The sequence below is a fragment of the Staurois parvus genome, unplaced genomic scaffold (genome assembly GCF_062004578.1).
Source record: "Staurois parvus isolate SC_StPar_1 unplaced genomic scaffold, SC_StPar_1.0 ptg000918l, whole genome shotgun sequence".
Taxonomy (NCBI): Eukaryota; Metazoa; Chordata; class Amphibia; order Anura; family Ranidae; genus Staurois; species Staurois parvus.
This window is the reverse complement of record NW_028318714.1, coordinates 424,490-568,668: the sequence shown is the minus strand read 5'-3', so window position 1 is coordinate 568,668 and position 144,179 is coordinate 424,490. Positions and strand designations below refer to the sequence as shown.

The 144,179-nt window shown below is 44.7% G+C and overlaps 1 protein-coding gene across 1 annotated transcript; it reads left to right on the top strand.

Moving 5' to 3' along the window:
• Positions 1-77,031: 77,031 nt before the first annotated feature.
• On the top strand, positions 77,032-133,127 carry LOC149442055 (myosin-4-like). Its single transcript, XM_089656576.1, has 39 exons — positions 77,032-77,272; positions 78,589-78,732; positions 79,920-80,076; positions 81,663-81,690; positions 86,620-86,737; positions 90,343-90,435; positions 91,452-91,515; positions 91,616-91,714; positions 93,059-93,162; positions 95,540-95,678; positions 100,234-100,352; positions 100,430-100,579; positions 100,666-100,836; positions 101,866-102,175; positions 104,601-104,668; positions 104,762-104,849; positions 106,136-106,253; positions 106,866-106,989; positions 108,635-108,771; positions 110,275-110,530; positions 111,253-111,495; positions 112,092-112,268; positions 117,881-118,026; positions 118,293-118,383; positions 119,446-119,835; positions 120,417-120,543; positions 120,992-121,110; positions 121,206-121,402; positions 121,524-121,707; positions 121,842-122,007; positions 122,111-122,235; positions 122,562-122,870; positions 123,095-123,298; positions 124,953-125,078; positions 125,418-125,588; positions 129,359-129,463; positions 131,634-131,729; positions 131,827-131,961; positions 133,016-133,127. The coding sequence occupies exons 1-39, from the start codon at positions 77,069-77,071 to the stop codon at positions 133,034-133,036; spliced, it is 5,823 nt and encodes a 1,940-aa protein (XP_089512702.1). The 5' UTR covers positions 77,032-77,068; the 3' UTR covers positions 133,037-133,127.
• The last annotated feature ends 11,052 nt before the right edge of the window (positions 133,128-144,179 follow it).

The window sequence follows — 144,179 nt, the reverse complement described above, 5'->3', positions numbered from 1 at the left end:
ACTGTTGCACCCATTTGGTTCACACTTGTGCATGAACGAGAGCGTGCGTGCGTTTTTGCACATTTTTAGTGTGTTCCCATACATCTCATGTACAGCAGTCCATTCACTTTAATGCAAGAGGAACAGAAAAGTCATCCGTGACTTGTCCAAAAATGCGGCGCCATGTGATATGCCATGCACAAAAACGCATGCGTTTGCAGATGCATGGGGGGGGGTCATTAACAGTGAATGCTAATTGGCAGAGTATTTTTGCGCATGCTGGAAAAGTGCGCAATTTTGCGTAGTAGTGTGATCCTAGCCCAACTCTGTTTTAGGTGGTGTGAATGAGCCCCTCCTGGTGGGGGGGATGGTTGTCGACAGTCACAAGTGTCAGGGAACTGCCCGCAGCAATATCGCAGAGCAAAGCTGACGCGGAGCGCCCCCTGGATAACGCCAGTGCGCTGACTATACAGCGATCTCCATGCATTCCTGGCTGCGTGTTCTCACATTCTGCATCCCGGCCAATATGATCTCATTCCATTGCAGAGAAGAATTTGGCGCTCCCCAGAGCCAGGCCTGTCCGCCTTGTAACACATTTTCCCATGTAGAGGCTGCGCTGGGCTGACGTGTTCACTGAGCGCAGCCAAACTCTCCCCTCAATCATCCCGCCGCTTCACCCTCCAAATCTGCTGCTCGTCTGTCACCCGCCAGCCGCCGGCGAGAACGCCCCAATCACAGGCCAATTTGTAGCTGTCAATCGATCATTTTTTTTCTTTTTTTATATATATATATTTAGGGTGGAGGTTCGTAATTAGCAATTCAATTAGTAAAGGTGTGCCAGAGTCTCCATTACACCTGCGGCTCCACTTCTGGGTGTGAACACGAGTGAAAATCTCCCATTTCCTATACGTTCATGGTCACTGGAAATCAGCACGTGCCGCTAAGGCTGCATTCACACTCATGCGACTTTAAAATCAAGCGATTTTCATTGTGACTTTACAGTGTGACTTAATGCGATTTTGGATGAGTGCAACTTTGGTTTTGCTCAAGGATGGTTTTTTGTGCTGTACAAAGTCGCACACAAGTCACATGCATAACATTCAGGTACAACTTTGGAAAGTTTACAATGAAGTCTATGGCCCTCAAGTCAGGTATGGAGACTTTAGAGTGCGACTTGATACGACTTTGGATGAGCGCGACTTTGGCTTTGCTCAAGGATGATTTTCTGTGCTGTACAAAGTCGCATGCAAGTCACATGCACAGGGGCGGACTGACCATTTGGAAACTCGGGCACTGCCCGAGGGCCCGGGGTCAGTAGGGGGCCCCATGAGATGCCCCTGGTACCTTTTTCATAGGCTTTTTTTGAGTTTGGGCAAGGACACAGGGGCCCCATGATCCCCTATTGCCCAGGGGCCCCATGAGTTGTCAGTCCGCCCCTGCACATGCACAACATTCAGGTGCGACTTTGAAATATTTACATTGAAGTCTATGGCCCTCAAGTCAGGTATGGCAACTTTAGAGTGCGACGTGATGCGACTTTGGATGAGCGCAACTTTGGCTTTGCTCAAGGATGATTTTTTGTGCTGTACAAAGTCGCATGCAAGTCACATGCACAACATTCAAGTGCGACTTTGGAACATTTACATTGAAGTCTATGGCCCTCAAGTCAGGTATGGCGACTTTAGAGTGCGACTTGATGCGACTTTGGATGAGCGTGACTTTGGCTTTGCTCAAGGATGATTTTTTGTGCTGTACAAAAAGTCACATGCAAGTCACATGCATAACTTTCAAGTGTGACTTTGGAATGTTTACATTGAAGTCTACGGCCCTCACCTCAAGTATGGCGACTTTACACCCACACCGCACCCAAAACATGCGGGACACTTTTTTGGTTCCGCACTAGAATCGGATCTAATAGGTATTCACACATCCGATTCTGCACATCGCACAGCCTTTTGCGGATTGCTTTCGGGGTGTTGTTACATAACATACACACCCGCCGCGGTCCGCATGAACGGGGTGCGATTCTGCTGCGGTGTGGAATTCACTGCAAATTCCACACCGCATCAGTGTGAATCCGGGCTCAGCGTCATAACGTGCGATTTGCTGCAGCGTGATTTATAAAGTTGTTCTTGCACAACTTTTTCTGCAGTTTATTGCGATTTCACATACATAGAATAGAATGCAAATCGCACAAAATTGTCAAAAATCTTCACAAGTCACAGTAAAGTGTTCAGCAATGGCGGGGTGCGACCGGGGAGAACAGATCCATGCCGCAGCACAATGGTGATGGGTGTAAAGAAGTGCTCAGGATTGTCATCTGCTGAAGGCTGAGTACTCAGCGACTCCTCCGAATGTCGCACACATAGAGGGTGGAGAGGTATAGAACACAGACACATTTCCATCTCCCAGTCGCTAACCCATGATTGGATCATTAGTGTATCATGTGTTTATTATTCCCTCGTCATGTGAGGGCTGCACATGTCATACAGCATGCGGGGGGACAGGCTGCCGGGAAAATCACCGAACGGCATCTGTACTGGAGGAGAACCAATCCAACACTGGGAGTCCCGTCCTGGATGCCGGGTGTAATTCTCAGTATCTGTTCCTATTCTGTATGTTTGGACTCTTCACAGTCCCACTTCTCCTGTCCTGGATGCCGGGTGTAATTCTCGGTATCTGTTCCTATTCTGTATGTATGAACTCTTCACAGTCCCACTTCTCCTGTCCTAGATGCCGGGTGTAATGCTCAGTACCCATCCTTATTCTGTATGCAAGGGCGGACTGACAACTCATGGGGCCCCCGGGCAATAGGGGATCATGGGGCCCCTGTGTCCTTGCCCAAACTTAAAAAAGCCTATGAAAAAGGTACCAGGGGCATCTCATGGGGCCCTCAGGCTGTGCCCGAGTTTCCAAATGGTCAGTCCGCCCCTGTTCTGTATGTATGGACTCTGCACAGCCCCACTTCTCCTGTCCTGGATGCCGGGTGTAATTCTCGGTATCTACAAATGGTCACATAAATAGGAGGTCTCGGACTCAAACCAGAATTGTCAAGGAATCAAAGCAGCCAAAGCACAATGGGCGTCCTCAGTGCGGATCTCTCAGGGTAGATAGTCATTTCCAGCCATCGGTACAATGACATCACAGCCAATCCAAGTCCTTGTTGAATATTAACGAGTACAAGGACCCCCCCTCCCCCTCCTCCACCATTAAATAATGATTAAACACAAGTGTAATTAATACAATTTCACTTTCCAGCAGAAACGTCTCATCAGAAATGATCCTCCGGCTGTTTTATCCTCATAGATGGTGAAGGGAGCTTTGATCAGAAGATCACAGAGGAGACAGCGAATCCTGCGACACAGAGAGCGCATCATGTGACACATTACGGCCGTACGAGAAAAGTGCGACTGAGAGGTCATGTGATCTCAAACAACACCTTCTATTGTCATGTCTGTACTGACTGAATTTAAATGATGATTAATCCAAGGATGGTGGGAACCCCTCATAATGGGCACAGCGGGTGTACAGACCCGGGAACTCAGCACAGGGATGGTGGGAACCCCTCATAATGGACACAGCGGGTGTACAGACCCGGGAACTCAGCACAGGGATGGTGGGAACCCCTCATAATGGACACAGCAGGTGTACAGACCCAGGAACTCAGCACAGGGATGGTGGGAACCCCTCATAATGGGCACAGCGGGTATACAGACTGGAGAACTCAGCACAGGGATGGTGGGAACCCCTCATAATGGGCACAGCAGGTGTACAGACAGGAGGACTCAGCACAGGGATGGTGGGAACCCCTCATAATAGACACGGCGGGTGTACAGACCCGGGAACTCAGCTCAGGGATGATGGGAACTCCTCATAATGGACACAGTGAGTATACAGACCCAGGAACTCAGCACAGGGATTGTGAGAGGCCCTCATAATGGACCCAGCGGGTGTACAGACCCAGGTACTTAGCACAGGGATGGTGGGAACCCCTCATAATGGACACAGTGAGTATACAGACCCGGGAACTCGGCACAGGGATTGTGAGAGGCCCTCATAATGGACACAGCGGGTGTACAGACCCAGGTACTCAGCACAGGGATGGTGGGAACCCCTCATAATGGGCACAGCGGGTGTGCAGACCCAGGTACTTAGCACAGGGATGGTGGGAACCCCTCATAATGGGCACAGCAGGGGTACAGACCCGGGAACTCAGCACAGGGATGGTGGGAACCCCTCATAATGGGCACAGAGGGTGTACAGACCCAGGTACTCAGCACAGGGATGGTGGGAACCTCTCATATTGGGCACAGCGGGAGTACAGCCCCAGGTACTCAGCACAGGGATGGTGGAAACCCCTCATATTGGGCACAGCGGGTTAGAATTGTTGCTATAGCAGTTTGCAGCATCACCAGACGTCTTCCAATATGCCGGGACGAGGCGTGAGAAGATACGCAGACATTTGCTGACTTCTGAGAGCAATAATAAATCTCCATCTCTCCATGTGATTCGCCTTCCATATAAATCACACTTAGCAGCCGTCCGCCGCGCCAGATATTTCTACCGTCTGGGGACAACGTAGATGGCGTTCAGGAGGGTCACACAGAGTTCTGTGCGGAGACATCCGATGCGTATTCTCTCCGCAAAAAGGAATGGCGTTTCCTGCTGTCCGGTGGGAGCGAGGACGACCATGACGGTTCAGCAGATTTATCCTCACACAGGACGGTTATGTGATGACACCAATACATCAAAAAAACAAAATAATATCCAAAATAAAAATAAACAAAATAAAATAATAAAATGTCCAGAAAAATAGATAGTCCAATAGCAGACTATTATTTATATTATCTATTTTTCTGGACATTATTTTGGACATTTTAGTATTTTACTTTATTTTGTGATTTTATTTTGGATATTATTTTGGTTTTTTGATTTATGTATTAACTTTGGATTTTTCTATATGGGGGTTTGAGTATTATGCAGGCCATAGACGGGTCGAAAATCGTCCAAAAAAAAAAAAAAAAAAAAATCGGCTGATTTTCGGATCGTTAATGGGTTAACTGGTCGGCTGTTTTTTCGGGGTTTTGGCACCCCGAGAAGTTGGAAAAAAATCCCGGCAATGATGGGCAAATCAGCCGATCGTTTTACTGATAAAAAAAAAAAAGAGGAAGAGGAGGAGGAAGAGGAAAAGTATTGCGGTTGCAACAATGTATCTATTTGTATTTGGATAAAAACATCTGTATCAGAAATGGATACAAATGGATACATTGTTGCAACCGCAAGACTTTTTCATGTCAAATATAATAGCGGAGCTCTCTGCAAAGGACAGAAGTAATTAAATGCCGGCTGTAGACGGGACGAAAATCAGCCGATTTTTTTACCGTTGGTGGTAACGTCAGCCTATTGAACGACCGATTTTTTTTTTTTTTTTTTAAAAACGGCCGATTTTCAACCCGTCTATGGCCTGCGTTAGTGAAAGAAAAGATTTATTATTATTTGCTTTCAAGGGTGAAAGTGTTACTTTTCTTTCGGGGTGATTATAGTAGGTAATATATTGTGTGAGGGTAGATTTTGCTGAGTGATCATATATTATGTGACTACACCGCTCCATTGATTTCCACTCCCACCATCGCTTCAAAACGTGGAAAGAGAATCTACCAAACCGAATTTAATGCCCCGTACACAGAAAATAGTACAAAAATGTTCGTACGAGGACCAATCGTCCGATAATCGGATCGTTAGTACACAGCATTTGAGAGCCGCTCACGACAATTCGTACGACAATATCTGAAGGGACAAGTGCAAAAAAGTTTCTCGTATGATACCAGATTGTATGATTTTTGTTTAATCAGCACAGTCTATCCATCCATTCAGTCATATCCGACCCTTGGCGATTGCAACGTTTTCCACTAATTCTCTTAGCAATTATTATACAGGGTAGGTTGCCAGGTCTTTCCCCAACCCCCACCATGCAGGAGATCCCACATGGCCAGGGATGAAAGTAGGACAATTTACATGGGAGCCAATCAACCTACCAGCATGTCTTTGGAGTGTGGGAGGAAACTGGAGCATCCAGAGGAAACCCACACAGGCAGAACATACAAACTCCATGCAGGAGGCGCCATGGTCAGGAATCTAACCCATCACCCAATTACTGCAAGGCAGATGTGCTAACCACTGAGCCACCACTGTGCCACCCAATTTATTTATTTATTTCAGGTACTTATAGAGCGCCGTCAATTTAGGGGTGGAGTCACTTTTGTTGCCAGTGGTTTAGACATTAATGAATGTGTGTTGAGTTATTTTGAGGGGACAACAAATTTACATGTTATACAAGCTGTACACTGACTACGTCACATTGTAGCAACGTGTCATTTCTTCAGTGTTGTCACATGAAAAGAGAGAATCAAATATTTACAAAAATGTGAGGGGTGGACTCACTTCTGGGAGATACTAATATATATATATACACACACACACACACACACTGTTCAGCATAAATGAGTACACCCCAACAGATTTTTAATAACTTGTTTACTTTCCTTTCAGAATGAACATTTTCTATGGGACACAATACTACAAAATCCTCCCACAAATGCGGGCCAGTGATTGCAAACAAGATTTGTTAATTTGCACACACAAAAAATTATGTTTCCTAACAAATTAATTCAAGACCGTGATGCAAAATTCATTCCTAATTAATTATTTCTAATTCATTAAAGGAATCCAACTACAGGTGAGTCTAATTATTCAATAAACAGCTGTCCAGCAGACAGGTGATTATAAAAGGGCGCTACTTAAAGAAAACCCCTCCCATTTCATGCCGGCATCACATGGAAGAGAAATGTCACAAGGCCTTAGAGAGAGAATAATTTACAAGAAAAGTGAAGGTTAGAAGAAGACCAGCAAAGCTTCACTTATCAATCACAATACTGAAGCAAAAGTGATACACAAATTTAACAAAGATGGAACTGCAACCATCTCACAGAGACATCCAGGCCATCCACGGAGGTTAACGCCTCGACAGGAACGTCTTCTGATGAGAAGGGTTGAAGAAAATCACCATGCAAGTTCACTGCAGTTAACGAAAAAGTAGAAAGACAAACTGGGGTGATTGTTTCCAAGTGACACAATATGGCGTACACTGCACAGGAATGGCATGCATGGGTGTTGTCCACGAAGGAAGCCTCTCCTAAAGCTCATACATAAACAATCCCACCTAGAATTTGCCAGGGCCCATGCTGAAATAGAAGACTACGGGGACTCTGTACTCTGGAGTGATGAGACCAAGATAAATGTTTTGGAATTGATGGCTTCACAATTGTATGGCGTCACAAAGGTGAGGAGTACAAAGAAAAATGCATGGTACCTACTGTGAAACATGGTGGTGGCAGTGTCCATCTGTGGGGCTGCATGAGTGCTGCTGGTGTCAGGGAGCTGCATTTCATGGATGGTATCATGAATTCACAGATGTACTGCTCTATACTGAAAGGGAAGATGCTACCATCACTCCGTGCCCTCGCACTTTTCCAACATGATAAATGATCCAAAACACACATCTAAGGCCACTGTTGCATTTCTGAAGAAGAACCGGGTGAAAATGATTCAATGGCCAAGTATGTCTCCTGATCTGAACCCAATCCAACACCTATGGGGAATTCTGAAGAGACAAGTTGAGCATCACTCTCCATCCAGCATCCAGGCTGTAAAAGAGGTCGTTCTTGAAGAATGGAAAAAGATCGATGTTGCAATATGTTACCAACTTGTTCATTCCATGCCTAGAAGACTTGGTGCCGTCCTTACAAATCATGGAGGTCATACATAATACTAGATGGAGGAGTTCTTGTTGTGGGGTGGATTCATTTTTGCATCATCTAATTTGAGTAAAACTGAAGATTTTGTCATCCAAGTTATATTATTAACCTTACTGTCATGTAATGAGCCGAACAAATGTTCCATAAAACTCAGTTTTGTCAAAATTTTGGAAATTGTTGTGTTCATTGAGATATTGATTCAAATCTTACTTTTCAAAAGGGGTGTACTCATTTATGCTGAACACTGTATATACTGTATACACACACATAGGATTTAAAGGACATAACCACCCCAAAGCAGGGGTGGATTGACCGTTTGGAAACTCGGGCACTGCCCGAGGGCCCGGGGTCAGTAGGGGGCCCCATGAGATGCCCCTGGTACCTTTTTCATAGGCTTTGAGTTTGGGCAAGGACACAGGGGCCCCATGATCCCCTATTGCCCGGGGGCCCCATGAGTTGTCAGTCCGCCTCTGCCCCAAAGACATAATTAACATCCCACTAGCAGTTCACGCACAATTATCTATAAAAAGGCGGAGCTTTCCCTGCGTCCGGTGTAAATGGCGCTCATTTTTTTGGATTGAATTTCTCTCCTCATCGTGTTCTTACAAACAGCAAGCACCAAAGCAGAGGATGAGGGAATGTTACATAAAGGTGATTCACTGCTTATGAAATAAAACAACATGAGCGATGAGTCAAAGATCCCCTTCGTTCTCCAGAACCGCCGTATACAATCCAAAGAACTTCACCGAGATCAGATCATCGCTAGTTATTTAAAGCTGATTTAACCTGCTTATATTTTCCTTTCCTTTGTCCCCCTCATCAATATGCCAATAAAACTTTTAAAATTCAGTTTTCATTATATAGCCTTTTTTAGACTCTGAAATATCATCACTGGGTCTCCGTGCTTCCCTATGCAATGCAGGCAGATCATGGCTGGTTGAAAGGGGCCGTCAGGGGGCTGTACCTAGCTGCCTGAAAACACCACAGCACCTTTTCTTTCCATTATATACAAAGGTCCCTTTCGGCCATTAAGTGCTGTTTATGTGAGAAGCCTATATCTTTCAACACATGGTAGTATCTGGCTTGTAAAGGCTCGTTTTTAGGTTGGGGGGTAGAAAAACCTTATGGTTAAGCCATGATTTTACCGCCCCTGAACCGCTACTCCCTTTAGCTGCAGAGGTAGCGGCCGGGACAGTAAATATACTGCGATCAGGATACTGTGCTTTGTGACCATAGCCGGTATTAAACCCCCCTGTCGCGTTCAGTGCATGCAGGGTCCGCCGAATGCAACTCATTCAAGTGAATGGGGCTGCTCTGCAAGCTCACCAAAAGGAGCAGGATTCAAAGGGGTTAAAGCAATATAAGGCCCCCTCTCCACCTGTAAAATCCTGTCTGAAGAGCAATCTGAATGCAGATCACTCTTCAGAGAGTGAAGCACATGTGAACAAGCCCTAAGTGACCTGACTTCGCATGTGCGCTAGGCCAGAAAATGTAAAAACTGAAGAGCCAGTAACCTCAAGAAAAAACTGGCAACTTCGGCCAAAATCTGGTAAATTCCCTGGTCTGCCCACGCCTCATATATATATATATATATATATATATATATATTTTTTTTTTTTTTTTTTTTTTTTTTTTTAATTATGTATTTACTACTTTTTTTAATTTAACAAATTTAGATTAAAAATAAAATATATATATATATATATATATATATATATATATATATATATATATTTACACACACACACACACATATATATATATATATATATATATATATATATATATATAAAAAATATTATTTACTTTTTTAATGAACTAACTTAGATTTAAAATAAATATTATATATTTACACACTACGTGTATGTATATATTTAATTTTATTCATTTTAAATTCGTTAATTAAAAGAAGTAAATTATATATATATATATACATATTCATTATTTATTTACTTTTATTAATTTAACTAATTTAGATTAAAATAAAAAAATTATATATATATAAATAAACTTTAATTTAGATTAAAAATAAATAAATTTATATATATATATATATATATATATATATATATATATATATATATATATATATATATATAATATTTATTTATTTGTAATCTAAATTAGTTATAGTTATTATATATATAATTTTTTTTTTAAATCCAACTTAGTTAAATTAAAAAATTAACTAGTTTAGATTTAAAATAAACAATATATATATATATATATATATATATATATATATATATATAAAATATTTAATTTTATTTATTTGTTTATTTATTTTAAATCTAAATTAGTTAATTTAAAAAAAGTAAATAAATAATAACTATATGGGCCTCTGAGAGCTGCCAGTCCAATCTTAGGGAATCTGTCTGTCGGTGTGCATGGAGGACGGCGAAGGCCTCTGCACTGTATGACCCAATGGGGCCTCTCAATAAAAAATTAAGAGACAGCGAACGAGTTATAATTAACCATATAAAGTTTTTTTTTCCCTGCCGATCTAATGTGGGCGGGTTTGTCCTCCATCATCTCTGAGGATTTATAGGACAATAAATACAATTTATTATCCATGGCGGCTGCGTCCTGTACATTGCAATTAATAGTCGTCACACTTGACACCTGCTGCCGGGTTATGACTCTGTCACTGGCTATAAACTTCACCAATAAAGTGTCATTTAGCTGGAAAGGTGAGTGTTTTATATGGTGGGGGGGAGTTTTGTCAATGACAGGGCGTTGAATAATGCATTAATCTTCTGACATCTGGGGTGAACTCTGCCCTAATAAAAGACAGGTATTTTTAGGCTTTTATTCTGAAGCAGATTGTTCAAGATGTTAATTGCTTTAATTGTTGTATATTTATATTGCTGATGCTGAGTAATCAGCAGTAAAAAAAAATCAGTCGTTTTGTTTTCTGTATGTATATCGCATTTGCCAGAAAGACATCCAATGGGATGGCACAAATCAGACATTACATATTATATAATGTTTAATAATATACCCAAACAGATCTACAGGGCACAATTCTGCAATCTAGATCCACGGCGCCTCCAAATGTCCAACTTCCAGCATGGCTCTATGGATATTTCCTGTATCAACGGAAGGCCGTGGGAGGTAAGAGCTGAAACAGTGTCCTGTATCAGGTGACGATGTGACAATGCTGGCAGAGATGGGCCCGCCTGACCCACAGACTCTCCCTGGTGCCCATTGTTGTCACACAGCTGTGCTGGGACACATCACCGGGCACAATGCCCCAATTCATCTCTGCCATCCTTCTCGCTATTCCCCATTATAATACACAATTACACAGCAACGCTACAGTGCAGGGAAGCATCCTGTCACCAGACCGGACCCAACAATAGGATGTTCTGAGAGACTGCACTCCAATCCACCAGAGAGAGGGAATGGGGGAGAGACAGGGAGAGGAGAAGAGAGTGGGAAGTAAAAGGGGAGAGAGAGAGATGTAGAAAGGTTAGAGGAGACAGAGAGAAGGAGTTTAGGGAAGGAGAGGAGGTGGGGAAAAGAGAGAAGAAATTAGAGGGAAGAGAGATAAGGAGGGAGGGATGGAGAAAAAGAGAAAAAAGTAGAGAAGTGAGGGAGAGAGAGAAGGAAAAGAAGAGAGGAGGAGAGACAGAGATGGAGAAAGAGAAGGAGATTAGAGAGAGAGAAGAGAGAGAAAAGAGGATAAAGAGAATAAAGAGGAAACAGAAAGAAAAGAAAAAGGGAAAGGAGGGATGAGGCGAGGAGAGAGGAGGCGAGGAGAGAGAGAGAAAAGAAAAAAAGGGAAAGGAGAGATGAGGAGAGAATTGAGAACAGAAAAAGAGGGGAGCGAGAATAGAGAGGAGTGAGAAAAGAGCAGGAGGAGAGAGAAGAGAGAGGGAGGAGAGAGAAGAGAGAGAGGGGAGCAAGAATAGAGAGAGGAGTGAGAGGAAAGAGGGGATTAAGAGAGAATATCGAAAGAGAAGAGAGAGTGGAGCGTGAGAGAGAAGAGAGCGAGCGAGAGTGGAGCGTGAGAGAGAAGAGAGCGAGCGAGAGCGGAGCGTGAGAGAGAAGAGAGCGAGCGAGAGTGGAGCGTGAGAGAGAAGAGAGAGAGAGAAAAGCAAGAGAGGAGCGAGAGGAGAGAGAGAGAGAAAAGCAAGAGAGGAGCGAGAGGAGAGAGAGAGAGAAAAGCAAGAGAGAAGCGAGAGGAGAGAGAGAGAGAAAAGCAAGAGAGGAGCGAGAGAAGAGAGAGAGAAAAGCAAGAGAGGAGCGAGTGAAGAGAGAGAGAGGAGCGAGAGAAGAGAGAGAGAGAGGCGAGAGAGAGGAGCGAGAGAAGCGAGAGAGAGAGAGAGAAGAGAGAGGAGCAAGAGAAAGAGAATGAGAGAGAGAATGAGAGAGAGAGAGAGAGAAAGAGAGAGATAATGAGAGAGAGAGAGAGAGTAGAGAGATGAGCGAGAGAGAGAGAGAGAGAGGAGGCGAGGAGAGAGGAGGTGAGGAGAGAGAGAGAAGAAAAAAAGGGAAAAGGAGAGATGGGGAGAGGATTGAGAACAGAAAGAGAGGGGAACAAGAAGAGGGAGAGGAGCAAGAAGAGAGAGAGGAGCGAGAAGAGAGAGGGAGGAGCGAGAAGAGAGAGGGGAGCGAGAATAGAGAGAGGAGTGAGAAGAAAGAGGGGAGTAAGAGAGAGGATCGAAAGAGAAGAGAGAGGAGCATAAGAGAGAAGAGAGCGAATGAGAGAGGAGCGAGACAAGAGAGAGGAGCGAGACAAGAGAGAGAGAGAATAGAGAGAGGAATGAGAGAGAGGAGGCGAGGAGAGAGAGAGAAAAGAAAAAAAAGGGAAAGGAGAGATGAGGAGAGGATTTAGAACAGAAAGAGAGGGGAGTGAGAAGAGAGAGAGGAGCGAGAAGAGAGAGGAGAGAGAGGAGCGAGAAGAGAGAGGGAGGAGAGAGAATATAGAGGGGAGTGAGAATAGAGAAAGGAGTGAGAAGAAAGAGGGGAGAAAGAGAAAGAGAAGAGAGAGAGGAACGTGAGAGAGAAGAGAGCGAGAGGAATGTGAGAGAGAAGAGAGCGAGAGGAACGTGAGAGAGGAGCAAGAGTGGAGCGAGAGAAGAGAGAGTGGAGCGAGAGAAGAGAGAGAGGAGCGAGAGAAGAGAGAGAGGAGCGAGAGAAGAGAAGAGAGAGAGGAGCGAGAGAAGAGAGAGAGGAGCGAGAGAAGAGAGAGAGGAGCGAGAGAAGAGAAGAGAAGAGAGAGAGGAGCAAGAGAAGAGAAGAGAGAGAGAGGAGCGAGACAAGAGAGAGGAGTGAGACAAGAGAGAGGAGCGAGAAGAGAGAGAGGAGCGAGAAGAGAGAGAGGAGCGAGAAGAGAGAGGGAGGAGAGAGAATAGAGAGGGGAGCGAGAATAGAGAGAGGAGTGAGAAGAAAGAGGGGAGTAAGAGAGAGGATCGAAAGAGAAGAGAGAGAGGAGAGCGAGTGAGAGCAAGAAAAGAGAGAGAGAAGCAATAGAGAGAGGAGCGAGAAAAGAGAGAGAAGCAAAACAGAGATAAGATAGAGGAGTGAGAGAGAGGAGCGAGAAAAGAGAGAGAAGCAAAACAGAGATAAGATAGAGGAGTGAGAGAGAGGAGCGAGAAAAGAGAGAGAGAGAAGCAAAACAGAGATGAGAGAGAGAAGGGAGAGGAGCGAGAGAGAGGAGCTAGAGAGAGGAGCAAGAGAGAAGAGAGAGGAGCGAGAAAGAAGAGAGAGGAGCGAGAGAGAGGACAATTTATATATATACACACACACAAGATATATGGCTATCACATCTGCAGCGTGCACAGTCTCATCAGAACCAAGTCCACAATACAAAACACGGAAAGTTATTTGCCTGTTTTGTGGACTTGGATTCCTTGTCACACGCAGACTTTTTTCTCAAACTACTAGAGTGGAACAGAAGGGAAAACATATGAAGTCATTGAGGCTCATATACCGAGGACAGCTTCAGTGTAAAGGTGAATGGGAAAAGAAGAGATTGCTTCCGGCAGGCTGCGGAGTTATAAAGGGCTGCAACCAAAGTCCAATTCTATTCAACATCTACATCAATAAACTGGCTGCAGCTCTAGAGTCCTCCTCAGCATCAGGACTAATGTTACACAACACCAAGGTGAACTTCCTCTTGTATGCAGAGGACCTCTTATTACTGTCACCAATGTCACCAAGAGAGGCCTACAAGACAGCCTGGAAGCATGACAAGGCCTTGACCCACCAACCCAAAGAAAAGAGGAATTGTGATTGTTAGATAAAGACTAAAACAAATCAAGAGTTCTTCTTTAGATTTACCAGCTGGACTCTTGGTGAATCTAACAGCTACACATACCTCAGCCTAGAAATCAACCAATCAGGAAGTTTCAAGACAGCCATAAAGACCCTGAAAGACAAGTCATGTAGAACCTTCTATGCCATCAGGAGACAGCTGTACCACCATAGAATTTAAGCCAGACTGTAAGAGTCTGGCTTAAAATCTTTGCCAGAGTCATCATCCCAATACTTGTTTATGACAGTGACCAACGCAACCCAACAGAAATAATCCATCTGGAATTCTGCAAGTGCCTCCTCCAAGCCCATTGGAGCACCTCCAACAGTGCTTGCAGGGCTGAGCTGGGCAGTTTGCTTTTACTACTTGCAGTACACAAAATGTCATGTTGGGAGCACCTACAAAAAGCAGCCCCAACATATACCACCATAAAGCCCACTGACCAATGATGGCCAAGCTAAACTGAGGCCTGTATCTACTCACCAGTACCTTGTCCATCCAAAATACCCAAAAGAGTAGCCTAAAGAAATCTCAAATAAAAGACAATGAACAAATAAAAACAAAATATATCACACACTACAAACTGGCCCCATACCTGGAGATGCTTCAGGACCCCAAAGACAGACAGACCCTGAGCCTGTCCATACTAAGTTCCCACAACCTGGAAATCAAATCAGGGTGGCAAAAACAGACCTACAAGCCCAAAGAAGACTGTGCCAGCGGTATGACCAGGGGGCCCTGGAGGATGAGGCCTACTTCTTGCTATGATATCCCAAGCACTTAACAGTGAGGGACATTCACTTCCACAGACTCTCTTCTTTCATCCTGGACTTTACATCTAAAGAAGTGGAGAGGAAACTCATCATTCTGCTGGAAGAAGTGGTAACAACAGTGAAATAGCTGCATGGAATGTTACAGCATGTCAAAGACCGAGAAGGACAAGAGAAATCATGGACTTATACTCCCTCCTCCATCTGCCTTTATTTTATCCCTTAACCTGATAATTCTCCTGGACTCCCTTCATGTTATCCCCTGATAAAGTGTTAAAATGTGTTCCTTCCACTTCCCCCCCACCCCCAATACAACCCATAATAAAACTTTCATTGCTTTGGCAATGCTAAAATGTATTTGGTTCTGCAAATATGTATTTGAATTTGATATATTGGGGTGAGATGAAGAGAGATGGGGAGAAATAGAAACAGTGGGCGGAGAGAGAGAGAAAAGAAAAGAGAAGAAAGTTCGGGGAGGTTGTGGAAGTGGGTGAAGAGACTTCGTATGATTCAGCATTTCCCAGCTGTGGAATATCTGCAGTTTATTTCACAATTTTGTTCTGCAATAGAGAGACTCAACGAGGGAGTTGTGACAGCACTCTGACATCTGTACATGTCTTCTACATATATTTTACATATCTTCTACAGGTCCATCTATAGATGCCTTCTGCATGTCTTCTACCATCCTTCTACATGTATTCTACCATCCTTCTACGGACCATTGACTTCCCTTCTACAGACCTTCGACATGTCTTCTACTGTCCTTCTACATATCTACTACCATCCTTCTACAGGCTTTCGACATGTCTTCTACTGTCCTTCATATCTACTACCATCCTTCTACAAGCCTTCGACGTGTCTTCTACTGTCCTTCTACATATCTGCTACCATCCTTCTACAGGCTTTCGACATGTCTTCTACTGTCCTTCATATCTACTACCAACCTTCTACAAATCGATATGTCTTCTACTATCCTTCAACATATCTACTACCATTCTTCTACAAGCCTTCGACATGTCTTCTACTATCCTTCAACATATCTACTACCATTCTTCTACAAGCCTTCGACATGTCTTCTACTATCCTTCAACATATCTACTACCATTCTTCTACAAGCCTTCGACATGTCTTCTACTATCCTTCTACATATCTACTACCATCATTCTACAAGTCTTCGACAGGTCTTCTACTGTCCTTCTACATATCTACTACCATCCTTCTACATGCCTTCGATGTGTCTTCTACATATCTACTGCCATCCTTCTACAAGACTTCTGCATGTCTCCTACTGTCCTTCTATATGTTTTCTACCGTCCTACATTTCTTCTACAGACCTTCTAAATATTATCTCATGGTGGCATTTTAAAAAAAGGGAAAACCTGAATTCAGGCACCATCTAGAGCAGGTTTTTTATCTGGGGTATCCAGTCCCCTTGGGGGTACAAGACCAAATCAAATGATACTAGACTGAATCTCTAAATAATTAAAAAGAAAAGATTCATCATTACTGAAACTGAAATCAAAGTGCCGAAACAGACTTGATGTGTCGGGTGACATGAAAGTAACATTGTCAATGTCTAGACCTCCATCCCATGTTCTGATTGCACAAAAACAGCAAACATCTCCCTAGTTTTATCTAGTGGTTTATTTTTGATTTGCAGTTTGTATAAATAAATATGGTACAATCATTTAGGTTTTCTTCCAGCTGCTTGTCTTCTCATCTGTATGTCAATAAAACCAAGCTATGGACGCCTTGTGGGACAATCTTAGTCCCTAATAGGACTGGTGGGGATGATAATGACGGTCTAGTGAAGGGGGTATGGGAGACATATTGGGCATCCTTTGGGTGGGTCAATCATTGTATAAAAATGAAGAACTCCTAATATAAAGCATTATGCTAAGATCGTGTTGAGGACTTTATACAGATACATCATAGTTTCATTTTTCATGACTTCCTCTCATATTCTTTATCTTGTTGACAATAAATATACAATTTCATTTTACTGTACCTGCGTAATTCAGCATTGTTCAGCTAAAGAAATGAGAATCCGGATATGTGAAGATGTGACTGGATCCGGTCACAGTGTCCTGTTACATTGTGATATATATTTGGTCATCTATTGTGTAACTTGTTTCTATTAGTGTTCTTTTCAGCACATTTCTGTCCGCTCCCCCTGGCGGACACTCTGCACCCTGCTCTATATCTACCCCACAGACTGGAAGATATCAGAAGGGGAGGTGGTCCTCCAACTTATAGATGGAGCCCCAGAAGTGACATCCGGGGAGATCTGTGTGTAGGATGGTGAGTGCCTCTGATGGCCTTAATCCTTATTTTTTATTCATTACATATAGTTCCGGCATTTTACATACTGTACGTTCCAGGGGTGGACTGACAACTCATTGGGCCCCCCGGCAATAGGGGATCATGGGGCCCCTGTGTCCTTGCCCAAACTCAAAAAAGCCTATGAAAAAGGTACCAGGGGCATCTCATGGGGCCCCCTACTGACCCCGGGCCCTCGGGCAGTGCCCGAATTTCCAAATGGTCAGTCCCTGCCCTCAAGTTGCTTGCAATCTAAGGTCCCTATCTCACATGCTAGAGCCAATTTAGATATATTTACCTACTAGCCTGCCTTTGGAGTGTGAAAGGAAATTAGAATATCCAGAGGAAGCCCATGCAAGCAGGGAGAACATGCAAACTCCATGCAGATAGTGTCCTAACTGCGACTCAGACCAGGGATCCCAGTGCTGCAAGGTAGAAGTGCTAACCACTAAACTACTGTGTACTCAATCCAATTGTTGATGCTGGACCTTTACATCGAAGATAACACTGCTTAATGCTTTGTTTTATAGTGGAACTACAAGTCTCAGCAGAAGTGAGGTAACAACAGCAGTTCCCTTGCAGCAGCGTGACCCTGGGTTCAAGTTGCACAAGACTCTTAACTAGTTTTTATGCCCTCTCTGTGTTTGTGCCAGTTCATTCCAGTTGTTCCTGTTTCCTCCCATAAACCAGAAAATGTACAAATGTAGGTCCAATATTGTAGATACAGGAATGATCTGAACAGTCTACAGACTTTGTACTGCACTGCGGAGCTTGTTGGTGCTATATTCAGGTGAACAGAAATAAATTGAATATCTATAACAAGGTATGGGGCCCATGGCTTCCCAGCAGGACTACAAATCACCCTAAATGGTTACAGCACAGTCATAGTGAAACCCCTGTTGGAGGGACAACAGTTCTCTTTAAGTCCTTCATGTGGTCGGGTTGAGGAACTGCCCGCATGCAGTGACCACATAGATTCCACCAGTCAGGTTTATGGAGGAAGATCTACCCGGCCTTCGAGTGACAAATCAGCCCAAACTAGGTCATAACAGGGATAAATGACATAAGATGTGCTGAGAGAGGGGAAAAAATGTTTAATTAATAATTCTTTTTCTGCAGGAGCCAACGAGAGCCTGAAATTCCAAAACATGATAACGAGGCGAGGAGACATCTGTCAGATTATAGACATCCCACAATGTACAGAGGGGAGAAGTTCGCACAAAGTTGGGGCGCGGCATGCTGAAATTAACTGCTGACTACCCACTGCACCACCCAGGTCAATACCAATAGGTAGACAGGCAGATAGCCTTTCTCAACCTTTTTGCCCCAGAAGAACCCTTGGAATAATTTTCAGGTCTAGGGAAACCCCTGCTAAAACTTCATGGGGGGGGGGGGTGTCAGTAGGAATAATGCCTCTTACATTGGTGGTAGTCAATGGGAAGAATGTTCCTTACACTGGTGGCCACCGGGAAGAATGTTCCATACACTGGTGGCAACCGGGTAGAATGTTCCATACACTGGTGGCAACCGGGTAGAATGTTCCATACACTGGTGGCAACCGGGTAGAATGTTCCATACACTGGTGGCCACCGGGTAGAATGTTCCATACACTGGTGGCCACCGGGTAGAATGTTCCATACACTTCTGGCCACCGGGTAGAATGTTCCATACACTTCTGACCACCGGGTAGAATGTTCCATACACTGGTGGCCACCGGGTAGAATGTTCCATACACTGGTGGCCACCGGGAAGAATGTTCCATACACTGGTGGCCACCGGGAAGAATGTTCCATACACTGGTGGCCACCGGGAAGAATGTTCCATACACTGGTGGCCACCGGGAAGAATGTTCCATACACTGGTGGCAACCGGGAAGAATGTTCCATACACTGGTGGCCACCGGGAAGAATGTCCCTTACATTGGTGGTCAGTGGGAAGAATGCTCCTTACATTGGTGGCAAGTAGGCAGATTGTCCCTTATGTTGTTGGCCAGTGAGAAGAATGTTCCTTACATTGGTGACCATTAAACAGATTTCTCCTTCAATTGGTGGCTAGTGGAAAGAATGACCCCCTACACTGGTGGCCAGTAGATAGAATGATCCTTACATTGGTGGTCAGTGGAAAGAATGCCCCTTGCATTGGTGGGAAGTGGGAAGAATGCCCCTTGCATTGCTGGGCAGTGGGAAGAATGCCCCTTGCATTGCTGGGCAGTGGGAAGAATGCCCCTTGCATTGGTGGTCAGTGGAAAGAATGCCCCTTGCATTGGTGGTCAGTGGGAAGAATGCCCCTTGCATTGGTGGTCAGTGGAAAGAATGCCCCTTGCATTGGTGGTAGGCAGTAAGAAGACTACCACCCTTACAGTGGTGCTCAGGATGCCACCTTGATAGAAACCTAATAAAAAGACCATTGGTTTCATACCTCTGGCTCTTCCAAGTGGCATTAGCTCCAGAACTTTGCAGGCACCAATCAATTGGGAGGTCAATCAGCACAGCTCAAGGGACCTCTGGAGGAATCCTAGGGTTCTACAGAACCCTGGTTGAGAATGGTTGGAGTAGAGATTCTCTATACATATACATGTAGCCTATCTTCATGCACATAATTATCTATAGGTATACAGACATATCCACCTATCTAAATCTACACACACTTCAGAAGAACCACAATCCTCTATCCCTGGACTGACATGGAGGACATGCTGGAATTTGTAGTTCCTCAAGACCTCTTTGCCTTTCCCCATCACAAGGCACAGCAGCCTACATCTGAACATCTGCTATTATAGACCCCAGGTAACATCCCACACATAGGGATGTGGTCTCCTGCAGACCTTCTATGGCCAGCAGACATTATTCAGTATGGCAGAGCAAGCAGCAGTGGTAAAGTGCAGTAACCCATAGCAATTAGAGTTTACCACTTATCAGCTCAGACAGATCAATAACTGAATTCTTGTGCATAGTTACCATCCAGGAACCCATCTATCACCAGAGAGCAGAACTCCAGGAATTACCTGGAAGGACAATGGACCCCCCAGAACCCTCTGGAGCTGACAAAGAGATGGAGCTCAGGTGAGGACCTGTCATTCCTCCTTACCTCCAGAATCTGTACATAGCTGGCAGGGAACCATCCTCGGACCCCATCCTTCTCTCCTTCCCACCAACCTCCATCCAACACCTGCAGGACACTGATGACCTCTCCAGCCTCGAACTTCAGTCCCTGCTGGTGCTGCTCCCCGGAGAAGGCGTACAGGCTCCGGCACAGGGATCCGGACATGTCCAGGGGGTGGCCGGGAGGTGCGGGCTGTGCTCAGCGCTGGGTCACAAGTCCTCCATGGCTCGCTGAGATCGCTCCGGGCTCCACAGAACAAGAAGACTTCACTCTCAGCAGCTCAGCCCAGACTGGGAGGGAGGGAGCACAGACAGTACTCCGTATACTCCACAGCGCAGCCAATCAGGGAGCGAGGAGGGGGAGTAACAATAATTTCCCACAGTGTGTCACCGGAGCTGGAGGGTGAGATCCACCTGCATGAGCCTGGTGGTGGCCAACTGCCACCTACCTGCCTGATCCTAGTCCAACTTCCACCTACTTGCATGATTCTTCTCCAACTGCCACCTACCTGCATAATTTTTCTCCAACTGCCACCTATCTGCCTGATCCTTATCCAACTGCCACCTACCTGCCTGATCCTAATCTATCTGCCACCTACCTGCATGATTCTTCTCCAACTGCCACCTCCCCGCCTGATCCTAGTCAAACTTCCACCTACCTGCATAATTCTTCTCCAACTGCCACCTATCTGCCTGATCCTACTCCAGCTGCCACCTACCCGCACGATCCTACTCCAACTGCCATCTACCTACATAATGCTAGTCCAACTGCCAGCTACTTTCATGACCCTAGTCCAACTGCCACTTACCTGCCTGATCATACTCCGGCTGCCATCTGCATGCACGATCTCACCTCTGCATGTCTACCTGCCTGATTATAATCAAACTGCCACTTACCTGGCCTGATTTCACACCAACGGCCACCTATCTGCCTGATCCCACTGCTTGCTGATCCTGCTCCAACTGCCCCTTACCTACCTAATGCTACTTCAACTGCCACCCACCTTCCTGATCCCACTCCAACTGCTTTACTACATGCTGATCCTACTTAAACTGCCCCCTATTTGCCTGATTTTATTTCAACTGCCCCCTACCTGCCTGATTTTATTTCAACTGCCCCCTACCTGCCTGATTTTATTTCAACTGCCACCTACCTGCCTGATTTTATTTCAACAGCCACCTACCTGCCTGTTTCTATTCCAAATGCCACCTATCTGCCTAATTCTATTCCAAATGCCACCTATCTGCCTAATCCTACTCCTATTGCCCTTAAACCTGCCTGATTCTACCTGAACTTTCACCTACCTGCCTGATCATATTCCAACTTTTCACCCACCTGTCTAAGCTACTTCAGCTGCACCTACCTGGCTAATCCCACACCAACTGCCATCTACACTCCTGCTCTTACTCTAACTGCCATCTACCTGCCTTACCCCACTCCAACTGCCCATCTTCCTGCCTACATCTGCTCCAGCTGCCACAAACCTTCCTGTTCCTACTCCAATTGCCACCTACCTGCCTGATATTACTGCCCACTTACCTGCCCAATCCAACTCTAACTGCCATCTACTTTCCTCTTCCAATTGCCACTCATCTGCCTGATTCTACTCCAGCTGCTACTTACCTGCCTGGTCCTACTTAAAATGCCACCCACCAGGTCTTACTACACTAACCACCTGGAGGTCTGTACCTACTCCAGCTGCCACATACCAGCTTGATCCTACTCTAACTACCACCTATTTGCCAAATCTTACTGCAACTGTGAAACTACCTGTTTGCTTCACTTCCAACTTCTCACCTGCCTACCTGATCCTGCTCCAACTTCCCACCTGCCTGAACCTGTTCCAATTTCCCACCTGCTTGCCCGATCGAGCTCCAGCTTCCCACCTGCCTGCCCGATCCTGCTCCAGCTTCCCACCTGCCTGCCCGATCCTGCTCCAGCTTCCTACCTGCCTGCCCAATCCTGCTCCAGCTTCCCACCTGCTGCCCGATCCTGCTCCAACTTCCCACCTGCCTGGCCGCTCCTGCTCCAGCTTCCTACCTGCCTGTCCGTTCCTGCTCCAACTTCTCACCTGCCTGCCCAATCCTGCTCCAACTTTCCACCTTCCTGCCCGATCCTGCTCCAACTTCCCACCTGCCTGCCCGATCCTGCTCCAACTTCTCACCTGCCTGCCCGATCCTGCTCCAACTTCCCACCTCCCTGCCCGATCCTGCTCCAGCTTCCCACCTGCTGCCCGATCCTGCTCCAACTTCCCAACTGTCTGCCCGATCCTGCTCCAACTTCCCACCTGCCCGATCCTGCTCCAACTTCCCACCTGCCTGATCCTGCTCCAACTTCCCACCTGCCTGCCTGATCCTGCTCCAACTTCCCACCTCCCTGCTTGTTCCTGCTCCAGCTTCCCACCTCCCTGCTTGTTCCTGCTCCAGCTTCCCACCTGTCTGCCTGATCCTGTTCCAACTTCCCACCTGCCCGATCCTGCTCCAGCTTCCCACCTGCCCGATCCTGCTCCAACTTCCCACCTGCCCGATCCTGCTCCAACTTCTCACCTGCCCGATCCTGCTCCAACTTCCCACCTGCCCGATCCTGCTCCAACTTCTCACCTGCCCGATCCTGCTCCAACTTCCCACCTGCCCGATCCTGCTCCAACTTCCCACCTGCCCGATCCTGCTCCAACTTCCCACCTGCCCGATCCTGCTCCAACTTCCCACCTGCCCGATCCTGCTCCAACTTCTCACCTGCCCGATCCTGCTCCAACTTCCCACCTGCCCGATCCTGCTCCAACTTCCCACCTGCCCGATCCTGCTCCAACTTCCCACCTGCCCGATCCTGCTCCAACTTCCCACCTGCCCGATCCTGCTCCAACTTCTCACCTGCCCGATCCTGCTCCAACTTCCCACCTGCCCGATCCTGCTCCTGCTCCAACTTCCCACCTGCCCGATCCTGCTCCAACTTCCCACCTGCCCGATCCTGCTCCAACTTCCCACCTGCCCGATCCTGCTCCAACTTCTCACCTGCCCGATCCTGCTCCAACTTCCCACCTGCCCGATCCTGCTCCAACTTCCCACCTGCCCGATCCTGCTCCAACTTCCCACCTGCCCGATCCTGCTCCAACTTCCCAACTGTCTGCCCGATCCTGCTCCAACTTCCCACCTGCCCGATCCTGCTCCAACTTCCCACCTGCCTGATCCTGCTCCAACTTCCCACCTGCCTGCCTGATCCTGCTCCAACTTCCCACCTCCCTGCTTGTTCCTGCTCCAGCTTCCCACCTCCCTGCTTGTTCCTGCTCCAGCTTCCCACCTGTCTGCCTGATCCTGTTCCAACTTCCCACCTGCCCGATCCTGCTCCAGCTTCCCACCTGCCCGATCCTGCTCCAACTTCCCACCTGCCCGATCCTGCTCCAACTTCTCACCTGCCCGATCCTGCTCCAACTTCCCACCTGCCCGATCCTGCTCCAACTTCCCACCTGCCCGATCCTGCTCCAACTTCTCACCTGCCCGATCCTGCTCCAACTTCCCACCTGCCCGATCCTGCTCCAACTTCCCACCTGCCCGATCCTGCTCCAACTTCCCACCTGCCCGATCCTGCTCCAACTTCTCACCTGCCCGATCCTGCTCCAACTTCCCACCTGCCCGATCCTGCTCCAACTTCCCACCTGCCCGATCCTGCTCCAACTTCCCACCTGCCCGATCCTGCTCCAACTTCCCACCTGCCCGATCCTGCTCCAACTTCTCACCTGCCCGATCCTGCTCCAACTTCCCACCTGCCCGATCCTGCTCCAACTTCCCACCTGCCCGATCCTGCTCCAACTTCCCACCTGCCCGATCCTGCTCCAACTTCTCACCTGCCCGATCCTGCTCTAACTTCCCACCTGCCCGATCCTGCTCCAACTTCCCACCTGCCCGATCCTGCTCCAACTTCTCACCTGCCCGATCCTGCTCCAACTTCTCACCTGCCCGATCCTGCTCCAACTTCCCACCTGCCCGATCCTGCTCCAACTTCCCACCTGCCCGATCCTGCTCCAACTTCCCACCTGCCCGATCCTGCTCCAACTTCCCACCTGCCCGATCCTGCTCCAACTTCCCACCTGCCCGATCCTGCTCCAACTTCTCACCTGCCCGATCCTGTTCCAACTTCCCACCTGCCCGATCCTGCTCCAACTTCCCACCTGCCCGATCCTGCTCCAACTTCTCACCTGCCCGATCCTGCTCCAACTTCCCACCTGCCCGATCCTGCTCCAACTTCCCACCTGCCCGATCCTGCTCCAACTTCTCACCTGCCCGATCCTGCTCCAACTTCTCACCTGCCCGATCCTGCTCCAACTTCCCACCTGCCCGATCCTGCTCCAACTTCCCACCTGCCCGATCCTGCTCCAACTTCCCACCTGCCCGATCCTGCTCCAACTTCTCACCTGCCCGATCCTGCTCTAACTTCCCACCTGCCCGATCCTGCTCCAACTTCCCACCTGCCCGATCCTGCTCCAACTTCTCACCTGCCCGATCCTGCTCCAACTTCTCACCTGCCCGATCCTGCTCCAACTTCCCACCTGCCCGATCCTGCTCCAACTTCTCACCTGCCCGATCCTGCTCCAACTTCCCACCTGCCCGATCCTGCTCCAACTTCCCACCTGCCCGATCCTGCTCCAACTTCCCACCTGCCCGATCCTGCTCCAACTTCCCACCTGCCCGATCCTGCTCCAACTTCTCACCTGCCCGATCCTGCTCCAACTTCCCACCTGCCCGATCCTGCTCCAACTTCCCACCTGCCCGATCCTGCTCCAACTTCCCACCTGCCCGATCCTGCTCCAACTTCTCACCTGCCCGATCCTGCTCTAACTTCCCACCTGCCCGATCCTGCTCCAACTTCCCACCTGCCCGATCCTGCTCCAACTTCTCACCTGCCCGATCCTGCTCCAACTTCTCACCTGCCCGATCCTGCTCCAACTTCCCACCTGCCCGATCCTGCTCCAACTTCCCACCTGCCCGATCCTGCTCCAACTTCCCACCTGCCCGATCCTGCTCCAACTTCCTACCTGCCCGATCCTGCTCCAACTTCCCACCTGCCCGATCCTGCTCCAACTTCTCACCTGCCCGATCCTGTTCCAACTTCCCACCTGCCCGATCCTGCTCCAACTTCCCACCTGCCCGATCCTGCTCCAACTTCTCACCTGCCCGATCCTGCTCCAACTTCCCACCTGCCCGATCCTGCTCCAACTTCTCACCTGCCCGATCCTGCTCCAACTTCTCACCTGCCCGATCCTGCTCCAACTTCCCACCTGCCCGATCCTGCTCCAACTTCCCACCTGCCCGATCCTGCTCCAACTTCCCACCTGCCCGATCCTGCTCCAACTTCCCACCTGCCCGATCCTGCTCCAACTTCTCACCTGCCCGATCCTGCTCCAACTTCCCACCTGCCCGATCCTGCTCCAACTTCCCACCTGCCCGATCCTGCTCCAACTTCTCACCTGCCCGATCCTGTTCCAACTTCCCACCTGCCCGATCCTGCTCCAACTTCCCACCTGCCCGATCCTGCTCCAACTTCTCACCTGCCCGATCCTGCTCTAACTTCCCACCTGCCCGATCCTGCTCCAACTTCCCACCTGCCCGATCCTGCTCCAACTTCTCACCTGCCCGATCCTGCTCTAACTTCCCACCTGCCCGATCCTGCTCCAACTTCTCACCTGCCCGATCCTGCTCCAACTTCCCACCTGCCCGATCCTGCTCCAACTTCCCACCTGCCCGATTCTGTTCCAACTTCCCACCTGCCTGATTCTGTTCCAACTTCCCACCTGCCTGATCCTGCTCCAACTTCCCACCTGCCTGATCCTGCTCCAACTTCCCACCTGCCTGATTCTGTTCCAACTTCCCACCTGCCTGATCCTGCTCCAACTTCCCACCTGCCCGATCCTGCTCCAACTTCCCACCTGCCCGATCCTGCTCCAACTTCTCACCTGCCCGATCCTGCTCCAACTTCCCACCTGCCCGATCCTGCTCCAACTTCCCACCTGCCCGATCCTGCTCCAACTTCCCACCTGCCCGATCCTGCTCCAACTTCTCACCTGCCCGATCCTGCTCCAACTTCCCACCTGCCCGATCCTGCTCCAACTTCCCACCTGCCCGATCCTGCTCCAACTTCCCACCTGCCCGATCCTGCTCCAACTTCTCACCTGCCCGATCCTGCTCTAACTTCCCACCTGCCCGATCCTGCTCCAACTTCCCACCTGCCCGATCCTGCTCCAACTTCTCACCTGCCCGATCCTGCTCCAACTTCTCACCTGCCCGATCCTGCTCCAACTTCTCACCTGCCCGATCCTGCTCTAACTTCCCACCTGCCCGATCCTGCTCTAACTTCCCACCTGCCCGATCCTGCTCCAACTTCCCACCTGCCCGATCCTGCTCCAACTTCCCACCTGCCCGATCCTGCTCCAACTTCCCACCTGCCCGATCCTGCTCCAACTTCCCACCTGCCCGATCCTGCTCCAACTTCCCACCTGCCCGATCCTGCTCCAACTTCTCACCTGCCCGATCCTGCTCCAACTTCCCACCTGCCCGATCCTGCTCCAACTTCCCACCTGCCCGATCCTGCTCCAACTTCCCACCTGCCCGATCCTGCTCCAACTTCTCACCTGCCCGATCCTGCTCTAACTTCCCACCTGCCCGATCCTGCTCTAACTTCCCACCTGCCCGATCCTGCTCCAACTTCCCACCTGCCCGATCCTGCTCCAACTTCCCACCTGCCCGATCCTGCTCCAACTTCCCACCTGCCCGATCCTGCTCCAACTTCCCACCTGCCCGATCCTGCTCTAACTTCCCACCTGCCCGATCCTGCTCCAACTTCCCACCTGCCCGATCCTGCTCCAACTTCCCACCTGCCCGATCCTGCTCCAACTTCCCACCTGCCCGATCCTGCTCCAACTTCCCACCTGCCCGATCCTGCTCCAACTTCCCACCTGCCCGATCCTGCTCCAACTTCCCACCTGCCCGATCCTGCTCCAACTTCTCACCTGCCCGATCCTGCTCCAACTTCTCACCTGCCCGATCCTGCTCCAACTTCCCACCTGCCCGATCCTGCTCCAACTTCCCACCTGCCTGATTCTGTTCCAACTTCCCACCTGCCTGATTCTGTTCCAACTTCCCACCTGCCTGATCCTGCTCCAACTTCCCACCTGCCTGATCCTGCTCCAACTTCCCACCTGCCTGATTCTGTTCCAACTTCCCACCTGCCTGATCCTGCTCCAACTTCCCACCTGCCCGATCCTGCTCCAACTTCCCACCTGCCTGATCCTGCTCCAACTTCCCACCTGCCTGCACGATCCTACTCCAACTTCCCACCTGCCTGCACGATCCTACTCCAACTTCCCACCTCCCCGATCCTGCTCCAATTTTTCTGTCTGATTTTGCTCTGACTGCCACTTATCTGCCCGATCTTACTCCAAATATCACCTACCTACTTCATCTTACTCCATTTTCCTCCTACTTGCCTGCTCCTCCTAATCCAATTGCCCACCCAATGACAATGACATCATATAGGTAAGCTCCACTTTTCCCACAGATCTCCGGGTGGAGCATTGATCCTCCCAATCTTCCAGGGTGAGACACTCCAGGCAAAACCCTCATCTGCCAACTATATGTCACTCACAGTGATACATATCCTCCCTCTGTACACATAAACTCCCCCCCCCCATTGGAAAAAATACCAACCCATCTTTATGGAAAAAAAAATGCTGCTTCCTTAAAGTGGACCTGTCACAATCCTGGTGTCTAAGCAGTTGTGTTCACAAATGTCTGACACAAACCAGCCCCCTGCTGCATCCTTTTACCTTGTGACTTGCTGAGTTCCAATGTACAGCCTTGAAGTGTTACTAAACCCACAACAGTAAAATCAGTCTGTATCTGCAGGAAAGCATGCTGTTGGATGGACTTTTTAAAGGCGCAGTAACAGGTCTTTGAGAGCCAGAATTCTTGCTGTTTCTCTGGTGTTCAAATACTTCTGTTCAGCAGTGCAAGACAAATAAATTCTTTAAAAATCATACAATGTGATTTCCTGAATTTTTTTTTTAATTCTGTCTCTCAGAGTGGGAATGCACCTACAATGTGAATTTCGGACCCCTCCATGATTTCTAAGTGGGAGAACTTGCAAAATCGCAGGGTGTTCAAATACTTCTGTTCCTTGCTGTACATGATTCTGCCACCCATTCACAAAAAAGAAGTGTAGTGTAAAGAAAAGACAGTAGACAATCTTTGACAAGTCAAGACAAATGTCCCCCGAAGTAGATCCAACATCAATGACGATGCCCACCGGCAACCAAAAAAAGGGTGAAAAAATGCTCTGCTTTCGACACTAGCTCCCGCTGACTGACAGCTGCACCGTGATGACAGTTCGTAAATAGTGTGATGATGTCACAAGGGGGTGATGTGACATCATCATGCATCCTTGTGACGTCATTATGCACTGTGATTGGCCAAAACACTGCACCTGACATGTGGTCAGGTGCATTGCTTTGACCAAGCACAATGCACTGTCAGGGTGCAGTGCAGTGTGGGGCACGGCGGGCGAACAACCTGCTGAACGCCCGTACCGTTCGCCGAACCCATGAACGGCCCATGTTCGACCCATGAAGCTCAATACTAGTTGTCACCTGAACGGGAATAAAGTGGAAATCTTCCAATGGGAACACTAGTTCTGGTGACAACTTTTGAGGGATTTCCTCTCAATTCCTGTTGTGGCTATGGACTAGAAAATGGAGAAAAATCTCTTCAATGGGACAGAGAAGTGAGAGAAATCTCACCAGATGGATAGGAAATGGAGAAAAATGTCTCCAATGGGACAGGAAATGGAAAAAAAACTCTCTAATGGGACAGGAAATGGAGAAAAATCTCTCCAATAGGACAGGAAATGGAGAAAAATCTCTTCAATGGGACAGAGAAGTGAGAGAAATCTCACCAGATGGATAGGAAATGGAGAAAAATGTCTCCAATGGGACAGGAAGTGGAAAAAGATCTCTCCAATGGGACATGAAATGGAAAAAAATGTCTCCAATGGGACAGGAAATAGAGAAAAAGTCTCCAGTAGGACAGGAAATGGAGAGATATCTCCCCAATGAGACAGGAAATGGAGAAAAATATCTCCAATGGGACAGGAAATTGAGAAAATCTCTCCAGTAGGACAGGAAATGAAGAAAATTCTCTTCAATGAGACAGGAAGTGGAGAAAGATCTTTCTTAACGGGACAGGAAATGGAGAAAAATCTCTCCAACAGGACAGGAAATTGAGAAACATGTCTCCAATAGGACAGGAAATGGAGAAAATTATTTTCAATGAGGCAGGAAGTGGAGAAAGATCTCTCCAACAGGACAGGAAATGGAGAAAAATCTCTCCAACAGGACAGGAAAAGGAGAAAAAGGCTCCAACAGAACAGGAAATGGAGAGATATCTCCCCAGTGAGACAGGAAATGGAGAAAAATCTCTCAGATGGGACAGGAAATGGGAAAAATGTCTTCAATGGAACAGGAAATGGAGAAAAAGTCTCCAATAAGACAGGAAATGGAGAGAAATCTCCCCAATGGAACAGCAAATAGAGAAAAATCTCTCCAATGGGACAAGAAATGGAGAAAATGTCTCCAATAGGACAAAAGATGGAGAGAAGTCTCCCCAATGAGACAGAAAATGGAGAAAAATCTCTCCAATGGGACAGGAAATGGAACAAAATGTTCCCAATGGGACAGGAAGTGGAGAATAATCTCTCCAATGGAACAGGAAATGGAGAGAAGAGAAATCTTTCCAGGGGTGATAACCCTCCATCACTCTATGACATTTTTTTTAAAGGTCTACTTTAAGGTGACCATACACTCTTACAATTTTCATTAGATCGATCAACTATATCAAACATTTTTTTTTTTTTTTGGTGAATCGATTGCTCTCATTGAAATCACATGCACCTGGAAAACTCACCTGGGAGACTCACCTGGAACACTCACCTGGAAAACTCACCTGGGAGACTCACCTGGAACACTCACCTGGAAAACTCACCTGGGAGACTCACCTGGAACACTCACCTAGAAGACTCACCTGGGAGACTCACCTGGAAGACTCACCTGGAAGACTCACCTGGGAGACTCACCTGGAAGACTCATCCACAATAAATAGTGAATGTCAGATTCACAGCTTTACAAAACTGTCTCTTAAAAAATGTCTCCCCTTCCTCCATCGTCTCCAAGAAGCAGGGCAGAGCTGGGAGCAGGGGTGGACTGACAACTCATGGGGCCCCCGGGCAATAGGGGATCATGGGGCCCCTGTGTCCTTGCCCAAACTCAAAAAAGCCTATGAAAAAGGTACCAGGGGCATCTCATGGGGCCCCCTACTGACCCCGGGCCCTCGGGCAGTGCCCAAGTTTCCAAATGGTCAGTCTGCCCCTGGCTGGGAGACACACAACCCCCCCAGTTCCCTGTGATGTCATAGCGCCAATACTGTATTTGTTACAAAGTGACATCATATGCAGAATTTGTTACAATTCCATATATGGTGTTACTGCGCCTCCTTCTCGGCGGTTCGCCCTGCGGAGGGGAATCATTTCATAGAAATTGTATTCATCTAATTTTATTGGTGGTGATTTTATCTGCTCAGAGCGCTTCATGAAATCGGAGCGCGAAAGAAACAAAATGAACGCATCTGCCGGACAGAAAGCTTTTTACGCAGCGGATAGCGAGCGCCGAGCCTCCGATAATTGAAGGCGCCACGCTGTTCGGACGATGTAATTGAATTTCTGGTTATTGTTTGGGGGAAAACGTCTCATAAACAAGGCTGAGCGGGAATAGAAAACACGCCGCGCGGTTACCAGCAACGGGCGCTCGTGGTGACAGGAGAATGGCGGCAGATTCCACTGCTGAGGTCATTAAACACAGAGCGGCAGATATTATGTCAGTCTAGGTTCACACCTATGCAGTTTGCGTTTGATCCGTTTCTGTAGTCCGTTTTGCGTTTTTGCACATTCGGTTTTTAGGCATTTTTGCCATGTTTTTGATGCGCTTTGCATTTTTTTTTCTTGCTGTTAGACAGATTTAGGTCCAGTTCACACTATAGAAACACAGTCCAGATGAATTCCGGATGCGTTTTTGCGTATGTGTTTACTCTGTGTTTTTGGCACGTTCCGGTGCATTTTTGATGCTTTCCAGTTCATTTTCTTCAATTTAAGAGGGGAGCTTTCTTTTTCTTCAATTTAAATAGGGACATGTGCATTCCAGTGCGTTTTGGTGTGTTTTACCGTGTTCCAGTACAGTTCTATGCAGAAAAAAATGGAGCCTGTTCTACTTTTTTTATAGAAACGCAGTCCACATGAGTTCCTGATGCGTTTTTGCATGTGCATTTTTAATGTGTTTTTGGCACGTTCCGGTGCATTTTTGCTGCCTTCCAGTTCTTTTCCCCCCTCTCTTTTTCCTCAATTTAAATAGGGACTTGTGCGTTCCAGTACGTTTTTCATGCATTCCAGTGCATTTTTGATGCGTTTTACCACGGTCCAGTACAGTTCTGTGCAGAAAATATGCAGCCTGTTCTACCTTTTTTTTTTATAGAAACGCAGTCCAGATGAGTTCCTAATGCGTTTTTGCGTGTGTGTTTTTGATGTGTTTTTGGCACATTCCAGTGCATTTTGTATGCATTCCAGTTATTTCCCCCTCTCTTTTTCTTCAGTTTTAGTGCTGGTACACACTATAGAAATGCAGTCCAGATGTGTTCCGGATGTATTTTTGCATGAGCGTTTTTGATGTGTTCGAGTGCGTTTTTTCTGCATTCCAGTTCATTTTCCCCCCTCTCTTTTTCTTTGATTTAAATAGGGACATGTGCGTTCTAGTGCATTTCGGATTTGTGTTACCGCATTCCAGTGTAGTTCTGTGCAGAAAAAATGCAGCCTGTTCTACTTTCTTTTCTGCAGCCGGAACGCACTGGAACTGCCAGCACTGATGTGAACTATGACCTTGACAACTATATAACTTACTTTCTCTGCATTTTGGATGCAGGAAAAAAAGCAACTGAAACGTATGGAGTGTGAACTGGTCTTTAGGTTCACACTAGATGCAGTCCTTCAAACATGCATGCACAGTGTGTTCCATGTATTCCAATGGTCTTAGTTCACACCAGTGCAGTCAGTTTCCGGTGCAGAAAAAAAAAAGTAGAACATGCTGCATTTTTTCTGCAGAGAACCATACTGGAACATAGCAAACTGCATCAAAACTGCACCGGAACTGTGCGTGGTGCAAAAACAGATCCGGAATGCATCCAGGGTGCATTTTTGTAATGTGAACTTGCCTTTAAAATGCAATAAAAAAATGCATGCAAAAACAAACTACATGCTTTTCTGCAGCGTTTCCATTGAGGTCTATAGAAACAGAAATGCAACTTTTTGTGTTTGTGCCCGGGTTCACACATATGCGGTGCGGCATATCGTATTTGATACAGGAACTGCACCACATTCTGTGCGGTGCAATTTGTATGGCTCAAATCGCACATTTGCGCCAAAAAGGTGCAGGACCCTTTTTTTGATCTGCACTAGAATCGGATCTCATGGGTATTCACACCTATGCGATCCGATTCTGCACATCGCACTGCGTTGGATGGAACAATTTCAGGGTGTTGTTAACATACACACCCGCAGCAGTTCCCATGAATGGGGTGCGATGGGGTCCGGGGAGACCGGATATAGTGAATGCAGGGTCCGGGGAGACCAGATATAGTGAATGCAGGGTCCTGGGAGACCGGATATAGTGAATGCAGGGTCCGGGGAGACCAGATATAGTGAATGCAGGGTCCGGGGAGACCAGATATAGTGAATGCAGGGTCCGGGGAGAGCAGATATAGTGAATGCAGGGTCCGGGGAGACCAGATATAGTGATGGCAGGGTCCTGGGAGACCAGATATAGTGAATGCAGGGTCTGGGGAGACTGGATATAGTGAATGCAGGGTCTGGGGAGAGCGGATATTGTGAATGCAGGGTCCGGGGAGAGCGGATATAGTGAATGCAGGGTCCGGGGAGAGCAGATATAGTGAATGCAGGGTCCGGGGAGACCAGATATAGTGATGGCAGGGTCCTGGGAGACCAGATATAGTGAATGCAGGGTCCGGGGAGACCGGATATAGTGAATGCAGGGTCCGGGGAGAGCGGATATAGTGACTGAAAGGTCAGGGGAGACCAGATATAGTGAATGCAGGGTCCGGGGAGAGCGGATATAGTGAATGCAGGGTCCGGGGAGACCAGATATAGTGAATGCAGGGTCCGGGGAGACCGGATATAGTGAATGCAGGGTCCGGGGAGACCGGATATAGTGAATGCAGGGTCCGGGGAGACCGGATATAGTGAATGCAGGGTCCGGGGAGACCAGATATCGTGAATGCAGGGTCCGGGGAGACCAGATATCGTGAATGCAGGGTCCGAGGAGACCAGATATAGGGAATGCGGGGTCCGGGGAGAGCAGATATAGTGAATGCAGGGTCCTGGGAGACCAGATGTAGTGAATGCAGGGTGTGGGGAGACCAGATATAGTGAATGCAGGGTGTGGGGAGACCAGATATAGTGAATGCAGGGTCCGGGGAGACCAAATGTAGTGAATGCAGGGTCCTGGGAGACCAGATGTAGTGAATGCAGGGTCCGGGGAGACCAGATGTAGTGAATGCAGGGTCCGGGGAGACCAGATGTAGTGAATGCAGGGTCCAGGGTGACCAGATGTAGTGAATGCAGGGTCCGGGGGGACCAGATATAGTGAATGCAGGTTCCAGGGTTTAGTAACACTTTAAGCTCCAGTCAGTGACTTTGCCTAGGCTGAGATGATGTCATCAGTCTACTGCAGGCAGGAGGAAGCATTTCCTCAGTCTCCCCTCCCCCAGTGATCAGACTGCAACATTGTTGCAAGTCGCAAGGTGAGAGGCTACAGCGGGGGGCTGATCTGTGCCAGGCATTTGTGAACACAGTCAAGAACTGCACAGATCACCAGGATTTACATGACTTTAAACCGACATCCCAGTCCAAGAAGTAGATGATGGCCCTGGATGATGCCTGAACAAAAATGGCACCCCCCTTTTGGCAAGAAAAGCAGATGAAAGCATTGTTAGAATTTAGCATGGAAAAAATATATCAGATGACAAGTCCACTTTATTATCATGTTATTAGGTGATTAGAAATCATGCAGAGGGCAGAGTTCCCCTTTATTTCTGAGGACGGCTGTGTCAGTGAAATTGGCTCTTTTCAGCAGATGGCCCCGAAATGAATTCCTTCGCTGACACACCTCTTCCTATACAGCGTCTCCTCAATGGCAGCTAATTAACCATTGGCCACGCCGTGGATTTGGCAGCAGAAGGATGGAGATGAGAAGAGCGGATACGCCGCGTCTAATTCACCGCCGAATGGGAAACGACAATCAGTCTGAAAAAAAATCATTTTATTTATATCTCAACTCTGCACTCCGGGCAATTATAATTATCATTTATTGTTTATTGGCGAATTGGGAGATATCGGAGAGAAGAGACACCTGCAGAGCGCCATCGCCAGTCCGATCCAGGGGGCCGCCATTGGACAGGGTAGGGAGCCGGAGATGGGGGCCTAGAGAGGTATATAGAGGTATATGGAAGTATACAGAGGAATGTGGAGGTATATAGAGGTGTATAGTGGTATATGGAGGTATATAGAGGTATATGGAAGTATACAGAGGAATGTGGAGGTATATAGAGGTACATGGAGGTATATAGAGGTATATGGAAGTATACAGAGGAATGTGGAGGTATATAGAGGTGTATAGTGGTATACAGAGGAATATGGAGGTACATAGAGGTATATGGAGGTATATAGATGAATATAGTGGTATATGGAGGTATACAAATGAATGTGGAGGTATATGGAGGTATATAGTGGTATTTGGAGGTATACAAAGATATATGGAGGTATATAGAGGTGTATAGTGGTATATAGAGGAATATGGAGGAATATGGATGTATACATAGGAATATGGAGGTATATAGAGGAATATGGAAGTATACACAGGAATATGGAGGTATATAGAGGAATATGGACGTATACACAGGAATATGGAGGTATATAGAGGAATATGGAAGTATACAGAGGTACATGGAGGTATATAGAAGTATACAGAGGTATATGGAGGTATATAGAAGTATACAGAGGTATACAGATACATATACTGTATATATATGGAAGAATATAGAGGTATATGGAGGTATATAGAAGAATATGGGGTATGTAGAGACATACGGAGGAATGCAGAGGTATATAGAGGTTTATGGAGGAATATGGTGATATACAGAAGAATATACTGTAGAGGTATATGGAGGAATATAAAATTATATAGAGGTATAAAGTGGTATATAAAGGTATAATACCTTGTATCATTTATACCCCCACACTTCTATACCTATGTACTGTATATCTCCTATCCCCCCTGATCTACATACACCTAATATATAATGTATACTCCAGCTTCCATTCTCCAAGTATCTTTGCTTTGTATACCCCCATCTCCCCAGTACTAAATACCCCCTATACACAGTATACTTCTATCCCCTAAGTACTATAGATCTCCCATATTCTCTATACCCCCATCCCCCAAAACTATATACACCCATAAACTGTATACCTTCATCCCCCAGCACGATATACCCCCATATACTGTATACCCCCATTGCCAAGCACAATACACCCCCATATACTGTATACCACCATCCCCCAGCACAATACACCCCCATATAGTGCATACCTTCATCCCCCAGCATGATATACCCCCCATATACTGTATACCCCCATTGCCAAGCACAATACACCCCCAAATAGTGTATACCACCATCCCCCAGCACAATATACCCCCATATAGTGTATACCCCCATCCCCCAGCACAATACACCCCCATATAGTGTATACCCCCATCCCCCAGCACGATATACCTCTATATACTGCATACCTTCATCCCCCAGCAGGATATACCCCCATATACTTGAATACCGCACCTCCTAAGTACTACATACCCCCCATATACAGTATACCCCCATCCCCTAGTATTATATACTCCCAATGTAATGTATACTGTATCCTCTTATCCTTTTATACTTTGTAGTCTCCATATACTTTATACCCCCATTCCCCATGTACTGTATACCTTATATACTTCTTACACCCATCCCCCCTATCCTGTATATAACCACCCCCATACCCCATACTATATACCCCCATATATTTTTTATCCTCTGTACTATACAGTATACCTCCTATATACTGTTTCTCTAGGAAGATGCAGTACTCATTCTCTTCCCCTAGGAGGCAGCACAGCACCATACATGGAGAGAAGTGTCAGTTTCTTCTGGACTGCACAGCCAGAAAATAAACAATTTGATCGATTAGTTACATACATTTCCAGTTACAGAAATGCTGGAAGGTAATCGATCCGCCATGTTTCTTACAACAGAATATAAATCATGTACAATGTCATCAATCCACATCTGAGAGTTACATTAGTGGCCATTCCACCCAGAACTGATATTTCAATGTTTGCGAATCCTGTGCGTTTCCTGAACCGCCTTGCAATCGCATCACGTTCATGCTATCTGATATGGGTGTCAATGATAAATGAATGACACCCCAAAACAGATCGCAATTGCCAGAAATCACATTGCATGGGTGAGAAAACCCATGCGATGCGATTGAGATGCAGATTTAAAAAAGGGTCCTGCAGCTTTTTGGTGCGGATGCGATGCGATTTGAGCCATACAAAGTGCATGGCTCAGATCGCACCACACAGACATGTGCATTTAATTCACACAGGAATGCGGTGCGATTCCTGTGCCAATTACATGCGGTGTCCTGCACTGTATAATGTGAACCCGGGCGGAAAGTTACAACTCCTGATAGTCTCATCCATCTCTGGCAGACTCTTTAAGGCCCAGTTCACACTACATGCGTTTCAGTTGCTTTTTTTTCTGCATCCAAAAAGCACAGATAGTAGTGATATGATTGTCAATGTCATAGTTCAGATCAGTGCTTGCAGTTGCAGTGTGTTCCGGTTGCAGAAAAAAAAAGCAGAGCAGGCTGCATTTCTCCTGCACAGAACTGTACTGGAACGCGGTAAAACGCATCAAAAACGCACTGGAATGCACGAATGCACATGTCCCTATTTGAATTGAAGAAAAAGAGAGAGGGAAAAATTAACTGGAACGCACCAAAAATGCACTGGAACACACATGTCCCTATTTAAATTGAAGAAAAAGAGAGGGGAAAAATTAACTGGAATGCATAAAAATGCACTGGAACGTGGCAAAAACGCATCAAAAATACACATGCAAAAAGGCATCTGGACTGCATTTCTATAGTGTGAACCAGACCTTAGAGTTCCCAACAGGGGCGGACTGACAACTCATGGGGCCCCCGGGCAATAGAGGATCATGGGGTTCCTGTGTCCTTGCCCAAACTCAAAAAAGCCTATGAAAAAGGTACCAGGGGCATCTCATGGGGCCCCTAGCTGACCCCGGGCCCTTGGGCAGTGCCCGAGTTTCCAAATGGTCAGTCCGCCCCTGGTTCCCAAATCTCTACATGCACTGTGTCCATCTATGTAGTGACCATGGAAGGAGTACACATCAGGACAGCGGGGAGCCGCCTTTTATTACTGTGGCCTACTGATACATGAAGGAAGAATCTGGTTGGTTGCTGGGGGTAGAACAGACAGTTCTGATAGCAGACACTTTGGCGAACATTTACATAGCCTGGGTTCACATATATGCGGTGCGGTATATTGCAAGTGATTCGCGCAGGAACCGCACCGCATTCCTGTGCATATCACATGCGATTTGTGTGCGATGCAATCGGAGCCGTAATTTTGTATGGTTCTAATCGCACCGCATCCGCACCAAAAACGTGCAGGACCCTTTTTTTGGTCCGCACTAGAATTGTATCGCATGGGTATTTACACCTATGCGATCCGATTCTACACATCGCACCGCGTTTTTCAGACTGCTTTTGGGGTGTTGTTAACATACACACCTGCAGCGGTTCGCGTGAAAGGGGTGCGATTCTGATGTGGTGCGGAATTCGCACTGAAAACGCTGCAAATTCCGCACCGCATCAGTGTGAACACGGGTTAAAACTGGAGTCTTCAGAATTTGGTGCAGCTGTGCATGAGAGCCAATCAGCCTTTAACTTCAGCTTGTTCAATTTAGCTTTGACAATAAATCCTGGAAGCTGATTGGTTTCTCTGTAGCACCAGCTGTGCACTCTCCAGTTTTAGTAAATAACCCCCTTTGATTGGACAATAATAATTTTGTCCAGTAGGTGGCAGTGCTGTACCGCAGATCCTCTACAGACACGGGGGTCATTCTCCAACAGCTGGGGGGTTGCAGAAAGAATCTAGAAGTCACCAGATTAATGTTCAGAGTATGTATCAGGGTGCAGGGGCGGACTGACAACTCATGGGGCCCCCGGGCAATAGGGGATCATGGGGCCCCTGTATCCTTGCCCAAACTCAAAAAAGCCTATGAAAAAGGTACCAGGGGCATCTCATGGGGCCCCCTACTGACACCGGGCCCTCGGGCAGTGCCCGAGTTTCCAAATGGTCAGTCCACCCCTGTCAGGGTGCCAAGGTCCAAGGAAGATCCAGATATACTCCGGATTGACTGTTTTATACACAGGAATCTCCTTTATGTCATTTTATTATTATAATACAGGATTTATATATTATTATTATACAGGATTTATGGCGCCAACAGTTTGCTCAGCGCTTTACAATATAACGGGAGACAATACAGCAACAATACAGTTCAATACAAGAGGGATAGGAGGGCCCTGATCCTGGGAGTTTACAATCTAGGAGGATTTTTTTTTTTTTTTTATTATTATTATTATTATACAGGATTTATATCGCGCCAACAGTTGCACAACGCTCTACAATATAAAGGTAAACAATACAATTACAATACAGTTCAGTACAGAAGGAAAAGGAGAGCCCTTCTCGTGGAACTTAGTCTAAAGGAAGGGGGAGGGGTACAAAAGGTGATAGCTACAGGGGATGATCTGATGGAGGTGGCTCAAGTACAGTTCTTAGGAGGAGGTGGGGTAGGCTTCCCTGAATAAATTAGTTTTCAAAGATTGCCTAAAGGCAGACAGGGTGGGGGCTGACTGGACATACTGGGGTAGAGAGTTCCAGAGGATGGGGGAGGCTCTGGAGAAGTCCTGGAGGTGACGAGGGAGCTAGAGAGCAAGATGTCTTGGGAGGAGCGGGCAATTTTGATGATATCTGTGGATAAGGTTGGTGATGTAGCTAGGGGCAGTGTTGTGGATGGCTTTGTATGTTGTGGTTAGTATTTTGAATTTTATATGTTGGGTTAGTGGAAGCCAGTGGAGGGATTGGCAGAGAGGGGCAGCAGTCGCTGATCGGTTGGTAAGGTGGATGAGGCTAGCAGCAGCATTCATAATAGACTGAAGGGGGGATAACCTGTGTATTGGTAGACCAGTGAGGAGGGAGTTGCAGTGATCAAGGCGGGATGTAACCAAGGCATGGATAAGTTGATTTGTGGTGTCATTGGTCAATTTATGAAGCCGGGGCTCCTTTCCTCCTCCTGCCTGGAAAGGTGACAATGAACCCTCGGTTCTATCAGTAGAAGGATCTCTGCATTTTATTCTAATATCCACAAAGGTGACAGCGACCCCGCAGATCCCCTTATTTTATTCCACATTTCCGTGGGAATGCTGATTTGTTGTCAGTGATTGCAGACTGATTTTTTCTTTTACAGATTTTTTTATGTCTGTATTGTTCTTCTATAGTTGGCCATACAGATCGGCAGTGGCGCTGTGACGGGAGTGACTTTTGGGGGTGGGGGGACCCCTGTATCAGCTCCCCAGATTCCTCTTATGTGTAACCCACCCTGTGCCTGTTAGGGGTACAGGGTGGTCTGTCCTGATATGGTGTAGACATGTATAGGTGGGGTGGGGGGTTGTCCATTGTTCACTGCCATGTGGTTGTTCCATTGTTCATTGTTCTCTGCCATGCAGCTGCATCCCATTGTTCTGTGTCTTGGTTTGGTGGGGGGTGTTTCCTGCAGCCCTTCCCCCTGATGGGGCGGCTGGCTGATGTGTTTCCTGTTCCCGCTTGTATTTCCCCGCCCTGTGTATATATCTTGTGTTTGTGTTAAAATAAAGCAGTTGACTTCATGTCTTAAGAAGAGTCTGGTGCTGTCTATTTCCTGTTTGGTCAGCGGTGGTGTCCGGGGATTTGTGTTCGGACAGGGAAGCGGGAAACTAACAGAAATACCCAAGTGCAGTCTGGGTCCAGTTCCGTTACAGGCATCCCAAGGCAGGTGTGGGGGGTGCAGTCCGCAACGGGTGACCCCGACCGCATGGGGTGACACCGGACCCGCTCCGCAAAAAGGTAAGTTGTAAAGGAAGCCGACGATCCCCGCAGGATGGATCCGATCCTCGTCAGCATGCAACCTATACGGGGTGACACCAGACCCGCTCCAAGAAAAGGTAAGTTGTAAAGAAAGCTGACAATTCCCGCAGGATGCATCAGATCTGCGGATTGAGCATAATGGATCGGAGTCCGATCAATTATGCTCAATTCGCAGATCTGACCCATTCTGCGGGGATCGTTGGAGGGGGTGTCATCCAGTGTTACTAAACTGGGTGACACCTACCCTAGGGATGCCTCTGCAGATCGGTGAATCGGAGGGTACTCCCGAATTTTAGGGAAAAACTGGGACCATTGAAATTTTTCATTATGGTGAAAGACACCGGAGTCAATGGGGAAGCCGAAGAGAACAAGAGAGAAAATAACCAGAAATAAACACAATCTAAAATAAACAAAAACATTTTTTCTTTTTCTTTTCTTACAGTAAGATAAAACATCTACAATATATAAATAACAATCCTGTACATAACAGTGACATGTAGGGAGGTGCCTACAAGATGGTTTAATATCAGATAGAGATTATTGGGCTGTCCAGGTGGGGAAAGGGTTAATGTTGGGTCTTTCGTTTTCCCAGGCTTTTTCAGGGCCTGCCCCCCTCCCAGTGATAGATATAAATAGGGGGAAGGATTGGTCCAGGGGAGCTCTGGAGAGGTCTGCATGGGAGCAATTTAACGGGTCCACGCCAAAGGGATGTAACCATCAGCAACCAGCAAGCACTCCTCAGAGGAACCCACCAGTAATGGTCTGTGCCAGTAATGGACTGCTACTTGTTGAGGTATGCCTGGGCAGCCTAGGGAATTGTGCTATTACAGGCGTTAAGTAAAGTTTCTTTAAGGGTCAATTCACACTATAGAAATGCAGTCCAGATCCATTTTAGATCTCTTTCTGTATGCGCATTTTTGGCGCTTTCCAGTGTGTTTTTGATGCATTTTTTGACGCTTTCCAATGCATTTTTGACACTTTCTGGTTCATTGTTTTCCCTCTCTTTTTCTTCAATTTAAACAGGGACATGTGGGCTCCAGTGTGTTTTTGGTGCGTTTCGGTGTGTTTTTGATTAGTTTTACTGCTTCCCAATACAATTCTGTGCAGGAAAAATGCAGCCTGTTCTACTTTTTTTTTACTGCAACTGGAATGCACTGGAACTGCAAGCACTGATGTGAACGATGACATTGACCACCATATCACCTACTTTCTGTGTGTTTTGGATGCAGAAAAAAAGAAACGGAAATGCATGGAGTGTGAACTAGCCCTTACTGTTTAAAATGCCTGGTCTGAAGATACTCCAAGGGGTGCAGGGTGGTACATGGCGTATCAGAAGGACAGGGCCCATAAAACACACGGGATAGAAGCAGAAGACCACCACAAGGGGTTATATTGGCAGGGGAGTGGAAAGAGAGCAATCACCATGAGTGGCCAATAACGAGTGAGACGTCAAGGTGACAGGTACTCCGGTAGCAGGGGTGGTATGTAGTCAACCTCCCTCCCTAGCAGTCAGTCCCCCAGAAGAGAGGTACTGGGACTGTACCCATGGTATGGAGACCCCAGTATCCAGCCACATGGTACGGGAGAGAGAAGAGGTTAATTATGTGCACACATGAGGTCCATGCTAGTGCATGGCGAGACTCCATTCTGTCACTGGCAATGAGGTGGCAGAGGAGTCCGGGTCTGGTGAAGAGGGCATAGGAGGTGACAGAGGAGTCCCGATCTGGTGGAGAGGGCATAGGAGGTGGCAAAAGAGTTCCGATCTGGTGAAGAGAACATAGGAGTTGGCAGAGGAGTTCCGATCTGGTGGAGAGGGCATAGGAGTTGACAGAGGAGTCCCGATCTGGTGAAGAGGCATAGGAGTTGGCAGAGAGGTCCCGATCTGGTGAAGAGGGCATAGGAGGTGGCAGAGGAGTCCCGATCTGGTGAAGAGGGCATAGGAGTTGGCAGAGGAGTCCCGATCTGGTGAAGAGGGCATAGGAGGTGGCAGAGGAGTCCCGATCTGGTGAAGAGGGCATAGGAGTTGGAAGAGGAGTCCGATCTGCTGAAGAGGGCATAGGAGGTGGCAGAGGATTCCCAATCTGGTGAAGAGGACATAGGAGGTGGCAGAGGAGTCCCGATCTGGTGAACAGGACATAGGAGGTGGCAGAGGAGTCCCAATCTGGTGAAGAGGACATAGGAGGTGGCAGAGGAGTCCCGATCTGGTGAAGAGGGCATAGGAGGTTGCAGAAGAGTCCCGATCTGGTGAAGAGGGCATAGGAGGTGGCAGAGGAGTCCCGATCTGGTGAAGAAGGCATAGGAGTTGGCAGAGGAGTCCCGATCTGGTGAAGAAGGCATAGGAGCTGGCAGAGGAGTCCTGATCTGGTGAAGAGGACATAGGAGGTGGCAGAGGAGTCCCGATCTGGTGAAGAGGGCATAGGAGTTGGCAGAGGAGTCCCGATCTGGTGAAGAAGGCATAGGAGGTGGCAGAGGAGTCCCGATCTGGTGAAGAGGACATAGGAGGTGGCAGAGGAGTCCAGATCTGGTGAAGAGGGTGTAAAAGTTTGCTATTCTATTCTTTTTTCTATTCTGGGGGTTTCCAAACTTTCTAAGAAAAGGGCCAGGTTACTCTCCATCAGACGTTAGAGTGGGCATAAGCAATGCACCATCATTGGTTTGAATGGAAGGATTAATGCTCCATTGTTGGTATCAATGGGAAGAATTGTGCCCCATCAATGCTGTCAGTGGGAGGAATAATGCCCCATAGATGGGGTCAGTTGGTGGAATAGTGCCCCAAGGGCCAGGTAAAGCAAGCCAAGGGCCACATCCGGCCCCCGGGCCAAAGTTTGGAGACCACTGTTCTATTCTATTCTTTTATTTTCTATTCTCTTCTTTTCTATTTTACTCTATTCTAATCTATTCTATTTAAATTTACATTTATTCTATCTGAAATTTGAATTTCGGAAGATGGTTATATTCTTTTTATATCATTTTATTCTGCTGTTTTTTTATATTCTTTCTATTCTATTATTTTATTTTCTATTCTATTCTTTCCCTTTTTATTCTTTCCTTTACTATTCTATTTTATTCTTTTCTATTCCCTTATTTTCTATTCGATTTTATTCTATTATTGTATTTTCTATTCTATTTTGTTTTACTCTTTTCTATTTTATTCCCTTATTTTCTAGTATATGCTATTTTATTCTATTCTTTTATTTTCTATTCTATACTGTTTTACTCTTTTCTATTCTATTCTATTCTTGTTTTGGAATTCAAAATAAATTTCATTTTCAAATTCAATTTAGTTTTCGAATTTGATTCGATACTTCCAAATCTCCAAATAATAAAATAATTTCCAAATTTCAATTTGGAATGAAACGAACCACAGGTCTAGATTATATGTGTGGTATTATATACCACAATCTGGCCTCTAGATAGAGTGGAGGAGCATACTTGTGTATCCAGGTGTCGGCTATGTGTGCAATTCAGGGACACCTTCAGATGAAATAATGATTAAGGTTTTCTCCCCTAGTGCCCAGTACTGGGACAGCTACATTACTTCCTCTTAGCAGAGTGGATCCAGTTCTTCTGACAACAGAGAATCCTGGGACCTGTAGTCCTATAGACACACGCGCCCACCCGCACCGCTGTTCGCGGCCACGGCTGTCAATCACCGGGTCCCGGCTGGTGATTACGCGCCGGCTCCCGGTGATTGCTGAGCATCTTCAATGAGAGAGAGAACTGTTTGCAAAGCAGTGTGCTTACAGTGAAGCACAACACAGCACACAGTAAAACAAACCCAGCACACAGTTAACCCTTTGATCACCCCCAGGGGCGGACTGACCATTTGGAAACTCGGGCACTGCCCGAGGGCCTGGGGTCAGTAGGGGGCCTCATGAGATGCCCCTAGTACCTTTTTCATAGGCTTTTTTGAGTTTGGACAAGGACACAGGGGCCCAATGATCCCCTATTGCCCGGGGGCCCCATGAGTTGTCAGTCCGCCCCTGATCACCCCTCATGTTAACCCCTTCCTGCCCAGTGCCATTAGGACAGTGTCATTGCTTTTTATTAGCACTGATCACTGTATAGGTGTCACGGGGGATGTCAGTGGCCCCAAGTCAGTTCCCCCCAGTGTAAGCACACAGTAAAACACACCCAGCACACAGTTAACCTTTGATCACCCCCAGGGGCGGACTGACCATTTGGAAACTTGGGCACTGCCCGAGGGCTCGGGGTCAGTAGGGGGCCTCATGAGATGCCCCTGGTACCTTTTTCATAGGCTTTTTTGAGTTTGGGCAAGGACACAGGGGCCCCATGATCCCCTATTGCCCGGGGGCCCCATGAGTTGTCAGTCCGCCCCTGATCACCAGTCATGTTAACCCCTTCCTGCCCAGTGTCATTAGTACAGTGTCAGTGCTTTTTATTACCACTGATCACTGTATAGGTGTCACGGGGGATGTCAGTGGCACCAAGTCAGTTCCCCCCCAGTGTCAGAATGCCCGCCGCAGTCCCACTAAAAGCCGCTGATCGCCACCATTTCTAGTAAAAATACAAAGTAGAAAAAAAATTCCAGCATCTATACCGCCATTTGTAAACGCTATACCTTTCACGTAAACCAATTAATTTCCACGTATTGGGATTTTTTGTTAGCAAAGACACGGAGCAGAATACATTTTGGCCGAAATTTATGATGAAATTTGAATTTTTACATTTTTTTACTGGACATGTTTAATAGCAAAAAGTCAAAAATATAGTTTTTTTTCTCAAAATTGTTGGTCTTTGTTTTTATAGTCCAAAAAATAAAAAACGCACAGGCGATCAAATACCACCGAAAGAAAGCTCAATTTGTGGGGAAAGGGACATAAATTTCATTTGGGTGCAGCGCCGCATGAGCGCGCAATTGTCAGCTAAAGTAATGCAGCACCGTAATGCAAAAAATGGTCTGGTCAGGAAGGGGGGATCCTCTGGAGGGCGAGTGGTTAAAGGAGCCTCAGCAAAGTAAATAATGCACCTGAACTACATTTGGGCACGAGGTATATTTATTAAAAAAAATTGCACAGTGAATGTGCACATTCGTCCTGTGTGAAAAAAAAAGAATGTTATTAGGTTTTTTCCTGTGCTGGACGAACGCTTTCCCTTGATTTAAAATGATAAACATTGCAGTTGGCCACTGGATGGCGCCAATTATCATAGAAATTTCCTCTGATACTCAAGATGGTCATGGCCACAGTGTCATATCTGGGTCCCCCCTCCTAGACAGAAAAAAAGATAAGGACTTCCCCAGAGAATCAATTCGAATTAAGGCGCTAAACACAGGTGGGGGCATCTAGTGGTGAAAAGCGAGAACTACATGCCTAACACCCTGTTACAGGTGATCATTCACTGGTTGGGAGAGTCACAGAGCAACGTTGGAATTTTTTTTAAAAGGTCATTCTTCTTCTCATCGTCTTCTTTCCTCCATTCTTTTTCCACAGTGACCCTGCGGGTTAATTGTCATGTTGTGTAGCGCATTCATTTAAAATTAATGGCACCACATCACGGTACGTGCGTTGCTATGTGCTGCAGTAACAGATGTAACACCGGTTGTTCCATGATGCAAGACTGTTACTGGCCCTTTAAAAGTTCCATTTTCAAACCTGAAACATTCCAAAGTGACACAAAGGAATGAAAAGAATAAAGCGGTAGCGTGCGGGAAATGTATACCAACTGTGTTCGGGGTCCTATGTGCTGCAGTACCAGACGTAACACCGGTTGTTCCATGATGCAAGACTGTTACTGGCCCTTTAAAAGTTCCATTTTCAAACCTGAAACATTCCAAAGTGACACAAAGGAATGAAAAGAATAAAGCGGTAGCGTGCGGGAAACGTATACCAACTGTGTTCGGGGTCCTATGTGCTGCAGTACCAGACGTAACACCGGCTGTTCCGTGATGCAAGACTGTTACTGGCCCTTTAAAAGTTCCATTTTCAAACCTGGAAAGTTCCAAAGTGACACAAAGGAATGAAAAGAATAAAGTGGTAGCGTGCGGGAAACGTATACCAACTGTGTTCGAGGTCCATCCAGGGAGTGGCGGCAGCACTCCGTTCTTCTATTTCTGTCCCTGGCGCAGGACGCCGGCCCGTGGGCAGCCACTTACCATGTGTGGCACCACCAAGATCACATTTAACCTTTAACACAAGGATTCCCAGCTCATCGGTCACATCAGAGGGAGGTTTGACATCTGTCAGCAGGGAGCGGAGAACAGACAGCAAACCTGCAGAATGTGGGGACATCTCAGCCAATAGGAGGGCTGACGGGAGAAAAGACTTGTGGGTAACTGGCATTGATACATGGCAGCCTGTGAGTGATCCCATCCATTGCTCCTTGTATGCCGAAGCAGACCGACCCGAGCACAGGACTGCTTCACCCTACTGAGCTTCATCAGTCTGCACTAATGAGTCCTAAAGAGGCTGAAACAGTCCTGTAGGTGGATGTGAAATGACACCAATGAAGTGACACCAAGAAGAGTATTAAAAAAAATGATATTAACCACTTCAAGTCCGGACACTTTCACCCCCTTCCTGTCCAGGCCAATTTTTAGCTTTCAGCGCTATCGCACTTTGAATGACAATTGCGCGGTCATGCAACACTGTACCCATATGACATTTTTAGACTTTTTTTGAGACAGATAAGACTTTATATTGGTGGTATTTATTCACCGCTGGGATTTTTATTTTTTTTGTTATATAAATGAAAAAGTCCACAAATTTAGAAAAAAAGTGTTTTTCTTACGCAATTTTGCAAATAAATAATCTTTCTTCATAAATCTTGGCCAAAATGTGTTTAGCTATCTTTTTAGTAAAAAAAAAATAACCCAAATTAGTTTCTAACCAAAAAATTTTTTCAAAAAATATTTTACATTTTTATTAAATTTTTTATATTATTATTTATGGGTTTTTTTTACATACTGTCACCCTAGCAGTACAGTGTCACCATAATGACACTGTACTACTTGTGGGGGGTGATGAAGATTTTTTTTTTGACACTGGTTGCTTTTACACCCATAAAGGCTGTAAAATCAATCATTCCTCCTTCTCTCTGGCTGTATTCTTGCAGCCATTGAGAAATACTGTGTGAGCTGTGATTGGTCACAGCTTGTCACATGGTACAAGGCTGTTGTGAATAGCCTTGTACAGGGGCGGACTGACCATTTGGAATCTCGGGCAGTGCCCAAGGGCCCGGGGTCAGTAGGGGGCCCCATGAGATGCCCCTGGTACCTTTTTCATAGGCTTTTTTGAGTTTGGGCAAGGGCACAGTGGCCCCATGATCCCCTATTGCCAGTTGTCAGTCCACCCCTGGCCTTGTGCCATGTGACCTCTGTGATCATTCACAGATTTCCCACGTAGTAAGCAACGATGTCGGAAGTGACATCTTGCTTACTACAATTCATGTGGTCACTGATTGGCCAATCAGGGATCACATGAATCAGGAACTCACACAGAGGTCCTGTACAGAAATCGGTGTTTCGTTGTGTCCTTCGGACACAGCGGGCACCAGATTGCGGTGCTGCGCGCTCCCAGGGAGCGCGCACAGGCAATGAATGCGGAGGCCGTTTATGAACGGCAACCCACTCCTGCACTGCTCCCGACTGGCCGCTTATATACATGGGCTGGACGGGAAGAGGTTAAACCCAAAAGTAAACATTTATTATATTGCAGCTTACCAATTATTATATATGGTGGCTGCATTAGTTGTCTTTTTTCAGGCTTTCTTCTATTATCATCTGGTGATCAAACCAGCAAGTCTGTTGTTTTCACAATTTTTTTTTACATACTGTCACCAGTGCAGTACAGCGTCAGCACATAACTGGTGTGACGGTGATCAGGGACACTGACTGGTGACAGTACGAAAAAAAAAAAGATACTTTTTTCAATTTGTTTAAATTATTTTATAATTTTTTTTATTTTCTATAAAAAAATTTTCTCTTTTTTTAAGATTTTTTTTTCATATTGCACTATGACCAAAATAATATAATGTTACCATAGTAACATTGTACTACTTTGGGGAAGTGATCAGTATTTTTTTTTTTCTACACAATTTGATTGATTATAGCAAAGAATTACTTTGCTATAAGCAAGCATTTAACTGAATGAAATTGATTCATTCAGGTTTTTTTTGTTGTGATTAGCTGTGATTGGCCACGAATAATCACATGACACAGATGGGCTATTACATACTGATTTTTTTTATTTTTCTGTTTTATGTAACAATTTGGAACATATTTATTTGTTACAGTGTTTATTTCTTTCTATTCTGGCTCTGATGAAGGGGGTCCCCTATAGTCTCTGAAATGCATTGCCTTGTCAGCAGACTTTTTATTTACAGGCTTTGTTACTTACAGTTTATATCTGTTTAATCCGTCTGGTGCCATCTTTGTTATTTATTTTATATGTTCATTTCTAGTGAATCTGGAACAAGCATGCAGCCAGTGAAGTATCAGAACCCATTTTTTTCCTAGGTCAGTAAGTCATTGCACAGTAAGGCAGAGATGAGGATGAGAGTCCTGGAACCCAGCAATAGAGGTTTCCACATTCCTGTCCCCTGTTCATGGTTCAATGCATTCTGGCTCCTAATATCGGCTGTGGATGTTGCATTACCTATGAGAGTTCATACCAGGGGCGGACTGACCATTTGGAAACTCGGGCACTACCCGAGGGCCCGGGGTCAGCAGGGGGCCCCATGAGATGCCCCTGGTACCTTTTTCATAGGCTTTTTTGAGTTTGGGCAAGGACACAGGGGCCCCATGATCCCATAGTGCCTGGGGGCCCCATGAGTTGTCAGTCCGCCCCTGGTTCATACGTTTCCTCGATCCTGATCCAAAAAAAATCTCCATTACCACATGCAAGCGTTCAACAAAAGAAACTTCATGGTGCGTTCAGATCAAATGGCCGGGTCGTATCTCATGATTTTTCTTTAATGTCTGGCAGTGCCTAGAGAGCATGGAGATGGTCACTGTGGCCAATTCACAAAAATGTGTCAAATCAGCCAAAAACAATCTGTAGAAATTTCCGACAGGGAGCAATGACTGAAATGTCGATCAGAGGAGGAAGAATCTCTTCCAATGGCATCCAGCTGTGGCGTCACCCAACCTTTCCACATACAGCGGAATCATCTCTCAGCCTGTCCACACATGGAGGAATCATCTTCCAGCCTATCCACACATAGAGGAATCATCTCCCAGCCTATCACGCATTGCGGAATCAACTCCCAGCCTTTCCACATACAGCGGAATCATCTCCCAGCCTATCTACACATGGAGGAATCATCTTCCACCCTATCCACACATGGAGGAATCATCTCCCAGCCTATCCACACATGGAGGAATCATCTCCCAGCCTATCCACAGATGGAGGAATCATCTCCCAGCCTATCCACACATGGAGGAATCATCTCCCAGCCTATCCACACATGGAGGAATCATCTCCCAGCCTATCCACACATGGAGGAATCATCTCCCAGCCTATCCACACATGGAGGAATCATCTCCCACCCTATCCACACATGGAGGAATCATCTCCCAGCCTATCCACACATGGAGAAATCATCTCTCAGCCTATCCACACATGGAGGAATCATCTCCCAGCCTATCCTAACATGGAGGAATCATGTCCCAGCCTATCCACACATGGAGAAATCATCTCCCAGCCTATCCACACATGGAGGTATCATCTCCCACCCTATCCGCACATGGAGGAATCATCTCCCAGCCTATCCAAACATGGAGGAATCATCTCCCAGCCTATCCTAACATGGAGGAATCATCTCCCAGCCTATCCACACATGGAGGAATCATATCCCAGCCTATCCTAACATGGAGGAATCATCTCCCAGCCTATCCAAACATGGAGGAATCATCTCCCAGCCTATCCTAACATGGAGGAATCATCTCCCAGCCTATCCACACATGGAGGAATCATCTCCCAGCCTATCCAAACATGGAGGAATCATCTCCCAGCCTATCCTAACATGGAGGAATCATCTCCCAGCCTATCCACACATGGAGGAATCATCTCCCAGCCTATCCACACATGGAGGAATCATCTCCCAGCCTATCCACGCATGAAGGAATCATCTCCCAGCCTATCCACACATGGAGGAATCATCTCCCAGTCTATCCACACATGGAGGAATCATCTCCCAGCCTATCCACACATGGAGGAATCATCTCCCTGCCTATCCACACATGAAGGAATCATCTCCCAGCCTATCCACACATGGAGGAATCATCTCCCAGCCTATCCACACATGGAGAAATCATCTCCCAGCCTATCCACACATGGAGCAATCATCTTCCAGCCTATCCACACATGGAGGAATCATCTCCCAGCCTATCCACACATGAAGGAATCATCTCCCAGCCTATCCACACATGGAGGAATCATCTCCCAGCCTATCCACACATGGAGGAATCATCTCCCAGCCTATCCACACATGGAGGAATCATCTCCCAGCCTATCCACACATGGAGGAATCATCTCCCAGCCTATCCACACATGGAGGAATCATCTCTCAGCCTATCCACACATGGAGGAATCATCTCCCAGTCTATCACACATGGAGGAATCATCTCCCAGCTTATCCACACATGGAGGAATCATCTCCCAGCCTATCCACACATGGAGGAATCATCTCCCAGTCTCTCACGCATTGTGGAATCATCTCTCAGCCTATGATGATGGAAAGCTTCAAAATTTCTCATAACATCACCTATGTTGGGAGAGAGGAGAAGGAATAATGAAAAGGGAAGAGGGAAGATGATGATGAGGGAAGAAGGTATAATGATAATAGGGGTAAAAAGCATGGTGATGGAAAGGGAAGAAGGAGTAAAAAAGAAGGCAGGATAGTGATGATAAGAAGGAGAAGGGATAATGATGACAAGGGGTTAATGGTGCTGGCAGCGGGGCCCCGACACCTGTCCCTTCTCCTGATCCCGGGGGGAACAGATGGCCAGAACACTTCAATTCTCCTTTTCCTTCCCAATATAGCAGCAGCTGAGTGTTCCCGGGTCATTGCACCGCCTGGCCCGACCGCAACACTTCACCAACCGAGGGGAGCCCAGCTCACTGCTAATATAATGTGACTGTAAGGAGGAGGAGGATGGGGGTGAAGATTAGGAGAATGGGAAAAGAGGAAGGGGGAGAAGGAGGAGGATGGGAGATGAGGGGAAAACTGGGGGATGATGAGAAAGAGGATGAGGAAAATGAAGATGAGGCTCATGGAGAGCATGAGTAGAAGGATGGGGGATGAGGAAGAGGATTGGGGATGAACAGGAGGATGGGGTACATGGAGCAGTAGGTCTGGGGATGAGGAAGATAAGCATGAAAGAAAATTGGGGAATGAAGAGGATGGAGGATGAAGACGTAAAGGATTTTGGGTTTAGGAAGAGGATGGAGTTTGAGGGGAAGGGCAAGGGGTGAAAAATAGGATGGGAATGAAGACAGGGTTGAAAAGGAGAATGAGGAGGATTAATTAGAATATGGGGATGAGGAGGAGGATAAGGTATAAGAAGGAAGATGGGTGATGGGGAAGAGATGAGGATGGGGTTGAGAGATTAGGAAGAAGATGGGGATGAGGAGGATAAGGGATAAGGAGGATGGGTGATGAGGGAGAAAATGGGGCTGAGGATGGGGGTTGAGAATGTGGATGGGAAAGGTGGAAGCAGATGAGGATGAGAAGGAGGATTGGGAATAAGGAGGAGGATGAGTGATGCTGAAAAAGATATGGGGGGCAAGAATGAGAGATGGCGACACTCCTTCTGGTGGATGAGAGGAAAGAAGAACACAGAGGATGCAAAGAACAATAGGATGAGTAGAACTTACTAAGAGGTGAGGCTTAGAAGAATTGGAAAAGAGGAAAAGGGAGGAGGAGAATGGAAGATGAGGGTAAAAATAGGGGATGATGAGAAGGCGGATGAGAAAGGTAATAGGACAAATGATAAGAGGGATAAAAAGAAAGATGGGTGATGAGGAAGAAGATGGGGATGAGGAAGAGAATGGACATGAGGATGGTGGCTGAGAAGGAGGATGAGGAATGAGGAAGAGCATGGGTATAAAGATGGTGGCTGAGAAGGAGGATGAGGAAGTGGATGGAGATAAGAATGATGGATGAAGAAGAGGATGGCAATGAGGATGGTGGCTGAGAAGGAGGATGAAGGATGAAGAAGATGTTGAGGACAAGAATGAGGGATGGTGATGCTCCTTCTAGGGAATGAGAGGAAAAAGGAGGACAGGTGATGGAAAGGAGATTGGGATGAGTAAGACTCACTTAGATTGTTGGGGGTTGAGATCTTCTTTAAAATATAACATTAGTGCATACCAGGGGCGGACTGACCATTTGGGAACTCGGGCACTGGCCGAGGGCCCGGGTTCAGTAGGGGACACCATGAGATGCCCCTGGTACCTTTCATAGGCTTTTTTGGGTATGGTTTGAGTGTGGGCAAGGACACAGGGGCCCCATGATCCCCTATTGCCCGGGGGCCCCATGAGTTGTCAGTCCACCCCTGGTGCATACACAAACACACATCATGGAATAGAGCACATAAAGGTAGATGTGAACACTGTAGGACTCTGAGGTGTGCAGGAACAGACCTGGGAAGGGAAATCTCCCTGCCAGAATATCCAAAACATATAAGAAGGCAGCCAGTGATACGGCCAAACAGACTCCACCTAGAACTGGAATATCACTTCTGAGTGGAACGGCCCTTATTTATTTAAAATATTTTTATCTCATGAAAAGTAAAACATTCCCATTTGAAGTGGCCGCAGGCTCCCATTCCTCACACTTGACAAAGCGGTTGGGATTCCCGGCATCTCGGATATCTCCGCAAAGAGCCAAGTGAAACGTCGTGCCCTGTGCCCATCCAACAACGCCGCTACTGGAGGACCAGCGGGCAGAGAGCCCAATGTGGATTAAAGGCACCTCAGCGTGAGCCTCCAGATCTCCACGGCCTCTGCAATTATCACAATGCCATCCAAGATTCTAATATGTAGAAGGCCAGCTCCACCCGAAACTGAACACCACATACTGTGGGGGTTAAGCAATTCCATGGAGGATGATTCACTATAGATTGGGTTTAACCCTTTGCCAGAAGCAGTCTCTGCTGGACCAATCCATTACCCATAAGGCAGCTGTCAGCAAGAGGTTAAATCCCCGACCTGGGGTCAAGATGAGTGGAGTGATCCTCATTGCTGGAATTAGCCTCAAATTTCAGAGGGGTAGTGCCCCATCATTGGTGTCAGTGGGAGGGATAGTGCCCCATCATTGGTGTCAGTGGGAGGAATAGTGCCCCATCATTGGTGTCAGTGGGAGGGATAGTGCCCTATCATTGGTGTCAGTGGGAGGAATAGTGCCCCATCATTGGTGTCAGTGGGAGGAATAGTGCTCCATCATTGGTGTCAGTGGGAGGAATAGTGCCCCATCATTGGTATCAGTGGGAGGAATAGTGCCCCCTCATTGGTGTCAGTGGGAGGAATAGTGCCCCATTATTGGTGTCAGTGGGAGGAATATTGCCCCATCATTGGTATCAGTGGGAGGAATAGTGCCCCATCATTGGTGTCAGTGGAAGGAATAGTGCCCCATCATTGGTGTCAGTGGGAAGGATAGTGCCCTCTCATTGGTGTCAGTGGGAGGGATAGTGCCCCATCATTGGTGTCAGTGGGAGGGATAGTGCCCCATCATTGGTGTCAGTGGGAGGAATAGTGCCCCATCATTGGTATCAGTGGGAGGAATAGTGGCCTCTCACTGGTGTCAGTGAGAGGAATAGTGCCCCATCATTGGTATCAGTGGGAGGAATAGTGCCCCATCATCGGTATCAGTGGGAGGGATAGTGCCCCATCATTGGTGTCAGTGGGTGGAGTAGTGTCCTATCATTGGTGTCTGTTGGAGGATTAGTGTCCCATCATTGGTGTCAGTAACAATGCCCTATCATTGGTGTCCATGAGAGCAATAATGCCCCATCATTGGTGTCAGTGGGAGAAAAAGTGTCCCATCATTGGTGTCAGTGGGTGGAATAGTGTCCCATCATTGCTGTCAGTGGGAGGAATAGTGTCACATTATTGGTGTCCATGAGAGGAATAGTACCCCATCATTGGTGTCAGTGGGAGGAATAGTGCTCCATCAATGGTGTCAGTGGGAGGAATAGTGTTTTATCAATGGTGTCAGTTGGAAGAATAGTGCTCCATTGTTGGTGTCAGTGGCAGGAATTATGCCCCATTATTAATGTCAGTGGGGTGAATAATGCCCCAAGGGCTGGATAAATGTCAGCAAAGGGCTGCATTCAGCCCTAGGGCTGAAGTTTAGTGACCACTGACCTAGGTGATTCCGCCAGAAGTGCTCACAACCTTCTGGGACACTTTACGGGTCCCAGAAGGCTGCAGGACCATTCACAGAGTGCAGCATGGCTTGCACGTGCACAGTGGGAAGCTGGTTGTGAAGCTGCAAGGTGTCACAGCAGGCTTCCCTCAGTAAACATGAGGACACCAGGGACCAGCAAAGAACCATCCCAGCTGTGGACAGAGCCGGATCCCTGGACAGGTAAGTGCCCTACTATTAAAAGTCAGCAGTTGTAGTATTTGTAGCTGCTGACTTTTAATTTTTTTCAAAGATGAATTCCCCAACAATTTGGATTGGAACTTTAAAGGTAACCCAGAACAAACAATAGAAAAATTATCAATAAATAATTTTATTAAAAAGAACATCATGGTGTAACACATAACATTCATATAAACAACCTACATACAGCATCGAAAATGAATGGTGTGTATATATATAATTTATATGTACAGACCATTCATTTTCAATGCTGCATGTAGGTTTTTATATGAATATTATGTATATACAGGTGAAACTCAAAAAATTAGAATATCGTGCAAAAGTTCATTTATTTCAGTGCAGCAACTTAAAAGGTGAAACTAATATATGAGATAGACTCATTACATGCAAAGCAAGATAGTTCAAGCCGTGATTTGTCATCATTGTGATGATTATGGCTTACAGCTCATGAAAACCCCAAATCCACAATCTCAGAAAATGAGAATATTCCATGCAATCAATAAAACAAGGATTGTACATAGAACAATATCGGACCTCTGAAAAGTAGAAGCATGCATATGTACTCAGTACTTGGTTTGGGCCCATTTTGCAGCAATTACTGCCTCAATGCGGTGTGGCATGGAAGCTATCAGCCTGTGGCACTGCTGAGGTGTTATGGAAGACCAGGATGCTTCAATAGCGGCCTTCAGTTTTTTTGCATTGTTCGGTCTCATGTCTCTCATCTTTCTCTTGGCAATGCCCCATAGATTCTCTATGGGGTTCAGGTCAGGCGAGTTTGCTGGCCAGTCAAGCACAGTAATCCCACGGTCATTGAACCAGGTTTTGGTGCTTTTGGCAGGGTGGGCAGGTGCCAAGTCCTGCTGGAAAATGTAGTCAGCATCCCCATAAAGCTCGTCTGCGGAAAGAAGCATGAAGTGCTCCAAAATCTCCTGGTAGACGGCTGCGTTGACCCCGGACTTAATGAAGCAGAGTGGACCAACACCAGCAGATGACATGGCTCCCCAAATCAACACAGACTGTGGAAACTTCACACTGGACTTCAAGCATCTTGCACTGTGTGCCTCTCCATTCTTCCTCCATACTCGGGGTCCTTGGGCCTCTCCATTCTTCCTCCATACTCTGGGTCCTTGGGCCTCTCCATTCTTCCTCCATACTCTGGGTCCTTGTGCCTCTCCATTCTTCCTCCATACTCTGGGTCCTTGGGCCTCTCCATTCTTCCTCCATACTCTGGGTCCTTGGGCCTCTCCATTCTTCCTCCATACTCTGGGTCCTTGGGCCTCTCCATTCTTCCTCCATACTCGGGGTCCTTGTGCCTCTCCATTCTTCCTCCATACTTGGGGTCCTTGTGCCTCTCCATTCTTCCTCCATACTCTGGGTCCTTGGCCTCTCCATTCTTCCTCCATACTCTGGGTCCTTGTGCCTCTCCATTCTTCCTCCATACTCGGGGTCCTTGGGTCTCTCCATTCTTCCTCCATACTCGGGGTCTTTGGGCCTCTCCATTCTTCCTCCATACTCGGGGTCCTTGGGCCTCTCCATTCTTCCTCCATACTCGGGGTCCTTGGGCCTCTCCATTCTTCCTCCATACTCTGGGTCCTTGGGCCTCTCCATTCTTCCTCCATACTCGGGGTCCTTGGTTTCCAAATGAGATGCAAAAGTTGCTCTCATCAGAAAAGAGGACTTTGGACCACTGAGCAACAGACCAGGTGTGTTTTTCTTTAGCCCAGGTAAGACGCTTCTGACATTGTTTGTTGTTCAGGAGCGGCTTGACAAGAGGAATACGACATTTGAAGCCCATGTCCAGGATCCCTCTGTGTGTAGTGGCTCTTGATGCACTGACTCCCGCCTCAGTCCACTCCTTGTGAAAGTCCCCAACACTTTTGAATGGCCTTTTCCTGACAATCCTCTCCAGGCTGCCGTCATCCCTGCTGCTTGTGCACCTTTTTCTTCCACAGTTTTCCCTTCCACATAACTTTCTATTAATGTGCTTTGATACAGCACTTTGGGAACATCCAACTTCTTTTCCAATTACCTTTTGAGGCTTTCCTTCCTTATGGAGGGTGTCAATGATGGTGTCAGGTCAGCAGTCTTTCCCATGATTGTGATTCCTACTGAACCAGACTGAGAGACCATTTAAAGGCTCAGGAACCCTTTGCAGGTGTTATGGCTGAATTATCTGATTAGAGTGGGACACTTTGAGCCGAGAATATTGCACCTTTTCACAATATTCTCATTTTCTGAGATTGTGGATTTGGGGTTTTCATGAGCTGTAAGCCATAATCATCACAATGATGACAAATCACAGCTTGCACTATCTTGCTTTGCATGTAATGAGTCTATCTCATATATTAGTTTCACCTTTTTAAGTTGCTGCACTGAAATAAACGAACTTTTGCACAATATTCTAATTTTTCGAGTTTCACCTGTATACTGCATGTTGAAATGCGTTTTTATTACAAAATATATGAAAAATATTTTTAAAAATACATTGTCAAATATACTGCATGTCTTTAAAAATACATTTAATCTACATTTTTGGAATGCATTTACAAATATAAGTAAAAATGTATGTTAAAATGACTTTTTTAGATGTTAAAAAAAATCTGAAGAATATATTTTAAAAAAAGATATTTTAAAAATATCTTTTTTTAAAATATATTCTTCATATTTTTTTAACATGGGGCCACTGGGCAGTAGGGGATTATGGGGCCCCTGTGTCCTTGCCCACACTCAAAAAAGCCTATGAAAAAGGTACCAGGGGCATCTCATGGGGCCCCCTACTGACCCCGAGCTCTGGGGCAGTGCCCGAGTTTCCAAATGGTCAGTCCGCCCCTGGTGATGAGTCATTGACATCTGAATTGCCTGCAAGGGGTTAAATCTTGGAGAGCAGCAGGAAAAGAAAAATGAAAATCAATTTGGAGAAAAGATCCCCCTCTCCGCCGTTCTTCCGTCTCCCAACAATGCCAGTTCATGGTGGAGCAAAATCTGAACAACACATCCCCCCCGCCCTAAAAAAAAAAGAAAAAGCTGAGAAAATAAACGCACAGCGTGTTATTTCCACCTCCAACCAGATCTGGAGGGAAGACGGCAGACAAATCGCCTGCAGCGGCTCCAGGAACAGGTGAAAGTGTTACAATTTCCTGCAGACAAAAGGGCAAAATATCGATTTCACTCCAGGCGGAGCCCCCCCTTCCTTACCCCTTACCACCCCCCGGACTATAATAAGACGATATCAGCCACCGGATCTGACCATTGTTGCCCAAATATAGAACGACACTTCTGTGTGAGCCGCTATAAATGTCGCCGTCCAGAGCCGGAGAGGAGCCACAACCTGCTGGACGAGGTAAGAGAAATCCCCTGCTTCTGTCTGCCTGCATGCAGTGCTGTCAACGTGCTCATGTGTGTAGGGGCGGTCACCGATTTCTGCTCCAGGACGCAACTGTCGTTTTTCTGCCGCTTTTTTTGTCTCATCAATTTCCCCCGGAACTGCCACGTTAGCCAACGGTGGAGGGAAACAACAGCGGTAGGTGTATACTGCTCAGCACAGGTCATTGTTAATACATTCGTACCAGAATTTGACTTGTTTTCAGCCTCCCCTTGTACAGCAGAACTCAGACTGGGAGAGGGAGAAGCAGAACCGGGGTGCTGCAGTGCAAGGAGCATGCTGATAGGAGGAGAGAGCAGAGTGATAGGGGAGCTCATCATTGTGCCGCTTCTCCTTTACTGTCCAATCACAGGCTGGGGGTGGGACATGACCTGTAAGTTGTACTGAACTGCAGGCTGTGCTGTGTAGTAAAGTTGCCTACCGAGCACCTTCACCCCCCTCCTACCCAGGCCAATTTTGCCACTGCACCCATATGAAATTTTTATCATTTTTTTCTCACAAATAGAGCTTTCCTTTGGTGGAATTTAATCACTGCTGGGGGTTTTATTTTTTGCTAAACAAACAGAAAAAGGCCAAAAATAAAAGTTTTTTTTAGTTTCTGTTATAAAGTTTTGTAAATAAGTGATTTTTCCCCTTCACTGATGGGTGCTGATGAGGCTGCACTCATGGGAACTGATGAGGAGGCACTGATGAGGCTGCACTGATATGTGACACTGATAGGTGGCACTGATGGGAACTGGCTGGTATCATTGAGGAGGCACTGATAGCAAGCACTGATGGGCACTTAAAGCCAGCATAGATGGGCACTGATAGCAAGCACAGATGGGCACTGAAAGCCAGCTTAGATGGGCACAGATGGGCCTTATTGGCCACATTGATGGGCACTGAAAGCCAGCACAGATGGGCACTGATGGACCTTATTGGACAAACTGATGGGCACTGAAAGCCAGCACAGATGGACACTAATGGGCCTTATTGGATAAACTGATGGGCACTGAAAGCCAGCACAGATGGACACTAATGGGCCTTATTGGATAAACTGATGGGCACTGAAAGCCAGGACAGATGGGCACTGATGGGCCTTATTGGCCACACTGATGGGCACTGATAGCAAGCACATATGGGTACTGAAAGCCAGCACAGATGGGCACTAATGGGCCTTATTGGCCACATTGATGGGCACTGAAAGCCAGCACAGATGGGCACTGATAGCAAGCACAGATGGGCACTGAAAGCCAGCACAGATGGGCACTTATGGGCCGTATTGGCCACACTGATGGGCACTGAAAGCCAGCACAGGTGGGCACTGATAGCAAGCACAGATGGGCACTGAAAGCCAGCGCAGATGGGCACTGATGGGCCTTATTGGCCACACTGATGGGCACTGAAAGCCAGCACAGATGGACACTAATGGGCCTTATTGGATAAACTGATGGGCACTGAAAGCCAGCACAGATGGACACTAATGGGCCTTATTGGATAAACTGATGGGCACTGAAAGCCAGGACAGATGGGCACTGATGGGCCTTATTGGCCACACTGATGGGCACTGATAGCAAGCACATATGGGTACTGAAAGCCAGCACAGATGGGCACTAATGGGCCTTATTGGCCACATTGATGGGCACTGAAAGCCAGCACAGATGGGCACTGATAGCAAGCACAGATGGGCACTGAAAGCCAGCACAGATGGGCACTTATGGGCCGTATTGGCCACACTGATGGGCACTGAAAGCCAGCACAGGTGGGCACTGATAGCAAGCACAGATGGGCACTGAAAGCCAGCGCAGATGGGCACTGATGGGCCTTATTGGCCACACTGATGGGCACTGAAAGCCAGCACAGATGGACACTGATAGCAAGCACAGATGGGCACTGATGGGCCTTATTGGACAAACTGATGGGCACAGAAAGCCAGCACAGATGGACACTGATAGCAAGCACAGATGGGCACTGAAAGCCAGCACAGATGGACACTGATAGCAAGCACAGATGGGCACTGATGGGCCTTATTGGACAAACTGATGGGCACAGAAAGCTAGCACAAATGGGCACTGATGAGCCTTAGTGGTCACACTGATAGGCACTGAAAGCTAGCACAGATGGGCCTTATTGGCCGCACTGATGGGCACTGATGGGGCTACACTTATCATCAGTGCCCTGATGATCAATGTAGATGTCCCCCTGAGAAATGCCGCTTACCGTCTCCCCTCTCCTCACGCCTCACAAGGATGCCCATGGATGCCCTCTGAGAACTAGCTGACCGCGCTGTACCCGTCTTTTGGCTTTAGCGCGGTCAGGAAGCGGTTAAATCTCAGGACTGGATGGACAGAAGTACAAATCTTTTAGGTAAATCCGTTCCAGTATATGGGTTTTATCAGTTGTTTGCCCGGAGTTCAGCTTTAATGTGTATCTAAAATCTTTCGGTTTTTGGATGGAGTGTGCAGGAATCTCTGTTAGGTTGGTATTAATGCACTAGGGGGGGGATCGCCCTATTTGTCCTGGTGTCACTGAGACAGGAAGTGGTAGGAAATCCAAAATGTTGTCAATGGGAATAAAAGAGACATTTTCTAATGGGGACACTTGTTGTGGTGACAACTGTTGGAAGGGATGTCCTTCACATTAGGAAGATATCCTCTCACTTCCAGTTGGGTGTACAGGACAGGAAGTGAAGGGAAATCTCTTGAATAGGACATTGATTGCAGAAGGACACCGGGGCAGCCAATCAGCATTCAGCAATCATCTGACTGTTGTGAGCTTATTGGTTGTTACTTTATAAAAAATGGCTCTAAGTGGTAGAACTCCGCTCCGAACAGAATCTTTCCTCTTGGCTGTAATGGTGGAACTGGTTCTCCTGAAAGACCTTGTTCACTATGTTTCCAATTTAGAATGTGGGAGGGGCCAATTTTATGCAAATTAGCCAGTCTCTGAAGAATCCTTTGCTGTCTGCTCTCCACCATAAAGTAGAAGTCCTAATATTGATTCATGGAAGCAAAGCTTTGTTTTGTCCCCCACTCAGACCTACTTAGCTATGGTGGTGGTGGGTGGCCTATGATTGATGGAGGAGGAAGAGGAGGAGGAGCTATGAATAAAGTAGGAAGGGGAGGAGGAGGTATCTTGAATGATGGAGGAGAAGATATGAATGATGGAGGAAGGAGAGGAGGAGGAGCTATGAATGATGATGGAAGAGTTAAGAATGATGGAAGATAAGGAGGAGAAAGTATGAATGATGGAGGGAGTAAGCAGGAGGAGCTGTGAATGATGAAGGAGAAGAGAGAAGAGGAGCTATAAAATATGGAAGAAAAGGGAGAGGAGAAACAATGAATGATGTAGGAGGGGAGAAGGAACTATGAATGATGAAGAGGGGTAAGTAGGAGGAGCTGCAAATGATGAAGTAGGAGAGAGAATGAGTTAGAAATGGTTGAGGAGAAGCTATGACTGATGAGGAGGGGAATGAAGAGGAGCTATGAAATATGGAAGAAGAGGCAGGAGGAGAAACAATGAATGATGTAAGAGGAAAGGAGGATCCATAAATAAGGGAAGAGCGAGGAAAAAAATATGAATGATGGAGAAAGGAGAGGAAAAGGAGCTTTAAAGAAGGAGAAGGTATAAATGATGGAAGAGAAGAGAGAGATGATATAATGAATGATGTGGGAGAGGAGCAGGAGCTATAAATGATGGAGGGGTAAGTAGGAGGAGCTGTGATGGGTGAAAGAGGGGAGAAGAGGAGTTATAAATGATTAAGGCAGAGCTATGAATGATGGAGGGGAAAGGAGGTGCTATAAGGGGAAGCTATGAATGATGGGGGATGAGAAGGAAGGGGTACTATGAATTATGAAGTAAAGGGGAGGAGCAATACATGATAAAGAAGGAGATATGATTGGTTGGGAAGGGGAATGAGGAGGATCTATAAATGATGGAAGAGGAGAGAAGAGGGGCTATGAATGATGTAGAAGAGGCAGAGCTCATGATGGGGAGTTATGAATGATGGGGGAGGGGAGGGATGGGGAGTTATGAATGATGGGGGAGGGGAAGGATGGGGAGTTATGAATGATGAGGAGGGGAGGGATGGGGAGTCATGAATGACAGGGGAGGGGAAGGATGGGGAGTTATGAATGATGGGGGAGGGGAGGGATGGGAAGTTATGAATGATGGGGGAGGGGAAGGATGGGGAGTTATGAATGATGGGGGAGGGGAAGGATGGGGAGTTATGAATGATGGGGGAGGGGAAGGATGGGGAGTTATGAATGACGGGGGAGGGGAAGAATGAGGCGCTATAAATGAACAAAGAATAAATAGAAGATACATCAGGACAGAGATTTCACCTTGAAATGGAGTGTTAGTTGTAGAAGTGGAGGGTATCCTCCAGGGGCGGACTGACAATTCATGGGGCCCCCGGGCAATAGGGGATCATGGGGCCCCTGTGTCCTCACCCACACCCAAAAAAGCCTATGAAAGGTACCAGGGGCATCTCATGGGGCCCCCTACTGACCCTGGGCCCTCGGGCAGTGCCCGAGTGCTCGAATGGTCAGTCCGCCCCTGGTATCCTCCGTATCTCTGGCATTGATCAGTGCGAGGAATTTGTCATTAACCACATTTGCACAGCGTATCCCCATAATGTGTCTAATATGTGCATTTCCTATGATCGCCAGCTCCATCTAGTGACTGAAATGTTGTATTTTCCTGGTTGCGGTATTTCAGGAAAATACTGCATTATGGCCACTAGCTGGAGCTGGCGATCATAGGAAATACACATTTTAGACACATTATGGGGATTAGTTGCAGATGTTGAGACATTCACATGTTAAAAATAAATCAACCTCTATGTGTTATATGTCTTCTTGTTCCAGACAAAGGGGGGCTTTCATCTAGCAGATTTGGATTGGGAAGAAAGAGAAATTAATAGAGAAAAATGGCAATTTCCCCAACACATGTTGGACATTATTTGGGTGCACATCCCCCGCCCCCCCACCCCCCCGTAACTGACTGAGATCTCAGAGGAGCTATTAGTATGTAACATAGAGGAACGCCACTACACCGCCCCATCCGGGTTCATGCTGATCCAGGGAATGACTGATTGGCTGTAAGGAATTCTTTCCCCTGCTGGAGCGAATTGCAGCATTCTCCTATATATCACAGATGGGGGACGAAGAAATCCTACATTTTATAAATGACACAAACAAAAAGAAATGAAGAGGATTTAGTTTGCGATTTTTTCATAATTCACATGTTATGATCAGGGGCGGACTGACAACTCATGGGGCCCCCGGGAAATAGGGGATCATGGGGCCCCCGGGCAATAGGGGATCATGGGGCCCCTGTGTCCTTGCCCAAACTCAAAAAAGCCTATGAAAAAGGTACCAGGGGCATCTCATGGGCCCCCTACTGACCCCGGGCCCTCGGGCAGTGCCCAAGTTTCCAAATGGTCAGTCCGCCCCTGATGATGATTCAGAACTACAGAGGAATGTTAGTACAGCAGATAGATGCCAAGTAAACTGAAGCCAATAATAAAAGGTCAAAAAAAATTTAATTCAGCCTGATCTCTCATCAGAGTCCCCACCAGGGCCCCCCTTACTTCAGAGTCCCCGTCAGAGTCCTCCCTTACATAGAAGTCCCCACCACAGCGCCCTTCATGTCAGAGACCCCACCAGAGCCACCTTACATCAGATTCCGTATCGGGAACCCTTTATATCAGAATCCCAATTAGTGTCCCCCCTTAAATTAGATACCCACCCAGAGCCTCCATACATCAGAATCCCCATTAGAGTCCCCCCTTACAATAGAGTTCCCACCAGAGCCCCCTTCACATCAGAGTCTGTATCAGAGAACCCCTTACATCAGAATCCCAATTAGTTTCACCCCTTAAATTAGATACCCACCAAGAGCCCCCATACATCAGAATCCCCATTAGAGTCCCCCCTTACAATAGAGTTCCCACCAGAGCCCCCTTTACATCAGAGTCCGTATCAGAGAACCACTTACATCAGAATCCCAAATAGTGTCTCCCCTTAAATTAGATACCCACTCAGAGCCCCCTTACATTAGAGTTCCCACCAGAGCCCCCTTTACATAAGAGTCCCCCTTACATAGAAATCCCCACCAAAACCTTCCTTAGATCAGAGTTCCTATCAGAAACCCACTCACATCAGAATCCCCATTAGTGGCCCCCCTTTCATTAGTGTCCCACCCAGAGCCCCCCTTGCATAGGAGTCCCCACCAGATGCCCCCCTTACATAGGAGTCACCACCAGATCCCTCTTACATTAAAATCCCTATCAGAGTCCCCCCTTACACCAGAATCACCATTAGTGTCTCCCCTTACTTTAGAGTTCCCACCAGAGCCCCCCTCACATGAGAGTCCTCTCTTACATCAGAGTCCCCACCAGAGCCCCCTTGCACCACATTCCCAACCAGAGTCCCCTTACATCAAAGCCCCCATTAGAGCCCCCCTTACATTGGAGTCCCCACCAGAGCTCCCCTTATAGCAGAGTTCCCATCAGAGCCCCTGCTTACATCAGAGTTCCTATCAGAGTCCCATTGCAGACCCCCTTATATCAGACTCCACACTGGAGTCCCCCCTTACATCAGGGTCCTTATCAGAGTCCCACTTTACCCTACTTACTTTCAGCTTGGCTCTAGCAGCAGGGAGGTGAGGTGATTGTAGCAGCATATGTGGAGCTCCTCTGATCTGCAGAAAGACGTGTGTGCAAGCACAGTGGGCCCTCATTGTGGATACACGGCTGACCCCAGGGCCAGATAGCACCTTGAAATGGGCCGCGTTTGGCCCACCATAGTTTGGAAGTCCCTGCTATATTGGGGGTTTTCTGCCTTCTTCTGGATGAACTATGGGATTAGGATTCTGTATATGGAGACGTTTTATGTATTTTTTTCTATTGGTTGGACTAGATGGACTTGTGTCTTCTTTTTTTAACCTGACAAAACTGTAACTATGTTATCATTTATGAGCGTAACATTACAATAGACAAAGAATACAAGTATGAGAATGAACTAAGACTGGATCAGCTGGGCATAGTAACCAATCAGCTTCTATTATTCTGATTTAAAGCCTAAAGTGTTACTGAACCCCCAACAGTACAATCAGTCTGTAGATGCAGTAAAGCATGCTTGTTATACTCACTGTGGAACCTAAGGGGTTAATCCTCTGCACTGTGTAAAAAGGCTAATTGATCCTGTCTTCTCTGATCCTCCCCTTCTTCTACTGTCCCCAATCCATCTACTGATAGAACAGAGCCTTGGCGGCAAGCTGCACATGCTCAGTTTGGTGTGTATTGCTCGAGAGGTTTTATATTTGCTTGGGAGTGTGTATGTGATTAGCACAAGGCCAATCAGTACTGTCCAGACAGAGGTCAGGGGTTCTGCATCCTCCTAGAGCAGAAATAAAACTCCTCCTACAAGCTTTAACCAGTGCTCAGCTGGACACTGATAGAAGTCACAAGTCTGCTATATACTCTGATGAGAAAAGGTATTTAGCAGTTTATATTTACTAAAATAATTACTTTTCCATGTTCTGTGTACTGTAGGAGACCAGATATAGTGAATGCAGAGTCCGGGGAGACCAGATATAGTGAATGCAGGGTCCGGGGAGAGCAGATATAGTGAATGCAGGGTCCGGGGAGACCAGATATAGTGAATGCAGGGTCCTGGGAGAGCAGATAATATAGTGAATGCAGGGTCCGGGGAGACCAGATATAGTGAATGCAGGGTCTGGGGAGACCAGATATAGTGAATGCAGAGTCCAGATATAGTGAATGCAGGGTCCGGGGAGAGCAGATATAGAGAATGCAGGGTCCGGGGAGACAAGATATAGTGAATGCAGGGTCCTGGGAGACCAGATATAGTGAATGCAGGTTCCTGGGAGACCGGATATAGTGAATGCAGGGTCCGGGGAGACCAGATATAGTGAATGCAGGGTCCGGGGAGACAAGATATAGTGAATGCAGGGACCGGGGAGAGCGGATATAGTGAATGCAGGGTCCGGGGAGAGCAGGTATAGTGAATGCAGGGTCCGGGGAGAGCGGATATAGTGAATGCAGGGTCCAGGGAGACCAGATATAGTGAATGCAGGGACCGGGGAGAGCGGATATAATGAATGCAGGGTCCGAGGAGATCGTATATAGTGAATGCAGGGTCCGGGGAGACCAGATATAATGAATGCAGGGTCCAGGGTTTAGTAACACATTAATCTTAAGGGAATGCAGCAGGAAAAGAGAAGGACAAAGGGAAAGAAGGAACAGCCCTAACTGCTTTTCACTGTTATAGTACAAAACCCACAATATATACTTCTGGGTGCTCAGGGGCAGGGGCGGACTGGCAACTCATGGGGCCCCCGGGCAATAGGGGATCATGGGGCCCCTGTGTCCTTGCCCAAACTCAAAAAAGCCTATGAAAAAGGTACCAGGGGCATCTCATGGGGCCCCCTACTGACCCCGGGCCCTTGGGCAGTGCCCGAGTTTCCAAATGGTCAGTTCGCCCCTGCTCAGGGGTACTCCAAGTTCCAGAGAACCAGTCAGCAATGGCAGCCATATATCTCTTTTAGAAAGCGCAGTAATTGAATTAATACACTAGATGGTGCTCAAACACAAGGAATAATCGCACTGTCTACTACAAGCACCCATAAGTCCCCTCCTACTTGATTGTGTGCATTTTCAGACAATTTTGGGGGTATTAAACATTTTTATGTGGCATTTTCAGGCTTGAGTGCTTTTATTTTAGCCAATGGAAAGCTATTTATTAGGAGAAGAAGAAGGCAAGAAATCTCATGAGAATTGTGCCGCATTTATAAAGCATTTTTCAGGGGATTCCATTGAAGTCTATTTAGGGTTGCCACCTCATCCCTTTAATCCTGAACACATATTGATCACACAGGTTCTGAAGCTAATTTATTGCAGATAAGGCACTAAGGCTGGCCATACATTATACAACTTTCTGTCTAATTTCTGCCCAATTTCCTTTAGGTTTACCTTCAACTGTGTAGTGCAAGAACCTGCGTAATAGGATACAATTGAAAGTGTTGTTTAGGTTTTACCTCATATTATATGGTTTTTGGTAAATCTAAAGTAAAATTCTCAACAAATTTGTATAATGTATGGCCAACCTAAAGCTGACCATACACATATAGATTTTCTTTTCAAGAATATTCCTTTGATTTTCTAATCGTTAGTGGGGCCAAAGCGATGTTTGTTTTCCACTGTAGTGACGGGAAAATTTGAAGGGGCAGGAGGGAAAACTTATGTTGCTCAAACGAATGTTTGGCCAGTATATGTGGTTATCGTTCAGAAATTACATTCATTTTAAACTCAAATGTTGAAAGCAAAAGACAATTTTCATAGACTCACTAAATGTTCTAAGAATTTTCGTACAACTTTTCGTATGAATATTCTTGTCTGAAAATCTACACGTGTATGGCCAGCTTAAGTGATTTAATTACCACCTTAATCTGCCACAGAACCTGTGTAAAGCCTATTAGGGTCAAAAACATGCGACTCCGCCCCAAAGAAACTCATGTACTTTTCTGAGTGACAAGCTTCAAGCGTCGCTCAGGTGCGAATGGACAATATTGAATATAATAGGAATCTTGATGTTGAGTGTTGAAGCACTTCGGGAAACGAAGTCAGATCTCTGAGGTGTGAATGGGGTCTAACACCCCAGTTACATCGGGTGCGGCTTGGAATGCCTTTTGCATGACATGCGACTTGCAATTGCAGCTGGACTTTTTATGTTTTTATTGTATTTCTTATTTTAATTTTATAGTTTAATTACCTGTATTTTATGATTCTGAGTTCTCGCTATTAACACATATTTTAGGTATATTTTTTACACTTAGCGAACAGATATAATAAAACGCTTCCAATGGTATATTTAACAGATCAATAGGGAACAAATAAGAGATCGGTGTTGGGTTTACATCCACTTTAAGGGGGCACTCTGATTGAAAGGAAGTCCACATCCCGGTAATAAATGTTCTGGTGGTCATGTATGGAGGTCCCCGGCCAGCACTTATAAATTACATTAATCAGGCCCAAAGTCTGGAAGGCTTCACAGAATTATCCTCTAGTAAATGTTCTGCAAGCTGCCACATGCCAGGCCCAGTGTGATGAGAGGCCATGCATGCTTACATGCCGGCCGAGCTGCCTCACCCCCCCCCCCCCATGGCTGGCAGAAGCCCGTAGGGAAGGGGGTGAGAGCCAACCACCTGCTCAGTGCTCAGTCCGGATCAGCCGAGGCTTAGTTACCCCGAGCCATCCTAATGAAACGATCCTGCTATGTCCACTGAAAGGCATGAATCTTTATGAGGGGAGTGCCATGGAGGATCACGGGGAGAAAACGATAAGTAACAACAGCTTTACCCTTTACAGCATTCATTTATTGAGTGATATTGTGATTTACAAGACACTACATTAGTGGTGAATCTAACGGCCAGGCACACATGCTGGGATTTTTAATCTTGGCTCCTAAATGCATAGCCCCTCTTCCTCTCCAACCTTGGATGAGTCTGAACCAGAAAAGATCCAGCAGGAGCCTCCTGTATTCCCTGTACCCTGTATTGGCATTCAGGAGGGCACATAGTCTGTGAGGGTAACAGGCACTGTACTGCATTCTATCTGTGCCAACAAATTCTATTTTTTGCTTAAATTAAGTGATTCCGGGACCTTTATTATAATATAAAATCCTGATTTCTAGCTGGAATGGTGTCCTACTTATAAATATGGACCTGTCACCTACAGTAAATGGACGCTTTACATGTCTGGGGTCATGGTGGCACAAGAAAAAATGTGACTCAGCTCTGGACTCTGAAGACTTGAAAGGCCTCATAATTATACACATTCTTTTATACTGACCTTAATAACTGTAAGATATCAAATTACATTTCTTTTTATTCTTAATTCAGCATTTCTCTCAGAAAATGTCCACCAGTACTGATTACCAACAGTAATAATCATCAATGTTAACCACCAATACTAATCAGTATAGTAAACCATCAATAATATCAACAATACTAATGAACATTACCAAACATCAATAATATCATCAATACTAACCAATATTACCAAATATCAATAATATCATCAGTGCTAAACACCAATAATTCCACCAATATTAATCAATATTACTAAACAACAATAATATCACCAATACTAATCAATATTACCAAATATCAATAATATCATCAATACTAATCATCAGTGCTAAACACCAATAATTCCACCAATATTAACCAATATTACTAAACAACAATAATATCACCAATACTAATCAATATTACCAAATATCAATAATATCAACAGTACTAATCAACATTACCAAACACCAATAATATTACTAATAATAATCAACATTACCAAACATAATATCATCAATACTAATCAACATTGCCAAACATCAATAATATCACCAATACTAATCAATATTACCAAACATCAATAATATCACCAATACTAATCAACATTACCAAACATCAATAATATCATCAATACTAACCAATATTACAAAATATCAATAATATCATCAATACTAATCATCAGTGCTAAACACCAATAATATTACCAATACTAATCAACATTACCAAACACCAATAATTCCACCAATATAAATCAATATTACTAAACAGCAATAATATCACCAATACTAATCAATATTACCAAACACCAATAATTCCACCAATATTATTCAATATTACTAAACAGCAATAATATCACCAATACTAATCAATATTACTAAACAGCAATAATATCACCAATACTAATCAATATTACTAAACATCAATAATATCACCAATACTAATCAATATTACTAAACATCAATAATATCACCAATACTAATCAATATTACTAAACATCAATAATATCACCAATACTAATCAATATTACTAAACATCAATAATATCACCAATACTAATCAACATTACCAAACAAACACCAATAATTCCACTAATTTTAATCAATGTTACCAAACATCAATAATATCACCAATACTAATCAATATTACAAAATATCAATAATATCTCAACACAATATTGAACCCTACGGCAGGAGCTGACTGACCATTTGAGCACTTGGGCACTCCCCGAGGGCCCGGGGTCAGTAGGGGGCCCCATAAAAGGCCCCTGGTACCTTTTTATAGGCTTTTTTGGGTGTGTTTTGAGTTTGGGCAATCACACAGGGGCCCCATGATCTCCTATTGCCCGGGGGCCCCATGAGTTGTCAGTCCGCCCCTGCCCTACGGACTAAGACTGGGATGCCATTACAGTTCATGTGTGGAAAGGCAGGCCGACCAATACTTTTGGCAATATAGTGTACATCTGGTGCCCAAAGTCCTCCCTCTCCTGGCAGTGCAGGTGCATTACAGCCCCCATAGACATCTAAGGGGCTCATTTACCGTTGTCTCCCAGCTAGGGACTCTCTTAAATAAATGAAATTAAAATATATTTCACTTTACATAGTTGTGGGATCTAGTCTGGGGCTGACCTAGAAGAAAACAGATAAGATCTTAGGGGTCTATTCATAAAACATTTGCCAAATGAAGGCATTTGCCCAGCTATCACAAATTGTGACTGTATTTTTCTTAAAGCGGTATTAAACCCAAAAGCAAACATTTATTATATTGCAGCTTAGCAATTCCTAGATGTGATGGCTGCATTCGTTTCTATTTGTAGGCTTTATTTCTTCTATTTATGTCTGGTGATCCAGCCAGTAAGTCTGTTGTTTTTCAAAAGAGCAAGCTCTCTTGCAGTTACTGGGATCAGACAAACCATTTGACACTGACAGGGGTGCTTGCATTGATCGTTATCATTTATTTATGTAAAACCTGTATCCCAAAAAGGAAAAAAAAATGTTGCTGTACCTGTATAAAAAGTATTAGCTGAAGCTTGGCTTCAATTTGTTAGTGTATTTAAATCTGCTAGTACTTTGACACCCACCCCCCTCAGACTGACAATGCTGCTGTCCAAATCTGCCCTCCTGTGCTCCTTCATCCAGAGTGCTCTACATATAATACAGGAGGTATGTTGCTGGCTGGATCACCAGGTAAAAACAGAGGGGGGAAAAGCCTAAACAAAAAAATAATGCAGCTAATCATCTAATGATTAATAAGCTGCAAATATATTACTTTTTTGGTTTTGGGTTTAATACAGCTTTAATATGTTGATTTGCTATTATTTCCTGCTCCATCTAGTGGCCATAATGTTGTGTTTTTCATGAAATAGATAAATCAGGAAAATACCAATGTATGGCCACTAGTTGGAGCTGATCACAGGAAATCACTGTGTTTTACCAAATTACTGTCTGAATTCGCAATATCTGGGCAAACGCTTGTGGCATTTGTCCAGCAAATTTATTTTAAATAGACTCCCTAATATTAAAGTGGTTGTAAATCTCAGAGATAAAATACAAACAAAGCACATCCCTCTATAGTGTGCATTTGTCTCAATTAAGAGCAGAAAAATGGTGACAGGGGAGGGACCTCCAGCAGATTGACAACCTCAGCTCTGTTCCCTCCAATCAGCTCTCAGAACTATCCTCACTGAGCTCTGCAGTGTGTAATGTCTCTTCTCTGAACTCTCAGACAAGCTCTATAAATTCTGCACTTTGAGCTAATGTAGAAATGACACGAATACAGATAAAAAGGTACAACTTATGTAGGAGGATTTGTTTCATCTCTGTGTATCACCTGAGACCAGTCACTTCACTGGATATATGGAAGGGTTTACAACCACTTTAACCTCTTCCAGTCCGCCTATTGCACATAGATGGCAAACAGGAAGCTTTGCTAATGCAGGCTAACGTACCTGTACATTAGTCCGCATCCATGGCTCCTGTGTGGCTCACAGAGCGCGCACCCTGGAGCCCAGCGATTGGTGTGACATCCGGACACAGCGGATCACATTACCGCTGTGCCCCGGCGATCACATGATGTTTTACCATGTGACTGCTGTGACCAATCACAACACTCACATAGTATACAACTGAAAGTGAAAGTAAAGATCGCTTCTCTCTGCCCTCAGTGTGAGAAGCGATCTTGCAGTTTGTGAGTGTACAGCTACCTGTCAGGCTACATGTACACTCACAGACTGCTGTTCCAGCCACTCCAGTGTCCCTGATCACTGCCCCAGTATGTACAGTATTGCCCCATACCAGCGTCCTGATCACCACCATACCCCATACCAGCGTCCTGATCACCGCCATACCCCATACCAGCGTCCTGATCACCGCCATACCCCATACCAGCGTCCTGATCACCGCCATACCCCATACCAGCGCCCTGATGACCGCCATGACCCATACCAGCGTCCTGATCACCGCCATACCCCATACCAGCGTCCTGATCACCGCCATGCCCCATACCAGCATCCTGATCACCACCATACGCCATACCAGAACCCTGATCACCACCATACCCCATACCAGCACCCTGATCACCACCATACCCCATACCAGCATCCGGATCACCACCATACCCCATACCAGCATCCTGATCACCACCATACCCCATACCAGCACCCTGATCACCACCATACCCCATACCAGCATCCTGATCACCACCATACCCCATACCAGCACCCTGATCACCACCATACCCCATACCAGCATCCTGATCACCACCATACCCCATACCAGCGTCCTGATCACCACCATACCTCATACCAGCGTTCTGATCACTGCAATACCCCATACTAGCATCCTGATCACCCCATACCCCATACCAGCGTCCTTATCACCACCACACATCATACCAGTCTCCTGATCACCGCCATACCCCATACCAGCGTCCTGATCACTGCACACCCCATACCAGCATCCTGATTAGCACCATACCCCATACCAGCATCCTGATCAGCACCATACCTCATACCAGCACCCTGATCACCACCACACCTCATACCAGTCTCCTGATCACCACCATACCCCATACCAGCGTCCTGATCACCACCATACCCCATAACAGCATCCTGATCACCGCCATACCCCATACCAGCGTCCTGATCACCGCCATACCCCATACCAGCGTCCTGATCACCGCCATACTACCATACCAGCGTCCTGATCACCACCATACCCCATACCAGCGTCCTGATCACCACCATACCCCATACCAGCGTCCTGATCACCACCATACCCCATACCAGCATCCTGATCACCGCCATACGCCATACCAGAACCCTGATCACCACCATACCCCATACCAGCACCCTGATCACCACCATTCCCCCTACCAGCATCCGGATCACCACCATACCCCATACCAGCATCCTGATCACCACCATACCCCATACTAGCGTCCTGATCACCACCATACCTCATACCAGCATCCTGATTAGCACCATACCCCATACCAGCATCCTGATCAGCACCATACCTCATACCAGCACCCTGATCACCACCATACCCCATACCAGTGTCCTGATCACCACCACACCTCACACCAGTCTCCTGATCACCGCCATACCCCATACCAGCGTTCTGATCACTGCAACACCCCATACTAGCATCCTGATCACCGCCATACCCTATACCAACGTCCTGATCACTGCACACCCTATACCAGCATCCTGATCACTGCCATACCACATACCAGCGTTCTGATCTCTGCAATACCCCATACCAGCATCCTGACACCCCATACCCCATCCCAGCGTCCTGATCACTGCCATACCCCATACCAGCGTCCTGATCACTGCCATACCACATACTAGTATCCTGATCACCGCCATACCCTAAACCAACGTCCTGATCACCCCCATACCAGCGTCCTGATCATTGCCATACCCCATACTAGCATCCTGATCACCCCATACCCCATACTAGCATCCTGATCACCACCATACCCCATACCAGTGTCCTCATCACCGCCATACCCCATACCAGCGTCCTGATCACTGCCATACCCAATACCAATGTCCTGATCACTGCCATACCCCATACCAGCGTCCTGATCACCGTCATACCCCATACCAGTGTCCTGATCACTGCCATACCACATACTAGTATCCTGATCACTGCCATATCCCATATCAATGTCCTGATCACTTCCATACCCCATACCAGCGTCCTGATCACCACCATACCCCATACCAGCGTCCTGATCACCGCCATACCCCATGCCAGCAAAAACTAAGTAAAAAAAATTTTTTTTTCAAAATGTTAGGTACATTTTTATTTATATAGCAAACAGTAAAAAAACTCAGTGGCTATCAAATACCAACAAAAGAAAGCTCTATCTGTCTCACAAAAAGGATACAAATTTCATATGGGTACAGTCTTGCATGATTGAGTAATTGTCACTCAAAGTGTGATAGTGCTGAAAGCTGAAAATTGACCTGGACTGGAAGGGGGTGAAGGTGTCTGGACTTGTGTGGTTAGGCAATGGAAAGGCTGAGGGGCACCATTGTTGGGTTGTGGTTAGGGCATCAGTTGCCCCTAATCCATTGCTGTTTACAGAAGCTCGCTTCACCTATCTTGGACCTGTTCTTGTGCCAAAGAGCTACCCCTCATTAGCTGCGTTGGGGTTTTGTTTTTTTTTACAGAAAGTGACCCAAATTTAACCTAATTAGCTTAATGAGCAAAAGTAAACATTTCCTTTTTGGCAAAATGTTGCAATATAATCAGTTTTTCGGGGTAAGCACTAAGCAGTAAGCACTGACTGCTCATTTATTATTGGTAAAGTCACAATTCATCATAAGACCGATGTACTATGGAACAAAAAATGTTTAGTTAGTGTTTCGATGGTCCTCTGGTAGTGTCTCAGCTACTTCCCTGGCCCCTGTCCCAAAACCAGAGAGGATTAATGAGAACATTTTTGTGTAAGACTTCTGTGCCCGGGGTTGGCACTGTGTGTGCCAGTTGTACTAATACTGAGATTAGCACCATTCTGAGCATCTTAGTAGCAAGAAGGCAGATGGCGCCAGAAAGGTAACGTGAGAGATTTGTGTACAGATTTTCATGCAGGATTCGGAATATTCCCTGGCGGAGAGAGACGCTGTAATAAAGAAAGTTAACTGGAAATGTATGGAAATTCCACCACAATTGTTTTGTGATTGGTCTATTTTAGTTCAGTTATAGGTTTTCTTTTGTTTCTACCTATAGTTGAACATAAATCTATATTCCTATAATGCAGAAAAATACAATCATAAACAGACTTACTATAAATACAAAGGTTTGAGAACACCTGACCATCATATGGCCAAAGTAAATGGACCTTCCTCCAAAATGATGGAGTTCAGGGAACTGTTAATATTACACCATACAAAGACATTGTAGACAGTTGTGGTCTTATTACTTTGTGGTTATAGTTTTGGGAAGTCCCCTTTCCGTTCAAGCATGACTGTGTTCACGTTTACAAAGCCAGCTCCATACAGACATTTTTTGACTAGTTTGGTGTGAAGGGACTTGAGTGGACTTCATAGAGCCCTGAACTCAACCCTACTGAGCACTAGAAATTAATTGAAATGCTGATTGTGATCCAGGTCTTCTCATCCAGCTTTAGTACTTGACTTCACAAATGGGCATACACTCCAACAGATACCCTCCAAAATCTTGTGGAAAGCCTTTCCAAAAAAGTGGACACTATTATACCAACAAAAAGGGAACAGTCTCATATTAATGTCCATGGTTTCAAAATGAGATGTCCAACAAGCTCATATAGTTGTGTTGATCAGGTGTCCATTTCCTGTGTGTGCAGAGGGACCTAACATCACACCTACCTAAATGGCCAAACATATGTGTCCTCCCCTCTAGTGTCTCCAGTGAAGGGCACTGTTAATACGACAGCCTACAAAAACATTTTGAACAATTGTGCTCAGCTAACATTGTAGTGACAATTTGGAGAAGGTAACTTTTGGTTCAAGCATGACTATACCCCTGTGCATAAAGCCAGCTCCATAAAGACATGGTTTGACCAGTTTGGTGTGGAGGAACTTATGTAGCCTAAACAGAGCCCTGACCTCAACCCTACTGAATTGGAATCCCAATTGTGAGCCAGGTCATCTCAACCAACATCAATACCTGATCTTACAAGCTCCCCAGACAACCTCTAACATATTGAGGAAAGCCTTCGTAGAAAAGTGTAGGCTAATATAGCCACAAATAGGAGAAACTCCATATTAATGGCCATAGTTTTGAAATGAGATGCCCAACAAGCTCACATTGGGCATCAACTTTTGTCCATTGTGACACTAACTCCACTAGAATCTTATTAGCATTACTCAAATAAAAGTTTCTTTGAAGTGAAACAATGTTTCATACAGAGTCTGTCTTCCTCTAACTGCCATGTTAATGGACACAAAAACCCATTTTTGGTCCCGTGTATGGCCACCCTTCTTCTTCAGCAAGTGATGTGCAGAGCTGAACCAGAGCAAGACATTCCCATTATCCACTGTTCTGTTCTTACCGCCTAAACTTAGTAAAGTAAATCTTTCTGATCTTGCAGGTACATTGCAGCCATGTGCGCAGACCGTGATATGTCGGCATTTGGGGAGGCCGCGCAGTATTTGCGTAAGTCTGAGAAGGAGCGACTTGAGGCCCAGAATCAGCCCTTCGATGCCAAGACCTTTGTGTATGTGGCAGACAATAAAGACCTTTATGTGAAGGGGGTCGTACAGAACAAAGACGGGAAAGGCGTCTCTGTGCAAGTCGAAAATGGAAGTGTAAGTCATGAGCTCCATTTATTTTCCTGAATGGCTGTCTTGGGGTACATAATTCTACATTTACTATTGCAATGAAATATGAAATATTATCATTCTCTGTTTTCCATGATTATTGAAATTAAAATCGTCAGAGATTAATTAAATTCTCAGGATTAAAATGGTCAGGAATTAAATTATTATCTCTTGAAAAATGTTTTATGTCACACTTTCAGCCTGGCTGTACCATTACCCTTTATCCCAAGCCGATTCACACATTTTTCAATACATATGAAATATTCTAAACTATAACTCCACCCAACTGATCATTTCCAGGAGTGGATGAAATTTTGTGCCCTAATGAATTCATGGACATTCTAAATCCCCCTATGCTTCTTGTTGTGAGATTTGCTACTGGAAGTTGACCAACGCTTTCCTCTCGGCTGCTATAACATTCGTTGTCTTTCTGAAACTGAAGCTGGCCAAATACAGTGAAATTTCTGTTTGAACATTCAAAAAAAATTATTCAAACCTTCTTTCTTGCTATTTTTGAGTCAACTAATTTAATTTTAAAGCCCTTAAAATTTGGTCCAGACCTTCAATGTGAAAAGAATTCCAGTCTTATCAAACAGGTTGATTACAAAATATATACATTTTTTCCCGAACGAAAAATACATTTAGAGTTGGAATTTCATTCGTCCAAGAAAGGTTTTTCAAATTTCTCATTCACATTTTCTCACCACTACAGTCGAAAAATGAGTGTAGCTTTGATCCCACTAACCATTAGAAAATCAAAAGATAGAAAAAAATTTTAAAAAGCCCACCTGCAATAAGTGGAAATTTTCAAAAACAAAAAATTTGAACAAAATTCTACTGATTCATGGACAGGTTAAATTTGCAGTTGTGTTTTCCTGCTCAAAGTGTCTTGAAACCATATGTAAAGAAATTTTGGGGTTGTCGCTGAATGCCATGTCCTGCTTGACTCCAAAACATGGTGAGCAGGGAAAGTGCCCTGAGTCCACCTATGAAGTTGGTAATGTGGGCACTCTTCATATTTTTACCTCATTGATTCTACTCAGTCTTGAATTCTCATTTGGTGAACTTACTCACACTTTGTCTTTAGTTCACTTTGCATTTCAAAAATACAATTGGAAAGTGAAATTCAAGTCTACGTATGAAATAACCATTCACAATTCAGAAATAATTAGTTGACTTAAAGCCCCAACCTACAGTAAATGTAGATTTGAAGATATCAGTGTTCCTTGATTACCCAGACTGGGCACTTTTACATATCTACAGCTTTACTGACCACATTAGAACCATCTGTTTTTAATTTTTAGGTTGTCACTGTGAAAGAAGATGACGTGTATCCAAGGAATCCACCGAAGTTCGATAAGATTGAAGACATGGCTCTCCTCACTCATCTGAATGAGCCGTCTGTCCTCTTCAACCTGAAGGAACGATATGCGGCCTGGATGATCTATGTAAGTCATTACTCCTTTGAGGACATAACTAGATCACACTACAGTCACTTCCAGTGACCCAACAATCCACCAAATGGGCTCTAATTATCTCTGGCAACTGCCGGCTCTATACAGTTGTACTTTTACCATCATTTTCTCTGCCATGTTCTGTCCTAGATAATCCAGGTGAAAAACCAGACAACAAACATGGCAGATAATGGCCCTGATTCATCCACTGTCAATCCAATTAATGTACCTTAAAATGTGCTTTAGGTATGCTAAGGTGGCCCCTTGGTCAATACAGTTGAAGGTATTTTAGCATGCCTTATTCATGTAGTACTAAAGCCTTGTTTTTTTCTAAACAAACAAATCAGTATTAAATTCATTATCATAAAACCAGGTATTAGATTTGATTCCATTCCGTCCCCTATATAGGGGAGATAAGGACATACACATTCTGCATTCATGTAGTGGGATTATTTATGTATTTTTCCAAATGTATTGTTCGAAGCTCCCACCTCATTGCATTTAAGGCTACTAGTGGGAAGAAACATTCACTGAGCTTTGCGGAAGAACTTCCATTGCTGTTGGTTGTGGCATCACAACTAGAATAATTTTGAGTTTAATTACCACTTGTAGGGTCCTCCAAATGGAAAATAAAAGTCAGAACTTTGTATTTACCGAGTGTTGGACATGAACGCAGCATAGGAAGGTGTTGAAAGCCTATGACCTTGGAGCTGTGCAGCCAACAGAGATGAAATCATAGACAATCCAAGATCCTGCACAGCAAGATCCTGCAAGTCATTATGTCCTCTTCCTTCTATCACAATCATCCTTAGAAACCACAGAATTGACACATTGGGGGAGATTTACTAAAACTGGAGCCTGCAAAATCTGGTGCAGCGTTGCATAAAAAACAACCAATAATTGAACAAGCTACATTTAGAAGCTGATTGGCTACCATGCACAGTTGCACTAAATTTAGCACTCTCATATTTTAGTAAATCAACCCAACTGCATCATTTTCACTTCCACTTTGTTCTTTACTACCACTGTTTTGCTGTCCAATTGGTGGAAGAGGGGCAAGTTTCCTGATTTATGATAGGGATCTAGATGGGGAATATTTTTGGTGTATAAATTATTTAACTCAAATTTGTTCTAATAATTTAATGTCTATGTTGACCAACTCGTATTTGATGCTGTTTCAGACATATTCTGGTCTATTCTGTGCCACTGTGAATCCCTACAAGTGGCTGCCTGTGTATAACCCCGAAGTGGTTAATGCCTACCGGGGCAAGAAGCGCATGGAGGCTCCACCCCACATCTTCTCCATCTCCGACAATGCCTATCAGTTTATGTTGACTGGTGAGACTATTAATTGTCATTCATCTGCTGAATAAAAGTCAGTTCCTTGGGCATTGCATGAAATGTCCCTTTCAAAAAATGGTGGGGATGGGAGGGATATTTGTAGAGACATCACCAAGTGCTTGACCTGCTGAACTGTCTCTGCAGAGATAGAAGACAATCCCCTCCACCAGTTCTTTGTAGAACAAACATATTCCACAGCACTGTACAGAGAACATAGTTTTCTCCTTCCTTTGTCCATGCTGAGGTCGCCTCTTGCTAAAATAAGTAATGTTTGGGTATTGTGTAACAGAGTGTTAGGTATGTAGTTTTCACTTTTCATCAATTGTTGCCCCATCCTGTCCATAGTTCCTTAAATGGAATACTTTTGCAGGGGAAGTTCTTCCTTCTTGTTCTATCTAGAGCAGGGGTGTCAAACTGGCGGCCCTCCAGCTGTTGCGAAACTACAAGTCCCATAATGCCTCTGCCGGAGTCATGCTTGTAACTATCAATCTTGCAATGCCTCATGGGACTTGTAGTTTGGCAACAGCTGGAGGGCCACCAGTTCGACACCCATGATCTAGAGAGTGATGGCATCATTGTGTCCTCTGCTATGGACTCCATCTTGGGAGAGCCTATGTCTAATTGGACACCTTTGAGACAGAGGGGTTATATATATAGCTCCTGCTGTGTTTTTCTGGTGTGTATACAGTGTTGGAAGGGTCAGAGACCCGTATGTGAGGGAAAATACAGTAAGTGTAGCACTGGGGACAGGTTCTTGACAAGGAGGGACAAATTAGGGACTCTTGGAGGCACAATGGCGTCTGTGAAAAGTACACTTACCAGTTTTCCACTTAACTAATCTAGCACATTTCTGCTCATAGCTCTACTAGGACAACATCTCTCTGGAGAAGACCACCTCCAAGAAGCCCCATCGGTTCATGTTTAGGGAAGCACACCTCAAACAATCATGGTTAGCCCTGACCACTAGTGGATATCCTCCATGTCATTTCCCTGTGGCATGGAGTCTCACTGAGGTCGGAGTGAAGGATCACTGTGGTGTTTCCCAGCTGCTGGTTGGGAAAATGAGAGAGGAATGAACACTTGCTATAGTGACCCAGGCCCATGTTCTCTGTGACTTCAAGGTGCTTAGTAAGTCTCATTGAGGTCAGATTGAAGGATCATTGGGGGGTTTCCCAGCTGCTGATTAGAAAAATGAGAGAGGAATGAACACTTGCTATAGAGACCCAGACCCATATTGTAGTTTACTAAGCCCATCAATGTGGGAGAGGTGTGGATATTTTAAATAAAATGATTAGATTGAAAAAAAAAAGAAAATATTAGATTGTATTTATGTAAATGTAATATGACTTCAGAATTCCTAAAACTATGGTGGATGAGATGATTTTTCTACACAAAGAACCAAAACTTTTAGCAAGAAGAAGCTTCTAAGTGTGGCTGGGTTTGTGAAGGCGCCACTGCCTGAGTAGGCGATACAAACACAATACAGCAGAACGTTCACAAAATCTGTAACACAAAGAGATCATCATAATATAAATGTTACTATACCAGAGGTGGTAACTGAGCTCTTCTCTGCTTCTTTCCAGATAGAGAAAATCAGTCTATTCTGATCACGTAAGTACATGATTTATTTCTCTTTTCTTATAATTTATATTTCAAATTCCCATTTTATCAGATTATAGCAGTCAAAACAAAGATAAATGATGGCCAATTAGCTGCTGTGGGTCCCTGTATGTTACACATTTCTCTGTACTGTAGAAAAAAATTTGAGTCCACAGACAGTAACTATTTCCATTTATTGTGGATAGGCTGTTCAGTGCTTTACAGGTTTCAGCTCCTTAACTTCCACAGGGCTGCATGGGGTCTGGGTCCTTATCTGAGGGTCCAAGCTTGGATGGGTTGGTAGAAGAAACCAGGCTCTGCTATGGAAATTAAAGTACCTCTTTCACTTGGCAAAAAAACTCTAAATACTAGGTTAACATATGGGCAGCAAATCCCCACTTCCAGGGGCGGACTGACAACTCATGGGGCCCCCGGGCAATAGAGGATCATGGGGCCCCTGTGTCCTTGCCCAAAGTCAAAAAAGCCTATGAAAACGGTACCAGGGGCATCTCATGGGGACCCCTACTGACCCCGGGCCCTTGGGCAGTGCTTGAGTTTCCAAATGGTCAGTCCGCCCCTGCCCACTTCACTCTCTTTAAGAGCTATACCTTCCAGCAATCAGCATTTTCAGGTACCAAAAGAGCTTTATTGAAATAGTTTTGTACAAAAGTAGCTCCATATAACGAAATCTTGAAATGTAACAAATTATTATTATTATACAGGATTTATATAGCGCCGCCAGTTTGCGCAGCACTTTACAATATGAAGGGAGACAGTAAAATTCCAATACATTTCAGTACAGAAGGAATAGGAGGGCCCTGCTCATGGAGCTTACAATCTAAAGATATGACAAATGAAACAGGTTCATATAATATATGGTAGCAATAGGGCCCGTTCAGGGACCTATGTGGCTGTAATAACAATGAGTCAAACCGGAAGGGATCACAATCCACATGGTGATAACATGGTAGTGACCTTAGAGCAGGGGTGGGCAAACTTTTTGACTTGAGGGCCGCAATGGGTTCATATATTGGACCCGGGGGCCGGACCAAGACCAATTCATCCCCCATAGTAATTCATCCCCCATATAGTAATTAATCCCCCATATAGTAATTCATCCCCCATATAGTAATTCATCCCCCATAATAATTCATCCCCCATATAGTAATTAATCCCCCATAGTAATTCATCCCCCATATAGTAATTCATCCCCCATATAGTAATTCATCCCCCATAGTAATTCATCCCCCATATAGTAATTCATTCCCCATATTAATTCATCCCCCATATTAAGTCCCCAAGTCCCCCCTGTGTCAATTTACTTACCTTTGCTCCGCGCGTTCCTCTCGCCGTGTTCCTGCGCCGTTCCGGTCTTCAGGGAGGACTGTGAGAGGAGCCTAGCTCCCCTCACGTTCGTCACGCTGCCCCGCCTACACACATCCTGACAGCCATCCTGACAGTATCACGCTCCGTGGGCCGGATTAAAAGGTCCGCCGGGCCGTAGTTTGCCCATTGCTGCCTTAGAGCATGGGTGTTAAACTGGCGGCAATCCAGCTGTTGCCAAACTACAAGTCCCATCATGCCTCTGCCTTTGGGAGTCATGCTTGGAACTGTCAATCTTGCAATGCCTCATGGGACTTGTAGTTTGGCAACAGCTGGAGGGCTGCCAGTTTGACACCCGTGCCTTAGAGCAGCCTTTCTCAACCAGGGTGCCTTGGCACCCTGGGGTGCCTTGAGGTTTTTTCAGGGGTGCCTTGGCAAAATGTCTAAAAATTTCCAAAAACTTGTATGCAAGCCAGCAGGTGGAACAAGCCTGCCTTTTAGGTACACAAAGCCACATGTTTTCATTGTGCACCATTACCACCTTCTAGCCGCCGGCGTCCTGATAACCAGTGATATCATCAATTGATAAGGAGGATGTTGGTTGCCTGCACAACTGAGAGAGAGGAGAAACACTGGAATACTAGTCAGTACCAGTGTGCAAAAGTGTATTTTCTTTGTAAGAATAAATCACCTCCAGTGTTGGGTGTCCTACATGTGTGGATGTTGCTGCGTTATATAAAGCTATTAGAAGAGTTTTTCACATGTTAGAACGGGGTGCCCTTTTAAAATTATGTACAGTCTTGAATCACCCCATTTTAGAATGGGGTGCCACAAGACTGTCCATAATTTTAAAGGGCGCCTTGACTGAAAAAAGGTTGAGAAACACTGCCTTAGAGTATACCATTACATCTCAAGAGAAAGATCATGCAAGCTGGTCCCCACCCCCATACCATAGTAGAGGCAATAAAAGGCGAGACTTGGAAGTTTTTCCAGATGTGGAAAAATAAATGTAAAAATGGAGTAATCCAGCAAGAGATATTGAAATATTATAAAATATTATCTAGTCTCAGTATGAGGATTAAATTCCTAGGAAGGGTTATTGGCTCCTGGAATGTAGAATATGGGAGCGCTATTATAAATCCTGACATATAATGGCACAGAAAAAGTAAAAGAAAGAACAGGAAAGGAAAAGGGGAAAAGAGAGAACAGAGAGAAGGGGGGGGGGGGGGTTGCCATGGGGTGCTAGCTGTCATTCTTCTGCCCCAAGGAGGGGCAGGGATGGGGGAGAGAAATTTCAAGAGGAAGAGGGAACTCGAGTGTGCAGGGATCAAAGATGACGTAATCGTGTTGTAAATTGGGATACCGGTTGGTAATCCAACCAGGGTTGCCAGATAGAGAGACATTTGTCATGTTTGTCTTCCAGTATTGCCATCAGGTTTTTGTTATCTAGAAAGCCTTGAACTCTGGACCTGACCTCCTCAAATTGAATACCCGGTGTCATGGCTGCTGTTAGAAACCACGGGGCCCCATACAGCCAACTTGACAGGGCCCCCTACTCCAAGAAAAACAGTTTACTATGATTTATTTTTGAATGAACACAGTGAGTGATTGGTACCGATAAGTCATTGTGTTCATTCAGGAAAGGAGGGGCTGGTAAATGTGACATATTTACTGCACCCTTCCCCCACTCTCCATCCTGAAGAATCCTATTATGTGCTTGTAGCTGCTGGTGGGAAGGAGAGGAGAAAAGTCGGCAGCACTGCGGGGGGGAGGGGGGGGGGCACACAGGTAGGGTGATGGGTGTGGTGAGGGAGCAATAATTGGAACTGATCCCCTGTATGGCTTTCTCTGCAGCAGCTCAAAGCAAGCAGAAGAAGCCAGCTTTCAGCTGCTTCAGGGAGATTTATACAGGGGATCAGTTCCTGGTATTTCCGCTCCCGCCATGCTGATCACCCTTCCTGCCCACATCCAATTCACCCAGCTGCCTGGGCCACCCTGCTGCCCTGGGCCCCATACAAGAGGACTGGTGGTAACCCCTTATCCACGGCCCTGCCCGGTGTCCTCCACTTCAAACAGCATTTTCAAGTGATAGAGTCACATAAATGAGCTGACAGATGTCAGACAGATTTTTGTGTACAAAGCTTGATGGTCAATATAGTATTTTATGTTACTGAAATTATAATTTAATTTTGATTCTTGGTAATAAATTTTCAAAATATCTTTAGTGTTACTTTCTTAAAAATGCATGCCTAGTCAAACAAAAAAGCAGTTCAAGCTATTTCCTCATATTATGTCTTGTTACCAATGCTGCAAGAGATCAGGTGAACCCACAATTTCCTGTAGTGAGTTTACAACACAAAGGGGTGTTTTTATAAAATAGAAAATATTTGCATTGCTGTTTGTCCATCAAAACTGCATGTAAATTTGTTCTGTGCAAATGGGGAAAAACACATTTTCTCAGGACTATATTCTTGCAATTCAGATGAGTGAACAGGGAAAATACTGCATTATGGCCACTAGATGGAGTTGAGGAGCACACCAATTTCCTAGGATACTCAGCACCATCTAGTGGCCATAATGCAGCATTTTCTCCTTTCACACTGTTGATCTGCAGAGAACAATGTCTGAGAACATGAGATTTTCCCCCATTTGCACAGGGAGAAGTAGTGTCAGCTCTGCCTGATTTCTCCCCCAAAGAGCTACAAAATACCTCCCTTTTATGTTATGGAGATGAAAAGGGGAGAGGTTATGGATCTGAGATGAGAAGAGAGGGAGCGGTCATGGAGATGAGAATGGGAAAAGGGTTATAGAGCTGTGGAGAAGGGAGTGGTTATGGATGTGAGCGGAGGTGTTTTGTAGTTCAGCAGGGAAGTGGCAGAGGCAGCATTGTCAGATCACTTCTGGAAATTAGGAGCTCTGAAGTTAGGAGAAACTGGATTTCCAATGGGTCAACAGGTATTTTGCTGGCAGCATTTTCATTGTGATAAAGCATGAGTCAATACTGTATGCATGTAATCAGGGCCCAAACAAGAGGTGTACAGGAGGGGCAGCTGTCCTTGGCACTGTGGTATCATGTGAGGGTTGTGGGGTGCCGCAAGGAGATGGGGGGATTTTTTTCTTAGGAGGGAGAATTTGAGGGGCAGCAGGTGGTAAGAATTGTTTTAGGAGGGTAAATTTTGGAGGGGGGGTGCTAGGAGTGTTGATTTGGGGGATTTGTGTTTGGAGGGGAGATGGGGGAAGAGGAATTGTGCTAAGAGGGGGGATTTGGGTGATTATCATAGAAGAGGTGATATGGTGGGGGGAGGGGATGTTTACTAGGAGGGGAATTTTGCTCTAATAGGGAAGGGGTAAACTGTGCTGGGAGGGGGCATTTTAAGTCTAGGGGGGAGGATTTGTGCTTGGAGGGGAAATTTAAGGGGTAGAGGATTTGTATTAGGTGGGAGTGATTTTTTTTTTGGGGGGGTTGTGCTGGGGGGATTTGGGGAGATAGGGGATTTGAACTGTAAGGGGGGATGAAGGGCAAAGATTTGTGCTTGGAGGGAGGATGGCCTCTAGATGACCTTGTCCCAGCTATACTATACAGTACATATTTATTTTCCTGAATTATTCTTCCTCCAGTGGAGAATCCGGTGCTGGGAAGACTGTGAACACAAAACGGGTCATCCAGTACTTTGCAACAATTGCAACCACTGCAGAATCCGGAAAGAAGAAGGAGAACTCGGGGAGTAAGATACAGGTTGGCTTGTGTGGGGGCAGAAAAGTCTCGCTACATCACAGTTGTCATTTATTTCCTCTGTGCAAAGGAGGCCAAATACAATAATAATCTGTCCCCATATATACAAACCACAGAAGCCCCAATTATCATTTTCCTGTGCTCAACTCTAAACCCATACCATCCAACTAAAACATAAAAGGGCTGCCACATCTTACATATACTGAAAGGGGATCTGGTGTCAGCACCAGAGCCATTATAATGAATGGACAAGAAGGGTGTTTGGGCCCCCTTACTGGAATGAGGAACCCACCAAATGACAAACTATAAATACTGGAGTATTGGGCTATAAATATGTTTCTAGGAAGACTTAAAGAGCAGAACTAGGCTATGAGTTTAGGGTAATCCCAAATACAATATCTTGGTTCAGTCATCCTTTGTTGCATCCCACTATTAATAAGATGCTATAAACTAAATTATATAGTGAGGGCTACATTTTTATTTTTAAGAATTTTATTATAGAATAGGAAACAGCAGAGAATCAGTCAAAAACATATGCAATGACCAGCAGGAATATAACATACAAAGGATTCGATGAATAATACAGAATATGTACTGATGAGAAAGCATGAAAATAAACTGCGTACATAAGTGCCGTACAGGGGCGGACTGACAACTCATGGGGCCCCCGGGCAATAGGGGATCATGGGGCCCTTTGTCCTTGCCCAAACTCAAAAAAGCCTATGAAAAAGGTACCAGGGGCATCTCATGGGGCCTCCTACTGACCCCAGGCCCTCGGGCAGTGCCCGAGTTTCCAAATGGTCAGTCCGCCCCTGGTGCCGTATAGGAAGAAAACACAATAAATTTCAGAAATGATAGACATTTGGAGACCAATAACATAATAAACTCTATGGAAAGATTGTTACTGTGTGAGGGCTAAATTTTCATTACTGGAGCATGTATGACAGCCTTTTTTTTAAAGAGGGTTTTGTTGAACCTTAAGATTCCTGCAGCGGTTGCTAGTGGTTCCTTGAGCAATGAGCTACTTCGGCCTCTCAGATAAGTTCCCACTGACAACAATGATCTTTTTTTGCCATCTGTAAAGTGGGGAATTCTTCCCAATGACCACAAATGTAAGGAGCATTCTATCCACTAACCATCACACCGATGTACAGTGAGCTGTAGATACAGTTATCAGCAAGGGCTCCCTGAGCCCAGAAGGTAACTGCAAGGGTCTAACCATGTTAAAAAAAAGTTGAGATCTGCTGTGGAGTGTAAAGATCAACAAGATACAATGCCGGCTGAATTGGTCATTATTGACAGAAGGTGGCCGAAGAACTGGATTCTAATGGTGATCAAGAATGCCAAAAAGGAAGAAGGAATATAGTCTGTGGTACCCACAACTACCCAACATTAGGTATTATTGTGGCAGAACCATTCCACCTGGGTTTCCTCGTGCAGAGCGATGCGTCTCAGCCAATGGTCCCCTTTTCTGGCAAGTCTTCCAGAGCTTTGCCATTGGCGGGTATTAGAGCGCAAAGACAATCCTTCCCCGATATCCCAAACCACGAGCCAGAACTTCATGTAGTGTGAGTGAATGAATGCTCCCCCACCAGACAGTCTGGCAACTGGTTTTCCCCACCCTCAACAAAACTCTACAACACAACAGCAATCAGCACATGAAATCTAGAGAAGTGAAATACTACAAGTTCACATTACCCTAAACAAACAGTGTAGAATGCCTGTCTACATAACAGCTGCTAAACATATACAGCTTTAAAAAGGGTAGAACGGGAAGAGAAAGGGCAAAATGTTATCACAAAGGGACAGTTCGTCACAATTATAAATTAGTCATGACCAGGGGCGGACTGACAACTCATGGGGCCTCCGGGCAATAGGGGATCATGGGTCCTCGCCCACACCCAAAAATGCATATGAAAAAGCCAATGAAAGGTACCAGGGGCATCTCATGGGGCCCCCTTCTGACCCTGGGCCCTCAGGCAGTGCCCGAGTGCTTGAATGGTCAGTCCGCCCCTGGTCATGGCTCCCACTTGACCTGATATCTTGGAATAGACTAGTGAAAATGGCATAGACATGTTCCATAAGCTAAATACAACAAATTCTGCAATAATTTGTATCAAAAGGAGGTTAAATGACTTCCAGTTATATGCTATTGTACACATTATAGTAGGATTGCATTATAGTCTGGACATGTAGGCAACTCCAGAAAATATGTTTCAGGGTACCGGGTTCTGAATAGTCTCTAAAACAATGTGCATCAACCCAAGGATATAGTATATAATGTGAACTCTTTGTGGCGTTAGGTACCACTGAATCAGCAATTTGCTGGCAGTCTCACAACCTATAACCAAGCATGAGCTTTTACACAGCATTTGCTAGATGATTATATTCCCTCCTCATTGGCCTACCTCATCGTAGACTATCCCCCCTCCAGTCTATCATGAGCGCTGCTGCCAGACTCATCCACCTCACTAACCGTTCCGTATCCGCCACCCCTCTCTGCCAATCCCTCCACTGGCTCCCAGTTGCCCAACAGATAAAATTCAAAACACTAACAATGACATATAAAGCCATCAACAACACTGCCCCAACTTACATAACTGATCTTATCTCTAAATATCACCCAAACCGTACACTCCGCTCCTCGCAAGACCTCTTACTCTCTAGCTCCCTCATCTCCTCATCCTATTGCTCGTCTCCAAGACTTCTCCAGGGCGTCACCCATTTTCTGGAACTCCCTACCCCAATCTATCAGATTACCTACTCTACTTGCCTTTCGGCGATCACTGAAAACCTTTCTCTTCAGGGAAGCCTATCCCGCCCTCCGCTAATTCTGGAATCCTCTACTCTTCCAACCACTCCATCCCCCACAGTGACTACCTACTGTACCATTCACCCTGCCCTCCTAGATTGTAAGCTCCCAGGATCAGGGCCCTCAAATCCCTCTTGTATCGAACTGTATTGTTACTGTATTGTCTCCCACTATAATGTAAAGCGCTGAGCAAACTGTCGGCGCTATATAAATCCTGTATAATAATAATAATAATAATAATAATATTCAACTTTAAGTCTAAAGGAACCCTTTGACCCCAATATTGCCTCTAACATGTGATTTTAACCTTCACCATGACACATATACTCAAGGTGCATGCATACTCAAAAGTTTAAACCTCTATCTGTGGAGATTTTATCCCTGTCCTAAAGATGCAACAGGAAATGAGAAGAAATCTCTCCAAAGTGAGGGGAATTCCCATCCTTGTCCAGGACAAGTACCTCTTTTGGAAGAGTTCCCGTCTCTTCTTGCTCTGGAGACAACTTAAAAAATGTAAATTAAATAAATTAAAAATTTTCCCCACTTTTTGTCACCAGGGCACACAAAGATAACCCTTCTCCACTGTATCCAAAACAAAAGATCTTTGCCTCCATGCACTAAATCTTAATATTGCATCGGTAAACATTGATATATCTCCTAAGCCTTGACCCATAAGCTACCTCTAACAGTAAATTATCCCCTGAAAATAAATCCTTACCATATCGGATGCCAAAGCCATACATTCCCACACTATAAATGTTAAACATGTTATGACAGGTCATTTTTTTTTCTCTAGGGGACTCTGGAGGATCAAATCATCCAGGCCAACCCACTGCTGGAGGCCTTCGGTAATGCCAAGACGGTCAGGAATGATAATTCATCCCGCTTTGTAAGTTTCTTTGCAGTTATGGTTCAGATTTCTGAGTAAATTTGGTAAAATATTGAGGTAATAGTCAAAGACGTTTTTGTTATCTACAATGAAAAAGAAATCTGTTGACCAATGCAGATCTGATGATGGTAGTGTGAAATCTGCTCACTATGAATGTTCTGCATTTTGCACTCCGTTATTGTTCATTTGAAAATGAAATAAAAACCCATATATACTGTATTTACCTGTGGTTCTCAACCTTTTTGAGACCAGAGCCAGTAAATTTTTCCAAAACCTTTCATGCCCCAACAGCAAAGCATAAAGTTTATTTTCCAACAATAAAAGCATGGGAATGCAAAACATATATTGAAATGCTGGCTAGAGCTGGGTGTCACTGTGTTTGTATGGGAGAGGGTTTGTTGTGGCGTGGGCTAGGGGACTCTGCAGCAGACTTGGTGGCCCTGTAGGGGATGATGTTTCTGGAGGAATCGGAGGTGCACTGGGGAACACTGTTGGATGCACTGTTGAGGGCTGGAAGCTCTACATCAGGCTGGGGGGACAATGTGAGATACTGAGGAGGTTGGGGGGCACTCTGAAGGCAGGGGGTTGTCAGGAGCCTGGGGATACTGGGGGCAACTATGATGGTTTGAGGGTCACAATCAGGGGCGGACTGACCATTTGGAAACTCTGGCACTGCCCGAGGGCCCGGGGTCAGTAAGGGGCCCCATGAGATGCCCCTGGTACCTTTTTCATAGGCTTTTTTGAGTTTGGGAAAGGACACAGGGGCCCCATGATCCCCTATTGCCCGGGGACTCCATGAGTTATCAGTCCGCCCCTTGTCACAATGGGAGCTGGGAGGCACTGTGGGAGGTTTTAGGATCTTCAGATGACTGGAGGCCTGGGTGAAGAGAGGCCACACTCCGGCAGTGGACCATGGCCCGGTGGTTGAGAACCGCTGCTCTCTACAGTCCCATTTTCTGGTATACAATTGCATCATGAATGTGTGATGGGTGTAACCCAAATCTTCATTTACACAGGGAAAATTCATCCGAATCCACTTTGGAGCAACAGGAAAACTCGCCTCTGCAGATATCGAAACATGTAAGTGACCGATTGTAGTTCCAAAATTGCATTTTGTATTTCCGAAAACTCTGACATCAGTGATTGGCCATTTTGTACTAAGCAAAATATCTTCTTGCAGATTTGCTGGAGAAGTCCAGAGTGACTTACCAACTTCCCAACGAGCGGAGCTACCACATCTTCTACCAGATCCAATCCAATAAGAAGCCAGACATTGTTGGTGAGTGGAGGGATGGGTTGTGCTAAATATCACTATTCAAGTCAGAAAATCCAACAACCCCAATGCAGGCTAGGGTCAAAAGAAATCTCAGCAGGTGCTAGCCGGCATCCCAGGTGGCTCAGCAAGAATAGGCATTGTCAGACACAGCAGAGGTTGCATGTTCAGACCCAGGTCCTGACAGGGTTAGTGGTAAGTGCTCCTGCCTTGTAGCACTGGGGTCCTTTGTTCGAACCCTAACCTGGACACTATCTGCTTGGGGTTGGATATTCGTCTTGTGCCTACATGGATTCCTCCTATACTCCAAAGACATTCTGGTAGGTTATTTGGCTGCTGTCTAAATGGGCCCTAATATGTATGTGTGTGAGACAGGGACTGTAAGCTCTTTGAGGGCAGGGACTGGAGTGAATGAATAGTATAGGTTGTGTAAATTGATGACACCTGTGATGGGAGTCATTTTGGGTGGGGGGCCCTTGGAACCCAGCTCACTTTGGAGAGGTGGGGAGACCCCTGTCTCAGCTCCCCATATCCCTCTTATGTGTAAATCACCCTGTGCTTGTTAGGGGTACAGGGCAGGGGCAGACTGACAACTCATGGGGCCCCCGGGCAATAGGGGATCATGGGTCCCCTGTGTCCTTGCCCAAACTCAAAAAAGCCTATGAAAAAGGTACCAGGGGCATCTCATGGGGCCCGCTACTGACCCCGGGCCCTCGGGCAGTGCCCGAGTTTCCAAATGGTCAGTCCGCCCCTGGTACAGGGTGATCTGTCCTAATATTGGGGTGAGGGGTTGTTGATTGTTTGATGTTATGTGGTTGCATCCCATTGTTCTATTGTCTGTCTGGCTTGGGAGCGAGCTATTATGGGATGTATGTGTTTATGTGTATTGACTTGGTGGGGGATGTCTCCAGCAGCTCTCCCTCCTGATGAGACTGTCTGTTGGTGTGTCTCTTGTTACTAAATGTAGATTGCCCCACCCTGTGTCATTATGTAGGGAAGGGGGATTGTCTCCCTGTATCTGTGTTCAAATAAACTAGTCTACCTTCTGGATTACTTCAAGAATGGTGTCGTCTAGTCTTGTATGGTTGGCTGTGGTGTCTGTTGTCTGTGTTCGGATGGGGAAGCGGTAGTCTAACGGAAGTACCCAAGTGCAGTCTGGGGCCGGTTCCATTAAAACACCATATAAATGCCTGTATAATTAAATGATAATGGTCTCTTCAGCATTGCTATTTCTGAATAGTAGAATCACCCTTGCTGAATTTTGGTGGAACAGTTATAGATTTGAATAGTGTTCACCCCACTACATTCACTTTCAGTTAAATTTTTTTAATGTGTTTGCTTTTTTCACAGAAATGTTGCTGATTACAACCAACCCTTATGACTTTCAATACACCAGCATGGGGGAGATTACTGTAAAAAGTATTGATGATGCCGCGGAACTCATGGCCACCGACGTATGTACATACAGCGCCTTCGCCTTTGCATTTTAGAGAATCTCACTGCAAATCCAAAACCTTCTTTTTCGCTGTCTGAAATAAGAACTGTCTGCTGTGGCCAATGGGAACCAATCCAATTCAGGCCTGACCTTGAAATGGGAAACTTGAGGGTGAAATACAGATAGTTCTTATTTAGGACACATGATAAATTATGTTATATTGTAAAACCATTAACCCCTGGTGCCAAATTTAACCTGAGGTCTGTCATATAAAAATTAGGTGGTTTAAAGATTAAATCAATACATTTATCTAAATGTATTCCTTATGACCACAGAGCATATAAATCCAAATTCTTTTGCAAACCCAGATATTAACTTATGCAAGTAGCAGTGACATCATCACTATGCTGTACATAACCTGTGCAGAGAACAGAGCTGTGGGAGGGACCCAGAAGCTCCACCCACTACAGGCTGCCTGCAAAAAACTACTGAAGGGGGCGGAGACAAGACCAGTTACCCTGCACAAAGAGAGAGAATATGAGGGAGTGGTCTGTATTACAAAGGCTCCTGTACAATTAGAAATAGTCAAAGGACACAAGGGTTAGAAAGAAAGTCACACCTTTTTTGTATCTAAACAACATGTCAGGAATGGACTCAGCACTGGTGGTGGGACTTACCTGCCGTGTGGGCTGCAGTACCAGGGCTGACCAACGGGTGCTCTCAGCAGCCAGAAGCTCACTCCTGCAATCAGCCAACACCTGGGGCTGATTGCAGTAGGTGTATTTAAGGAATGGCCAGACCTGCAGTCAGTGCCTTGGTGTATGTTTCCCATGAGCCCCTGTACCTGGTATCCTGTGTTCCTGCCTATCTGCCTAGTTGCTGACCCTGTTTTGATCCTGACCTCTGCTGACCATCTCCTGTTGAACCCCTGGCTTGCCTGACCATCCTTCTGCCTGATCCTCCGTACCACGCTCCCCGTGAGTTACTGAACCCGGCTTGTAACCCTGACTATTCTCTGCCTGCTCCTCCGGTACCTCACTGCCCGCACGTTGCTGACCTGGCCTGCCTGACTACGCCTGACGCTACCCAGATGATCCATCCATCCTGCACGGATCCAGTCACTACTGTCCAAACCTGCCAGCCCCTTCACATCAGGCTTTCCCCCGGTACATACCCTCGGCGGACCCCTCTACCACAGTTGGGTGCACTCAGGGGCCGCAACCTGATCTCAGTCCTGCACCAAGTCCATCCCCACCATCAGGGGCTCTGGTGAAAAGGCAGACTGGGGCTTAGACACCGCGCCCTGGGGAATCCTGTTCTGTGGGTCACTAGAGATCCCGCCTGACGGTGCCTGACAGTACCTTACGGCCCACTTGACCATTCCACCTCTCCAGCCCTGACTACGCCTGTGTTCCTGAAGCCTGCTACTTCCCTGTGTCAGTCCACACATTTCTGGTCACACCCGGATCTCTGACACAATATTTGTTTAGCCCTTGTTTTAACTTTAAGTGGTATTTATAAAACCAAATGGTGTGCAAATGCCTCAGCATTTACACAGCCATTGCAAAGAATCTCCATAATGTGCTTGATATGTTTATTTACAATGATCATCAGCTCCATCTAATGGCTCAATGTCTTATCTCGTATTTAATCTCCAAACACGGAAAGGTTTCTTCACAGTGAGAGCTGTGAAAATGTTGAATAGACTCCCTCAAGAGTTGGTTGTGGCCAGCTCAGTGGATTGCTGTAGGAAAGTCCTGGATTTTTTCTTGGATACACAGAATATAACTGGATATAACATTTATAGGGAAAGTTGATCCAGGGAATATCCGATTGCCTCTCGGGGGATCAGGAAGGAATTTTTAAGAGGTCAAAGAGCCTGGTCTTTTTTTTAACATTTTTAGATCTATCGATAGTATAGTAAAGTATATATTTTTGTTTATCCCAGGAAGAAAGCAAATTGGATCGTGCTTTGCTGGGTTTTGTTGCCTTCCTCTGGATCAACTGTGGGTATAGGATTATAACTTTTTTTTTTTAATGGTTGAACTGGATGGGCTTTTGTCTTTTTTCAGCCAGACTAACTATGTAACTATGTATTGTCCTGATATACCACAATCAGGAAAACACCACATTATGACCACTAGATTTTGCTAGTGGTCACATGAAATATACATATTAGACACATTACAGGGATCCTTCTCAGCTGTTGTTTGAATGCCGAGTCATTTGCATAAGAACATTTTTATAAACAGTCACTTAAGTGTCCTCATGATACTATTTATTGCAAGCTAAAGGCACCACTATCAGAAAAAAGGGCTGTGGGGTTGAAAATTCTGCTTTTTCCTATATAGAAGAGAATGCCAATATACATACAAGACTGATTTTTTTTTTTCTAGGAAGCCATTGATATCCTTGGCTTCAATCAGGAGGAGAAGATGGGGATCTACAAGCTGACAGGTGCAGGAATGCATTATGGGAACATGAAGTATAAGCAGAAACCCCGTGAGGATCAGGCTGAGCCTGATGGCACAGAAGGTAAGTAGCCAGGCCAGTTCAGTTACACTAGTCTGGACACCAGATCATAAACATTTGTTTTTTAGATTTAAATGACCTTGGGAAGGGTTAGAAGCTAATGTCTGCATCCCTACTAGGGATATTTCTTCCTCACTTACTATCGTGGACAACACATAGTGAGGGAAGATTCCACTTAGTGGGGATAGTGAACAAAAAAACTGATACGACTTTAAACCCTTTCTTAACTCTGAACTGACAGTTAACCGCCATAGAAGGCTGCTCCTTGGAGGGAGGTCAGCACTTCTGTAACTGTGTCTGTTTGATAGGGCCAATGTCAAATATCCAGAAGCAAGAAAAAATACAATGCAGCCAGACAGATACAGTTAATCGGGAACTAGGTGGAAATACTGGGTGCCTTTTACAGGTGGTTAACGAGTGTTAGGTGTGCAAGTTACAAAATGGCAAATTTGCAGTGCCAGAAATATGGTTACGAAGAGCAATTCTAGCAGCTCACAATCTCTTTTATCTATCTATCTTACATATTCTAGCCATTCTTGATCTATGTCCCAAGAACAGCATTATTTATTTAGGTACTTATATAGCACAGTCAATTTACACAGCGTTTTACATATATATATATTGAACATTCACATCAGTCCCTGACCCTCAAGGGGCATACAATCTAAAGTCCCTAACCCTCAAGGGGCATACAATCTAAAGTCCCTAACCCTCAAGGGGCATACAATCTAAGGTCCCTAACCCTCAAGGGGTGTACAATCTAAAGTCCCTAACTTACATTCATACATACACACACTAGGGACAATTTAGACAGGAGCCAATTAACCTACCAGCATGTCTTTAGAGTGTGGGAGGAAACCCCCTCAAGCACAGGGAGAACATGCAAACTCCATGCAGGAGGTGCCATGGTCAGGAATTGAACCCATGACCCATTTACTGCAAGGCAGACGTGCTAACCACTAAGCCACTGTGCCGCCCAATTGGGTGGATCCTTACACAACTTCTAAATTGTAATCTATGCTTGGTCTGTTTGGATGAAAGGGAACCAAGTGGCCAATTTGCAGGCAGTCTCTAAGTGCACCAGTAACATACTGACGCTAGAAAATTCATATACAGTACACTCCAGATGGTACTTTACCCCTTTACTCCTGTGCAGATAGCTAAGTATGTGCCAGGTTTTAACCCTTGGTGCTTCCGAGGTCGTAAGACAGAAAGAAATATGCTTCATATATGGTGGACGTGCCCAGTAGCCCATCAACTGTGGTCTACAACATGATTTATTCCATCACATATATTAACCTTCAGAAGAAACCAAGTGAAGCACTTTTTTATAAGCCACGTAGAGATGTCTCTCATGAAACCCACACATCGATTGCTTTCTTTTTCATGGTGACCAAGCAAACTATAGAATATTTTTGGAAGTCCCTTTCTCTCCAGTTTGAGGAAGTTAATTCCAGAATTCAAGATTTCTTTATTAATGAAAAAATAACAGCGGAATTGGAAGACAGACATGACCAGTTCCTTTTGATCTAGCAACCTTGGCTAGAATACTAACCAGGGGCGGACTGACCATTTGGAAACTCAGGCACTGCCCGAGGGCCCGAAGTCAGTAGGGGGCCCCATGAGACGCTCCTGGTACCTTTTTCATAGGCTTTTTTGAGTTTAGGCAAGGACACAGGGGCCCCATGATCCCCTATTGCCTGGGGGCCCCATGAGTTGTCAGTCTGCCCCTGCTACCAACCAGTCTTTCGTTTCACTACACGATTGATCAATCAACCTGAGTTAGAATCCTTACTGAGAGATGCTTCTCTGTCTAAACTAATTTACAAGGCTCTCATGCCCTCTGTTCACAATGGCCTGGAAGATCTTCTTTTTATAGCCGGTGGATGTGCCAGATATGGACTGGGAAGACTGGAAAGATATATGGGAATACCCCTTTCTCTAACCAGTTGCTGTCAGAGATAGACTGATCCATTTTAAATTATTGCACAGAGCCTACTTAATGCCACATAGATTAAATAAAATTTACCCTGGGGTTTCTCACCATTGCTGGAGATGTGCAGGTGAGTCAGCAGATTTTCTACACATGTTTTGGACTTGATTTAAAAGGTTTGATCTGAGGTCACTCAATTTATTTCCTCCTTGACCACAATTCCAGATGAAAATTGAATTCTGCTTATTAGGACTGGTTGACTCCTTGGCCTTTCAGTGGCGACTAAGACCCTCCTCCATGCCAGGAAGACTATTGTATGAAAATGAAAAGCAGCCAAGGCTCCTACCCTAAACTTTTGGAAAGCTTTAACAAATTTAGTTATGCCACTCTGCAAGGCAACCTTCATTTTTCATGGATGCCCTAGTAAATTTAATAAGGTGTGGGACTTTTAACTTGTTTTATCTACCACCAATAAAACATAGACAGACTCACAATCTATCTGGGAAAATCCTTTGGAGGATTGTAGAGTCTTGGGGGACAAGAATGGCAACTTCTGTACTCATTATATATATATAAATTTAATATTGCCGTTAGGAGTTGAAAATAGTTAGTCCTAATTTTCCTTTCTCTCAAGTAATTGGAAGAGTCTGTAGCTGTTGTCATAGTCTATTCTGATGTTTTACCCTCGTGGGACCGAGCTGAAATTCATACGTGTTTCTAAGTCGACTTTGACTGTGACTTTTATGTTGTTCTTGAATTGTATATTTAGAGACAGGGTATGCCTAACAGCTCGGTTGTGTGTTTACCAGACTTTTTTTACAATATACAAAAATTAAAAGGATGTAAAAAATAAAATTGTTTTCCAGGACTTCAAGGATAGCCATAAATATCTTTATTTTTGTCGCGCTGTGTATATATATACAGTTGCAAGAAAAAGTATGTGAACCCCTTGGGATTATGTGGAGTTTTGCATGAATTGGGCATAAAATGTGCTCTGAACGTCATCTAAGTCACAACAATAGACGAACACAGTCTGCTGAACATAATACTACACAAACATTAGATGTTGCCATGGTTTAATTGCACATAACATGTAAACATTCACAGTGCAGGGAGGAAAAAGTATGTGAGGCCCTAGCTTAATGACTTCTCCCAGAGCTAATTGGAGCCAAGAGTGAGCCAACCTTGACTCCAATCAGTGTGATGATATTGGATGTGTTGCTGACAGCTGTCCTGCCCTTAAAAAACACACACCTGTTTTGGGTTTACTGGTTTCAAGAAGCACTGTCTGATGTGAACCATGCCTCGCAGAAAAGAGCTCTCAGAAGACCTACAATCAAGAATTGACTTGCATGAAGCTGGAAAGGGTTACAAAAGTATCTCCAAAAGCCTTGATGTTCATGTGTCCACGGTAAGACAGACTGTCTACAAATGGAGAAAGTTTAGCACTGTTGCTACTCTCCCTAGGCGTGGTCGTCCTGTAAAAATGACTGCAAGAGCACAGCGCAGAATGCTGCATGAGGTAAAGAAGAATCCCAGAGTGTCAGCTAAAGACCTACAGAAATCTCTGGCACATGCTAACATTTTTGTTGACACATCTACAATAAGGAAAACATTAAACAAGAATGGAGTACATGGGAGGACACCACGGAGGAAGCCATTGCTGTCCAAAAAGAATATTGCAGCACGTTTGAAGTTTGCAAATGAGCACCTGGATGTTCCACAGCACTACTGGCAAAATATACTGTGGACAGATGAAACCAAGATTGATTTGTTTGGGAAGAACACACAACACTATGTGTGGAGAAAAAAAAAGGCACAGCACACCAACATCAAAACCTCATCCCCACTGTAAAACATGGCGGAGGGAGCATCATGGTTTGGGACTGCTTTGCTGCCTCAGGGCCTGGATGGATTGTTGTCATTGATGGGAAAATTAATTCCAGAGTTTATCAAGACATTTTGCAGGAAAACATATGACCATCTGTCCGCCAACTGAAGCTCCGCAGAGGATGGGTGATGCAACAGGACAATGACCCAAAGCATACAAGTAATTCAACAAAACAATGGCTGCAACAGCACAGAATACGCCTTCTGGAGTGGCTCAGTCAGAGTACTGACCTCAACCCGATTGAAATGCTGTGGCATGACCTTGAGAGAGTGATTCACAACAGACATCCCAAGAATATTGCTACACTGAAACAGTTTTGTGAAGAGGAGTGGTCCAAAATTACTCCAGATCGTTGTGCAGGTCTGATCTGCAACTACAGGAAACGTTTGGTTGAGGTTATTGCTGCCAAAGGAGGGTCAACCAGTTATTAAGTCCAAAGGTTCACATACTTTTACCTCCCTGCACTGTGAATGTTTACATGTTATGTGCAATTAAACCATGGCAACATCTAATGTTTGTGTAGTATTATGTTCAGCAGACTGTGTTCTTCTATTGTTGTGACTTAGATGACGTTCAGAGCACATTTTATGCCCAATTCATGCAAAACTCCACGTAATCCCAAGGGGTTCACATACTTTTTCTTGCAACTGTATATATATATATATATATATATATATGTTAAATTCAAACACACTTTGCATTTTTTAATTTTATGTAAATTTTTTGTTTTCCAGATGCTGATAAAGCAGCATATTTGATGGGTCTGAACTCTTCGGATCTGGTGAAATCTCTTTGCAATCCAAGAGTCAAAGTTGGAAATGAGTTTGTGACCAAAAGCCAAAATGTGCAGCAGGTGAGGACTGACAACTACTCTTCACTTTCCAACACTATCAGTGTTAGACAGATTTTACTGACAAATGTCTATTCTAGGTCTACAACTCCATTGGTGCTTTGGCCAGATCTGTTTATGAGAAACTCTTCTTATGGATGGTGACCCGCATCAACCAGCAGCTGGACACAAAGCAGTCCCGCCAATACTTCATTGGAGTTCTGGATATTGCTGGATTTGAAATTTTTGATGTAAGATCATAGATCTTTGCCTTCACTATTCACATTATGAAGTGATCGAGGTTGGTTATTATTTATTTCTTCTCCTAAAATTTCAGTTCAACACTTTTGAACAATTGTGTATCAATTTCACCAATGAAAAACTGCAACAGTTCTTCAACCACCACATGTTCGTGCTGGAACAAGAAGAGTATAAGAAGGAGGGAATTGACTGGGAGTTCATTGACTTTGGCATGGACTTAGCCGCCTGCATCCAGCTTATTGAGAAGGTATATAAGAAAAGCCCCCTATTAACACTCCAGCATGGGTTGAAACGTGTGAGTTTCATTATATGGCCAAATGTTTGTGGAGATATGACCATCTCACCACTATATAACCAAAAGTATGTGGACTCCCTTCTAAAATGACTTTAGATGTTTCTAGTGAAAGGAACTGCTACAACATACAAAGACACTTTATACAATTAAGCTATTCCAGCAGTTTTGTGAAGGCCCTTTCCTCTTCTAGTTAGACAGTGCCTTAACTCCATAAAAACACATTTAATGTGAAAGAACTTGAGTGACCTTCACAGACCCCTGACCTCAGATCTACTGAGCACTCTCTGTGAACCAGGTTTGATCAAACATCGCTACCTGATCTCACAAAAGTGGACCTCAGACCTACTGGGCACTTTCTGTGAACCAGGTTTGACCCAACATCAGTAAGATCTCACAAAAGTGGTCCAAGATCTTGCGGAAAACCTTCCAGAAGGATAGAGGCTGTTTTAGTCACAAACAGAGCAGTTACTGTTATTACTGTGGTTTCAGAACGAGATGTCCAATAAGCTCATATGGGTGAGATGATCAGGTGGGCACAACTTTTTAGTCATTAGTGTAACAGAGCCTGTAGGAAGAGGTAATTTATACATCATAGTTTTACACCTTGCGTAATCTTCTCACCTTAATATTGTGTTCTTATGCATACCAATTATGTAGCTGACCCTTTATTCTTCTGGAGTGCAGGCAATCTCTACTCTAATAAACACGATATGGGAAGCCACTGAAATTCCAGGGCTGGAAACTAGGCAAAGAGGGCAATAGTCAAGCTCACTTGTCTCTAGGATAGTACGCTAGGGGTTCTTTTAATAAATTTACATGTTTTTTTTATACACTTAAATTCTTAGTTACCCAAGTCAAATCTTTATCTTTTTTAAGAAGACGACAGATATAGTTGGCAAACAGAAATAAACATCATTGTGCAAGGATTACTGCCACTTCTATAGCAAAGATCTTTTCATCCCTTCATGTTTCTTTTTTCAGCCGATGGGAATCTTCTCCATACTTGAAGAGGAGTGCATGTTCCCTAAGGCCTCTGATACCACCTTTAAGAACAAGCTGTATGACCAACATCTTGGAAAGTCACCCAACTTCCAGAAACCAAAACCAGGCAAAGGCAAAAGCGAAGCTCACTTTTCCCTGGTACATTACGCTGGCACAGTGGACTACAATGTCACTGGGTGGCTGGACAAGAATAAAGACCCGCTCAATGAGACCGTGGTAGGCCTGTACCAGAAGTCTTCCCTTAAGCTCCTTGCTTTGCTCTTCTCCAGCTTTTCTACTTCAGAAGCAGGTAAGTACTTTAGATAAAGCCAATCACTGAATTCAATTCAAAAGTCTTTTGCAATATTTTTATGACATACCTTCAGAAGCACCTAAGGACCGACTCAGCTGAAAATAGTAGAAATGAAATTGGAGTCGAAACTAAAAATAGAGCCATTATTTTGTGATGGTAAAAATAAAAAATATAAACTTATAGAGATGGTGTGTTATCAATAATATTTTACCATCAGAGGCATCATCCCTACAAAACATATTATTGAATAATCACATTGCAATGGGACTTTAATGTATGCCTCAAATGGTAGAACACACTGATGTTTAAAATAGAAAAACATTTTATTACAAAGGTATTCCTTTCACAAAATTTAAAATATGTCCATCAAATTGAATGACTTAAAAACCATGTTCATATATGACTTGCATGTCTGATGGTCAATACACCAACTGTAATCATACAGGTTACAAGAAATAAAGTTGATGTATATGGGTCGATGAGTTTCGTAAGAACATCTGCTCCCTTGCGCATTTTTTTTATGCAACTCTGAAAAAATAATAAACAAATAAATTAAAATAAAAAAAAAAATAATGAACAAATAGGAAAAAAATTGCAGAAAAATAACAGCTTAGGGGAAAAGGTAAGGGAGTAGTTAATTAGGATTAATTAGGGTTAGTTATGGGTTAATAAAGGGTTAAATATGAATATTCTTTATTTAAAAAAATAACGTTTTATTTACTTTTAAGTTTTAAATGCTGTCTTAAGTACATTATAGGTCAAACCTTTTTACCTATAAATGAATGAAATAGTAATTAAATTGTAGCAATACACTGCTCCATTGTATTACTCATTGCCACTTGCAGACTATCTTCAGGTGTCATTTTACATTAGACATGTGCAGAATGGAAAATGTTTTTTTCCTTTCGGATAAATGTGTTATGTAACTGATTTCGTTTTGTAGGTTAGTTTAGGAATTGGTTTAGTTTCATTTAATTTTGTTTATTCATTTTCTAACAAATGTAACATTTTCAGAACGATTTGAATGGAAAAAAAGCTGCTTGTTAATGAGAGGGGCAGGAAGCAGGCCACCGCGTCCTTAACAACCAATGATTCATTAGCTGTCAGTGGTTTCCCCACTGACAGCTGAATGTAAAAAAAAAAAAATTGCCTGCAATTAAAAATTAAGGAAAAAAACAGCGTAGGGTTCCCCCCAAAATCAGACCCTTATCCGAGCATGCAGCCTGGCAGGTCAGGAAAGGGGAGGACAAGCGAATGACCCCCTCCCAAACCAGGCCGGTTAGTGGGTGCTCGTGCGTGGTCGCGCGCACAGGTGCAGGTGGGTGCGCATGCGCGGCGGCACATTGGTTTTGAGTGGGCTATTTAAACTGAGCTGGGACCTTGCATCAATGCCATTTGGTCTTTACCCCGAGCATCTGTGTATCCTGCTACCTGTTTACCTATTGCTGATCAGATCTGTCATTGACCTCGCTAGAACGCTGCCTGCATCGACCCCTGGCATGCCCTGTGGACTATGCTTCTGCCTGCCGATTCTGTTTTACTTGCCTGCTAGTTGCTGACCCGGACCGCCTGACCTTGCTTACTCTGATCCTGCACCCTAACTGGCTTAACCCTGCCAGTACATCTACCTGAGCGCCAACTGCCAAACCATTCCAAACCATTCCTGCACTTCTGCCAGTGTATCATCCTCCAGCTGCTCCTGCATTCCTGATGCACGCCAACCCCACGGAAGTCCCAACAGGCACTCGTGCACCTCTGTGCTCCGGCTCTCCCTATTACTTTTGCAGGGCCCCTGAGCCAGATCCGCAAGGGAGACCCTCCTCTGCAATCTCAGGTTCTACCATTAGGTATGTGACAGACTGCTGTGTAGGGGGGAGGGGTGATCTTTTCCTCCACTCAGGTCTCAGATTACACTCTGCTCCCTGTTCTTTGCTGTGCTGTGTGTGCTTTCACATCCCTGCCCCCTGACTTCTGGAACTGAGACATTTTGTCTAAATTCTGTACTTTAAACGGCTGTAGAGAAGAGAGGTCTGCAGATGAACAAGTAAAACTTATATAGGAGGATCTGTAAACAATTTTGAAAACCATTTCTCATTTTCCTTTCTCTTCACAATTATCTGCCACTTTGTGTTGTTCTATCACATAAAATCCCAGTCAAATACATTGACGTTTTTGGTTGTAACATGACAAAATGTGGAACATGTCAAGGCACCGTATGACCAGAGGCCAGTCACCAGGTATATGTAAGGGTTCACAACCACTCTAACTCAGAGTATAGAAGTAATAGAATCAGAATGATACCAGTCAACTAGCATTTTCAGAAGGAGGGATATGCAATAGCAAATTCATATTTCTGATTTCTGAAGAATAATCGATAATGGGATTTTCATGGAGTGTTCATTAACATTTATTTTCTGTCCAGCTTCAGGCGGTAAGTCAGGGAGTAAGAAGAAGGGCTCCTCCTTCCAGACCGTCTCGGCGTTGTTCAGGGTCAGTTCAATGAGTGGAATTTGCTAAATGAAATTACCAAAGAAATATATAAAACCGTAACTAAAAACCTTGATTAACATATCCTTCCTACAGGAAAATCTGACCAAACTGATGACCAACTTGAAGACCACCCACCCACACTTTGTCCGCTGCCTCATCCCAAATGAGACCAAGACTCCAGGTAGAGTTCACACTCTGGCAATGACCCAGATACTGAATGTCCCATCTACTGGCCAATTCAATTAGAGAGTCACTGCTCAAAGCTAGTCACAGCACAACAACCTCCAGAGAATCAGTCACCATGTCCACACCATATGATATAAGCTGTACTGAGGCAAACAGGAAACTTCATTACAACAATTATTGGACACGAGGTATGGCACTACCAGAACCTCCATGTAGGATTAATGGCCAACAGGAAATGTCTTGTCTCTGAAGTTGGATCCATAAATCAGAACCATCCTAAATGGACCTGCCATTTACCTTACAAGCCTCCATTAATAAATTCCTAAAATCAGATGACAGGTCCACTTTAAGTCCTTTAAATTCAAGCACATGGATCTATTAGTGTATCAAGGGCTGCTATTAGAACCCACAGCCAACTTGATCGGGCCCCCCACCCCAAGAAAAACAGTTTACTATGCTTTATGAATGAACACAGTGAGTGATCGGTACAGTCATTGTGTTCATTCAGGAAAGGAAGGGGCTGGTAAATGTTACCTATTGTGTGCTTGCAGCTGCTGGTGGGAAGGAGAGGAGGGAAGTCAGCTGCACTGTGGGGGTGAGGGGCACACACGGGAAACTGGCAGGGTGAAATGTACGGTGCACAGGTAGAGTTATGGGTGCAGTGTGGAGGTAATTACTGGAACCAATCCCCTGTATGGCTTTCTCTGTAGCACCTGAAAGCAAGCAGAAGGGAGAGGTGAAGAAGACAGCTTTCAGCTGCTGCAGGGAGAGCCATACAGGGGATTGGTTCTAGTAATTGCCCCTCCCACCATGGCAATCACCCTCCCTGCCCACGTCCAATTCACCCAGCTGCCTGGGCCCCCCTGTTGGCCTGGGCCCCATACAGGAGGACTGGTGGTACCCCCCAGGGGCGGACTGACAACTCATGGGGCCCCCGGGCAATAGGGGATCATGGGGCCCCTGTGTCCTCGCCCAAACTCAAAAAAGCCTATGATAGAGATACCAGGGGCATCTGATGGGGCCCCCTACTGACCCCGGGCCCTCGGGCAGTGCCCGAGTTTCCAAATGGTCAGTCCGCCTCTGGTACCCCCTTATCCACAGCCCTGAGTGTATCATAGAATTGACAACCATCCATTTATAAAAATGATAATAATTTCAATGTTGTTGAAATTCTCAGGACACATACAGTACGTTGATTATCTTGGTTTTTCAGTATGATACAGAATTCCTATCAGATAAAGTGAGAGATCCATGTCAGTAGTTATGACCTTCTGTCTACAGGGGAGATGGACAATCATCTTGTCATCCATCAGCTGCGCTGCAATGGCGTCTTGGAGGGGATCCGAATTTGCCGAAAGGGATTTCCCAGTCGAGTCCTTTATGGGGATTTCAAACAACGGTAAATAGAATGGCTAAAGTCTGACTTGTATCTTTGTGCAGCCTTCTGAGAAAATCAGTGAATAAATGAATCAGTAAATACTAGAAAATAATTACACTTTTGGAGAAGTTCTGTACACCAACTGTGTACAGAATGCCTCCGTGTTGCCATATTGCATTTTATTTTTTTAGATTTTAAAGGAAATATTCTTTTGAAGAACATAAATTGCACTATGGCTTTTGTAGCAGTTGTACATATGAACTTCACAGAAGTGGAGTTATCCTTTAAATCTCAGAAAATAACATTTTACACATGATAAAAACATTCACAAGGGTATTATTTGCAACTTTTGTTGGTACAGTCACCCAGCAGATTAAAAAAATGACCCTTAAGCCTCTGCCATGCATACTTCTTCAGCTGGCCATTAGACTGCCTATCTGGTCCCCACATACCTCCTGAATTCCCAATAGGAAGCACAATGGCCAACTGAAGGAGCACCCATGGTTGTAAGCCTGAGACAGGAAGTGCTGTTACTGGCAGGATCTCCAAGTAAGAAACTTTGTAACAAATTTACCAAAAACAATTATTTTTAACTGTATACAGTTAATTTTATATTAAAATTTCTTTTGCCAGGTATAAGGTTTTGAATGCCAGTGCCATCCCGGAAGGGCACTTCATAGACAGTAAAAAAGCCTGTGAGAAGCTCCTGGGCTCCATTGAGATCGATCACACACAGTACAAGTTCGGACATACAAAGGTTGGCGGATCTTCTTCTAGGAAATTAATTAATTGCACAAATTCCTCCCCACAAGGTTCTCCTCTATCTGCTGTCTGAAGCATTGGGGCTCATTAAAAAAATATACATTGTGGTAATCCTCCTTTTTTACCACAAGGCTTGCTGACACATGAGTATACAGTATTGTCAATGGCAGCAGAAATAATGCGACTTCCCTTGCATGTTTTTGCATTGGTTTTGTATGGAGAGATTTAACTTCTGAGATCACCTCAGTCCCATAATAGTAGCTTCAAGTTATTGGAGGTCAGATAGAGCTGAAGTGTGTGTTGTTAGATTCAGACATTAAATAAATAATGTTCCCCATAACCACTCATCCACTATCCTGGCCTATGCCCAGATGTCCCTTGTTGTGTGCTACTAATAATAAGATACCACCAATGGAATTATATAATCTTGGCCGGATTTCCATTACTGGAGCCTGTAGGCCAGCCTTTCTTAGCAACAAATTAGGGTTCTTCCATAGGTTTCTAGGAGTTCCTAGAGCAATGAGCATTCTTCCTATTGACCACAAATGTAAGGATCATTCTTCATACTGTCAATCAATATAAGGGGCAGTACTCCCACTGATCACCAAAGTAAGGGGCATTCTTCCCACTGATCACCAAAGTAAGGGACATTCTTCCCTCTGACCACCTATGTAAGAAGCATTCTTCTCACTGACCTCCAATGTCAGGGACATTCTTCCCACTAACTACTTATGTAAGGAGCATTCTTCACACTGACCTCCAATGTCAGGAGCTTTCTTCCCACTGACCACCAAAGTAAGGGACATTCTTCCCTCTGACCACCAATGTAAGGAGCATTCTTCCCACTGATCCCCAATGTCAGGAGCATTCTTCCCACTGATCCCCAATGTCAGGAGCATTCTTCCCACTGATCCCCAATGTAAGGAGCATGCTTCCCACTGACTACCTATGTAAGGAGCATGCTTCCCACTGACTACCTATGTAAGGAGCATTCTTCCTACTGACCTCCAATGTCAGGAGCATTCTTCCCACTGACTACCTAAGTAAGGAGCATTCTAGCTACTAACCTCCAATGTAAGGAGCATTATGCCCATTGATCTCCAATTTCAGGAGCAGTCTTCCCACTGATCCCCAATGTAAGAGGCATTCTTTCCACTGATCACCAATGTAAGGGGCCTTCTTCCCACTGACCACTATTGTAAGCAGCATTCTTCCCATTGACCTCCAATGTCAGGAGCATTCTTCCCACTGATCCCCAATGTAAGGGGCATTGTTCCCACTAATCACCAATGTAAGGGGCAATCATCCCATCAACCACCAATGTAAGGAGCATTCTGCCCAGTGACCACCAATGTAAGAAACAATATTCCCATTGACCACCAATGTAAGGGACATTATTCCCACTGACCACCAATGTAAGGGACATTCTTCCCTTTAACCACCAGTATAAAAGAAGCCCTTCTACACTGATCATCAATATAAGGAGGACCTTTTTCAAAGGCCACCAATCTAAAGGAGCTCTTCTTCCCTGCTCATCAATGTAAGAGAGTATTTCACTCACTACAAGCAGTCCTTGAGGCCTAAATGTTGTATCAAGGGCTTCTCAATGTTAAGACAAGTCTTTCTTGTTCATCTTCCAGGTCTTCTTCAAAGCTGGCTTACTGGGTGTTCTGGAGGAAATGCGGGACGAGCGCCTGGCTCAGCTCATCACCCGCACGCAGGCCCTGTGCAGGGGTTACCTAATGAGAGAGGAGTTTAAGAAGATGATGGAGAGAAGGTGGTCATCATCTATATACCTATGCACTATTCCCTCTGATATCATGTCTGTCAATTCACTAGGTGTCTGGTGATCTCCATTTATTTACAACTTTATTAAGTTTTAATTATGCCCTGTAGAAGTTTCCCCTAAGGTGATCCAGGCTCAGGACGTTCCTCAGGGGTTACAGAAAAAAAATCTGATCATATATAAAAACGCCCAACTTTTCACTTCTGTGTTAGTTCAAAGGTCACCAAACTGTCTTTTACTTCAGCCACTGTGAGTACACAAAAACTGCCTTCATATTCATTTGTCAAAAATTAGCAGAAAGCTGAAATCAGGCTTGCAGTGGGAGTGGCTGCTCTGTAAGCTGATGGGCAGAAAGTGGAAGTACTAAGGTGAGCTCCCATGGGGGGATATATCAAGGTAAGCATCACCAGTGCGTGTCAGGGATCCTCTCGATCCCTGCCGCGATGGTCCCGGCGCAGGCACCCTGCACCGCCCTGTGCGGGGACACGGGCACTAGTTTCGGGCCAGCCACGGCGTTTGAGTTCGCGCATGCGCAGTAGAAGCCGCGGCTGCCCGCTGGGCACCAATGGCAGCGCAGGGCGGGATATTTAAATGTCCCTGTGCTGTCATTTCAGTGCCTTCTGGTCCTACCTGTATCCTCAGATCTGAACCTGTGCCTTGTAAGTTATTTGACCCGGATTGCTCTTGACCTGCTGATTTCTCCTGCCCAGACCCTTGCTTTGCCTGACCTCTCTTCCTGAATGCCCCTCATTAGATTTGACCTACTGTTGCTGACCTGGCGTGTGACCCGACGATTCTCTGCCTGCTCCCTTGTACCTTACCGCCCTCTACGTTACCAACTCGGCCTGTCTGACTTCGCACTTGCTCAGCCATCCATCCATCCCATCGGGGTCACCCGACCTCCTTACATTTGGCTCTCCCTGGTTGGAGCCCCTGGCGAACACCCCTACCACTGACAGGTGTGCTCAGTAGTGGCAACCTGGTCCTGGGGTACTACAAGTCCATCCCCACCATCAGGGGCCCTGGTGAACAAGTACCCTGGGGCTTAGACTCCGCGCTCTGGGCGCGCCTGACCAGTGGAGTGCTAGTGGTGCCGTCCGGCGGTCCCTCACAGTGTGTGATGTCACTACTATGGTGTAATGTCATTACTAGCCTAAGGGTGAACTGCAGGGCAATGAATAACTGTGGAGGGAAATTAAAGTGTAAGCTCTTTGGGTGCAGAGACTGATGTGAATGTCTCAATCTTCTTTGTACAGCACTGTGGAATATGTCAGAGCTATTTAAAAACTGCATTTTAAAGCGATTGTGAATTTTTATAGTACTGAAGTCTTCCCCTTCCACAAATCAGCCATGTGAATGTGGTCATGAGCCTTCCGATCTCCTCGCTTGCAATGTCGATCTGCCTTTCACAAATAAAAGTAATTTGCAAGTTGATGGATTATGTAGCATTCCTTATTATTACAGATCTCATTTGTGATGTGTTTGTTACAACAGAGATGCCATCACGACCATCCAGTACAATGTCCGATCTTTTATGAACGTCAAACATTGGCCATGGATGAAGCTGTTCTTTAAGATCAAACCTCTTCTGAAGAGCGCGGAGACTGAAAAGGAGATGCAGAACCTGAAAGAAGAGCTTGAGAAAACCAAGGATGAGCTGGTCAAGTCAGAGACCCGGAGGAAGGAGGTAGAGGAGAAACTGGTGGGCCTGACCCAGGAGAAGAACGACCTCCTTCTTCAAGTCCATTCGGTAGGTGGAAGTGCCACTGTAGCTGATGCCTTATTTGATGTTTGTGTGTTCTGTTAATTAAAAAATGAGGAATATTTGAAATAATCGGAATGTTGGCTTAGTGTTGCTGCTACTGGTCAATCTCACTTCTCTACTGCTAATAAGTAGACATAGTGAGGATGACCGCATAGTCTGCTTATTTGACCTACTTGATAGTAATTTTAATGAAGTACTTAATGAAGTGTTATGCTGCAAATACCTTTCAGGTTATTTCTGAATTCTGCTCTGCTGGTGTCACTTCAGCCAATGCTAAAGACTAATGAGATGGTAATTTGCAACTTGACAGATATTTAACACCCTCCTGATCCTATGCTGAGGTTCTTTATGGAGGATGAAACACTTTTAAGATGTGACAAAAGTCACAAAACTGTTATTTGATGGCTGTACCACTTTTCTGTTATGTTCCAGGACACGCAATACCTTCTTCCTTCCCAAATAAACTGTAAAACCATCAAATTAAGAGAAAAAAGTGATCTTTCAAGCCCACAAAAATTGCAAAAAGAAAAAGTAGACACTTTTTTGCTGAGATGTACATTTGTATATTTATATCTGTGTTTTAATGTGATGTCGTAGGGGTAAAAAAATGAGGTAGTATAATGTGGGAAGACAATTATAAATTATTTTGTTTGTGGTCTCCATCTTGTAATCCATATTGAACGTCATATCTTTTCTCTGTAAAATAGGAAGGTCAGAATTTATCAGATGCTGAGGAAAGATGTGATGAACTTATTAAGAGTAAAATTCAGATGGAAGCCAAAGTGAAGGAGCTTATGGACAGGCTGGAAGATGAGGAAGAGATGAGCGCTGATCTAACAGCAAGAAGAAGGAAGCTGGAAGATGAGACCAGCGAGCTGAAGAAGGACATTGACGACCTGGAGTTGACTTTGGCCAAAGTAGAGAAAGAAAAACACGCTACAGAAAACAAGGTATGCACTGCTGAAAATATTATTAAATGTTCTGTTCACTGCTAACCAGTGATGAGGCAAATGTACCTGGGTTCGGTGTGCGGGGATGTTCTGTAACATACGCCAAAGTTTTAATGTTAATCCAAACCCCACTGAAGTCAATGGGAGCCAAAACTGTAAAATCACTTCTGGCCATTTTCAGGCCAATGGATTGTCAAACAAAGGGCAAGGGGAGCTGGGCACTGCCCCAAAGAATATTTACCAACCTTCTTTTTTTTCTTAATTGAATTCAGTTTGGAACACCTCTTTCAATAATCTTTGATGATGATCGGGTATGGCTTTTAAGGAGAACCCCATGCAAAAAAACAACAAGAATAGTTGTGGGGCCACCACACCAAATTTTGTACCAGACCCTTTGAATCTGATGTGACTTCCTGTTGCAACTGAAGGTTTGTCTCAGTGAATGGACAAATAACCCATTTGGTATGCCCATTGGCTGAACAAAAAGCAATATTTTGGACCGAATCTTACTTATTTTTTTGGACTTACTTTTGGGAGAAGTGAGTTGACTGTGGTTTTAACCCATTTTTGTGACAATTGTCATAATTTCCTTTCAGGTGAAGAACTTGACTGAAGAGATGGCTGCCCTGGATGAAGCTATTGTGAAGCTCACCAAGGAAAAGAAAGCAATACAGGAGGCTCATCAACAAACTCTGGATGACCTTCAGGCTGAAGAGGACAAGGTCAACTCTCTCACCAAAATGAAGCTCAAATTGGAGCAGCAAGTGGATGATGTAGGTGATCACGAGTATATTTACGTCATATAGAAACTAAAACATCAAATCTCAGTGTGTTATGGATATATTTGATTCAGCTACATAGTTTAGGCTATATTTGGCACCTACAAAACAACTATATCCGGTGGAAACTATAACAGATAATATAGCAATATCTGTTCCCATTTTTTGTTATCTTTAGAAAAAGTCCAAATATAATCTAATGATCATTTTGGTTGTTTTTAAATATGTGCTGGGATTCTTCTGTTAGGTCTTGAATTTATTATAAAAGGTTATGTGTGTAATCAGTATTACCCTGAAACAACGTTTATCAGACGTAACAATTAGAGATGAGCGAAGAAATGAAAAATTCGATTCGGCTGATTCGGCGAATTCCAGTGTGAAATTCGATTCGATGCGAATTTCTTCGCTACGAAGATGACTTATAAAAAGGGTTTCTAGGCTTCAGAGAGCCTTTAAATTAGTGCAGAACACTGTACCTTTAATTTAAATGCCCTTGGAGATGAGGAAGGAGAAGGAGAAGGAGAAGGATGAGAAGAAGGAGAAGGATGAGAAGAAGGAGAAGGAGAAGGATGAGAAGAAGGAGAAGGATGAGAAGAAGGAGAAGGATGAGAAGAAGGAGAAGGAGAAGGATGAGAAGAAGGAGAAGGAGAAGGATGAGAAGAAGGAGAAGGAGAAGGATGAGAAGAAGGAGAAGGATGAGAAGAAGGAGAAGGATGAGAAGGAGAAGGATGAGAAGGAGAAGGATGAGAAGAAGAAGGCTGAGAATAAGGAGAAGGATGAGAAGAAGGAGAAGGAGAAGGATGAGAAGAAGGAGAAGGATGAGAAGAAGGAGAAGGAGAAGGATGAGAAGAAAGAGAAGGATGAGAAGGAGAAGGATGAGAAGAAGAAGGATGAGAAGAAGAAGGATGAGAAGAAGGAAAAGGATGAGAAGAAGAAGGATGAGAAGAAGGAGAAGGATGAGAAGAAGGAGAAGGAAGAGAAGAAGGAGAAGGAGAAGGATGAGAAGGAGAAGGATGAGAAGAAGGAGAAGGATGAGAAGAAGGAGAAGGATGAGAAGAAGGAGAAGGAGAAGGATGAGAAGAAGGAGAAGGATGAGAAGAAGAAGGATGAGAAGAAGGATGAGAAGGATGAAAAGAAGGAGAAGGATGAGAAGAAGGAGAATGATGAGAAGAAGGAGAAGAAGGAGAAGGATGAGAAGAAGGAGAAGGATGAGAAGAAGGAGAAGGATGAGAAGAAGGAGAAGGATGAGAAGAAGGAGAAGGAGAAGGATGAGAAGAAAAAGGATGAGGAGAAGGAGAAGGATGAGAAGAAGGAGAAGGATGAGAAGGAGAAGGAGAAGGATGAGAAGAAGGAGAAGGAGAAGGATGAGAAGAAGGAGAAGGATGAGAAGAAGGAGAAGGATGAGAAGGAGAAGGAGAAGGATGAGAAGGAGAAGGATGAGAAGAAGGAGAAGGAGAAGGATGAGAAGAAGGAGAAGGAGAAGGATGAGAAGAAGGAGAAGGATGAGAAGAAGGATGAGCAGAAGGAGAAGGATGAGAAGAAGGAGAAGGATGAGAAGAAGGAGAAGGATGAGAAGAAGGATGAGAAGAAGGATGAGAAGAAGGAGAAGGATGAGAAGAAGGACAGTTCTGTGACAGTTTCTGTCTATTTCTGACAGTTCTGGGACATTCACTCCATACAGCGGTTTCAACCGCTGTATGGAGGGAATGTCATAGAACTGTCAGAAATAGACTATTAATGACAGTTCTGGGACTGTCCTTCCATGCAGCGGTTGAAACATTGTATGTATTTGTTTCCATAAATGGATCCATTTATGGAAACAAATACATACAATGTTTCAACCGCTGCATGGAAGGACAGTCCCAGAACTGTCATTAATAGTCTATTTCTGACAGTTCCATGACATTCCCTCCATACAGCGGTTAAAACAGCTGTATGCAGTGAATGTCCCAGAACTGTCATAAATAGTCTATTTCTGATAGATCTGGGACATTCACTCCATACAGCTGTTTTAACCGCTGTATGGAGGGAATGTCATGGAACTGTCAGAAATAGACTATTAATGACAGTTCTGGGACTGTCCTTCCATGCAGCGGTTGAAACATTGTATGTATTTGTTTCCATAAATGGATCCATTTATGGAAACAAATACATACAATGTTTCAACCGCTGCATTGAAGGACAGTCCCAGAACTGTCATTAATAGTCTATTTCTGACAGTTCCATGACATTCCCTCCATACAGCGGTTAAAACAGCTGTATGCAGTGAATGTCCCAGAACTGTCATAAATAGTCTATTTCTGATAGATCTGGGACATTCACTCCATACAGCTGTTTTAACCGCTGTATGGAGGGAATGTCATGGAACTGTCAGAAATAGACTATTAATGACAGTTGTGGGACTGTCCTTCCATACAGCGGTTGAAACATTGTATGTATTTGTTTCCATAAATGGATCCATTTATGGAAACAAATACATACAATGTTTCAACCGCTGCATGGAAGGACAGTCCCAGAACTGTCATTAATAGTCTATTTCTGACAGTTCCATGACATTCCCTCCATACAGCGGTTAAAACAGCTGTATGCAGTGAATGTCCCAGAACTGTCATAAATAGTCTATTTCTGATAGATCTGGGACATTCACTCCATACAGCTGTTTTAACCGCTGTATGGAGGGAATGTCATGGAACTGTCAGAAATAGACTATTAATGACAGTTCTGGGACTGTCCTTCCATGCAGCGGTTGAAACATTGTATGTATTTGTTTCCATAAATGGATCCATTTATGGAAACAAATACATACAATGTTTCAACCGCTGCATTGAAGGACAGTCCCAGAACTGTCATTAATAGTCTATTTCTGACAGTTCCATGACATTCCCTCCATACAGCGGTTAAAACAGCTGTATGCAGTGAATGTCCCAGAACTGTCATAAATAGTCTATTTCTGATAGATCTGGGACATTCACTCCATACAGCTGTTTTAACCGCTGTATGGAGGGAATGTCATGGAACTGTCAGAAATAGACTATTAATGACAGTTGTGGGACTGTCCTTCCATACAGCGGTTGAAACATTGTATGTATTTGTTTCCATAAATGGATCCATTTATGGAAACAAATACATACAATGTTTCAACCGCTGCATGGAAGGACAGTCCCAGAACTGTCATTAATAGTCTATTTCTGACAGTTCCATGACATTCCCTCCATACAGCGGTTAAAACAGCTGTATGCAGTGAATGTCCCAGAACTGTCATAAATAGTCTATTTCTGATAGATCTGGGACATTCACTCCATACAGCTGTTTTAACCGCTGTATGGAGGGAATGTCATGGAACTGTCAGAAATAGACTATTAATGACAGTTCTGGGACTGTCCTTCCATGCAGCGGTTGAAACATTGTATGTATTTGTTTCCATAAATGGATCCATTTATGGAAACAAATACATACAATGTTTCAACCGCTGCATTGAAGGACAGTCCCAGAACTGTCATTAATAGTCTATTTCTGACAGTTCCATGACATTCCCTCCATACAGCGGTTAAAACAGCTGTATGCAGTGAATGTCCCAGAACTGTCATAAATAGTCTATTTCTGATAGATCTGGGACATTCACTCCATACAGCTGTTTTAACCGCTGTATGGAGGGAATGTCATGGAACTGTCAGAAATAGACTATTAATGACAGTTCTGGGACTGTCCTTCCATGCAGCGGTTGAAACATTGTATGTATTTGTTTCCATAAATGGATCCATTTATGGAAACAAATACATACAATGTTTCAACCGCTGCATTGAAGGACAGTCCCAGAACTGTCATTAATAGTCTATTTCTGACAGTTCCATGACATTCCCTCCATACAGCGGTTAAAACAGCTGTATGCAGTGAATGTCCCAGAACTGTCATAAATAGTCTATTTCTGATAGATCTGGGACATTCACTCCATACAGCTGTTTTAACCGCTGTATGGAGGGAATGTCATGGAACTGTCAGAAATAGACTATTAATGACAGTTGTGGGACTGTCCTTCCATACAGCGGTTGAAACATTGTATGTATTTGTTTCCATAAATGGATCCATTTATGGAAACAAATACATACAATGTTTCAACCGCTGCATTGAAGGACAGTCCCAGAACTGTCATTAATAGTCTATTTCTGACAGTTCCATGACATTCCCTCCATACAGCGGTTAAAACAGCTGTATGCAGTGAATGTCCCAGAACTGTCATAAATAGTCTATTTCTGACAGTTCTGGGACATTCACTCCATACAGCGGTTTCCGGCAAAAAGTGTATGTGCAGAGTTCCTCTATTCTGCAGATACACTTAGAGGAGCTCTGCAGATACACTTAGAGGAGCTCTGCACATACACTTTTTTCCGGTTTGGAATTATTCTTATTTTCATCCTACTTCTTCTTCTTCTTCTTCATCCTCATCCTCATCCTCTTCTTCTTCTGAGGATGAGGATGAAGAAGAAGAAGAAGAAGAAGAAGAAGTAGGATGAAAATAAGATTAATTCCAAGCCGGCAAAAAGTGTATGTGCAGAGCTCCTCTAAGTGTATCTGCAGAGCTCCTCTAAGTGTATCTGCAGAATAGAGGAACTCTGCACATACACTTTTTGCCGGCTTGGAATTATTCTTCTTTTCATCCTACTTCTTCTTCTTCTTCTTCTTCATCCTCATCCTCAGAAGAAGAGGATGAGGATGAGGATGAGGAAGAAGAAGAAGAATGAAAAGAAGAATAATTCCAAGCCGGCAAAAAGTGTATGTGCAGAGTTCCTCTATTTCTGACAGTTCTCTCACAGCTTCTTCACATGTACAGCGGTTGAAATATCTGTATCCTAAATGGAAACTAATAGATACAAATTGTATCTATTAGTTTCCATTTAGGATACAGATGTTTCAACCGCTGTACATGTGAAGAAGCTGTGAGAGAACTGTCAGAAATAGAGGAACTCTGCACATACACTTTTTGCCGGCTTGGAATTATTCTTCTTTTCATCCTACTTCTTCTTCTTCTTCTTCTTCTTCTTCTTCTTCATCCTCATCCTCATCCTCTTCTTCTGAGGATGAAGAAGAAGAAGAAGTAGGATGAAAAGAAGAATAATTCCAAGCCGGCAAAAAGTGTATGTGCAGAGTTCCTCTATTTCTGACAGTTCTCTCACAACTTCTTCACATGTACAGTGGTTGAAACATCTGTATCCTAAATGTAAACTAATAGATACAATGTTTCAACCGCTAAACATGTGTTCCTTCTGTCAGAGAACTGTCAGAAATAGCGGAGCTCACTGCAGGGACACTTTTGCCGGCTGATCGGGAAATGTTCGATTCGCGCACCCGAAGTAGGCAAAATTTCGGTTTCGACACGAATCGAATATTTCCTGAAATTCGACTCGAATTCCGGTTCGCCTAGTTCGATTCGCTCATCTCTAGTAACAATGCCACATACCCAATTTATGTTATTTGCGCAGATTTTTTTAAGAAAGGAATATTCACATTTTAGGCCTGATCAGCATTGGTAAAACAAATATTGAGATGGAAGTATTTTATATCCATAACGAATACAGAAAAATGTAATTGTGATGTATTTTGTTTTCCAGCTTGAAGGAACTCTTGAGCAGGAAAAGAAGTTACGGGTTGACCTGGAAAGAATCAAAAGGAAACTAGAGGGGGATCTAAAGCTTTGTCAGGAGACCATAATGGATCTGGAGAATGATAAAGTGAACTCAGAAGAAAGGGTTAAAAAGTATGAAAACATTTTAACACTTTAGTAATGTGATCAAAAAATTTTTTTTTTCAAAAAGAAAGTCATAATAATTCCTCAGCTAGACATCAGAATGTGTTCTAGTTTTTGTAAACCTCAGAGAACTTTGACAGTAATTCCTGATTTGGTTATTTTAAACTCTGGTAATTCCCATCCAAACAACAAAGGGCAGTTAATGTAAATATTGACCTAATCTGTTCACAAACTGACAAGATTAATTTCACAGTTTACCTGTCTAATTTTCATAGGAAGGACTTTGAAGTAGCCGAGCTCCAGAGAAGAACTGAAGATGAACAAGGTTCTAACACCCAACTGCAGAAAAAAATTAAGGAGCTTCTGGTATGCTGTTTCTTTTCTTTATGGAATTGTATGGGTTCCTTTGATTTTAATAATTAACATCACCTACATCACAAGAGCCATGGCACATGGGCCATTTGCAAATATTCCTTTTTATTCCTACAAGAAAACCAGCAGTGATACCTAATAACAATAAAATATCTAGTAGTAGGTAGTCACATTCACTTGTAATGGACTCCTTTCAATCCACACAATATGATCTGAAAAAACTGCGATTGAAGAACGTCGCACTCCCAACCCGACCGAAGTATGTGTACAAATGCAGTACAGCCTCAGACAGCTCTGCCCGACAAACCACACACCCCCTGCATTTTGCCCCACCCACCGGGGCTTTGTCATAGAGGTCCGGGGGAATTGGATTCTCCCCTTGCTTAAAGCGGTGCTCCAAGTTCTATCCAGGACCTCTATGGCTAAGCCCCGGTGGCATGGTTTGTGGAGTAGAGCTGTCTGTGGCCATCCTGCATTTGTACACATATTCTGGTTGGGTCTGGAGTGCAGCGTTCTTCCAATACAAGGATCCTGTCACTGTTAGATAAGTTAGTTCACATGCTAGTACCCCTATCTCTGAGGACCAGGGGGATTGAATTCTAACCTTGCTTAGAGCAGCATTCCAAGTTCTATCCATGATCTGAAAAAATGTTTGCTTAATTTTGGTTGGTCACATTCTACTTTAACATATTTGACTGGTCACTTATCAGAATCACAACTTTTGTAGAATCCAAATACAACTTTTTACACTAGAAGTCACCATACGTATAATACACCTACATTACTGTTGTGTCTTTACTGATGGTCATTGCAAAGTATTATATTCAGAAGTGTCCAGTCTTGATGTTGCCCTTTGTAGCCCAAAGAAGCAGACATCTGATAAGAAAGTTCAATGAACATTCCATCTACTGCAAGTTGTGTTCTCCTGAACCTTGCCATCTATCTGTCATTCAGAAATCCATGGTGATATACATAAAACACTTTGGAAAACAATGAACTAAAAAGTCAGTTACACTACTTTAACCTCCATTAAAGCACATCTGTCCTTTTCTTCAGGCCAGCAATGAAGAACTGCATGAAGAGATTGAATCAGAGCGAGCAGCTCGAGCTAAGATTGAGAAGCAGAGAGCAGAACTGTCCAGAGAACTGGAAGATATCAGTGAGAGGCTGGAAGAAGCTGGCGGGGCGAGCGCTGTCCAAGTGGAAATGAATAAAAAGAGGGAATCTGAATTCCAAAAGATACGGCGAGACCTGGAGGAATCCACATTGCAGCATGAATCAGTTGTGGCCGCTTTGAGGAAGAAACAAGCTGATGGAATGGCGGAGCTGGGAGAGCAAATTGAAAACCTCCAGCGTATCAAGCAGAAGCTTGAGAAGGAAAAGACTGAACTGAAGATGGAGGTTGATGATCTTGCTGGGAACATGGAGTCTGTGGTCAAGTCCAAGGTGAGAAACACAGATGGAGTCCAGATAATTAACCTTTATGAGCTTTTTGGATGTCCTATTCTACAGCCATGGCCATTAATTTGGAGTTGTTCAACCATTTGGGGTCATAACAGCCTCCACTGTTCTAGGAAGGCTTTCTAAAAGACTTTGGGGTGTGTCTTTTGGAATTTGTGCCCATTTGTGAGGCCAGGTACTGATATTGGACAAGAAGACCTGACTCACAATTGGGATTCCAATTCATCCCAGAAGTGTTTGGTAGGGTTGAAATCACAGCTCTGTGTAGGTCACTTGAGTTTCATAATCATATGATAGATAAACATATGATAAATATGGTTATAGTACAGCCGTAAGGAAGGTCTGAATGGTACTCTTTATGTAAACGCCAAGCAGTATCATCAGTCTCTACCAAAGTTGGTAATTCTCACCACAGCTGAGTAACATGAGAGTGTTTCTACCCAAAGTTGGTCCATTACTTCACTCTTAAAAAGCCAAGTATTGATTTCATAATGTTGAAATGTTGTAAAACGTGATATTATTACCTGGTATTCCCAAATTGCTTAATAACTCTATCCTTAATTTAGGCCAACCTAGAGAAGACGTGTCGGGTTCTGGAGGACCAATTCTCTGAGATAAAGGCTCAGAATGAGGAGAACCTGCGACTTATGAATGATCTCACAACCCAAAAAGCCCGCCTGCAGAATGAGCATGGTTTGTATGTTTAACTGAGTATGATATAAAATTAAGCTGCTGGTGTGCAAAATGAGAGGCAACCAAGGGGTTGATTTACTAAAGGCAAATAGGCTGTGCACTGCAAAGCACACTATAAGTTCACTTGGGAGCGCACTGCAAGTGCACTGAAAGTGCAGTTGCTCTAGATCTAATGAGGACATCCAAGGAAAATAAAGAAACTGCTTTTTTTCTTGTACATGATTAGATAAAAGAAATCATCAGAGCTTCCCTTTGGATCCAAAGCAAATGCACTTGCCGTGCAAAGTATATTTACCTTTAGTAAATTAACCCCCATAAGTTTCACTAACTGTGTAAAAACACTCAGAAATATATGATATATTTTTCCCAATTTTTTTGCTGAACTATTTTTTAATATTTTATGGCACCTAATTAATTTTTTCTTTCTTTATATTTTCTGATTCTATAGGTGAACTAACTCACTTGTTGGAAGAGAGAGAAGCTTTGATTTCTCAGCTGACAAGAGGCAAAATGACCTTTACCCAGCAGAATGAAGACCTCAAAAGATTGCTGGAGGATGAAACAAAGGTATGACATGGTGGACCACCCACCAACTGTGAAGACAACCAAACAAGGATTTAAAATAAAAAATATCATGTCGTTTGTTTATTTATTTTTATCAGGCCAAGAGTGCCCTTGCCCATGCTCTCCAATCTGCTCGCCATGACTGTGATCTTCTGCGTGAACAGTATGATGAGGAACAAGAGGCCAAGTCAGAGTTACAGCGCACATTATCAAAGGCCAACAATGAGGTTGCAACGTGGAGAACCAAGTACGAAACTGATGCCATCCAGCGTACAGAGGAGCTAGAGGAAGCTAAGTAAGTAACAATACATAGTGTTGCCAATAAAAACATTTGAAACCCGAACCAGCATAACAACTATATATACATAAGTAGTTTTTGGAGGACTGTGTCATTCTTCTATAATGCTATACCTTAGGAAAAAACTTGCTCAGCGTCTACAGGAAGCAGAGGAACATGTTGAAGCTCTCAATTCCAAATGTTCATCTCTAGAGAAGACCAAACAGAGGCTTCAGATGGAAGTTGATGACCTAATGATTGATGTAGAGAGGTCAAATGCAGCAGCAGCAGCTTTAGACAAAAAGCAAAGGAACTTTGATAGGGTACATTCTCATATTGTTTTTTGAAATACCTTTTTATTAAGAGCTTGAACTCTCCTAAGAGAAGGAAAATGTAAAAAAAATGTAAACAATATAAAATGGTTAGTCCCCAAGTAATGGCCATTTTTGTGCTCCAGGTTATAGGTGAGTGGAAGCAAAAATGTGAGGAGTGCCAGACCGAGCTGGAGCTCTCTCAGAAGGAATCGAGAAGTCTGAGCACAGAACTTTTCAAACTGCGTAATGCCTATGAGATGGCCCTGGAGCAGCTGGAAACAGTAAAACGAGAGAACAAGAATCTCCAACGTATGTGTCAGTTTTGCTCAGCAAACCCAGAATTTCTGCAGTTTCAGCATCTGGATAGTGTAGGAGGTGATATTAATCTTCCTGAATTCTGTCATTACTGTAGAGGAAATATCAGACCTCACCGATCAGGTTGGAGAGACAGCAAAGACCGTCAGTGAGCTGGAGAAAGCTAAGAAACAGGTGGAGCAAGAAAAAGCTGACCTGGTGTCTGCTCTGGAGGAAGCTGAGGTGTGTGATAGATATACTGGTGCTTTTATATCAACTAGACTTTTTATAGACAAAAAAATCTAGTTATACAGTAGTTTTGTAATACAAACGAGTTATTGGGCCGCATGCAGCCACATGCAGGTAATTTGCTGTTACTTGAGGTCTTTTAGACAAAAGATGTGACAACAACACCTTAAAAATGTAAGGAGATAATATATCATAGATCTTAAAAAAAACGTCTACAGTGAGAATTGGTAAAGCAGGATGAGTTGTACAGTGGGTTTTGTAGCTGCATCATCCTGATCACTATAAATAATCCACAATGACACAATAAATTCTCTATTCAGGGAAGTCTTGAACATGAAGAAGCCAAAATACTTCGTATCCAGCTGGAACTGAACCAGGTAAAGTCAGAGGTGGACAGAAAAATTGCTGAGAAGGATGAAGAGATTGACCAGCTGAAGCGGAACACTCAGAGGACCATTGATGCCTTGAACAGCACTTTGGAATCCGAGGTCAGAAGCAGAAATGATGCCCTGAGATCCAAGAAGAAGATGGAAGGAGACCTCAATGAGATGGAGATGCAGCTGGGTCACTCCAACCGACAGGTGGCCGAGAGTCAGAAACAGCTGAAGAACCTGCAGGCCCAGCTCAAGGTCAGTGATACTGGTCATATTCTCTGTGTACAATGTAATGTGATTTTATTGTAATGTGTCTAGGTAAAATGTTGTAAAAGATGAATGTTTTATGACTAAATGTATCAAGAGGTCCAGGCCTCTGTGGCTCTAATATTCTCATTGGCATTGATTTTGTATAGTTGACTGTAAATGGTTGTTCTTTAATATACAAATATTTGAGGTAAAATGTGTTTTCATCACAGGACTTGCAAATACAGCTTGATGATCTGGCCCATGCCAATGAGGACCTTAAAGAGCACCTGGGTTTAGCTGAACGTAGGAATAACTTACAGCAGACGGAAATTGAGGAGCTGCGAAATGCTCTGGAGCAAACAGAAAGAGTTAGAAAACTGGCAGAACAAGAGCTGCTGGATGTCACAGAGCGTGTGCAGCTCCTACACAGCCAGGTACAGTCCAGCCTGGAGAGGTCATCTTAGGTCAGATGTAGACCTGTGTAGGCTTACATGTGCTTGGTATGGCCATGTCTAGTCAAGCAATTTTCTTGGCCTTGTTTAATGATATCCTGGAATGAGCTGAACCTATTACATGACAAGTGACTTTCCCAATTTGCTCTTAAAAATTATTTTGCCTTATTCCTTCTCTGTGTTACTAGTGAAGGAGGTGGATGCCCTCATTTTTGCACTAGAACCAATCAACAGGGTTGATATACAGGTCCCCACCATTCATGTACCACCCTGTTGCCGAATTTTGTTGCATTCCAACACTGCACTGATGAGCTGTTTGTTTCTACCAAACATTGCTAGAACTGACGAAGGCCTGCACCAACTGCTCTAAGAAGGAAGATGTATGGCACAGTCAAAAATACTCAAATCAAACGAAACCAGCCATTCTCAACCTAGGTTCCCTGGAACCCTAGGGTTCCTCCAGACATAACTAAGGGTATCTTAAGCTGTGGCTGATTGACCTTCCATCTGATGGTGTCTGGATAATTCAGTGCCCAATGCCCCATGGGAGCACTACCAGCATGACCCCAAATATCTTTTTAGCCATTGGTAAAGGTGGCATTGTAGCCACCACTGTAAGGGTTCTTCTCATTGACCACTAGTTTTGTGTCCTCCAACTTATCTCTAATACAGTCTCCGACCTCCCACTTTTTGTATTTCTATTCCCGACCCCAAAGCTCAGTGGAGCACTGGAGTACAGAAAAGTAGGAGCTTGGATAACGGATGAGTCAGAAGATGTCATCTCTACTGACCGCCAATGTAAGGGGCATTATCCCATTATAAATTGATTTTAGCAGGCGTTCCCTGAGACCTAAAATTTATTTTAAGAGTTCCTTTGGAGAAAGGTTATACTAAACTTTCATAAATGTAGTTGAAGGTAAAAAATTAATAACCACTTACATGGACCAGTTTGGTTTAACAGAAATATAATTTTCCCTTTCTTTGTGAACATCAGAATTCCTTTTTTAATTCTTCTTTTTCTAGCTGTAAAGAAACCTTTCACCTTTTGAAAAGGTTTATGTGCACATCTGCTTCGCATCAGTTTCTGTGAAAGACTACTGTATATTTCACAGCTGTTAGAGTAAAGAACCCTCAGAAGGTGAAAATTAAGTTTTTCGATTTTCCAACCACAATGGGTGCCTATGGGTCTTTTCTGGTTACCTTAAAGTACACCTATGCTCAGACTTTAAACTGGATATTTAACTATTTACATATTCTTAACATGCAGTAAAAGAGCATTAAACAAGCCACCACTGACCTCTCTAGCTGCTTTTAATAATAATGTATTAATTCTCAAAGATCCTTGAAAATCTCAATAAAGACTCTAAAGTCTGCAAAGTGTTTACAGTAGATGGTTAGACGACTGGAGTTATGAATTTTGAAAATAATTGATCCAGGGACAGGTTCATCTAAAGCAAATTTTCTATCTATTCCCTTAAGTTATATCTTCTCAAGTATTCAAAAGTGTTTACATAACTTTTCAGTCAAGGTCTTGTCTGTCCCATTGCCTATGTTACTCAAACACAAACATACAGTCTGTCCTCCCTATGTATATGTAGCTCTTTAGTAACCATATGAATGTATCTGAAATATTTAGAACACGGGTCTGATTAACGCCAAGAAGAAATTAGAGGGGGATGTCAGTCAACTCCAGGGTGAGGTGGAGGATGCCATCCAGGAGATGCGTAATGCAGAAGAAAAGGCCAAGAAAGCCATCACAGATGTAAGATATTGTAAAAATTGTCTGTCTTATCTCTATATGCTGACTTGGACAATAAGAGGACATTGAATAGCGGACAAAGACCTTCCAAATCTTCATTCATGTTTCATATAACTAACACTGTGACTGTACATTATACAGTTTTAAAAGTGTAAGTTGCTTTTTCTTGGGTAATGGCAACAATAGCTTCAATGAAACCCTTTTGTCCCAAAATTACAAGGTCCTTTTCACAAAGGAAACAATCACCTCAAGCAAGGTCCTTTACCCAAAATCTATGATACTGTTTTTCACTTTCTTAGTATGAAATAAGGTTTAACCACATTATCCTGTTGTTCACTTTAGGCTGCCATGATGGCGGAGGAGCTGAAAAAGGAACAGGACACCAGTGCTCACCTGGAAAGGATGAAAAAAAACATGGAACAAACAGTGAAGGACCTTCAGAATCGACTTGATGAAGCTGAGCAGTTGGCACTGAAAGGTGGAAAGAAACAACTTCAAAAACTAGAGACCAGGGTGAGTGGAGCTGCATTTAGATATCTAAATTTATTGTGAGTTTAAATCTGAACATTTCATTGAAATAAAACACACAACTGAATTGAGGAAGCTGTGCCTAACAGACAAGCAGAGGTCAAAGGATTAGCTACTAATTTTGCCTGTGCATACCCTGCAGATGATCTTTTCCCAGTTACTGACTTATCATACCTTCTGCACTGTATCCCTGTTTTATGGAAGCCACCTTAGTAGAAGAGTAGGGCCTTGCTTATTTATATCCCCAATGACTAATGGGGTAATGATAGAGGTGGAGGAAGCACAGATCCACCAAGTGATCAAATCAGAAGCAGGGAGATCCTTGTACTGCAAGTCCTCAGGTACAGTTTCTTCTCCAGCAAGGAGAGCAGTGAGTAGAACTGTAGTAACCTCACTTAATCACTCTCCAAATCTGCTGAGACTATCTGTCAAGATGCGGTATTGTCTAAGATGATCTCGCATTGAAGATGTACAGTGAGGCTGTAGAACAGGTATGCCTAGGCACAGGAAATGCACTGGTATTTTTCAGAAGGAAATTAGAATCAAAGGTAAATATTTCAGGGTACTGCCTATGCTCAATTAACATTTCTAGATGTTCCCTATAACACAGCAAATCTTATGTTTTTTAGTTTAGGTCCAGTTTAACTAAAGACAAAGATCAATTGTTTTTACTACAACCCTGCAATCTGATGAGGTGTGAGGTATGGTTTACAAAACGTCTTCTGGGAACTGCAGCAGTAACTCTGGCAATAATTTAATTGGAAGACATTTGGGCCCAGATTATAAGAAGTGAGCTGTATGACTTAAACAGGTTCTTCGTGGTATTTTTCTTTTTATGTAGTATGCTAACAAAGTGAAAATATTTCTGGAACTACTATAGAGCTCTTGATGAGCACTGTAAGGAGCGTCTCCTCCCATCATCAGATTTTGGCCAGTTTTTAAAGCAAAACTACACTCCCTTTTCCCGGTGATGCTGTGTCTGTGACAAATGCGGTGCCCGACCCCTGCCTTTCTCACCAACTCGTGAGCCAATCTCACACCGTGCTGTCACTTGAGTAACAATGCCACTCTCAGCTGCACCCTACACAAAGATTTTCCAGCTTGCGGGACCACAATCTGTGTGCCAGCAGCCTGAGAGCGATTGTTACTGGGTTAATTAATTATCCCTTCAAACTGCAACCAGATAGCTTTGGGCCTAGCAACCCTTCACAATGTTAGCAAGAACAAATGTGAACAATAAATGTCTGTAACAGGGGCGGACTGACCATTTGGAAACTCGGGCGCTGCCCGAGGGCCCAGGGTCAATAGTGGGCCCCATGAGATGTCCCTGGTACCTTTTTCATAGGCTTTTTTGAGTTTGGGCAAGGACACAGGGGCCCCATGATCCCCTATTGCCCGGGGGCCCCATAAGTTGTCAGTCCGCCCCTGGTCCGTAACATACACTGTCACCACAGACGGATATATTCAAAGGATTATTACATATAGTAGCACTCTTCAAGAGACAGGGATTCTTTAGTTTGCATTAAAAGCCTTGGAGATAATTTTAACACTTTTCAAAATAGGATTTATTAATGAAAAGGTGAAATAGTTAAATTAAAATATTTACAGGATGGGATGTTACAAAGACATAAAGAGAACAATAATGCAGCAGAGCAATAAAAGAAAGTTCAGAAGGCAGAATACTTGCAAAGTCTTGGTTTAAGCAGAGTCCAATTGTCCGAGCAAAAACATTGCCTTGGCTCTCAAGTCTGTTAAGATGTTCTTTGGTTGAGGTTAACCTCTTGGCACCGGCCGAACGCAAATGTGCGGCCTCCCGACATCTGCGCGGCTCCCAGCACACATGTCCGGTACTCACAGAAAGGTCCCGGTCTCCTCTTTCGATCAGGACCTTTCCCGATCATGTGACCGCCGTGAGGGCGTGTCACATTGGTCACATGACCCCAAACCCCGCCTCCCAGCTTCTGAAACCCTTAAAGGGCCAGGAGGCACCGGCGCCAAGGGGTTAAACACGAGCTAGCTTACTAGATCCTGTCAGTTCCTTTCTATGATATCAAAGGGGTGTCGCCCAAGAACAACTGACCAATCATTCAGTTTACGGATGAGTGCTAGGAAATCACCAAATTTTTTGACCAAGTCCCAACTACAGTTTCATACTAATATTAACAACTTCCAATACGTGCAGGTGGTATTATAGCAACTGGCAGATTGATATTTAGAATTATATTTTGAACCCAGGGATACCAAACACAGCATACTTTTGTCACCCAGGACTGCTTTCTCTCCTTTCCTATGTACTAACACAGTCATGTATGACCTTGATTTTTTCGGTATGATATTCCCTTTTCAAATACTGTATATACCTAATATTAATGTGCCCTGTTCCTGTTGAATTCTATGAATTGTATATGGAATTGTTAAGTTGTGGAATAGACGTTTTATGGCACGCTCTGCATTCATTGAGCCTTAATGGCTTTACAGGTCATGTGTGACAGCTTGACTAAGTTTTTATTGTTTTATGATAGGGCAGAGGAAAGTGTTTTCCATGGTTAGTGGAAACAGACATCCTGCCAAGACTAATTAGCCGTTTACAGCCTGGCCAGCTCTGTGTTTTCATTAAGATAAGAGGTTCTTTTGAAGTTTATTAAAAAATACTGCTACAAATTCCATAGTTTGCAAGGGATGGGGGGGGGGGTGTAGGAACACTTCTTATGAAACCAAAATGCTGAGACCGTAACAAGATAGCATGTCACGTGCAGCTCCATGTCTCTGTTGTGCACAATTGTTACAGTGCCCACAAACTCCTTCACCGACATCTTTCGGGTTCAGGATCTTCAATTGGCTTTGCTGGGCTGGAATTATGTAATGGCTACGCTCATGCAGGGAATTTCTTTCATCCCACCACCTGGCAGATGCTGGGATTGTAAACCTCTTATGAGCAGCTCAGTGTACATTGTCAAAAAGATTGTAAGAAGTAAAAATCTTTCATTTTAGAAGAGACACAGGATGTCCCTACTGGAAGATTTCTCCTCTATTCCTGTTCTGGTGACAACTCAAATTTCCCATTAGTTTGTGTCCTGCTAACAATGGTCACCAATACAAATGGAAAAGGTGAATTTCCCTAATGAGGGTTTTACAGGGTTCTAACCCTTCCACACTCTATCCAAAAGAATTAAAAATATGTATTGGGGTAAGACGCTAGTTGGGTCCATAGTGAAAAGTATACCTTATGGCGCCGCTCCAAGCTATGGAATGAAGGCGAGAAGCAAGTGAGAAGACGGGAGCATGAGTCCAAGGGATTCCAGTGTCAGCCAATACAAGTGAAGGGTTGGACGCTGCTCAACCGACCTCAGGAGTCCAATGTTGAGGAATGGCCTCAGCCGCCTATCTGGCCACGCCCTGTGATGCTTTTCTCCCTGACCGCTGGGGCTTGGTCACAGAGCTCACTAGTTGGGTCCAGTTAATATCTTCTTCATGGAAGGAGAACCAAAAATTTGAACTTTCAAACAGCATTAAAAGTATCTCATTGGTGAAAAATAAAAGGTGAAATAACATGTAATCTGGCTAATAAATGATAAGTATAAATTCCCACCCCATCCCACCCAGTGATTCTGGAATATTTGGTCCATTCTGGCCAAAGTCCTTTAACTGGCCAAATCTCAGCTTCTTTTACTATTAATAAAAGTCAAATTTCCTTGTTGTGTCTGTGTCCTGGTATGTTTTTATCATAAAAATGTTTGGTCATGTGACTCTCACAGGTTCGTGAACTGGAAAATGAACTGGAGGCAGAACAGAAGCAGAGCAGCGAAAACACCAAGGCATACAGGAAGGTGGATCGAAAACTGAAAGAAGTGATCTATCAGGTATGACACTGATACATTTCTGAAGACAGAAGCTGGAAACATCAAACATTGGAACCCAGCCACTATATAGATAGGTAAGGATGTGGCTTCAGCCTAAACTCCTCCTGGCTATGCCACCCCCCCCCCCCCACGGAGCTTAATCATAGAGATCTCTTTGATTAAACCCTGTAGGCGGGGTGAAACATGTCAGAGGGATATAGCCAGGAGGAGTTTAGGCTGAAGCCGTATCTTTACCTTTCTATACAGTGGCTGAGTTCCCGTGTGCGGCGTTTCCACCTTCTGTCTTCCAATCTGCCATTGCTAGCCTGGATGAGCTTTTTTAAATGCCAGCACCCAATCTGTGCTTTGGACTGCAGGGGAAGGTTTTGTAGTGTTTTGAGTGACATTTTATGTTCTTTGTGTATGGGTCTGAATGATACATTTCTGTCTTTTCTCATATATGTACACATTTGTACAACTCTCCATCCATAATTGGCCGTCTATAGATGTAGATGGGTCCTAAGACCTAATATGTCCACTTACTGACTTGGCAGAATCCACAGACAGGTTAACTCATCAATAGGACACAGCTTAGCTTTATTTCAGATAATTGCAGAGAATGTTGTTCTAGTTTTTTGAAGCGTAAGAAGACAAAGACTTCCCTAAAACCTGGGTTAATCATTCGCACTGCGTAAAGAGGCTGTTTGATCCTGTCTTCTCTTATTCTCCCCTTCTTCTACTGTCCTCAATCTATCTGCTGATAGTACAGAGTCCTAGGAGTCACCCTGCACATGCTCAGTTTAGTGTGTATGGCTAGAGAGGGTTTTTTTTTTTTTGGGGGGGGGGATTCTTTGGGAGGATGCATGTGATCAGCACAGGCCCAATCAGCACTGTCCAGACAGAAAGTTGGTCAGGGGTTATCCAGCCTTATAGGACAGTCAGAGCAGAATGCAAACTCCTCCTGCAAGCTTTAACCAGTGCTCAGCTGGACACTGATAGAAGTCACAGGACTGCTATATACCGCTGATGAGAAAAGGCATTTAGCAGTTTATATTTACTAAAATAATTGCATTTCCATGTTCTGTGTACTGTGGGAGACCAGATATAGTGAATGCAGGGACCAGGGAGACCAGATATAGTGAATGCAGGGTCCAGGGAGACCAGATATAGTGAATGCAGGGTCCAAGGAGACCGGATATAGTGAATGCAGGGTCCTGGTAGACCAGATATAGTGAATGCAGGGTCTGGGGAGACCGGATATAGTGAATGCAGGGTCCGGGGAGACCAGATATAGTGAATGCAGGGTCCTGGGAGACCGGATATAGTGAATGCAGGGTCCGGGGAAACCAGATATAGTGAATGCGGGGTCTGGGGAGACCAGATATAGTGAATGCAGGGTCCGGGGAGACCAGATATAGTGAATGCAAGGTCCGGGGAAACCAGATATAGTGAATGCAAGGTCCGGGGAAACCGGATATAGTGAATGCAGAGTCCTGGGTTTAGTAACACTTTAACTATTTAACTATGCAGCAGGGTGAGGCAGGTTATGTCTAGATAAAGACTATACTACGTAGAGACAAAACGGTGGAGACAGAGAAACCTACCAAATATGATAAAGACACATTAGACAGGCTGCTATAGCTTCCTTGAGTCTTTCTTTCTCACTCTCCACTGTATCATTATCATCAATGATGACCACGTTTTTTGGGTGACATCAATATGGAAACTGTCCTGGCACTGCATCTTCTCCTCTCCAGCTCCTCTTTCTGGTGGCCTCTACTAATCTTTTAAAATACGTTCTTTTATCTATTTAATTTTTTCTTTTATCTATTTAATCTCCTGGTGCTCTCGCTATATGAGAATAGAAGGTTAAGATGTTCAGTATATTGCAAGAAAATAGGACATAATAGACAGGTGGCTATGGTAGCACGATAAATATAAAAGGGAGAGGTATATTTCCTTGTGTCATCTTTCACGCTCTAAACCATGCCACTATAATCAATTATGGCCAGGTTTGGTGGATGGCATCAATAGTAAGCTGTCCTAACTCCGTGTCTTCCGGTTCTTCTCTCTGGTGGCCTCTTAGAATACTTTCTGATATCATGTAATCTTCTGGTTGTCATCACTTTATGATGATAGAAGTTTCAGATGTTTTTTTTAATCAAACATTTTATTCCTTCTTATTGACCAGGCAGAAGAAGACAAGAAGAACGTGGTCCGTCTGCAAGACCTAGTAGATAAGCTTCAGGCGAAGGTCAAGTCCTACAAAAGACAGTCGGAGGAATCTGTACGTAGTTATAGTTGTTTAGTGAAATTTGTTCCTATCCAATCAATGACTGCAGACAAAATAAACATAAATATTGTATTCGTTTGTTGCATATTAGGAAGAACAAACCAATGTCCAACTGTCAAGAATGAGAAAACTACAGCATGACCTGGATGAAGCGGAGGAGAGGGCCGACATCGCCGAATCTCAACTTAACAAGCTGCGAACCAAGAGCCGCGACTTTGGTGGGAAGGTGAGCAAAGATTCATTTAAGGGCCAATTCACACTGACTTGCACTAAAATGTATGGAAAATGTATGTACATTTCCATCCATTTTAGTCACGATTTAATGCACTCTGACGTCTGTTGACATACATTTTGACATCCGTTGACATGCAGCATTATGGTGTGAAATTGTTTTTCAAATGTCCTTCTGTTGGTCTGCGTTTTACAGCTGCACTAAAACGCAAATCAACGCACTGGTGTGACTTGGCTCTAAAGGAATTGCCAAACTCATTAATTTTGGTTGTAGTTAGGCAGAGTCTAATTCAGTTACCATATTTATTGATTATTGCCCAAAAGCACTTCTTTTAACATATTTGTTGGCGGTCTAATGACCATAACTTTTCTCCTCCATACAACAGCTGTGAGTGGGATTTAGATGTGCCGCCCATTGTAAGCTTCTCACAGTATGCAATAGAAGCCTGCAACAAGTAAGACTGAGCCTCTCCTCATTCCTGACCTGGAGAAAGTCCAGGATCATCTAACCCTCCATCCTCTGTTGATTGACCCTGTCCTGCCCCTTTCATTCATTGGATTTCAGTTATTTCAGTTATTGAGGCTTGGCATCTTGTATTGGGGGTTTCCTAGGGTGATCTGCATATAAATACCTAGAAACGCCCACTCCTCCAGACTGGCATCCACTAATCAATTCCTGGATGAGTAATGAGGAGCACCTAGAACAAATGATCATATCATTTAAAAAGTCTTCTGAAAGTTTTTGGTTATGTCCATCAGATACAGGCATTCCTTTTTGTGTAAAAGTTCTCCCCCTTCTTATAACTAGAGTATGGATGTCAATAAAATCAGGACGGAATGTCCTAGAAGACCTGATTTAGGACTTGATGGAGAATAGTGTCTCCTGAAAGCACTTTGAATGGCTGGCTGGGTCTGAACCATCAAAGCATTTTGATATTTGCATAATCCCTTTCAAGAGCCATCAAGACTGATGGCTCTTGTGAGGAGTACTCAAGCAGAGTGTGGTCCATTATGGTATTTCAGGAATAACTTGTCTTTCTTCTCTGCAGGGGAAAGAAGGAGATGTCTGATCGAAAATGTGAATCCTACATGTGTCCTGTGAATCGGCCTCTTTTGATGATGCTTTTTAAGAGGTAGACAATAAAGTGGTTTTGCCAGAAAGTGTTTCTGAGTCTTCGTTCCTGGTGTGTAAAGTGTTGGGGTCACTTTATCATTTCAAACAGGAAATCAAACATTAGACCTGCAGATAGTACAGTATGTAGAGTGTTCAGAATTTGTCACTTGTGGTTGGGGAAAAGCCCCAAATTTCTGTACACAACAAGGTGAAGGTGAGGGTTATTGAATAATGCGAAAATGTCACTACATCCTTCCCCAAGAGTGCCAAATAAGAAAGACAGATCAACTACATCCTTTCTCAAGTATGCCCAATAAGGAGGACAGATCAACTACATCCTTTCTCAAGTATGCCCAATGAAGGACTGATCAATTGACCCTATAGAACAGTAGTCTCCAAACTGTGGCCCCAGGGGCCAGATGTGGTCCTTTGCTTGCGTTTATCTGGCCCTTGGGGCACTATTCCACCAACTGACACCAATGATGGGACACCCTACTGTAACCATGAATGGGGCAATATTCTTCTCAATGGTATCAACAATGGGGCACTATTTATACCATTAAGACCAATCATGGGGCACTGATGAATTTTCTAAGCCCACTGGCCACAATCTGGACCACCTAAAGTCTGAAGGACAGTAAACTGGCCCTTTGCTTAGAAAGTTTGGAGACCCCTGCTATAGAAGAAGAACCAAGATAGCCTAATGGGTAAAGGAACATATTATCCATCACCGTTAGAGGAGATCCTCATAGGAACTTAATGAATAGGCCACCTGCATTTATCAAGACAAGTGCCCAAAAATGTTGGGAACTTTATTCATCTATACCCTGACCCTAACCTTGACTCTGACCCATCATCAGGAAGAGTGGAAGCAACATATATACAATGTAACAAAGTTAAAGGCTAACTTCAGGCACGAAAAAACCCTTGCTGTGGCCTCCCACACTACAAAGGTTTAATGTTCAATAAATCTAGGAGGAAGAAGCTGTATTACTTACTTCCTCTTCACTCCAGTAGGCTCCTTCGATCTGTGCAACCAATCCACCACAGCCTCCTCTGTAAGCTACTTTTGGCCACATTACATGCTCACCCCCATCATGTACAATACAGGTCCTGCTTTGTACATGATGATGCCAAGGCTCTACCAACAGACCAGAGCTTCTGACAGAAGAGAGCAGCACAACATAAAGCTGAACCCCAGGATGAGCAAATATTGACTAAATACATTTTTCATGTGTATATTCCCTTGAATCCTGGTATGCTTTGTGTATTTCCTCCAGATCTGTGCAGTAATCCAGTGTGAGATTTCTGCTCTGTGCAGGAGTTTCCTGTAATAAAGACCGCTCACTGCTGCTCTCTCATCTTGTGCAAAGTGACTGGTCTTGTCTCTGCCCCTCATGTAGTTTTCTTCAATTGGTGGAGCCTACTGGCCCATTCTACAGCTTTGCTCTCTGAGCAGGTTATGTTCAGCACAATGATGATGTCACTATTATAAAACCTTGGTTAGCAAAGAAATTTAGTGCACACAAATTGTATTCATATCCTTTATGGCTATTGAGTAATATATTTGAATAAAAATGTGTGCCTGGAGTTCAGCAATAAGAAATGGGCGGGTGACAACTCCACTGTGCGATTTCACTGCAAAATGAAAAGTGTTGTCAACCTGATACAGGAAGTAAAAAAAAAAACAACTTCTATGTTAGTGTTTCTAAACCCAGGACCCTGCATTCACTATATCCGCTCTCCCCGGACCCTGCATTCACTATATCCGCTCTCCCCGGACCCTGCATTCACTATTTCCGGTCTCTCAGGTCCCTGTATTAGCTGTATCTGCTCTCCCCGGACCTCGCATTCACTATATCTGGTCTCCCAGGACCCTGCATTCACTATATCTGGTCTCCCCAGACCCTGCATTCACTATATCTGGTCTCCCCAGACCCTGCATTCACTATATCCAGTCTCCCCTGACCCTGCATTCACTATATCTGGTCTCCCAGGACCCTGCATTCACTATATCCGCTCTCCCCGGACCCTGCATTCACTATATCTGGTCTCCCGGGACCCTGCATTCACTATATCCGCTCTCTCTGGACCCTGCATTCAATATATCTGGTCTCCCCGGACCCTGCATTCACTATATCTGGTCTCCCAGGACCCTGCATTCACTATATCCGCTCTCCCCGGACCCTGCATTCACTATATCTGGTCTCCCGGGAGCCTGCGTTCACTATATCTGGTCTCCCCGGACCCTGCATTCACTATATCTGGTCTCCCCGGACCCTGCATTTACTATATCCGCTCTCCCTGGACCCTGCATTCACTATATCTGGTCTCCCTGGACCCTGCATTAACTATATCTGGTCTCCCAGGACCCTGCATTCACTATATCCACTCTGCCCGGACCCTGCATTCACTATATCTGGTCTCCCCGGACCCTGAATTCACTATATCTGGTCTCCCCGGACCCTGCATTCACTATATCTGGTCTACCCGGACCCTGCATTCACTATATCTGGTCTACCCGGACCCTGCATTCACTATATCCGCTCTCCTTGGACCCTGCATTCACTATATCTGGTCATTGCTCATTAACATTTCTTTTGTTTCCAAGGGTGGGAAGGTGACTGGGGGAGGGAGTCATTAAGGTCACCTGGCAGGGGGTCTTCATGAGGAATTTGAGGAGTGAATGGTCATTAACATATATTTTGTTTCCAAGGGTGGGAGAGGTCTGAGGTGTGAATTGGTCATTACAACATGTGAGAAGCTTGGTAGGAACATCCTGTGTTCAGTGTTTTGTCCATTTGAGTACCTTAAAAACGCTTTGCATGCATTTTTCATGATGAAAAAAGGCTCTGGATAGCATGGGGAACTGGAAGAGTTGAAAAAAAAATTCAAATAATTATAAACGTGATTTGCCGCGTTTAGCTGTGTTTTGCGTTTGAAACGCTGATAAAATTGACTGCTGAAAGCAAGTTTTTTGCATTCAAAAAAATGACTGTAAACTCGAATGCATGTAAACGACTCTAAACGAAGATGTGTACATGGACACATAGGAAAACATTAGGGAGAGTTCAGGGGCTGCTGAGAAAAACACTGAACAGCTCCTAAACGCAGTGTACATGAGCCCCAAGAAACTCCTCTAGAAGTCCACTAGTTCTGGGTTTTTTCCAGCCAAAAAATGCTGATTACAGCCTATGTGTGCATGGTCACATAGGATAACATACTGGGGGGTTTACTGGCTGTAGAAAAAAAACACCAAAAGCCAAAAACAGCCGCTGTAAAAACGTTCCGTGTGCATGAGGACTTACTGCCACTGACAGAATTTTTTCTCATAATACCATCATTAGTCTCCAAGGTCACACAATCATAGCGAGCAATAAGAGAACCTGTATGCAGCAGCTGATCTAATCCTAATGAATACATATCAGAAAGGGAAAAGACCATCTCAGCTTCCATCCCTGTATCACCTTTACAGACATATCACTTGTAGTGCTTAGTCCTGTTCGTCTGGTCTTGTTCTCTAGTCTTGAATGAAGATATTTTATAGCCCATGTGAGTGGTGACACGTCTTCAACACCATAAGTCAAGTCCAGCGGAATGTGACCGAATACCACTGGAGATACCACTAGCGGGATACTGGGAAACTTCATATGAACATTGAAAGAAATGTTTTCATTTTGTCTCCTGTTGGCTGAACATTCTGACCTCAACAGTTTAATTGTATGTCTTGGTAGGGCTAGATGACATTTGATGAAAATGTAGTCAGCTGTCAGTAGCTATGGTGGTTTAACCGCTTCCCGACCGCCCTATAGCAGATATACTGCTACAGGGCGGCACAGGTGTGCAAAATCACATATATATACGTGATTTTGCATTTCCCTACCCGGACCGCCATTTGCAGCTATGGGTCTCAATCACCGAATCCCGGCCAGTGATTACCCGCTGGCGCCCAGTGATTGCCGAGCATCTACGACGGGGAGGAGAACTGTATGTAAACAATACAGTTGTCCTCCCTGTCAGCTCGTGCACACTGCTTTGGATGGCTGTGCACAAGCTGAAAGACCATCCTGTAAGCCAAGAGACCATCCAGCAAGCTGAAAGACCATTAATTTTGCTCAGAGTTCTACTATATACAATTCAGAATAAAAGACTGACATTTGAATTTGGCTTTCAGCTGGAATTTAAATTGGCCATACACTGGTAGATTTTCACTTGGAAATTTGTTCATTCAAAAAAATTTTTCATTCTGCTCCTTTGAATTTTTCCGTCACTATGGTAGAAAATAATCATTTGGCCCCATTATCCATTAGAAAATCAAACAAAATAATAGACAAAAAAATTTCAAATAAAATTCTAACTGTATATGGCCAGCATTAGAATTAGTTTTGCTGCTTCCAAATCAATTATCCTTGTGTACTGCTACTACAGTCTGCTGTGAATCCTATATAGTAGAATTGAGCTATACTTGGTAACCTACAAATCAGCATAAAGCAATGTCATGGATAACATTAACTGCAGTAGTAAATGGTGGTGTTGTAATGACGTTCCTGCAACCAGTGTGTTACAGAGTGTATTCTAGGAATGATTATGTTAATACCCAGGTCTTACAGCAGGAGTACCCTCTTTTTAGGCAACAAATGGAGCAACTATCTAAGAAGAAAGTCCTTTACCCTAGTTTTTCATCCAGCTAACATTGGGGCTCAGCCTTTATGGTGGGGCACATAGGTACAGTCCCAGTAATGCCTACATGTAGTGGTGAAGGTTGGTAGTCTCTCTGGATTGGCCTGGCATAGCATGACAAGCTACACATCCTATAGTCCATAGTTCATCTCAGTTGCAAGAGAGAGAGGGTGTAAACTAGAATTTAGTGTCACTTACCATGGAATACTTTGATTTGTGAATGAATGTGCTTCCTGAATCCTACATAACCATGAATTATCTTTCCATTCGCTAGCTTCCTCCTTTAATGTCTACGTTACATCTGAGAAGGTAGTGTTTTAATGTTGCAGCACGTGTACACAGTGGTGTATTTAGGTGTTGTGCTGCCCTAGGCAACACAAAAATTGGTGCCACCCACAGAGAGAGCCTGACATTGACCAATAACACCCCTGCCTTCCACCCAAGAGAGGCTTCCACTGCCCCCCATACACTAGCCACCTTCCCCCATGGCGAGACAGAGAAAGACACTCATCTTCACAGCTCTGGACATCCCCAGGAACGAGAGTCAGGCTGTGCATACACCGTCATGAGACCCGCAGCCTCTCTTGGAACCCACCAGGTCCCCATGCCACGTGTGTCCCTTCTTCTGAGGGGCAGTGCCGCCCTCCTGAAAAATGCTTCCCTAGGCAAATGCCTTGTTTGCCTTGTGGTAAATACATCCCTGCATGTATGTAGACTTGGAGCTCTCTTGCTCATATGTAGATTGACGCAAGCCTCTGCCAGTCTATGGGTGCTGGTAGAGTAGCACGGCAGTCTGGGCCTACGCAGGGGGAGCTTGCACATACACAAACACAACTCGGGTCTCTACCAGGTCCCATAGGCTTGACAGGGAGCTGCAGTCTGCACATGCGTGAGATATCATTCCAAGATGGTGGCATGGGAGCAGAGAGACATAGGAGAACTTTTGGGCTCAAAGAAGGACAATGTTGGACTCCATGGACTTATAATTATGTTTTTTTTTATTTCACATACAGGGACAATTATCAGGGAATAGAAATAAAATTGTAGCTAATATAAATCACCAAATTACAATGAAAACTGTAAACTGGATTTTAGTCAACAAGATCCATCAGGATATGAGAAGGCCGAAAGATGGAAACACAAACAAATTAGTGGTAGCTAAGAGCTGGGCAGAGAGCAGCTGCAAGATGAGTGGCTTCTGAGATGGAAATGTGAGAGCAGTCAGCTAAGGACACGGTCTCAGATGGGCTCAGGACATGAGATCCGGAGTGGGGGGTGCTGAGGCCAGGGGCCAGGAACATTGCCACTACCAACATCCAGAGGAGAAGGCCTGGGAGTGAAGTGTTGAAAAACAGCCAGCTTTGTAATAGTTATAACAGCACTTATGGGCAGTTGTGTAGGGCTTTGGGGTTAGAGAGGGGGAACCATGCATGGTTAAAGTTAAACTCTGAGCACAAAAGCTTCAGTTTAAATATGTGTCTTAATACCCATAGAGGATATAAATCCACTTTGTGCACACTAAATGTCTTTACAAACCCAGATATTATCTTGTATAGTAGCAGTGTGATGGATATGGTAAAATGCCTATTTGGTTTCCTATTGAAAATATATATATATATATATATATATATATATATATATATATGTATATACGTTTTTCTACACATTTTTATACATATTTACTTTTATACTTTAATACTATTTCTTTCTTCATATTTATAAATGTTTAGTATGAATACATATGTTGTGTAAATATTTTCTGCCTGCTGGGCTTTGTGGTACTTTAAGAAATCCTTGCTTAAGAAATGTCTGCTCACAAGCACCGACCCCTCCCATCGTGCCAACTTGAGACAAAGGAATGTTTTTCTTTCTATAAGATAAGAGTTGGAAGAAGATCACACCTATACCGTGACGGAGATTGTTTTCGTGTGGAAATAACCAATCAAAGACTAATATAATGCTTATGCTGTTGTCACATGACTTTTGCATCATTTTGCATATATACGCTCACTTTCTCATTATAATAAACTAGAAGTGTTCATAGACTGAACTTGTGTGTCAGCGTGAGTCTCTTCCAGTGTGCGCACATTCCAAAGCTAGAATGATAAATTAGGACAGGAACAGATAAGCACTGGACAATTTAGTCCTCCACTAAATCAGCAGTAATATCATCACTGTGCTGTACACGGTTAGTGCACAGAGCAGAGCTTTGGGAGGAGCCTAGTAGTCTCCATCCACTACACACTACCTGCAGAACAGTACAGAAGAGGGCGGAGACAAGACCAATCACCCTACACAAAAACAGAGAGCAACAGTGACCGGTCTTTATTACAGGAAGTCAAAGTGTCACATTGGATTACTGCACAGATCTGGAAGAATACTTTCAAGGAAGAATACCTATGACCAATGGATTTAGAGAATTTTTGGTTATCCTGGAGTCCAGCTTTAAAGTGTTACTAAACCCACAACAGTACAATCAGTCTGTATATGCAGTAAAGCATGCTTGTTATACTCACTGTGGAACCTAAGGGGTTAATCCTCTGTATTGTGTAAAAAGAATGTTTGATCCTGTCTTCTATGATCTCCCCTTCTTTTACTGTCCTCAATCCATCTGCTGATAGAACAGAGCATTGGGGCAAGCTGCACATGCTCAGTTTGGTGTGTATTGCTAGAGAGTTTTGTTTTTTTTCTTGGGATCAGCATGTGATCAGCACAGGGCCAATCAGCACTGTCCACAGAGGTCAGGGGTTCTGCATCCTCCTAGAGCAGAAAGAAAACTCTTCCCAAAAGTTTTAACCAGTGCTCTGTTGGACACTGATAGAAGTCACAAGACTGCTATATACTGCTGATGAGAAAAGGTATTTAGCAGTTTATATTTACTAAAATAATTGCATTTCCATTTTGTATGTACTGTGTGTACTGTACCCCTTATATTTAGGTCCTGTCTAAGGCCAATGCTAAGATAATAGCTTGGCACTTTTTGTCAAACACTTTCCCTACTGGCCCGTACTTTGGGGCCCAAATCCAGTGTCGTGGCACTCAGACAAAGTTCCTATGAACCTTGGTATAGGCACTTGTCCTAAGGGTACATTACTGTTCCTCTTTAATAGGGTGTGGCAGGGTTTGGCCAGCAGCCTCTCACCAACTCCTGGGATGACGACTTGTCTTCTTCCATTCTCCGTTGGCAGCTCATAAAAGTCAGTGGCAAGATCATCTTCCCCAGCACCAGCAGTGTTCTCCCTTATAAACCAGGTTGTAACTTCAGTCAACAACAGTGGTGTTCTCCTCATCAACCAGGTGGTGAAGCCAGTCAACCACAGTGGTGTTCTCCTCAACAACCAGGTGGTGATGCCATTCAGCAACAGTGACATTCTCCCCAACAATCAGTTGATGATACCAACGATGGTGTTTTTTTCTCAACAATCAGGTGACAACACGAGTCAACAACAGTGGAATTCTGTGCAATTATCAGGTGGCAACACCAGTCAGCAACAAAGGTATTCTCATGTACCAGAAGAGGTCAGCTATTCACCTCTCTGTGCCCACACTGCAGTGGATTATCACCAAAGCAATGTAGGCAGGGGCCTAGGGCCACATGGATGTCCAGGGGGCTCATCTCTAATCTTTTCACAAGGAAAAAAAACAGCTGGAGTGACAACTGATCACTAACTTACAGATAGAGCCACCATCTCCCAATATGTCTGGACTCCCACTACCTAATGGTGCAGGCGTGCCAATGTAGGCAGGGGCCTGTGGATGTCCAAGGGACCCAGTTCTTACCTTCATGCTCCTGCAGTAAATCAGGGGAATAATACAATTGGTGACAGCAGTTCATTCTCCTGTACCCTTACAAATGAGGATGTATTGTAAACAGTTGGTGTCTGATGGGACCATACAATATAGACCATGCAGATACCCCAGATCCTATATCAATTGGATAGCTGTAATTGGATTCAGTGATCTGCTGACCATTCATATACTATGCATACAGGAAGTTTTAGGTCCTTCCAACAGGTGCAGCATTGAGTCTATGGGGAGGAAAGGACTGAGCACTGGAGGCACTGAACTAAGCTGGAAATGGGGAGGGTGGGACTGAATGCTTGAGGCACTGAACTGAGCTGGGGATGGGGGGGATGGGACTAAGCAGTGCGTGGGGCACTGCACTGGGTCTATAGATATGGAGGATCGGACTGCGCTGAGTCTGCACCGAGGAGACTCTGCAATAAGCGCTGAGCACTGTGGACACTGCACTGAATGGAAGAATATGGAGGATAGGACTGAGCGCTGGGGACACTGCACATAGCCCAGGGATGGGGAGAACAGGACTAAGCACTAGACGCACTACACTGAACCCATAGCCATGACTCTCTTCAGGCTGGGGACACGCCCTGCGTCGATCCCAACATCTTTAGGTAGTTACAGGATAGAACCTCTGCTCTGTTATCCACCACCATTCCCTAGCCCTGAGCTTGGGGATGGGGAGAACATGACTGCAGCAGGAGACCCTGCACTGAGTCTAGGGAAGGGAAGAATGGACTGAGTGATGCAGGCCCAGCACTGAGCCTAGGGAAGGTAAGGGTGAACTGAGCTCTGGAGGCCCTGCACTGAGCCTGGTGATGGGGAGGATGAACTGAGCACTTGAGGTCATGCACTGAGCCTGGTGATGGGGAGGAAGAATTGAGCTCTGGAGTCCTGAACTGATCCTGGGGATGGGGAGGACAGACTGAGCACTGGAGGCCATACACTGAGCCTGGGAAAGGGGAGGATGGGACTGAGCACTGGAGGTCCTGCACTGAGCCTGGGGAAGGGAAGGGAAGGATGGAACTGAGCACTGGAGGCCCTGCACTAAGCCTGGGAAGGGGAGGATGGGACTGAGCCTGGGGAAGGGGAGGATAGGACAGAGCATTGAAGGTCCTGCACTGAGCCTGGGGAAGGGGAGGATGGGACTGAGCACTGGAGGTCCTGCACTGAGCCTGGGGAAGGGAAGGATGGAACTGAGCACTGGAGGCCCTGCACTAAGCCTGGGAAGGGGAGGATGGCACTGAGCCTGGGGAAGGGGAGGATGGGACAGAGCACTGGAGGTCCTGCACTGAACCTGGGGAAGGGGAGGATAGGACTGAGCACTGGAGGTTCTGCACTGAGCCTGGGGAAGGGGAGGATAGGAAGAGCATTGAAGGTCCTGCACTGAGCCTGGGGAAGGGGAGGATGGGACGGAGCACTGGAGGTCCTGCACTAAGCCCGGGGAAGGGGAGGATATGACTGAGCACTGGAGGTTCTGCACTGAACCTGGGGAAGGGGAGGATAGGGCTGAGCACTGGAGGTTCTGCACTGAGCCTGGGGAAGAGGAGGATGGGACAGAGCATTGGAGGTCCTGCACTAAGCCTGGGGAAGGGGAGGATAGGACTGAGCACTGGAGGCCCTGCACTGAGCCTAGGCAAGGGAAGGATGGGACTGAGCCTGGAGAAAGGGAAGAAAGACTGAGTATTGTAGGCCTTGCACTGGGGATGGGGAGGATGAACTGAGCACAGGAGGCCCTGCACTGAGCCTGGGGAGGAGAAGACAGACTAAGCGTTTGAGGTCCTACATTGGAGGACCTGCATTGACCCTTGGAATGGGGAAGACATGACTGAGTACTGGGCCTCATTTATTCAAAAGTCTTTTTTTAGAAGAACTGTCTACATTGGGCAGAGAAAACTGATACAATCCTGAGACTTCTTCGAACAGTCCTGGCCATATGTGACAACTGACATACTGTACATGACCCAATGAACTGCCACCATCACCTACAGCATGGGATTTGAAGAGTACTTTGTGTTGGTGGGTAAACATGTCCCGCATGATGGGAAATCTATCACAAACATTGCAGAAGCCGGTACAGGTCATCCAGCCCAGGTTGGACATTTTGTTCTTCTCATGTAGAAAATAAATTTGGCATCTCCTTTTAGGAGCAGAAGCCAGATTGGGAGTTTAATATGACAGCAATTTGCCTGTGCTCAGCGGAGGAGTGTGAATGTGAAAGCATGAAATCCAGATCTGATCCAACAAGAAGATATTAGTTACATCGTGCTGAAAACATATTCCTGTTCAAACCACCCCGTTGTCCGCAGTTTACTACAGGCCAGAGTACCACAAAGGGGGACTCCAGCAGTGCTAAGGGAACTCTGGGGGGAAAAAAAACCTCCCAGAAGCCCCCTTTGTGGTGATAAAAGTATTTTCATGCTTTTAATTATTTGATTATTATTATTAAAATTGTTCATTGAATGAGTCCAAATCTAGACTTTTCTCACATTGTGAGTGTAGTGTGCTTGCAGGACCTAATATTAAAGTGTTACTGAACCCACAACAGTACAATCAGTCTGTATATGCAGTAAAGCATGCTTGTTATAGTCACTGTGGAACCTAAGGGGTTAATCCTCTGC

Excerpts from the sequence above, each read along its gene's own strand:
- LOC149442055 (XM_089656576.1), top strand. The coding sequence starts at position 77,069 with ATGTGCGCAGACCGTGATATGTCGGCATTTGGGGAGGCCGCGCAGTAT. Across the intron at positions 118,384-119,445 it reads AAAAAATTAAGGAGCTTCTG|GCCAGCAATGAAGAACTGCA; the intron begins GTATGCTGTTTC and ends CCTTTTCTTCAG. Across the intron at positions 125,079-125,417 it reads CCAAGAAAGCCATCACAGAT|GCTGCCATGATGGCGGAGGA; the intron begins GTAAGATATTGT and ends TGTTCACTTTAG.